The sequence below is a fragment of the Felis catus genome, chromosome D2, assembly GCF_018350175.1.
Source record: "Felis catus isolate Fca126 chromosome D2, F.catus_Fca126_mat1.0, whole genome shotgun sequence".
In the NCBI taxonomy this organism is placed as follows: domain Eukaryota; kingdom Metazoa; phylum Chordata; class Mammalia; order Carnivora; family Felidae; genus Felis; species Felis catus.
In genome coordinates this window covers 70,232,069-70,363,889 of record NC_058378.1, presented here as the reverse complement: position 1 = coordinate 70,363,889, position 131,821 = coordinate 70,232,069, and the positions used below count along the sequence as shown (strand labels likewise).

Here is a 131,821-nt window from a genome sequence, read left to right as displayed (position 1 = left end):
TTTCTGAGTGCCATCATTTATCTGCAGGTCCCCAGGCACCTTCAAAACGAGGCATTTAGCCCTCCATATGCATTTGAGGATCAGAAGTAACAAGCACGCCCCATTCTCCACGGAAATGAAAGTCTGTGGTTCTATCTTGGGGGAGGGGGCTTTACGTGAGGTATTCAGGGTCTTTGGCAATCCAGTTGGGCGGCCTCCTGATTACCGACCTGGCTGGAAGGTTGCTGACTACCTTTCAGAAGGGTGACCCATCGTCCGGTTTTATATTACCCAAACTACACAGTAAATGCAGACTGGATGGAGTCAGTGTCCATGGGAGACAGATCTGAGGAGTGGGGCACGTTGCCATGGTTCTCCGGGCATGACGTCCATGTCACCGGAAGGGGCACCTTTGCCAGAACCTCAAGATGGTGAGTCATCGAGGCCCAAGGGACTAGGCACTCAGTGCTCTGAATTCAGAGAGGTGAGAAAACTCAAATTGAAAACCAGGAAGGCAGACAGAGGCTGTGCCACATGGACACGAATGGGGCGAACACGGTGAGATCAGGTCAAGGCCGGGCTCCTCTATGGCAGATGTAGGGCAGCACTCTTCACTGCAGACGCAACTCTGGCCAGAGGTTGCAATATTCTGCCTGCCGTGGGTAGACTGCCTCAGGTATGGGGGCTGATGCCAGGAACTGGGGAAAACAGGCCTGTGGAGACTCAGCGTGCCATCTCCTTGGGTGCCGATTGAGGTGTCCCTGCTAAGTGAGGAGACGTATCAGGAGTTTGACCAACAAAGTAGCTTCTGCAGGAAGCAATACGTGCAACCATGCAGCCAGAGGGAGATGTATTTACTTCACGAAAGCCAACTAGTCTAGAAAACCATTCATTACTTCATTCCTTATTGTCCCAACTCGATGATTTCCTTTGCTCACATCGACGTGGTCCTGACTACATTTTGACCATCTAAAAACCCCCAAACCACTAGAAAGTCCCTCAGAAAGCCGTAACAGTTTCTGATTGTCAAAAATGAAAGCGTGCGGAGTTAACCTATCAATCAAGACCAAGGCTTGCTCCCATGACCTGGTCCCAACCTACCTCCTCCAGCATCTCTCAGCCTACACCTGAGCGGGACCAGTGTACTTTCCAGGCCGCAAGCACACAAGGTGGGTTGCCCGCTCTGCGCCCTGCTGATACCATGCCCTTGTCTGGAGGATCTCTTCCTCCCCATCCCTACCGTTTATTTACCAAATTCCTTCTCATCCTGCCCTAATTTGCTACCGCTGATTTGTTACCATCTCCGTGATCTTAAGAAATTGAGAGATGTATTAGGTATAATTGTTAGGGTTGCCATAACCGACTATCACAAAGCGGTTGGCTTAAACAACAAAAAATATATTGGCTTACGTGTATGGAGGCTGGGAGTCTCAAATCAAGTAGCTGGCAGGATCAGTTCCCTTTCAGGGCTATGAGAAAAAAAAATCTGTTCCAAGCCTGTCTCCTTGGCTTATCGATGGTTGTCTCCATGTTCACAGGGCATTCTTACTGATGGCATGTCTCTGTGTCCAAATTTCCCCTTTTCTTTTTTTTTTTAATGTGTATTTTTGATAGAGAGAGAGAGAGAGCATGAGTAGGTGGAGGGGCGGAGGGAAAAGGAGAGACAGATAATTTGAGGCAGGCTCTGTGCTGTCAGTGCAAAGCCCAACATGGGGCTCGAACCCGTGAACCATGAGATCGTGACCCGAGCTGAAGTCGGATGCCCGATGGACTGTGCCACCCAGGTGCCCCCAAATGTCTCCTTTTCATAAGCACACCAGTCATATTGGGTTAGGGCCCACCCTAATGATCTCATTCTTACTTGACCACCTCTGTAAAGACCCTATCTCCAAATCAGGTCACATTTTGAGGTAATGTTCGAGGAAATATTTGATTTTTGTGCCGAGAGAGCTAATCAGGACTGAATGAAGAAGAGAGGTATGTGCAAAGATAGGAAGCGAAGGCCACCATTATCAGGCCACGTGAACTATCTTCTAAGACAGCAAATGTTTGTAAAGGTAGAGAGAGGCAAAAGGTATACTAGATCTTGTGCACGGAGGGTATGTTTTCTAAAACACACTGTATCTGTTAGAAGAGGCTGGGTCTTGCTGTGGTGACCTACAACCCCACAATCTCAAGGGCTTACAGCCACAAAGGTTCGCTTCTCGCTCACGTGACATGTCCACTGTATGCCATCTGCAACTCTGTTTCACACTGTCCTTACCAGGGGACCCAGCGATAAAGCAGCCTGTGACTAGAACTTTGCCTCCTGGAAAAGACATATGGCAAATCAAGCACAGCTCTTAGAGGTTCTTCTTGGACAGAGCTCACATTTCGCTGGCCAAAGGAAGTCACCTGGCCAAGTCTGATGTCAGCAGACAGGAGTGTATAATCCTTCTGCAGGAAGGGTCACTGCAGGGAGGGGCATCGAATCCAGGCAAGCGGAAGCCCAATGAACCACCAAGTATAAGCGCCATGATGTACGTCGAAGAGAAGGAGCTTCATGTGACTTTGGGTGACACTTCACTTCTCTGGCCCTCGGTCTCCTCGTTTAGTAATTGGAAATCAATAGTACTATCTTCCCTTCCCTCCGGGGCCATTGAGAAAAGTAACCATGAGGCTAAATACGAAACTTCTTGGCGAATGATTCTGAAAGCATCCCTGGGACAAAGGCGTACATCTACTATATTTGGAACATAAAGACGATTGCGGTTCACATCGACTGCAAAGACAGGTGGCCAATGACCAACTAGATCTTTCCCCGGAAGCCCTGGAAAAGAGGGCAGGGAGCCTGCTATGGCCGGTGGGTTCAGCAAGGCAGTGCCCAAAGATGCAGCTCGGACAACTGGGAGGGCCAGGGCAAGAAGGGTCGTCTTGCTGGCTCGTGAGTCCACTCGCCATAGTGGATTCTTTCCTTCAACCAGTTCCCCTTCTCTACCCATTTTCCTGCAGGCCCAAACACTGGTCCACATTAAAGGGAAGTAAATAGAACAGCATAGAACAGCATTGCTACCTGCATTTGGTAACTGAGGAAACAGGCACAGAGATATTAAGCAACATGTTTAAGGTCACACAGTTAAGTAAATGCTTACATAACATCTCCCTGAAGCACTTTATATCCATTAGTATTTAATCCTCGCAGCAATGTTAGGAGTTGTGTGCTCTCACTGTTCCTGTTTTACAGATGAGGAAATTGAGGTGCAAGGTGTTAAAGAACTTGTCCACTGTCACACAAGTCATAAGTGGCCAGTCCCGGGAGATCCCTGGGGCTGAACATCCTGAGATGTATATTTGTGTCCCCGTATTTTCACATCTCTGAAATTGGGATGTGTCTTTTAATGGACGGCATATCGTAACTAAAGAATCAGCATTTTTTTTTCTTGGTGGTATATAAAATAATGCATCTTAAAATTGATGACCCCCTACTTGGCATCAATGAAATATGAGACATGATTTCTTCTCGACCTGCCCCTCCCACTTCCCCTCACCAATTTTGAGATTTAGAAATGAGTCTCCCTTCTGGATGGAGGGGAACCTAGACCGGGATGCTATCAGTATTCCTTCCCCATCTCTCCAGCCCTCTGGGCAAAAATGCAAGAGATAAAGTGACCTAGTGAGGGTTCAAGACAGCAAGAATCCTGTGGACTGTGCGCAAGATGGGGTGTTAGGGAGAGAGTGGAGCTGTGCCAGCCAGCATTTTGTGGAATCAGAGTCCTGGCTAGAGGTCCCTGCACACAGTGCCATTTGTGTCCTTGTGCTGAGAGCAGACCAGTCTCCAGTGTGCAGACACGCAACCGGGAAACGCAAATAGGAATTCGGGGGCAGCTGCAGAAGGCGTGTCTAAGGCTCTGCACTTACTGAACAAGACACGAATCTGTGTCCATTTCTTGGGGGGTAAATACTACCACATGTGCCTAAAACTCTCACATCATTTAGTCTGCGCTGACATGAATCCCCTTGGAAGAGTTAGCATTTGGTTAGGTAAACGTTTCCCCTCTCCCTCCCCTCTTCACCTCCCTCATTCTCCATCAATATCTTGCAGATGTTGGAACAAGCCGATGACTGTCTCGGTTCCCACACTGGAATGCCGGCCAGGGGAGAATGCAGGCGAGCTTTCTGGCCGCCTGCGACCCTCGGCTACGATGGGCCTCCTACATTCTCTTGCTTGTGCATCAAGCCTTCGGCTGCTCACTGCCAAGTATTAAGTGCTTGTTCCACAAACCTGGTGTAGATTATCACTTTGCTGTATAGATGTATCTAATAGAATTAAATAGTTGGCTCCTGACCAGTAACAGATGTGCTACGTATAATGCAACAATAATGAGATTGAAACCACCATGTAATATCGAGGGAAGAGTGGAGGGCGACTTGCATTTCTCCAGTTTGGAAGCCGGCTTGAAGGAAAAAGAAACTAGAAGGAATGGCCATCTATTTGCACTGAGTGAGCCATCTCTGTGTGTTTCAGATTCCCCAAGGGGTGTCTTTCACGGCCCGGTCCATGTCCGTGACAGGGGGCAAGAAGATAAACACAGTGGAAACGGGACCGGTTTGTGCTGGAGGCAGACTGATCCACCTTGTTGACATCCTACCTATCCCCACCCCCCCCCAACCTGGTGCTGTCTGGTTTGGGGACCCAGTAATGAGACCATAATGAAATACAGTCATGCAGGCTGCTCCGAATGAGAAGTAACCAATGAAACCAGAGCTCAGGAGGCCAGCCACGTAGGTAGGGAGAAGACAGAAGTGCAGACAAGGACAAAAGAGCCCTCAGTGATCCCAGGTGGGGTCTCCAGTGCCCTCTCCTGACGGTTGTGCAGTTCTAGAACCCCAGAATCAGGATAGGCTGGTCCCTGGGGATATCTCCAAGCATGGACAATCCTGGTTCCTGGGACTGCTAATCAGAAGACCCAGAAGGGAGGATGCCTCCACAGCAAGGGTAGCCAAGCTCCACCCTGGAGGTCAAAGGGTAATCACAGGGGTGGGATTCCTGCTATACAGTGGTGCTTAATGTGAATTCAGAGCTGGGGCTTTTCTGAGTGTTTTGGTCTGTCGCGGTGCCTTCTGCTCGCCTTTTCCCCCCACTGCCCCCCTTTCTCTACTCTTCAATATTAATGTCTCTACCAGTTAGTTATTGCTGAGTAACAACAATAACAAAAAAAACCCAAGGCTTAATATATGGTTTGTTTTTTTCCCCTCAGGGCCTAAGGGTCAGTTCAGCTGACCTAGGCGGCCTCCACCGAGCTTGGCTGGGCTTGCTCATGTGTCGGCAGTCAGTGGCAGATTGGCAGCGGACTGGCTGGCCTAGGATGGCTTTAGGTTCTCACAGCTCTTATGGTCCTTCGACAGGCTAGCCTCACCATGCTCTTACGACAGAGTGGCAATGGAGAGGGAGCCCAATTATGCAAGACGGTTGTGGATGTAGATCTGTGCTTTCAAACCTCTATTTGTACCACATCACTAGGATCCCATTAGCCAAGTAAGTCTTATGGCTAAGCCATAATCTGAGTGAGAAGGGACTACAGAGTTACAGGGCAAAGCACACAGTGAGGGAAGCCATGATCTGGGGCCATCAATGCAACCCACCTACTCTAGTATCCTTGGAATTTCCCAGAGGTTGCTTACAGATTAGGAACAGTTAACGGAACAGGTTAACGACATGCCCCAGAAACCCAAGTCCTCCTTCAGTCCATCCCAACAAATGGTTGAGAGGGAGGTGGGCCAGTTTCCAGTTGTCCCCACGTAGATTTTCATCTTCTATCTTACTGCACGCTGACTTTGGGATTGCCTGCTTCTCCCTTTCTCTTTTGCCCTCCAAAGTACACATATACTCCCATGGGGAGACCCCGGTCCAATTTCTGGGGACCCTTCCTGCCGTAGTCCTCAGCCCCTAAGAGAATGGTAAGGCACAGAAAGGCTGGGTGTGAGAGCCCAGCACACAACCTCAGAGTTGGAGTAACAACAGAAGAAAGATCGAGATGGAAGAGACTCGATACAGAGAGGCATTCACATAAGACCGGGTTTCCCTCATGCCCTGGACCCAAGGACACAACTGAGGCCAACACACATGGGGGTAAAGAGGCCCACTTTGTCAGGTGAACGAAACCGAGCGTAGCATAGCTGAGAATTCCTAACAGTACAAAACCATCAGGCTAGAAAAGCAAAAGAAAATCTTCTGGGCACGTAATAATTGCTCAATGGATATCTGAGGACTGACTGGCTAGGAAACTATTCTAAGAAACCAACAGAATCTCAAAGATTTAGGAACAAGGAGAATCACTGAGGCATATTTGTAAGAGTGGAAACAAACCAAATGTTCAACAATAGGGAGATGATTAAATAATTTATGGCACATCTATATAATGGCATAGGATGCAGTTATTTAAAATGTTTTAAATTAAATATTTATGACCGGAGGAGAGGTTCACCATGTAATTTGAAGTGAAAAAGCAGGTTGCAAAACTCTATGCAATATGATCCCAAGTAGGCATAAAGTAAGTGTGGTTTTAACAGTGGTTTATGGGAGATTTTTGTATCTTTACGCTTTCTATGTTTTCCAGGTTTTCCATAATGAGTCTGCATTCCCTTTATGACTCTTAGTACAACTGAGGTTCTGAAAAGAATGCAGATCTTAATTTTGAAACGGGGACCAAAATGTTCACTTCCTGTTCATTTTCAGGCATCCCTTATATTCTCTCATGTATGCTTCCGTCTTTTCACTGGTAGCATTTACCACATGTTATATGTACTTGGCGGTCTTTCACTTCTCTTCCCCCACAAAATGTAGACTACCGGAGGACAGGAACTTTGACGGCTTGTTCACTGATGTGGCCCTAGCAGTCACCACAGCTTTATAGACACCAGGCCCTCAAGAAATATTTGTGGAATGAATGAACCAATGAACAAACGAACAAACGAATGAATGAACGAAAACACTCAAAGGAATTTCCATTCCCTTTTACTAAGTTAACTAAAATGTCCTGCAGCATCAGTATCAGGAGCAACTTGATCCACAGAGAGAAATGTTCAGAGTAACTTTGATCTGCAAGTATTCCCTGCCTCCCATGGCTATAGATTGCCTATTGGGGACTTAACACGGTCCCAACTATGATGGTGGACAAGAAGGCAATGCTTGCCTAGACACAGCATATTGCAGGACAGGGCATTCATCATATCAAAGCAGGGGACTTGAGCACAAAACACAAAGAAAGGCTCAGTTGAACATGGCTGCCATTTTCCCCCTTGAGATGTACCTTCCCGGAGATCTTCAAGAACCAATACAACTGTACTTGGTCTCCTCCACCATTTGGGGGTCGGCACTAGCAACCACACCCATGTCCTCCCCACCCATCCCCTTGAAGGGAATGATGCATGTTCCAGAACCCCACTCTGTCTTCCACCACATAGAACTCATGTTGCATCTCAGCCAGTGTCTTGTCTCACATACAGGTCTGAGCAGTAACGATGCTATTAGTCAACAGTTAGAGTAGTTATTCCTTTGTATTCTTCATCTCTGTCTGTGGCACTCTCTTCAGACACATCAAGATAACCCTTTTTTGCTGCATCTTTCTTCTTGTCTCTTCTCTGTTTTCTCCTAGGTCCTATTTTGAGCCCACCCCCCCCCCTTAAAAAGTCTCAGAAACCACCTCAAGCAGATGAGTATTGTCAGCAAGAGGTGAGTGGAGGTGGTGGGGGAGAAGGGACCAGCAAAATTAGCCATAAAGAGGACATTCCTGCGTAATGTCCTTGAAACTGTTCCCAAGACTACATTGGAATATTTTCACCCTTCTTTAATTAAACCTACCCTTCTGCACCTGCCAGTGCTTGAGATAAAGAAAAACAGTGTTTTCATCACTTACGGATCTTACTGGTTTCCTGTTTCACTAAAAGTGAAGCTTGCCACTATTTTTTAAGACACAAACATGCAGTATTTCACTTTCCACTAGCCATGGCTACTGTTTATCGAACTTACTGTTACCCAGCAGGTGAGCTAAGGACTGAATCTACCCGAATTATTTAATAACCTCAACAAACATGAACTAGCCCCATTATTATTCATTTTACCCATTGTTACTCAGTATTACTCATTATTCATTTTCCAGACAGGGAAACTGAGGGTCAGAGAGCTAAGTAACTTGCCCATGGTCATCCAGTTAACCTCTTCTTAGATGGATCTGGAAGAATAACCATTACTCATAGCATTATTTCTATAAGGAAATATCTATTCCAGTTCCCAAGGACACCAACCCAGACACACACACACACACACACACACACACACACACACCAGGAACACAACCTGCTTCTGCTCTTTAGAGGAGGGAAGGGTCACTGTGCGCAAAACTTTTGTCATTGTGGAAGATTCCAATTCAAGTGGCTTCTGGCGATCCAGCAATAGATCTACTTGTGGATAAATGCAAGTTCTTGTCCCTTCCCAGCCAGAATGATTGGTCCACAAGCTGACCCTGTCATTTAAGCTGGACCAATCAAGTCTTCTCCTAGAATTTTAAAAATTGTCACTGCGGGAGGGGGTGCTGGATGGCTCAGTCAGTTAAGCCTCCTACTCTTGATTTCAGCTCAGGTCATGATCTCACGGTTCCTGAGTTCGAGCCCCGTGTCCAGTTTCAGGCTGACAGTGTGGAGACTGCTTGGGATTCTCTCTCTCTCTCTCTCTCTCTCTCTCCCTCTCCCTCTCTCTCTGCCCCCCCCCAATATATAAATAAACTTAAAAAATTGTAACTGGGAGGAAGCCCTACTTGGCCTCTTATGCCATCGCTGAAAGGCTATAGATATGGGGTGGCTGAAGACTGCCTATTTGTAGAACAGCCTATTTACAGGAGGATAGAAGGAGGCCAAGAAGAGAGAAGCAGAAACTAGCAGTGTTGGAGAGGCAGGAGAGAATGAGACTGAACCCAGCTGTCCCCAAGCTCTTCCAGTTTCGTGAGCTGCCCCCTTAACCGCGTCCTTCTCCTTACAGTTGAAAAAGCGGAGCAGGGACAGGTCAGATGTTCACAGGAGGTTATGCACTGAGCTAGCTCCAGAGCCTGGAGCACAAGTCCCCGGCTCCCAGGCCAGTCAGTGCACCTGAGGACACCCGTGTGTCTGGGGGACTGAGGGCAGGAGCAAGCCGAGGGTTGAGAAGAGACGAGGGGAGATTGCTCCGCGCTTTTGGCCATGCCCACGGCCTAGTCATCCAGGGTAAGCGCATGCCCCAGCTCCGGGCCTCCGTGCCTGGCTGGCTCAATGGCAACCCAGTTGATGGCCTCATTAACTGGATCCACCTGTGGGCACTTGATTTAATTATCTCAACTGGAACAGAGTCAAGACGCAGGAGCTAATGTCCTTCCGCTTTCTGAGAGCTAATTATCACCTGTGGCTTGGCCCCAGGCGCAGGTGCAAGGGGTTACCAATAGCACCGTAACTGTGTTGACGGGAGTCGAGAGCATTCCCTCTCATTTTGGGGGGAAAGGGGAGTTAAACGTGACAGAAGGTCAGAAAGCATCTGGTCTGCTGCCTGCCTCCAGAGATTAGAGCCCTGTGCCCTGGGTCGTCTATTTCCATCACCAGCCCGGGCCTAAGGAAGGGTCCAGGATCCTCGCACCAGAAAACAATAGCTCTGTCTTACGAAGCACTGATATGATTGCAAGCGTTCCCAACAGCTTTGAGGGTATTTTCACCTGCACCTCTGCCTGGGGTGGGTCTGCTGGCACAGAGGTTATGTGACTCGCCTGGTGCTTCTCAGTTAGGCAGCTGGGCTAGGATTCAAACTTCAGTCCAGTCGGTATTGTAGCCAGAACGTTCCCTTGTCCCCTCTGCCTCAAGCTGGGTAACTGGTTACCTACTGTGTGCCAAGCACCGTGATCAGTTTGGGAAATAGAAAGATATTTACCTTCTACATATATCCATTTCCTTCCAGGAGTTCACCTCAAGTCTTTTTGGTATTGAAATATTTACACTATCCTGACACCGTAAGAGGAAGGTACCACAAAAGCACGTCGAACGGGGAATCAAAAGGCACAGATTGGGGGCGCCTGGGTGGCTCGCTCGGTTAAGAGCCCGACGTTGGTTCAGGTCATGATCTCGCGGTCTGTGAGTTCGAGCCCCGCATCAGGTTCTGTGCTGACAGCTAGGAGCCTGGAGCCTGCTTCCTTTCTGTGTCTCCCTCTCTCTGTGCCCCTCCCCCACTCTCTCTCTCTCTCTCTCTCTCTCAAAAATAAATAAACATCAAAAAAAAATTTTTTTAAGGCAAAGATTTGATTTTCCGCTCCACCCCTCCCTAAATGTATGATTTTCCATACGTTTCTTATCCTTTTCTCACCCTGGCCTCCCCATCACGGAACACGGAGCACGGAACTTGTCTTTTTCCACCCTGTTTCACAGGGTTGCCAGGAGCACAAGTCGGATGACACATGTAAAAACTGTTTACAAACGCACGGCTTTGTTTGTTGTAGAAACTATTATTATTGGATGGACTCCAAGATTGACTTTACTCCTCAAGGAGACGGAGGCTTGATTATGGCATAATTCACAAGTGAGAGGTCTCGGCTCGTGAAGTGGGGCCCCGAAATTGGAATGAGGTCCCTGCTCCGGAATTCTTCCTTCTGCCTCACACGGATCCAGCGGTAAGCAGAAAGGGGTACCTCTGTGCCTTTAAATTGACCCGCCGGTTAAAAGTAATAAACCAAAATCATAATTTGCTTCCAGACACTCTGGAACTGGAATGGAAGATGATTTCTTCCCGTCTTGGCCTAGGAGATTGTTTTAGGGGAAATTTTGGTCTTGTTACACAGTAGCGTGTGTCGTTGTTATTTGCTTCTTCCTTTGTCATAAATCAGGAGGGTATGGGGGAGGGGCTGCCCTACAGGCAAAAACGTACGATTGCCTTTACTAGGCCGACTTGCCAGGTGACCTCAGACAGACAGAGCTACAAGCATCGAGTGCCTGTTTTTCTGAAAACGCTCTTGATGTAAACGCCTAAGGAGGTTCCTCAGCGTCAGACCATCCATACTCATAGGATGACCAACGCCTCCCAGTTTGACTGGACAGCCCCGGTTTTAGCTTTGGAAAGCCCCGCTCCCCAGGACCCCCTTCAATCCTGGGCACCCTGGGACAGGTGGCCACTGTACCTACACTTCACATTCAACCGTCTGGGGCAGACAGCACACAGTGGGACCCAGTTGGCTCTGGTACCCAACAAGGGCCGCGCCTCTTCTCCATCCTGTGGGGCAAGTGGTATAACTTCTCCGAGTCCTCGACTCTCCATGTACAGAAGGGGACAGTGGCAGAACCTGCCTCCTAGATCACTTTAGGGAAAACAAACGAACATACGTGGCAAGTGCTCCATAGAGCGCAGGCGCACGGAACAGTTGTCCCTGGTTCTTATTACTGCCTGGGGCTGCCCAGAAGAAACTTCCGGTCAAGTCCAGGGGACAGGACAAATATCCCAACAGGTAGCTGGATTTCTTCCTCCTCTTCCCTTTGTACCTCCCTTTCTGGTTCTGCGTCCCCATCTACCCCCCGACTCTGCCCCTCTGTTACTTGTTGCCTCAATAGAGATTCGTGGTGCTGGGTCTCTCGCAGTATGGTATTCACATCTTGGCAGGGCATGCCGCGCTCGTAAGAATTAACATTTGGGTTTTATTTACTGGCTTACAAAGTGCCAGAATTGCATTGGGGATTCAGTTGCACAAACTCTCTTGATGGGAAATCAGTGACAAATTGAGAAGAAGGGGGTCTCGAGGATCAAACAGCAAACCCTTCCCAATCCTTGTTTGAAAACTCAGCCCGGGCTGATTTATTGCCGTTCCCAAAGAGGTGTGGGGGAGGGACGAAGTCTCTCTCTGGAGTCTTCTTGAACAGTTAGGCCCATTCCCGGTCTTACATGAGATTAGTCACAGGATATTTCATTTTAAATCCAATGGAATGTTTTCCTAAATCAGACAAGACTCTTTCAGTGTTTATGGCTGTTTCGCTGGAATTCTCTTTGGCTCCAGGAGGGATTTGAAAATTAGATACATTTCCTTTTGGTGACCTGGGGCTGAGCTGGAGGGAGATCAGGCCTTAGGCTGGGGCCAGCAGTGACTTGTCAGTCTTGTTCCAAGAGGTCTCTCCCATTGGCCAGCCTTCCCAAGCACCTGCGGCCCACCGTATGGCCAAGCCAGGCGCCTCATCCCTACAGGCCCTCTTTCCCCTACCGGGCCCCCTGGTATACCATGGAGACATAACACAAATGTTTTGCAAAATTAAAAAAGGTGGGGTGAGCTCGATCCATTTGGCGGTGAGAAGGCTCGCGTGGGACTTCTTTTCGTTTCAGAACTTTCTTTTTGCCTGCATGGTAGGGAAAAATATAGAATTCTTATCAAAGTAGCTACGGTCAGATGCTGCAGAATTAGTCTGATATGGTAGGTTGCTATTTCGCTTGTTCTGAACACACATGAAGAGATGAAAAGAACAACAGTCACAGAGAAATGATGGAGACGAGATTATGAAGAAATAGCAAGAAACAGGGGTAATTGCTTCAAACTAATGCTCTGTTCTCCAAAGGCTGCAGTGGCTTCCCTGGAGACTGATGAAAGTCTAAAGGTGTGTTTTTCCCATTTTATAATTTCAAGTGAGTTCTATTTTAATTGATCACTTCTGCCTCTTCCCTTACGCACTTTTATCTGTGGATCATAGAACCACCTCGAATGAGAAACAATTCAGCTAGTGGCACAGAATCTGAAGCCAGACGACTTGAATCCGAATCTAGCTTCAGCCACTTAGCTGAAGTAATGGGTCTCTGGACACATTACTTAGTGTCTCTACATTTCTGCTTCCCTGGCCACAAAATGTATATAACGCTGGGACCCACCTCACAGGGCTGTTGAGAAGAGTAAATAAAGTATATAAATGTCTCAGACATGGCCCTGATGTACAGAAAGCTCTGGAACAGTGCTTGCTCTTATCAAACCTGACTTAATCCAGAAGCCTGGTATCGCCACAACTTGTGTCTCCCACAGGGCTCCATCCACACAAGAACCAGAATCCCTACGAGCACTGCCCAGGCTGTAAGATAGGCAGGGATTGGGTCGAGCTGGGTATTTTTCCTTTGGGAAGGACCCAAGCCCCGATGAAGCCAACTGGAGGTACAAGCACAGAAATAAATTTCTGGTTCTGTTTTATCAAGTATGTCCATTAGGACATGCTAGAGCATGAATAACAGAAAACTCCACATACATAGACCTACACACTGAGGAGTATAGTCATATCCCAAGTGCAGAAAGTCCAGAGGGAGATGAGCTTCCAAGTTGGTTCTGGCTGATCAGCTGGATCAAGGACCCAGTGTCCTTCCTTTCCTTCCACGTGGAGTTGGCATCATCCTGAGGCAGGCTTCCCTTGTGGTTATAACATGGCTGGTCATGGCGTCAGGGTAGTGGAGTGTTTCTCATCAGGAGATAACATAGGGAGACGTTCTCTGGATGCTCTCCATTAAGAAACAAGACAGACTTTCTCAGAAGCCTCCAGTCTACCTCTTCTCATATTTTGTTATCCTCCATTGAGTCCCATGCTTGTTCCTGAACCTCTCATCGGCTAGAAGGATGGGCTTACCCCAACAGCTGTAGTAAAATCAAAAAAAGCACTTCTATGACTCAATTAGGGGAGAAGCAGAAAGACACTGACGAGGTGGCCCAATTGTCCACCATTCTGTAGTTTAGGTGCCCTTCGCATTACATTAGATGGTAATGTTCAGGGACGTATGACTTTCTAGGGGTTCCAGAAAGTTCCATGACGTCAGTTAATTCCATAAACCACACCACACGGTGAAATTGCTAAGAAGGGAATTCTGAAGATGAGATTTTCAAAGGTACGTGATGGTGAGCATTGGGTCCGTTGTCTGTCCTGTCCATACCAAAGCCCTCAGCTTTGACTTAACTATTGTTTTGGATCAGACAGAATATTCCAATGCCTTCCCCCAATTCTTCCTTCACAATGACCAGTGAGAACAGTAATCACTTCTGCCCACTTCTCCACTGTATTCCATGTTGCCTGGCCAATAGTAACTTAATATTTATTGAATGCGTGAACCCTGCCTGCCAAAAAAATACTGGAGTTAGTCCTTTTTATTAACTTGTATTCATATTCTTTGCTCCTGTTGCTCCAAATGTTCTCTCTTTCTCTCTGCTCCCTGTGAGGCCTTGGTGACCTTGAAATGACCACTTCCTCCAGAAACAATAATAGCTTTCATTTGTTTACTGAGCACTTAAACTATGCACCCTGCCCCGTGCTAAGAACTTGATGGATATTACCTCACTGAATGTTCACAAAATTCAGTAAGGTGGGTTTATAGGTGAAGAAAATACCTTACCAAAGGCCACATAATCCAGAAACAGAAAGAGAATGGAGAGTCAAGCCCAGAGGGGCACCAGAGCCTGGCCTGCCAAGCACTCCGTGTATGCCTTCCCAGACTTCTGCAGCCCTGGGGACATCCTTCCAGGGCCGGTCTCTTGGCTGTTCTCTCCTGTTGCTTTCCAGTGTCCGTGTGTAAATCTCACTTCCCCCATGCCATGTTATTCCCTGGAGCCCAGAGGGCTGTGTTTATCCTGCTGAGCCCCCAAAACTCATCCTAGCAGAGATATCTTGAGTAGATATCATTTGAATTGAATTGCATCTAGGGCCCTGGCCTCGGGATGGCCCAACTGCATTCTATATGTGGAGACTGCTGAGTGCCACCCCCCCTCTCCCGGCTTAGCCTGTGTGTGTTCTATGTCTAGGCCAAGCCAGCTTACAGCAGGCCACTGCCTCAGAAAATCACTGGAGAGCAAAACTCAGTGTCCATCTGGATAAAGCATGAAGTCAGCCAGTCCAGTCAGACTGGCTTGACTTGGTTTTCTTCCGTATAAGCGAGCTCAGCGACCCTGGCCTCCTGGCCTTGCTATAAACCTCTCTGCCTCATACGGTCCATTAAAGTATTTGTCTATGTGTGCATAGCTCGTCCAGGCTAGGGAGGGGCACCCAGGCTAGTGGGGAGCACCAAGGCACCGGACTCTTCCCCCTCCATTAAAAGACTACAGCAACTCTCGACCTCTGACTGGAGACGTAATGAGGGAGCAATTTACAAGTGCTTGTTATGGGTCGTGTCTTTCGGGGCATGCTTTAAGAGCTTTCGGCTGGGCCACACATACACACATAATCTGCTCAACACAGCCCTGACCACTTGTTCCTAGAGCCCGGCCAAATTTAGGGCAAGTGTGTGGCCACTGGTCTACTGGGCCAGCTATTGGAGATGCTGGCAGAGCTGGGGGCTGGCGGAGTCTTCGGGAAACCAAGAGGAATTGCTGACATCTGGATGCCGTGGGAGTGGGTTCTAAGTGCGGGATAATTAGTCACAGTCATGGGAGTAAAAAGCCGATAATGAGGGCAGGAGCAGAGAGAAAGCCTACTCGCTTCCTACCAGTCCTAAAGACTCAGAAGGCTGAAATCCCTCTGCCACCAAGGCAGAGTCCACAAGTTGTTGTGAATCAAGTTCTACCATTGAGATTGTGACGCTTTCCCTGGCTCTGTCTGGTAGCTCTCTATGCCACCTGCTGTCACCTCCTCTGTTTGCTGCTCTCTCTGATCTCATTCTTTGTCTTTTTCCCCTATTATTACGTGGGCAAAAGACCAAGGGAGCAACACCCCATTCTCTCCTGGCTCTGCACCCAGTTTTTTTCCTTCCTACACTAGATCTCCAGGCCTCGGGGAAATAAAGAGATAGGGAGACTCGGGACACAAAGGATAGAATTTCCTAAGGAGGTCAGGGAATCGCTCATATGTAGTCTTTGTTTGAGATAAAAAGGAAACAGAATGTTTTCTCTCATCACTAAGTTCAATACAAAGCAAGTTGGGAAGACAGGAAGATTTGATAAATGAAAAAACACAAAAGAAAACAGTTTGAATAAACCCAAGCTGCTGAGTGATCACAATAAATGTGAATGGATCAAAGCCATCATATTTAAGAATGAAGACTTCCAGACTGGATAATAAAAATACCCCAAACCGGCTTTTTAATACTTAGGAGCGGTACCTAAAATAAAATAACACAAGAAGAAGGTTTGGAAATTAAGGGGTGATAGAATAGGTTCCTAAACAATGGGGAAGTGTGGATGGAAAACAGAGAGACAGTGGCCACCAGACCTCTCCCTGCTCTCTGAGAAACAATATATTTAGAAAAAAAAATATGCTGCCTGATTCTATCCTCAAAGTGAGCTTGAAGAAAAGCCTTTAGGGAAAATGGATCCTACCGGTATCTCCAGGGCAGGCTCAACATTAACGTTTCTCCTCCATTTATCTCCCATCCCCTCCAATTTTAGAAGTCAGGAGAAGGACAGAGTCTCTTGAATGGGCTGTTCAATCTGTCTGTCTCCTCTCTGTTTCCAAAGAAAGGCAAAGATGTTAAATTAAAATCATGTTTAGAGAGGGAGGCCTGGGTGGCTCAGTCAGTTAAGTGTCCGACTTCGGCTCAGGTCATGATCTCACGCTTCGTGAGTTTGAGCCCTGCATCAGGCTCTCTGCTGTCAGCGTAGAGCCCACTTCAGATCCTCTGTCCCCCTCTCTCCCTGCTCCTCCCCAGCTCGTTCACTCTCTCTCTCACTCAAAAATAAATAAAAATAAACATTAAAAAAAATGTTAGAGGTCTCCCCATGCTTCTTCCCAGTACTATCCCAGAAAATAGCTTCTGGCTGGTCAGTGTAGATAATTCCCCAGGCAAAGAAGTCACATAAAGGCCATAGAGCCAATTTTGTGAGAGGACTAATAGGGCCACATATTGAGGCATCCAAGTGGTACCTGCACAAAAAAAAATGGTGATGACCCAACAAGCCAATGTGTGTACATGCAGATATTCCACAGATGGGTCTCAAGGAGTTCAGAAAATCCCCTCCTATTATATGAAAATTATGAATCTAGGAGCCCTCCCCACCCCCACGACACAGGAACAGAATTCATAGCTTCCAGCACATTTCCAAATGGATTCATGTCTCCAAGTGTTTTTTAGAACCACGGACTTGCCCAGTAATTTCAAAACATGTCAAGGCTTGGGGTCTCACTGCATTTTACAGAGCAGAGATGTCCCCAAAGTTGGTAAAACTAAGCACGGAACCAGCTCTCAAGGAGTAGGGGTTGAGGGGAAGTACAGTAGTGGGTTTGAGGAGGGTAGGGGTTGATGTAGGCCTCACAGGGAACTAAGAGTAAAATTCGTTTTTCACTGGTTCCCTTCCCCAATCACTTCCTAATTCATGTATATGGGAAAGCATCTTCTAGAGCTAATCTCATAAACCTCACCTCAAAAAAAAAAATGGATTCATCGGTGGAATAAATTTGGGAAATGCTACATAGGCTATCCTCCCCCCATGAAGATTTGCAGTGCGTATCTTTATAATAAAGTTTCTGATATATCCTGTAGTAAAGAGAAACAATTTAATTTAATTTAAACAGTGTTTCCAGAAGTTATTTGAGCAGACTTTTCTCCTCCCTGGAACCCCTCTTAGCATAATGCTACTCATGCAGGGTTCCACTGCTCACACTTTGGGAAGTGCAAGGAAAGTCAAGTCCAATGAGCCTCTTGGCACTCCAGGCTTATGCTCTGGCCCTTCCCCTCCCAGCCAAATGTGGTGCCCACTCTCATGCCATCCCACCTTGACCTTTCCCACCTCTTGCTTCCACTGGCATTATACTTTTAGTATGCATAATACTTTTTTTAATTAAAAAATTGTTTTTGTTTGTTTTTATTTATTTCTGAGAGAGAGACAGATGGCAAGTGGGGGTTGGGGAGGTGCAGAGAGAGGGAGACACGGAATACAAAGCAGGCTCCAGGCTCTAAGCTGTCAGCACCAAGCCCAACATGGGGCTTGAACTCAGACAGCGGGGTCATGACCTGAGCTGAAGTCGGACGCTTAACTGCCTGAGCCACCCAGGCGCCCCAACACTCGTAATACTTTCAGCACCCCTTTTAGGATTCTTCCCTGACCCTCTTGAAGGCCACAGCTCTTACCCATCGGCAGCCCTAGCCCGCATCTCTCCTTTTTTTCACAAAGACTTTCCAGCCAAGAGCGGATGCAAAATAAAGTATGCTAGAATGGGAGGGAACAATACAACAGGGAGGGTAGCCCTCTGTGGCCATCCCCTGCTATCTTCCAGGCCCTCCGGGACAGACTGTGTTCTTGGATGTGAACATCTAACTTTTACTTTAACTCACGGAGCTGTCACCCAGCTTTCTCTCTGCATTTCCAGGCTGGAGGTGAACAGGAGGAGGGGGAAGAAAGAGAAAATAAAGCAAATTTAAGCAATGGATGTATCAAGTTCAGGCTCAAAGCACACTTGACCCAACCCTGCCTTGCTCTTGATATGGATTAGCCTTTGCCTTCAGGATGAGGCTTCTCTATACCCAATCCCACCACTCATACCAGCTCCTGCAATGCACCCATAGTCTGGGCCACAGGGCAGTTAGTGTTCAGCACAGGCTGGACTCCAGTCATCCTCAGACAGTCAACAAAAGGGTGCACCGGGTACTGAACTTAGTAAAGTACTGGTGCCCTTGAAAAATTGTCTAGATCCCCAGCCAAACTCAGAATGAGTACTGAATACAGCGGACAGGTCTGTGGTTGACCAGATCTCCAAGTTCAGAAGCGCCCTTTGCTGCAGAAACCATAGCCACGTCTTCTTCCATGCTCTATGGCACAAAATTTTGTTCCTTGATCTCAGGATGGGAGGGTAGGCACTGACCCACACTCGAGTCCGTGGGAGTTTATTGTCTTGAGAAGACCCAGAGCAGCAGAGACTGGTCCTCATGCCTAGCCTGGCAGCAGAAGAGAGCAAGAGGAGTGATGCGCACTCGGGTTGGTGCCCTTCCTTTACTACTTGCAGGCTGTGCAACTTTAGGCAGGGTACTCAGCCTCTCTGTGCTTTAGCTGGTTCATCTGTGAAATGAAGATAGGAAATGCATCTATATCACAGGTTTATTGTAAGGACTACATGAAATATAAAACCCTTCATACAGACCACTTGTGAGTAGCCATTGTCGTGATCACGGTCATCACTATTAACTGTATCGTGCCCTGGACTTGGGAGTCAGTGCGCCCGAGTTCTTGGCCCAGGTCTAAAACTAATGTACATCTTGGGCTTGGGACATTCTGGGCCTGTTTTTCCCTTTGGAAAATGAGACTTCCATACTCCCTCCTCAGGAGAGTGCCCCAGGGCCCAAATGAAACGAGAAGTGTTGAGGTAGTTTGAACAACGAGAGACTCTAAGAGGTTGGGAGCAAGCAGGCAGTCACCACACGCAGCTTGGGTCATCCTTTATTCATCCTCCGCAGCACCCCGGGACTTGACTGGCAACTCTTCCTTCTTGCTGGGACTCTCGACTCCGATCACTCGCACTGAAGTACCCAGTGTCGCTGCCAGGACTTTCTTTGCTGTGGCCCCAGCCTTGTAGGAATCCTCAGGAGACTCAAGAGTTGAAAACCAGGGGCACCGAGTGGCTCAGTCGCTTAAGCGTCCGACTCTTGGTTTTGGCTCAGATGGTCTCATGGTTTCGTGAGCACATCACGCTCTGTGCTGGCAGCATGGAGCCTGCTTGGGAGTCCCTCTCTCCCTCTCTCTCTCTGCCCCTCCCACACTTGCACTGTCTCTGTCTCTCTCAAAAATAAATAAACTTAAAAAAAAAAAAAAAAGGAAGAAAGGGTTGACAACATTCTTCCAGAATCTTGGAAGACCTCACTGACTTTGTTGACTTCCCGTCTGGCTGGACACCAAGGTCTTTTGAGTAACTCCCAAAATGGACCTTTGGAGCAAGGCTTACGCAAGAAGGAAAAAAATGCTTCCTCTGACAGGACTTATTACTATTGTCATTACTATTATTCTTAGCCAGTATTACTGTGGTTATGGTCCTGATGGGAAGCACTTACTGTAAGCCAGGCACTGTACTGACAGCAGAGCAGTTAGACATTCATTCCTGACAGAAGCCTATGAGGGACGTGCTGGCATTACCCCATTTTACAGATGGTGAAGATAAAGGCCAACCTACTCCTGGCCCCACAACAACTCACATCACAAGGCAGGGGAAAAGTGGCCAGAGTCAGGGAAGGAGAAAATAGCCCCCTCTGACACTGACATCTTCCTCTGGAAGGTGCTCGCCCTGGGAGCATGTCTCCTGTCTTCTGCTGTGTCCTTTGCATCTGGGTCTGAAGCCCATGGAAGGATTTGGGCTGAGCTGGTCATCTCGGCATCATGGCACCACTTGGGCACCGGTCTCAGGTCTAACATTAGAAGACCGTCAAAATTACATTGCTTTTCATTATTTTCACTACCCTTAGGATGCAGTATTGAGTTAATCATACTCGAGCTCATGACGCCTCATCATCATTGATAGATTGATTCATTCATTCATTTTACTTCTTTTTTAAAGAAAAAATTTTTAAGTTTCTTTATATATTTTGAGAGAGCAAGCGTGCAAGTGAAGGAGGGACAGAGAGAGAAGGAGAGCAAATCACAAACAGGCTCTGCACTGTCAGCACGGAGCCTGAGGGGAGGCTTGAACCCATGAACCGTGAGATCATGACCTGAGCCGAAATCAAGTGTCGGATGCCCAACCAACTGAGCTACCCAGGTTCCCCCTTACTTCTTCCTCTTGATCCCTAGATTCCATTTCATTCCTCTCCTCTGTAGGCGCTCTTCTAATGTGTTTAGGGAAGTCTTTTTGTTTTACATGTACGGCTGCTTTATGTGCATCTACTTGAATTTATGTAAATCATAGTGTCTTATCTACTTCCTTCTACTCCTCTTTTTTTTTAAACCCAGGCTCGTGTTTTTAAGATCCACACACATCAATAGATGCATACGCACACTGACTCCATTCATTCCAACAACCGGGTAGTTTTCCAAGGGAAGGATGAGGCTGATAAGACAAAGGGCACGTAGGTGGTTTCAACGAGTCAGTGCCAAGTCTGAGGGAACAAAGGAGAAGGTTCTACCAAGAGAAGAAGCTCTGTGCTCTCTCCGGCCAACACACTAAAGTCCAGAAGGGACTCCCCCAGACCCCACGTTCAACAACGTCGACCAGAAAAGGGAAAGGAGAAGAGGGAGGGGTGGAAGTCAAGCACAGTGGATGCTGACCCAGTCACTTCCTCTCTGACAAACCCGCGTTTTCTAGAATGTCTGTGGTGCCCAGCCTCGCACAACCCCACCCAGGCTGCAGTGCCAACAACATCAGGAGTGTATGTGTGGCCCCGTGCCTCCAGGCCACTTGTGTGTCAAGTCACGGGAGAGTTTTCCACGTGTCCTGGGCACAGCGGCCTGGCCTGAGGGGCTGCCGAAGCTGGGGGACGGGTGTCGTCAAATGTGACCCAGCCTTTTGGCAGTTCTTCTTGCCCTCTCTCCATCTACACAGAACCAGAGGAAGGGGCTGGCTTTTTAATAAATCAAAACCAGTTTCATTCCTTAAAATTGAAATTTCACAGGTCATCAGCCTAGCCTATGGCCCGCTGCCCTTGGAGAGGATGGAAAAGTAATTGGAATCATATGAGCCAGTTTGATTAGAAAAGTGAACGTGGTTTGGAGCGAAGGCCTGGATTCCCTGTCCTCGGTGACTAACGTGACCTCCCCTTCCCTCAGCAGAAATTCTTTAGAGATAAAGCTGCTTCTTGCTCAGGGACATTATCCCCACTTAAGAAGCGAGAGGTCACCTACCACTCCAGAGGTCAAGATGGTTCACCACCAGAACAGACAAAATTGGAAAGTGAAAAAGTCAACCCTATGACGGAGTGTTTCCAAACCTTTGACAGATGGCGGTCCCCTACCCTCTACCCTCTTCTCGCCCCACAGAAGTGACCAGTTGTTGGGCTGTAGACACCAATGTAAAAACACAGCGTCATCGATGACCCCAAGGATTGGATTCTGCCATGACAAGCTACTTCATGTTTACAAAGCAGCTCCAGAAATGATAATATAGGAAAAGAGGGAGAGACTGCCTACAAGGTTCCTTGTTAGGCCTCTCTGACATTTTCTGGGAGATCTGACGCGTGGCTCTTAATTTCGCGGCGACTACATCCAGTCAGGTTTGGCTGGAGGAAGCAATTAGTTTGCCGTGTCCCACTTAACACATCAAGGAGTTAGGCGAACTCCCAGAAATCCAGATCCTACACTCTCTCTGGATATCTTAAGCTAACATGCAAAGCAATACGTTTCAGTAGTTAACGGATGAACATGGGTCTCCTCAATGGTATTGCCATCCAGAAGTTTTGGAAGTTACGCTTCAGGAGTTGAGTGACCCTTTAATTTCAGTGGTCTCTTCTAAGTTCTAAGACATCTTCCTCTCAGCTAGTCTCAAATCCCCAACGCTCCCATCCACCCTCCCTCTAAACCCAGGAATACGTCCTTGTATTAGGACTTAGGGCTTGAGTGGCAATCTTCCTTCACTGACGAGGAAAGGTTCTCCAGTGAGGCTCTGCATCCGGTCACACACAAAAAAACAACCTCCCTTCGAAACAAAGAATCAAGTCAAGTGTCTTCTGTGAGCACCTTGGAAGCCTAAAATCTTCCCGGTTCCAAAACTCAAGAGTGGGGAATTGGTGAGTGGCCACAGAATTGCCTCAAGCTGCCTGAGCTTTCCTGATAACCTGTTCTGACCCACAGACCAGTCCCACAGCCATATGGAATGCAGACCAGCCATGACCTCTACCGACGTGGACTTTCACAGCCAGGTGTCTCAGAGCCAGGAGTGGCTTCAGCCAGATGTGCATGCAAAATAGAGCTGGTAAAATACTGAAGGTTTTTTTTTAATGCCTCTTGTTAAACATGTTTTCTCCAAGACCTCCAGCTATCTATTGCTTTTTTTTAGGCTTAGTGAGGTGAACTACCTTTCCCCCATAGACCTCCCCTGCAAATTGCTTTTCAATAATCCCAGCACAACCTGCTGGCAGCCGCATTCTACATAACAATGCGACTTGCAAATGCATCACCTGCAATTATAACTCCAGCTTTGATGTCAGACCAATTTAAAGATAGAGAATCTGGGTCTAATTAAGGCAGCTCAAGCTCAGGCTGATAAGGGCCACCTTCATTACAGCTCAAGTGAGCTGAAAGCAGTCCCAAAGACTCAGGAATTGGTTGGGAATATGTTCCTAGCATTTCAAAGCACATTTTATTGCAAATCAGGATGCCTCCCCCATTTACTTCCGTGTACCGTGTACTCCTTGGCGGGGAGTTTTTCCCTCCCTACTTTGGTCTACACCTGCAAAACAATTTCTTAACATTTGAAAGAGCCCATGACAAAGGGTGGTCCTGTATTCAAATGTGTTCACTCTGGGTCAATATCCATGGTGTCACCCTTACTTAAAACCCTCCAGTGGCTTCCCACTGCTTCCGAACAAAATCCCAAGTCTTTGCTATGGTCCCCAAGGCCCTGCGGGGACTGGGCCCCGTCTGCAGGTCCCGCCTTATCGTATTGCCCCCTCCCCTTGGAGCAGGATTCAGCCCCCAAGCCTTATTTCTGTCCCTTGACCCCATGGAACTATTCCCACCCCACGGTATTTGCATTGGCTGTTCCTTTTGCTTGGGATCTTCATCTTTCTGCTGTTTGCATAACTGGCTCGGCTCATTGTCTCAGACCCAATTCCACCTCTAGGAGAGATCTTCCTTGCCCACTCTACTTACAGTAACCCGTCCCCTTCCCCGGGTCTTCCTCTTCCATTCATTCACGTATATTTTCATTCCAATGCTGATGGCTCCTCTCTCTGAGTCAAGTTCCATGAGAAGCTCCTGGGAACCTGGTACAGCACTAGTAGAAACTCAATTAAAAAAAAAAAAATCTGAAATGACAAAATTGACAAAAGGCAGTGGCCCCTGGTCAACGGGCTAGTACGTAATGCTACGGTCTCCATGGCTGCACGGATCCTGGGGTTTTGAAGGGAGGGGGCTCAGATGTCCCTTGCCAGGTAAAAACTCCCTCTCGAAGGTCATAAATGAGGGTCCCCAGCCTCTGCGGGGACACCTCTGATGACATGTAGTCTCATTGTGGGCCATAGGAGCCCGTTTTCTACAAAGCTGTTCTGAATCTCCATGAAAAAAAACCCTCTAGAATGGACATTGCTCACAAGCACTTATTACAGGGATAACTTGCCTGCACCAAAACCTCCTGGCAGTAAGCAGGATGCAGGGGGTGGGCTGTGGGTGGTGTGGGGTGTCATCATTTTGGTTCCTGGCTCTTTCCACGCAAAGAACCTTAAGGCCAAATTTAGAACCGTAAACCAAGAACTTGGTGCTGGCGATCTCGAACATTTACTGAGCACATAGCAGGTGCCACGTTCTATGCTTAGTGCTATAAGCATTTGTATCACTTAATCCTCATGCCCACCCTAGGAGGCGGGTACTAGTATTATTCCCATTTTATAGGTAGGGAAATGGCGCTCAGAGAGGTGAGGTAACTTGCCCCAGGTCACACAGCTAGCCCAGGAGTAGCCCAAGCCCAGTTCTGCCTCCATTTCCCAACCCACCCATCCCATTTTGCCCCACTTTCAGTCTAAAGACCTTGGAAGTCGGGCCTCGCTCTCCATCCGTGTCAGAAGGAAGCTTCCAGAGCCAAAGCAGAGGTTTCTGCAAAGTTGTGGACATGCAATTAATTTGCAGGCATGAGGCAGTTCAGTGCCCTCCTACCAGCGCTGTGAGCACTAATGAAGGAAGTCGGAGAGGGGAGGCAATGGTCAGGAAGAGCCAGCTGGGCCTGGGCTCGGCCTGGGAGCCCGGTGCCTGCCCCCGCCCGGCGTGCAGCGTAAATGATTTCACACTTCGGCGGTCCAATTGGGCGTTTCTCTGCTTAAAAATCACTGGGATAAAATGTTTCCTTCTCTATAGTCAGGGCATGTTCTTGGCCCTTCAGGGGGCCTTTGAAAAGGGCCGGTTTTGTATTTAAGAGTAAAGCATCGCTATCAAGAATTTTTAATATATTCGCCGGCAACTGAGAGATGACACCCGCCTCAGAACCTCCGGAAAGAGATGCCTCTGAGGGGATTTGGAGGCATCCTAGGGAGGGGGAAGGTCCGGTTCAGGCTCTTGGTGGAGGAGGGGCCACTCAGGGGCGGGGAGGGACGTCAGAGGTGGGGGAGGGAGGCCTAATGTTCAGAAAAGTAGGAGGAGGGCAGGGCCCTGGGCAGCAGGGCTCCAAGGGGTCCTCATGGGGTCCCTGTGCAACAGGAAGCCAAGCGGGGGAAGGCCGCGTGGCCCACTGTCTAGAGGGCCTCCGGGGTCCACGTAGTGCCCTGAGGAGAGACGGTGCTTCTCTTCGGCTCTAGCACCTAAGCACCCTCAGGGCTCCCTACCTACCTTAGAAAATGTCTCTGCAGGTTCTGACGCAAGAAAACAGTATGGACTCCAAGGCAACAGCAGAATTTCTACATAGTAGGGCTTAGGGGTAGTTAGATACGACTGCAGGGGGCGGGAGGCATTGTTTGGGGGTAGGGTAGAGAGGCCCATGTGTTGGGGGTAGGGTAGAGAGGCTGGAATTAGGCTTGGCTTCGCCAGGGCCACAAGGGGTCGGGCTCCTCCCTGAAGCATTTTCTTCATGACCCTTGATAGGAAGGGGCCAGTGTGGCTATTCCTGTGAAGTCGTTGCCTCTTGGTGAGGGGAGCAGGGAAGGCAGAGAGGGAGGGAGAAAGGGAGGAGAGGGAGAGAAGAGATCTAGAGAAATCCATGGCATTATCCTTCAGGGAACTCAGACACTAACCTACCTGTGTATAGCTAGAATAGACAATTCAGGCAAATAGCTGATCAATTAATGGAGAAGCCCAGACCTAGTCAAAATACTTGTTTTCCTGGAGAATCTAATCAATTCAATCAAGGAGATTGATTCTTTGTCCCTCAAGGGCCATGGAAAGTAGCTTCCTATGTGTGTCTGTTTCCGGAAGTACCCCCACCCCTGCCCCAACCATTGTCAGCAAAAGAAGCACACCATTTCCCTCACATTGAAAGTAAGGGCAGTTATCTTTTCTTTTTTTAAGGGTAAAACTTAGAAAAGAGAGAGATAAAGCCCACTAGAGTGCCACTGACCACCTCTGCTCCTTAAATTCTTTCTAGGCCAGGAAAGAAACGTCTGGAACCCCGTCCTCTGCATGCTCAGAGGAGTTAATTTCCTGATTACAGGTCTCACGCAGTGATCTGAACCTAAAATAGTAATTGCTGATCTTGAAGTCAATCACTGAATTGACTGTCATCTTTATGAAGAAGAAAACAGTGGTAATTTCAGATTTCAATAGAGTTTTTGAAGATGAAAATAGGACTTAGAGTAGTTTAGAAAGATGGCAAAGTCTAAGAAAGGCAAACATTCAACTGCGTAGTGAATTTTTCAAATGAATGGCTCATGCATTTGTATAAAAAGCAACAACTTAATAATACAGGTGAGTAATTATAAGTAAATAAATAAGACAGGAAGTAGAGGAAATCGTCCATTTCCCAAAGATGGCAGACATGATGCGGGCATGGGGTGGGGTTGTACCTACACCTACAAAGTAAAACCAAGGAGATAACTATCTGTGTGGCCAGATCCCATTCCCCCCAGTATTTAGATAATTGGAGCTACGTTTCCTAAACGGGGTGGGGTGGGAAGAAGCAGCCTCAGAGTGTTATTGACAAATGCCTTCCATGTACTGGAAGATCACTTCAAGATTTCTAATGCCTCCTTCCAGAAGATCATTAGTGAGCCTTCAGTATACTCAGTATTCTCAAAGTAGGAGAGAGAGAGGGGAGCCAAGTCGATACCATGGTGCCCACTTATTTCCACATGGAAACTTTTCAAATACCAACCACGTTGGACACTATTGCACTCCAGTCAAGGCCTTCTTCCGGAACATGAAGAATGGAGCCCACAAAGCCTGTCTGACATTCGGAATCTGCACAGAAGCCAATCTTCCTGAGCAGGAAGCAGAACACAGCTTTCCTTAAGGTCCAGTGATGTCTGCCCAAGAAGGGGACCCACTCCCACAGGGCTGAAGCACTCTTACCAGACGTGTGGTGTCATGGAGCCCAAACCCCTCACTGGGCAGAAGGTTCACTCTGTTTGGTGACATTGGGCACTGTCTATGTTCACTGAGAATTTGAAAACACCCAGTTGTCCTCTATCCTGACGCTGAGGTGGCCCTCCACGGTGTGATTGCTGATTTGCCCTAAGCTCACTGCCCTGCACACGAGTCTGGGCCTCAATTTCCCCATCTCTCAGGTGCATTTAGATGAAAGTTTCCAAGGTATCCCCAGAATTTCCCTTCTAGCAAACCGTATTTGATCTGTAGGGTTTTTCTAATAAATTATCACAAATTGGGTGGTTTAAGACAACAGAGGGGTGCCCGGGTGGCTCAGTTGATTAAGTGTCGGAGTTCGGCTCAGGTCATGAACTCACGGTTCATGAGTTCAAGCCCCCTGTCAGGCTCTGTGCTGGCAGCTCAGAGCCTGGAGCCTGCTTCGGATTCTCTGTCTCCCTCTCTCTCTGCCCCTCCCCCACTCGTGCTCTGTCTCTCTCTGTCTCTCAAAAATGAATAAGCATTAAAAAATGTTTTTAAAAAACAACAGACATGTTATTTGCTCACAATTCTGGAGACCACAAGTCCAAAATCAAAGTGTGGGCAAGGCCATGCTTTCTCTGAAGGCTTCAGGGGAGAATCTTTGCTTGCCGCTTCCTAGCTTCTGGTGATTGCGGGAACCCTCGGCATTCCTTGGCTTATGCATCTCGCCAGCCTCTGCTTCTGTCCTCACACATCCTTCTTCCCTTGTCTGTCCGTGTCGGTCCAAATTTTCCTCTTCTTGTGAGGACACCCATGATTGGAACAGGGTCACCCTAATCTTATGTTGATGGTATCTGGAAAGACCCTACTTCCAAATAAGGTGACCTTCAGGGTGGTACCGCATCTTTTGGGGGGATCCCCAATCCACGCCAGAGACCATACGTTTTCTTTCCATTCTGTTGCACTGGGGATTAACTTGGCATTTATGTTGGCTCCCAGGTGACCACGAGGAACGTTAAGCTCACGCATTCTGTCTTCTAGGCCAAAGGAAAAGTTAAGCCACTTCCGTGGGGATTCAGGACAGCTACCAAGATCAGAAGGTAGCTCGAGACAAAATTCCCCCTCGCCACCTTTCTGGAATCTTCTTCAGCCCTCTATTTTGCAAGATGAGAAGCGACTTGAGTTTGCACGGATAGCTACAACTGAAGAGGCAGCAGAGCCCCAGTGGCTCAGGACGCTGTGCTTTCCAGCGCGGGCTTCGCCTCCTTCTGTGACTTTCAGCACAGGACGCCATCCCCCAACGCAGGGGATGACAAAGATAGAACAGGACTTGACTCAGCGGGCTAGAGTGAAGGCCAGATAAGCTCATCAACAATAAATGCCGTTGTTGATGCCCCTACAAGTCAGTAAGGATCGGATCAAGTTTAGTGACCGTCATTGGCAGACCTCTGCTTGTCTGGGAGGGCACACTGTTGGATCTGGGAGCGTGGGTCAGCAGATTTCCCCAAAGTTGCCAGGTTGGACTAATGTTATGACCCCAAGATCCACCTGAGTAGGATCTGTTACCAGTAAGAATTCTGAACGCTGAACGACAGTTAATGAACCCCGGCCACGTGTCGCAGCTGTTGCCGAATGCTTTACGCTCCTCCTCTTCGTACACAACGAGCCTAAAAGGCAGGGCCTCGTGGTTATCCCCATTCTACAGATGAGGAAACTGAGGCCCAAGCATTTTGGCAATTTGCGCAGGTCACACGGCCAGCCCCACAGCACCAGGCTTCAAACCCGGACAACGTGAACTCTTAATCCCTAAATTCTGCCCCTGTGCGACTCCCACCCCAGGACTGTCTTCTGGAGAAGAACTGGGTCTGGAACGGAGCAATCCTGCCTCAGGCTTCAGGAGACAAGCAGACCAAGCTTAGAGCGCGAACCCCCCCGGCGGGACCCAGCCCCATACACATGCCGGGGGCAGAAAAACCCTCACGCACGGCCTGGTGAGCTCCGCTCTGTTCACTCCTAGCTGGCAGCTTCCTCTCCAGCCTCTGGGTCCACGGACCTCCCTCCCTGATCCCTCTTTCTCACAGTTCTCTGCCGGGGGGAGAAGCCACGATCACTCCCGGACACCCTCACGCCACAGGCTGGGGAGCACCTGGGAGCAAAGAGAAACACAGGAGTGCCAGCTCCCACCCTGGAGGCCGGATTTCTCCCCATTCCCAGGCAGAAACACCAGGGTGTAAGCGGAGCCTTCTGGGGTCCCCCAGAAGCACAACCTCTGGCACCACTGGGTGGTCACCCTTCTCCATGAGGCAGCCGCAGAGCCGAGAGGGGGACAGAGGGGTGCTGGGGGAAGGGGGTCACCAGGTTGCAGCCCAGAGCCACCGCCGCCCCTGACTGCCCACCCTCCCTGGCCCCAGCGTCCTCACGCATCCGTTTCCTTCCTGCCTGGCTGAAAGCTCTGACTTACCTCCACCCAAGTGCCCAAGGTGACGTGAGGCAGGAAATCTGTTACCAGGGCAGCGGGGAGGAGCACCTCGTCCATCAAGAAGCTGGCCTTTTGCCCAGAATGGTGACTGTTATCCTGCTGCCTGGGCGAGTGCGCAAGCCGTCCTCGAGTGTCAGTTTCTTCATCTGTTAAATGGGGAGAATACCATCCTCGCTGTGCGAGAAGCAAAAAGATTCGAAGAACGCCCCTAAAGCACGCAGGGCAAAGCCCGCCACGAGCACTGGCTGCTGTTCGCATCCTCCTCATCAGAAAAGGAATGTGCGTGAATCCGGAAAGGCACTTCGCTGCTGCCATTTTGGGAAAAGGGGTGGAAAACAGGGGAGAAGGATGCTTTCCCATGACTCGCGCCTTCCTGGTCTGGGCTCTGCCAGACCGGGAAGGGAAGAGCGGAGCGTCTGGATGGGGAACAGGAGCTGGCGATGGCGAGCGTTAGAGAGTAAAAAAGAGAAACCGACCTTCCCCGAGGCCTGGCTAGTGCTGGGCTGGACACTGAAGTGTCCCCTACTGTTCCCCAGGAGGGCAGGGAAGGTTTCTCTCACTTTGCAGGAGAGAAAGCTGAGGTTTGGTGATAGCGAGAGACGTGCCCCAAGCCCCTCACCTGGCCAGGCGGTTGCCTTGAGATCTGAATGCCCCTCTGACCGGCCTCCTCCCTGTGAACAGGCGTTTCACACCACGAGGTGGACACAAGGCTCGTCGGGCGAATAGCCACCTCCTTGACATAAGCATCAATAAAGGCAAGAACTGGAAAGTGCCTCCATCACTTAGCCCAAGGCCCCTGTTGTAGCCGAAGACACCAAGCTCAGAGAGGTTAAGTAACCTGCCCAAAGACACACAGAGAGAGCTGGTGACCGGTTGAGGACATCATGCTGAGTCTCTTCAGAATGGCCTCTGGACTCTTCCTGCTCGGAAATACGGACCTGGATTTGGAAGGAAAAGAGGTCTTGAAAATGTGCAGGAAGAAAGTTCCAAGGGTCTCTTGGTGAGAAGTTTGGGTGAGCTGTCCCTTCCAGACTCGTTTTTCATGGCACATCGGGGAGCACGCCCGCCCACACAGCGCCTTCCTCCCGCTGCTCCCCAGGAATCACACAGCCCACTCTGACAGTGAATTTTATTTCCTCATCTCGATCCTTTCTGAGAAGGATCGGACACCTCACTTTCAGGATGCGTGGACCATTGCTGAAAGGGTAATAGAGACCCCTGCAAGTGTAATTTTTAAAGAATCATTTGTATCTTGAAAATACACTTTGTGTCAAGAGGCTGCGTCATTTGAAAGAACACTCTTGCCAATCTTTGAAAGGATCTTGGTACCTGTCGTTGAGAGCCGTGTCCAGTGAAAGGGGCTGGGTTAAATGCTCCTTATTAAGCTAACCCTAAGACCCCAGCCCTGGTCTGCATAGGTGCCTTCAACATGAGTCATTATTACCACAATGACAATGGTATTATTCATAATAATAACTAGTTATCGGGGCGCCTGGGTGGCTCAGTCGCTTGAGCGACCGACTTCGGCTCAGGTCATGATCTCGCGGTTTGTGAGTTCGAGCCCCGCATCGGGCTCTGTGCTTATGGCTCAGAGCCTGGAGCCTGCTTTGGATTCTGTGTCTCCTTCTCTCTCTGCCCCTCCCCCGCTCATACTCTGTCTCTCTGTCTCAGAAAGAAATAAACATTAAAGAAATTAAAAAATAATAATAATAACTATTTATTGAGGGCTTATTTATGTGTCAGGAATGGTATGAAGTATGTCACACAGTTTCCTGTCTCCCATGCACTGGCAGACTCCCCACCGCCTGATAGTGTAGTTAACATCACCACCTGACAAGTGAGAAAACTAAGGATCAGGGAGGCCAAGTAATTTTCCCAAGGACACAGAAGTTTAGGAGCTAGGTTTTGAACCTGTGGCATCTGCCAGCAAGCTGCACCCTTACCCATGAAGGCATTGATTAGAAGACCCCATAGTTCCATAGGAGCATCAGAGGCAGACATATCTGCCTATTTCCTATCTCTCACTGGCCACTCCTTTCTACCCGGTGTGGCCAGTTGTCTGCTCTTACCTGTGAGCTCAGGCCTATCACAAAGCCTTCCTGTATTCAGTCAAAAGACATCACCACGTGCCGACTATCTAACAAGGAGACGGGCACCATCCAATGCTTTACGGACCCACAGATGAAGAAGGTGATGTTCTGCTTTCAGGGGTCCCACTGTCTACCGGGTGACCCAGGTCGGAAACAGGCAAATGCTGGTCCCGAATGACCGCAGAACAAATGGGGCCAAGTAGGGAGCAGCTCGCCGAGAGTAGAGCATCGACACCCAAGCTCTAGGAGCTGTGGAGGGTAGAAGGGAGTTTACCGGACACAGAGGGGAGAGCATTTCATGCAGAAGAAGGTACAATGGCACAGGGGCACAAAAAGGACTGGGTAGGACTGAAAACTGAGAAGAGTGGCTTGGATTTCAGGCATGACCTGACTTTGGTACATTCAGGGCTCGCAGCCCCATGGCCATGCTGTCCCCTTGGCTGGGATCTCTTCCGGACAGGGAGCCGGCTCTTCCATAGATTCAAGTGTGCCTGTTGGCTTGACTGTTGCCCAGGCACCAAGATTCTGAGCCACAGCATCTCTTGACTGTTATACGACCAGGCTCCAAAGCTTGGAGGGCCGAGATAGCTTGGGATCCACCTTAGGATCCCTACACCCCAGCACCAGGCTGGACACACAGTAGGTGCTTATAAATAATGGCAATAAAGAAGTCCTATCCCGCCTGGCTTCTACTGGGTCCTCTGAGGACAGTGCCCCTGTGTCTGGAGCATCCTCAGGACCGCTCCCCAGACTAAGGGCTCCGGAACTCCACCTCTAGCTAGAGTCCACTTCTCGCAAAGTTCTTCTTTTGCGGCCCTCCGTCACCTGCCCTGGCCTCCTGCTCACAGCTGTCCAGGTTCACTGTCCCTACAGCCCTGGATTTCTGAGTCAATGCCCCCTGGATGGGAAGGGAAGGCCACTCTTACCACCTAATATTTCATAGCGGGCTTCAAGGGGTCCATACACCCTTGGCATTGCATACAATTTTTTGGTGCATGTGTGTATGTGTGTTTTTATGGAACTAGTTCAGTATGGTGGTTGAGGGGTCAGGCTTTGGAGCCAGACCACCTGTCTAAATCCTGACTTTACTACTCACTAAATGTGATGGGTTGGTTGCGCTTGGGGTGGGGGGAGAAACCATGTAGAAGTCCTAACCCCAGTACCTCAAAATGTGACCTTATTTGGAAACAGAGCCCTTGCAGTTGTAATAGTTAAGATGATGTCATTACGTGGGCCCTAGCCCAGTATGACTGGCATCCTCATAAGACGTAGGGGAAGAGACGCACAGAATGACACACACACACACACACACACAGAGAAGAATGCCACGTGACAACAGGGGCAGAAGCTGAAGTAATTCAGCCGGGAACCAAGAAAAGCCAAGAATTGCCAGCAACACCAGAAGCTAAGAGCAAGCCATGGAACAGATTCTCCCTTAGAGCCTCTGAGAGAACATGGCCCCGCCATGGACGCTTTGATCTCAGACTTCCAGCCTCCAGAGCTGTGAGAGAACAAATTTCTGTTGTTTTACGTCACTCAGTTATATGTTGTTATGGCAGCGCAAGAAATTAATGCACTAAGTATAGCTGTGGCCAAGTTCACTGAACTTCCTGTGCCTCAGTATTTGCACTTGGCAATAGTAAGTCGTATCTGCCTTCTAGGGTTGTTCAGAGATCAGATAGTCCATGGAGGCACTTAGCATAGTGCTTGGCACATAAGAAGTGCTCGGGAAAGGTTGCCAGCATTCTTTTTTCTTTTCTTTTCTTTTCTTTTTTTTTAATATGGAGAGAAACCATGGATTTCATTTGATTCTCTCACTCTCTTTTTTTAAGTTTGTTTCTTTATTTTGAGAGAAACAGAGGAGGGGCAGAGAGAGAAGGGGACAGAGGATCCAAAGCAGGCTCTGTGCTGACAGCAGACAGCCTGATGCGGGGCTCGAACTCACGAACCATGAGATCATGGCCTGAGCTGAAGTCAGATGCTTAACCGACTGAGCCACCCAGGTGCCCCTCAATAGATTCTCAAAGGGGTTATGTCACAAAGAAAGAGTTAAGAAGCACTTTCCATCTACAGGTGACTGCAGCCGAGGATGGGGCCCCTCCACCTTCTTCCAACACCCTCGCCCCGTCATACGTGTGTGGGGTCCTGCCCCGCCACAGGAGAAAGGTGCTGAAATCCCTGTGCACCCGCTCTCTGCTGGAGCGACACTGCTCCTCGTGATTCACACATACCGTCTCATTGTGTGCTTACAGCCACTCCAAGTGGCAAGAAAGATCATTCCCATTTTACACACGAAGAAACCAAAGAATCGATTACTCTTGCCCCCTCTTGTTAGAAATATCACGTATCACTGGCCCAGCTAGGGATACATCTCAGGAGACCACAACCCTTGGCTGATCTGACCCAGGGGGTGGACAGTATTGGGGATCTCAGAATCACAAAATCTTGGGAACGAGTCCTCAGCAAAGGCCACAGCTTGGCCAAAAAGAGGTGCTAATTTGGTGTCCAATAGAGAGTCAAAAAGGCTTAGGAGATGGAGGTAGAATGGAGTTATCCTCTGGCTTTTCGAGTGATAATGGAAAATTATGTCACAGCCCACCAAGTTAAAGACTGTTCCTACTAATTCTGCCGTGCCTGTGGGCTTCTCCATTTCCATCTGCAGCCACTCGGCCGATGGTACTAACGAGTGGGTAGGTTCCATGCTATGTGTGAGGAGGCAGACACCATGTCGCCCAGGCATTTCCTTTTTGGCTTCTGCCGCTAAAAACGTCCAGCCCAGGTCATTGCTCAAGTCCGAAAATCTACTCAGCCATGTGCCTCAAAGCCACGACTCTTTTTTCTACCTCCGTGAAATGATCTTGGCTTCCTTTTATTTGGCTGAGCACAGCGCTTTCTTGCCTGAACTTCCTAGAGCCATCTAGGGAATAGCTGGGAGTAAACTCTAAATGCACAGTGACAATGAGACAGATCATTTGCTTAAAGTCTCCAAGAGATTGGCAGGAAAATGGGTTTTCCTGGATGGCAGAGACATACCTGGAGGAGACAGACAGGGCACAGGAAGCATGATAGGATAGAAGGCATCTGGCCAAGTGGCGTTTCCTCCACCCCCACCCCATAGATAGGTGTGTGTGCCAAGACTGGTGGCCTGGTATGCTTGGAGCTTGGCAAGAATCACTGATTCTTTCTCTAAGTTGGTTCAATCCTTCTGACAGATCTTGTGGGTTGGTTCAGTCCCCCCAAAGTCAAAACTTATTTTCAACTTTTCATTAAAAACGGCCACAACCACTTTCCTCTCTAATGTCTTAATTATCTGCACAAGGAAATAACCACACTTATGGGGGGTATACTTATGCACATGGGCAGCACCCTCGTGTGTAGATTCGAGTGGATCACAATGGAGACATGACTGAATTTTTTTTAAACATGGCGGGAAATACGGTCTTGTTCTTGGGATGGAAGAATGAATTTAAATATGAATCATCCAAACTGGGTCTCGAACTGGGTTGAGGTCACAACATGGGTGCCTCCCCTTGTCCCTGTACCTGCCCCACCTGTGTTGATTTGGACCCCGATCTTGAACTGCCTACGGTTTGGATTCTGATAGTTTGGGGGCACGTTTTCTAGGGGAAAAAAAAAAGTCTTGAGAAGAAATGCTCTGGGAGATGGCATTTGGGCTCCCTCCCAGATGTGTCTGTCCTGAGTTCGTTCAGCCCTTCCTTCCTGCATGTGCGGTACGACACCAGATGTGAGCGGAGACCCGGTCCCCATCCGGAAAGCACGCTGACATCAGTGATCTCCTCAGTGGTGGTAGAAGAGGGTCACAGAGAGCTCACCCAGCTTCCCCAGATAGCCCAGCATCCCCGCGCAGCCAAGCCCAATGCAGGCCAAGCAGTGAGCCAAGAGCAAGGCCTGCCCCAACACCTCTGAATGGTGATCGCCAGGGTACTCTGAGACTCAGCTTGGCAGAGAGAGAGGTGTGAAGCCATATTCTCTGAGCTGGATATTTTATTTTATTTTATTTTATTTTATTTTTTTATTTTATTATTTTAATTTTCATTTTATTTTTTTAACATTTATTTATTATTGAGAGACAGAGAGAGACAGAGAATGGGCAGGGGAGGGACAGAGGAGGGGGAGACACAGAATCTGAAGCCGGCTGAGCTGTCAGCACAGAGCCGGATGCGGGGCTCGAACTCATAAGCCACGAGATCATGACCTGAACCGAAGTCGGACCTTTAACCGACTGAGCCACCCAGAGGCCCCTCCCCTGGATATTTTAAAAACAAGAAAATTCTCTGGACGCTTTGGACCCCTTTCTAGTGTGGCTCATATCTCAGGTTGCGGGTCTCTCTTCACAGCTGTAGTTTGAATGTTTCTGTGTCCCTATAATTCATTATGTCAAAACCCTAACCCCCAAGGGGATGGTATTAGGGGTATAGTATTAGGGCGGAGCCTCGTGAACGGGATTAGGGCCCTTATAAAAGAGGCTCCAGAGAGTTCCCCCAGCCTCTTCCCTGCACGGTGAGAAGTCTGCGGTCCGGGAGAGGGCCCTCACCTGACCATCCTGGCACCCTGGTCTCAGACTTGGCCTCCAGAAGGTGAGAAATAAATTTCCGTTGTTTATAAGCCACCCAGCCCGTGGTATCTTGTAATAGCCCAAATGGACTGAGACATTTATCACTGACCCACCGAGTTATCACTTCCTACCGTGAGCTGCTCACCAAGCCAGGGAGTGGATTTGCCTCGTCGTCTTCTCATGCACTTGCAACTTAAAAAAAAAAAGCCAACAGCATCTATAATAAACTTTAAGAGGCTAAAAGACATAGATCCATTGACCAGATCTCCCATCTCTGATGGACTCAAGAGCTGTGCCGAGAAGCACCAGCTCCCCACAAATCCAGTACCCACACACGAAAAGTGAGCTTCCAAGTGCCAAAGTAAGAAAGGGCCTGAGCACCAATCTTTCCCCAAACGGGATGTTTCATTCTCCCCTGGCTTCATTCTACACATTTGGAAATAGAATGACGATGATCTTTTTTTTCTTCTTTACAATCAAGCGGCCACAACCACTTCCCCACAGCCCCCTAGCCATCTATCCAAAACGCACCGTCTAAATATTTACCATAGCGTAACATGGGGTCGGCTTGAGTTCATTCGTGTTTCTGATTATCCCCGGCATGTGATGTGAGGAATGCCCCAGATACTGTAAATATTTACAGACTGCTCAGATCGGTGAGTCTGGCCATGGCTCCAAATGGCTCACCCTTACTCTCTCCCACAGGCAGGACTGGCACCAGGGCACATACGTCGAGTGAAAACCCGCAGGAACATGCGAAAGCTGAGGCTGCAGGTTGGGAAAGCCGCTCACAGAAGGCACAGCTAAGCAGAGGTGCCCTGAGCTTTGTGTTTCTATAATGGAAGCACCTTTAATTATTCATAAACACGAGGGTTTAACACTATTTATAGTATTAAAGTTAATCATTTATTTAGTATAGTTTCTCCAAAAGAGTTCAAGATAACCTTTATCATGCTCATTAAGCAGCAACTTATAATAATTAGTACTTGTTCCTTTTCTGTCTTCCTGGCTGGACCATAGATGTCCCAAGGGCAGAGCCAGTATCTGACTGGTTTGCTGCTTCGTCGGTGCTTAGAACACAGTCTCTTACATAGTAGGTGCTTAATCCATATTTATAGATTGAACACATCAATTGAGACCTTTGCTTTTCGTTTGACTTTCAGAGATGTACAGGCAAGATATTATTTTGAGGTTTGAGCTCAACTAGGTTAAGCTCCTAAATTTGAGCTATTACCTTAAGTTTCTCTGAATGGTAGACTTTGGGGTCCTCTAATGAGCCCTGAGCAGAGAATTAGGGCAGCCTGGTGCCCTTTCTGCCACTAACCAGCTGTGTGCTTTGAACAAGCACTTACTGAGAGCATTGATCAAGAGTTCTTTGCCTGGAGGGGGGGGCGTCTTTGAATCCCCTAGAGGTCCATGGCCGGACTTCAGGGGCTATAAAACCCCCGAAATCGTATACACAAATGTGCATGACCCAAATGTACACCTCTGTTTGATGAGAAAGAGTCCGTAGCTTCAACCAGATTCTCTAAGGGCGCCATACTTAAAGTTAAGAACCCCTCTCTTTGTTTCTTTAAAATTGAGGATGGTGGTGGGACAGATCAAATCAAGCCTGCCTGGCCCATAAATTGGGGTTACCCTGCATCATGCTCTCCTACTCCTAGCCCTGGACATCCCCTCTAGGGGTTCTGCTGGCCAGGACTGAGGACCCACCCACTGGCTCATCACCATGGGCCCATCCAGCTCCATGTACAAGCTAGTGCTGGGCCTTTCCCTTCTCATCTTAAATAGAGTTCCCAACATTAAATAACCCTTGTTTGTTAGATGAGAAAATAGTAAGTCTCTTCTCTCCACACCTGCCTACAATGCTGTGGGATGTTTCTGAGAAAAGAAACATGGGTGTCTTTCTAGGATGATGAAGCTGGTGAGTCCAGAGTCTACTATTTCATTCTGTGGAGAGCAGCAGTGAGTGGAGTGGAGCCTTGGATCCTTGCAGCCCAGAATCCCAGCCAGGAATTAGGTGTTGGGGGTGAGAGGTTGGGAGGAACCAATTAGCCCCACTGATATTCAGTCATTCACACATCTGCCCTTGAAGTCCACACTTCCCCATTTCGAAGATGCATTTAAAAATGCAATGATATTGAGCCACCCGGGTGGCTCAGTCAGGTGAGTGTCCAACTCTTGATTTTGGCTCAGGTCATGATCCCCGGGTTGTGGGATGGAGGCTCTGGTGCCGAGCATGGACCCTGCTTGGGACTCTCACTCTCTGTCTTTCTCCATCTGTCCCTCTCCCTCACTTGCATGCACACACACACACTCTCTCTCTACAACAAAAATGAAAAATAAAAACATATAAAAATGCAGTGATATTACTAGGGATGGTGGAGTTTGGGACTGGTGATGCGTTTTGAAGGTTATCAGCTAACACTCTAAGTAAGTTGTCACTTGGGCAAGCCCAGGAAAATCTAGTACTTTTCGGAGGGTGAGTCATTTGACTTCTGTGGACTTGTGTTTTCTCATCTGAAAAATGATATGGCTGGGCCGTATCAAACACACAGGCCTCAACTCCAATGTAATTCTAGTTGCCTAGACCCGTGTTTCTGAAACTATTCTGTATACAGGTCATCTAGGGATCTCTGTTAAATTCAGATGCTGGGGTGGGGCGTGAGGTTCCAAATTTCTGTCACATTCCCAGATGAGGCCAATGCTACTGGTCCACGGAACACTTTGGGGAGCAAGGTTCTAAGCCGCTCTACTGGAAAGATTTTTGAGGTTAGCCAGGTCCCATGAGGAAAGAGAAGCATGACTGATTAGTGATGCCTGCCCAGGAAATGAAGGAGGTGGAACATGGCTCTGGAATTACCATCCTGACTAGATGCTTCCTAAGGGAACTTCAAAACCTAACGCCGTCATTGCCAAAGTTGATCTCTCGACCAACAGCAAGTGTATCACCTAGAAACTTGAGAGAGGGCCAAATTCTTGGGCCACACGCCATGTCTACTGAATCAGAAGCAGGCTCTAATCGTCTGGAGTTTGGCATGCCCTCCAGGTGATTCTGGCACACCAAGTATGAGAACCAGTGATCCAATATGTAAGTCTTCTACAGAATCGGTGGCTATCCACCAAGGTCAGGAATGAGCACAAGTTCAGCGTGAGAGGTAGGGTGTCCCAAGGGAGGAAACAAGTCCAGATCGTAGATCCAGATAACACCCCTCCCAACGTACCCTCTTTTTCAAGTGCAGACTTCGTATGAAACATCATTACATCAAATACACTTCACACTGCTTTGGTCTCCTCCAATTAAATGTTTCATCCCACCCACAAAACGTACATCTGGTTCATGTCTTTAAAAACTGATCATAATGTAACAAAGTAGTGTGATCCACCTGTCGCTTCCACAGCTTTGAGAAGCCGGCCAGATGAGCCCTGAATGAGATTCCATTTTGTTCACAGCTGGTACATGAACTGAGTCTCAAGCTTGACCAACGGTTTTTTCCTGATCGGACTATTTCTCTATCGCTTAGCCATTTTAAACAGCAGGCCCTAGAGAGAGTTAGATGCTGAGACGTCCAGGTCAAAGTAGAATCTTAGCCCAAGGGAAGTTAACAATGACAGTTCAACTGCCAGTGACTCCTTCAAATAAAGGAAAAATCATCTACACACTGGAAAGTGGGCACGGGCTCTCTCCTTCTACTCCATCTCCACAACTCTGGGAAAAGTCCTAAAACTCAAGTAAAACAACACTCAGGTGTGAAACAGATTATGGTTCACAGCTGGAGGCAAAGAAGTTGCAATTCCATCCAATTACACCAATTTAATTGGGTGTGAAAAACATCTTAGGTCCCAACAGTAGTTCTCTGGCCAGACAGCAGTCTGTAATGAAGAGAAGTGGCACCTCCATTTGTTAGGACTTGTGATTTGGGGCCGAGGAGAGAAAGCCCGACACATTGCTTGGCGTGCCCCAAGGTGGGCGCCATCTTGACTTTGGCGATGAACTTGATGTCTGGCTTGAATGTTGAGGCTCTTCTCTAGGGCCTGCAAGAGCACAGCGTGAGGGTGGGGTCTGCACATGCTTTCAGTCCATGGGCTAGTAGGAAAAGCCCTGTATTTGGACTCTCCCATTCACTTCTTACAAATCTAAAAACAAACGCCAAATGCATGAAAAATTTGGCAGAAGCTGAACGTCCAACTCTTGGAGGAAGTTTGAGATACTTATAACACTATCACGGCAACAACCGCAACCTGTATAAATTTTCATGAAGAATTTCTGGTGACGTGGTGAAATGGTTATGATATAAAGTTATGCTCTCAATAACGGTCCAAAAGGCATGAAAAGCAGTCAACATTTTAAAAGTGATTTTGAATGCTTTTTATCTTGCTTTATTGTACTTACTAAAACTCCCACAACTTCATATATTATTTTGATACACATAAATGAAAACAATTCAATAAAAATTTTTGCTTTTACTCAGAAGTGCTGCCTTCATCTGACTGCTCTGTTTTCTGTCACTGGCTTGCACATTTTTTCTACTCGTTTGCTCCAAGCCATTTTTCGTCCCTTGGAAAACTCTGCTTGCTCCTCTCTCTTTATCCAAACCTTCACCCTGTTGGGTTCCCTGTTCATCCAGGGAACTGACTGGGGCCATTCCACTCATAGAATATTCCCTCTTCTGAATACCTATACCACTGTTTCATATACACCAGTTGTGAAGGCTTGGAATGTGAGAGATCTTCATTGTCAGCGTGTGATCCCTGTGCCTAGGCCACACCCCAGACTAATGATTTCAGAATCTCTGAGGTAGAGCCCAACCATTGGTATTTTTTTTTATGTTTTATTTTGGATTTGAGAGAGAGAGAGAGAGAGACAGACAGAGGCGGAGCATGAGCAGGGGAAGGGCAGAGAGATGGAGACAAAATCTGAAGGAGGTTCCAGGCTCTGAGCTGTCAGCACAGAGCCTGACGCAGGGCTCGAACCCATGAGCAGTGAGACCATGGCCTGAGCCGAAGTCGGACGCTCAACCGACTGAGCCACCCAGGCGCCCCAACTGTTGGTATTTTTTAAAGCTTAAAAGACAGAGATGATTCCTATGTGTCGCCAAGGACTGGAAATCACTGGTCAGAAGTCAAAAACCACCTCCTATATATACAGCAACAATTTGGCCAATTCTAATTCAAGTCGCTGTCCAGTTGAGCCTACGTAAACCATTCAAGCTTCACAGAAATACTGGTGTTCCGGTGTTGAGCTAGTATTATTATTACCATATTAATTGTGTGTCAGAGAGGCACTTGGATGCCAGAGTCACATCACATTTTTGTTTGTTTGCTTGTTCAGATACGCTTGTTTTGAGTTCCAAAAGGATTGTCAGATTTCATAAACAAAAGTATGGGATGCCTAATTAAATTCGCATTTCAGATAAACAATGAATCGTTTTTGAAGGATGAGTATATCCCAAATATATCATGGGGCATATTCATCTTAAAATTGTATTCATTGTTTATCCAAAATACAGATTTAACTGGGTGTCTGTATTTTATCAGGCAATCTCTGGTTCAAGAAATAAGAGTTTTTGTACCTGAGGACTTTGATTTCCTGTAGTGTTAGCATCATGGAGCCTTCGCAGAATCCAGGCTGAACCCACCATGTGACTGAATTACTGACTGTAGAATAGACTCATCCCAGATTCAACTGGGAGAAAGGCCCTACCTTCCAGGCTTTGTCACCGAGGGCACTTACTCGTTAGTAACATTTTACTTGCAAAAGTATAGATGATACCAAAGTACAAATTTTGCTTCCAATTCGCACCTGGAGTTTGAGAATCACTGGTCTACACTGGGTGGCAGCTCAAAGTACAAGGTTCTGAAATGAGAGTTCTGGGTGTGGCTGTCACCTCTCCCCGCTGATGTATATTTTGAGGCAAATTAATGAACTTCCGTGAGGCTCAGCGTTCTCATCTGTAAAATGGGGCAAGTAACATACTTTAACCTAACTGATTAGTTTTAAGATTAAATGAGATCATGTTTCAAAGCTGTTGGCATAGTGCTTGAGTCATTATCATTAATATAAAAGGAACATTCTGTTCCACTTCAGCCAATAAAAATACTGACGGGCTTACTGCTGCCCTGGCCCAGCTACCCTTCCGGTCCTGATCCTGCCACTCATGATATAAACAGACAGTCATGACTGGGAAGGAGCAGGAGAAAAGCCTGCTGCACGAACAGAGGGCAAGATAGTTCTAGAATTTAAGACCGAAGATTGCTTAAATAAGGCAGATCTCAGTTGGTGGAATTTTATGCAAATTACAAGCAAGTAGCTGGCCTTTGTAGGTTTGTGCCCCTGAGTGTGGTCACCAGCACATCCGAATGGGAACGAGTGGCCAAGGTCACGGCTAACACTGGGGTCTTTGATCGGCCCTGAGTGCTGGAACCAAGGACCAACGCATCTCCTGTGTGTCACTCCTTCAAATTCCTGCAGGTCAAAAACCATGTTTCTCTCTCAGCGATTGTTTCTACCCTGGGGCAATTCAGGATCACCTCGTCTGATGCTACCCACAGCCACCCCTTCCGGAAGAGCGAGACACTAACCAGATTTGATTTTTCGGGTTTTCAAAAACAAGTTTGAAAAATATCACCTGGGACAGCCCAAAAAAGAACGCCTGCCTGCCTGCTCCCCAGTAGTCCACAAAGAAGACACGTCAGCCGCCAATCACTGTCAACTTTCTGCTTAGACCGTGACAAGTGTCTGAGTGGGGAGGAGATGAAGACCATGTGACTAGGACATCCTTCCCGCACACATCCCAAGAGGGGACTGAAAACGGGGCCTAAAGGGGAGAGGGGACAGGAAGGAGTCAGGAGCCCAGCATCTGGCAGTCATTCGTCCAAGACCAGGCTCTGCCCCATTAACGTCACATTATTGGGAGCTCTCTGGACATGTCTGGGGGAGAGAGTAGAGCGAAGGAAGGCTAGCTCCATCCCAACGTGAGCAAACCACTCAACCTTCCCGAGTCCCAAGATCCTCTTCCGTGAAATAGGCGTGGTATCCTTGCTCTCCTTACAGCAGATAAGAGGTTAAGAGGCGGTCACTAATGTGCAGGGTCTTGGCAAATTGTAAAGGTCTGAAATGTTCTGTGTGTTACTATTAGTACATCCCTTTGTCCACTGGGACAATGAATCCACCCAGATGTTGAAACAGCCAAAGCTGTGAGGAGCACCATGATCTCTGCTCTCCTCAGCCCAGACCAGGAAAGCAGCTCATGAGCCCATGATAAACAGTTGTTTCCAACCTGTTCTGTTTCCCCACCGTGTACCTGAGTTCTTTTCCAGCGTCTGTCCTGTATCGGGGAAGGTTAAGCTGGTGAACCAATGGCTCGTAGGTGGTCAGGCTAAGGACAAGACTGGGCTAGAGACTCACGACAAGCTAGGTGTGGAAAGCCATTGCATTAGTTAAGGCCCAGCTCAGAAACGGAGCTGACCTCACTGGGCTTCTCACTCGATGCACACCCAAACGAGGTGACAACACACTGCAGAGGACAGGGGACTGGCCTTGTGGTTTCCCATCTGGTCTCGTTTGGCTTTGGGGGCTCAGTGCCTCTGACAGACACATGGAGAACAGCCCTGTCATCTTGAATCAGACAGCCGGCCTCTGTGCACGAATACGTGTGAGATTTCACACATGTTTGCTGGGGGACAGAGGCCACGGAGCAGGAGAGGAGGTGTATTTACGTTCTCTGCGAGTGTTTAGACTTTTAGAGAAAAAAAAATAGACATTTCACAGGGAATGTTATAAACCAAGGTCAGCTCTCCCCCTGCGTGGTATTGAAGGAACGTGAACAATCTGAAGCAGGAGAAAGACCTGCCTCTTACCTGCTGGGATTGGGACTACCCACCTGATTCATTCAGGAGATTCACTTTCCTTATTCACTCTGCCTGCTATCCTCTCACAAGACTCAAGGGCAGGATGATATTTGTAGGTTTTATGACAAGAATCTGTTTGGGGTGATTTGGAGTCTATACCCCACATGCAAAGGACCAAAAAAGTGACTGACTTTGAAAACCAGAGGCGAGTGTTAAAAAATATGGGCAATTTTACTTTCTTGTGTTATTTGACTTTTCACAATAAGCATGAGTCACTTAGCAAAGGCAAATAACATAATGGTTAAAAAAGGAGCCGTCATAAGGACGGCCATGGACACAGAGCCACACTGCTAATGCAGCTGGACATGGGGCATGCGGACGAGAGCCGGCGTAGGTAGCTTAGCGGGAAGAACCGCCACCATCCCCCACCCACCCCCAACTCTGATGGGAATGACTCCTCTCATTTAGCGTGATTCTTCTCAGACGACCCAGCCAAGTATGGCCATCTTTATGATGCTGTGAAATTAGCTAAGTAAGCGGCACTTGTGAAAATGCTAGAAGGCGCTAGAGTTGACCAGTTTCGTGTATAGTTCCATTTAGTCACCACAACAACCCTGTGGGATGACAATTATTATCCCCCTTTATAAGGGATGAAACTGAGACTCGGAGAAATCCAAGTGTTTCCTGTTCCCAAAGCTGAGAGGGGAGGAGCCGGGACTCCTGAGTCCACATCTCCCCTTCTTAGACTTGGCCAGAGGCCAGAAGAACCGAGTGATGAGGCTGGCAGGTGTGGGTGCCAGCTGTCTCGGTCCAAGTCCTAGCTCCCACACTCACTTGCTTTGCTGACTTGGGAGCGAGATATTTCACTTCTCCGACTCTCAGTTTTCTTATCTGTAAAATGGAGGTGATAACAGTAGGACTCACTTTGCAAGGTTGTCATGGAGACTGAATGGACAACACATGTAAAGCACTTAGCTCCGTGCGGGTCATGCAACATATACCAGCTACCTGAACTTGGGAATCGGTGAGAATCAATGCCTTCACATTATGTTTTCCATTCTATTGACATTTCCTGGTATGTCTTGTCTTCCAACCATCTTTATAACCCAACAGTCACCACACCAATGGAAAGTTCTCTCCAGACTAAAACCCATTTCCCAGGGCTTAGAAGTTGTGGCCAGACCTGTTTTATTGCGACAAAGTAAAAAAATCTCTTCTAATGCATCTTCTGGGTTTCTTGGGAAGTAAACAATGGCTTATGAACTCCTTCAGACCTGCCCAAGGTTCCCACTGAAGTGAATGAAGGAGTCGGCCTCTTCCTTGGGGCAATGTAGATATATGTTTTTGGGTGGAATAAAACATTACTTAAAATAATTTAATCCCTGGGGGAAAGGTATACAAAAACTCTACCAGGAGACACTCTCCGTGACCAAGGTTTATGCCTACAGGGTGGGAGTAAGGCTGGTAACCTGTAGTGCTTGGGCATTTCAGCAATGTTTGAACTTCTTACCACAGATATATAATCAGAAATTACAAGATGGCGCCCTACCAAGGCTGGCGAGGGGGTGCACCTTGTAGAAACTCCCCCCGGGCCCATCTCAATAGGGAAACTCTGGCTTTTTCCTTAAAATCCAGTTAAATGACCACTTCTGCTAGAAAACACTTCCAGTGGAATACATTGTCTCTTTGTTGACTCAACAGCATCTGCACGTACCTGTGTTGCAGGACTTCCTTAATTCAGTCTTCCATTTGTTCATCCACTCGGCACATGCACTATGGACAAGGCCCTGAGGGAGGCTCTGGTCGGCAAAGGCCAACCAGACAGGGGAGGTACCTGTTTACACGGATCATGTTCTGGAAGGGGTGAGGGACAGGAACCCCCCCAGCCCTGGACTCGTTAGCTGTCTGCAGGGCTCTGATGGAGAGAGGACACTCTCGAGAGACCTGATGTAGGCCCAGAGGCCCGGGAGGCTTTCTCTGTGCTAGTGACCTTTCGGCTGGGAGCTGAGAGACAGGAAGAAGCATTAACTAGGTGAAGGAGTTGGAGGAAGACCAGTGGACTTTGGGCTGAGCGCCCGGAAGGGCATTGATATGAGAAGGAACAGAGCTCACCAGGGAGAAGAGAGTAGATCCAAGCTCGCTCATGCCTCAGAGACCGGAGGAAGGACGGAGACGAGATCAAAGAAGCAGGCAGGGGCCGGATCACAGGATGCTTTGCAGAATATGGGATTTTCAACTGTACCCTAAGAATAGCCAAAAGCCACTGAGAGATTTATCCCAGGGACCCCATTGGTTTTCTTGTCTGTCTTCGCCCACTTCCACTTTGACACCCCAGCTCCCTGCTCAGTGCCCAGCACTTAATGGGAGCCTGATAATTACCGGTTGGACGGCTGAACCCAGACACCCTAAGGAGCAGGAATCTTCAGGCAAAGAACATGACCGCACATCCTACCTCTCTCCTGCTCTCTTGGTCTCCCCCCGGTCGGGGCCAGCAGGTTGCTAAGTGTGAAATCCATACAAAGAAGGAGCCATTAGCAATGAGATGCAGAGCGAAGCCATTTCTCCCACCTCCCAGCCCATCCAAAATGTTCACAACTGGCATCGGATATCATCATCCTGACCAACGAGACCAACAAACCAAACTGGAGAATCGGGAGGGGCAAAGCATTTCTCGAAGGCTGTACTGCAAAGCCGTCGTTGCTCTGAGAGTCACGTCGCGGCCAGTTGTCAAGGACCGACTACTCCATCCTCTGGCCTAAAATACGTATTTAGAGGCTTAATTATGTGAATTTGCTTTCCTTTGGCTCAAAGAGAGTAGGCGTGGGGACATTTTTTAATGTGGCACTAAAATGAAAGTATACTGAAACCATCCTGACCTCAAACTGGATGTTAAAGCAGTTGGATTCCTCAGCGGCAACTGAACACTTTTTATAGAACGGGAAGTCAATTGAGAAATCATAAAAAATTGGAGTTGGACAGGACCTCTGCGCTCACGGGGGCCAGGTCCCAGGAGCTGCCGCAGAATTGTTCCCTGCGGTGAAGGGTCTAATGTTTTGTCCACTCAAGTTTTAAATATCTCTCCAATAGCTCGCCCCCGGGGGACGCCTCTCCACAGGGCAATAGATCTTGCTGTCAGGACTTTTTTCCTGCTATTCAACCTCACTTTTCCTTTCCTCCACTTCATCCCATTTGTCTTTGGCAATGATTTAGACGAGAAGTGTGCTGACGGTTTGAAAACAAAAAGCCCTGTCTTTGCCTTCAGCTGCATTTTTTCCAGACCCCTCTCCCTATGGAAACTTCGAGATCTGGGAGGAAGGGAGGAAAGCAAACAAGCTGAGATTGGTTCTGGAAGAAGCCATTTCAAAGGGCCAAACCCGAAGCGGACAGGCCTCCAGGCGGGCGTGAAGAGAGAGGCACGAATGCCTCGGGAGGGCACAGGTCACCCAGGGCCTGACCCTCAAAGGCAGAGGGGACAGTCACCGAGTTTTCTGGACAGCCCAGAGTTGAACAGCCTCTCGGCGTCAAGGCTGGGACAGAAGGTGGCAGCAGAGTATCAGGCTCTGTGGGGCTGAGTGGTCCCGGCGACTGCCGTGAAGTCCCAACTACTCCGCATCCAAACTCTGGAGAGCGTGTTTCACGGGGCCGGCACGGCCACGCGTCCGGAGGCCGGGAGTGAGCTTCGAATCAAGGCTCTGGCCGGTCTTCTAAGACAAATCCCAAACAGTCAGGAGTCTGCGAGGACAGTCCGTTTTCTTCCGAAGAACATCCTGCAACCAGAGCTGACTCCAAAGTCACTTCTGCCCTAAACACGCATGTTGATCCAGGCCGCTCTAAACGCAACAACTTACTGCCTGGTCTGTGCATATGTTGGTGTGTTGGCTAAAGAAATTTGGGGTTAATGCAGTTTTTGTTCTTTGTTCTTCCTAGCCCTGAGCTGTTTCTTTTCTGCATTTGTCTCTGGTTTTCCGGTTTCCCTTCACTCAGTTTCTTACTGACTTGGTCATGTTTGCATGCGGTCCTTTGGAAGCAGAGATCTAGAGAGTGAGCCTTTCTGACTTCAGGCTGGACTCCTGCTGGGGAACCAATTAAATGTACTACCCACCAGGGAGAGTGTGATATTTTTTATTACTTTCTAATTTCGGGCCCTGAAATGGCTTCAGTGATCAGAACATTCTTCTGCTTAAGAACCTAAAGAAGCCAGTGGAATGACGCTTTTGATTTGTATTTTATTTATAACAGTCCATACTGGCCATGAGTACTCCAAGGGTTTCCATGGGGCCTCAGATCCTTGAAGTGGGGAAAAGGCAGGACAGAGCAAACAGCAACAAAAATGTCCCCCTCCCTCGCCTTATCGTACTGGAAACTGCCAGCTACTTTGGAAAGTCTTTCTTTGAGAAGTCAGTGAACTGAGAAAAAAAGGATAGAATTAGAACAAAACCATTTCACTGGATTCCAAATCTATTTAAACTACAATAGTGAAGCAAAGCCATGCCTCTCTCTCATTACCGATGGCCTGATCGCAGGGCCTCCTAAATGCTCGTTAAGGCAAAAAGGAAGAGTTGTGTTTTATTTCTAAAAACATTCACAGGAACCCCCACCCAAGGTTCTCTTGCTGCTTGTTTGGTGTCTCCTTCTTTTCTTTAAAGAGTTAACATGAAACAGAAAGGCATGAACAAGAGGTGGGGATAGGGGTCTAAATACGTTCTAATGAGGAAGAAGGAAATAAAAGTCCAATTCTCCCTGAAAGTCTGAATTTCTGTTTATTTATCTTTGCAACAAGGAAGGATGCCTTAAAATCCAGAATTGCTCTTGGATAAAACCAAATACTAACAACCCAGCAAAACAGCTGAAAGCCCAAATTATGAGCTCTTCCAAATCCTTTCCACTTGCCACGGGGGTCTTGGGTGAGATTTTTTTTTTTTCTTTTTTCTTGTTCTTTCCTTTTTTCTTTTTTCTTTTTTCCCCGCTTGCTTGCTTAGCCAGGAGGTAATTCTGAATGTTTATCTGAAGTATCTCCCTGATATTCTGAGGGGACTTCTCCCAAGCAAAACCTGCCCTGAATGGTCTTGTTTTATTCCCATTAAATAATGCTCAGTGTTGGGTCTTTCACTAGCGAATGGTTTCTTTGGGTGAGACTGACGACAGAAACTGACATATATAACCGTGCCCGGCGTCCACATCTGCAAAATGTGATTCAAAAATTAACATTTATAATTTTATAATCAGCTGGCTACCATGCTCGCCATTATATGATGCTCTGTTAAAATTATCTTTCCTACTTTTAAATAGAAGTCCCACAAGAGCAGAAATGTTTATCTTTATTGTTTATAGCCCTGGTAAGTACCACTTTATCACAGGATTTAAAATTCAACAATGTAATTTAGCAGACAGTATTTATTTATTTAAAGAAAGAGCATGTTTCTTCAGTTTGTCTAAATTTAAAATCACAAACCAAACCACCTCTCTTCCTTTCTTTCTCCCTTATGTACATTCATTTTAAAACACAGCAACTTATATGTTGTTGGGTTTTAAAAGTCCAAAAAATCAATTCCCTTTCAGGAATAAATATTTATAGATTATTTAAGATGACCAACTTCCTTGACATGCCTTTAGGAAAAATACTCTGTATAACTTTGACTAAAAAGGCAATGTTCCAGGGGCACCTGGGTGGCTCAGTTGGTTAAGCGTCCGACTTCAGTTCAGGTCATGATCTCACGGTTCATGGGTTCGAGTCCCACATCGGGCTCTGTGCTGACAGCTCAGATCCTGGAGCCTGCTTTGGTTTCTGTGTCTCCCTCGATCTCTGCCCCTTCGCTGTTTGAGCTCTGTCTCTGTCTCTCTCTCTCAAAAATAAACATTAAAAAAAAAAAAAAGGCAATGTTCCAGATCAAAATAGAGTCGAGGTCTATACTGGCAAAGGGAATCGAACCAATTACACAACAAATAGAAGCACAAATGCATGAATCGAGGGATACACAGACAGACATAAAGCAGCATCAAAATACTCCAAGCATCCAGTTCACCGAGGCAATGAATTACCTGGACCACTGTCTCTATTCTCCATGAGACTCTTGCCTGCAACTAAGTCAACACTCATCGGGTAACCTCTTGCCTCCTGCAAGAAACAACAGATTGTCAGCCTCTGGGAAGTAGCATTATTTCAATCAACCAATTTGGCATGTGGTGTTTTACAGTTTCTAAAATTAACATAGAATCCAAACAAACACACGGCTGGTGTGGAACCATATGCAAAGGATGCTGTCGCCTGTTTGCCTCGAATCTGTTCATTATCAAAATTAGCTGCCTTGTTTGTCCTACTCCCGTTTTTGAAGGCACACTATCAATTAGCCAACCTGTCATTACGTGCTGGCAATGACCAACTTTTCCAGGATTCTCGTTTTAAATACAGGATTTGACAGGAGTCCCAACACTGGGGGAAGAAGAGGCAGGGGAGGAGGCAGAAGTGTTGGCGAAGGTCAAGGAGATCCACAGGTAGGTAGGTCCAGAGTTACTCGTGGCCACTCTTGATTGCTGAAGCAAGAGCTGTGCCTGGAAACAGGGCCTGTCTGTTGCCTTGCACCGAACAAAGCTAAGATTTTCCAGGCTTCGGCAAGGAATTGTCCTCACAATATCTGCATGAATGACAAAGCTGATTACCAAGCAGGTGTCGGCCGCTCTTTCCCTCCTGTTTGCTCAGGGCGCATCGATGTTTAAGTCATCAGGCCCGTGGTGTTTGTCTCCTTTTCCAACCCATCTCATTTGGAGGCTAAAAAGGAACGGGGGTTTCTTTGTTAGTCACTTTGATTTTACACCGTTTCAGCGAATAGATAGATCCATGGAATCCTGAAGAGAATGTTGACAGAACTGACGTGGGGAAGGAAAGAAAGAGGAAGAAGGGAGAAGGCGAGACAGATGATAAAAACAAATAAACAAACGAACAAAAAAATACACGAGCCAACGAATAGTTAACAATGCATTTTTCCCCAAAAGATTTCTGTCCACCTAAACTGAAACTGTTTCTTGGGGGTGAACTATCTTCGGGAAACACATCCCGGAAGGCCTTCGCAGGAAGCGAGTTCAATGTCCAAAGGAGCCAGAGCAGATTCTCAAAATTCCGTCTTTTGCGCCCTGATTTTCCACTTGAACACACTTATTAAAAATTTCCTCTATCACCCTTACCATACACAATTTTCCAAGGCAAAGAATGACTTTTTAGAGTCTCTGTGCGCCCATAAAATTCTGTCTCAGAGATTTTATTAATAATCATAAAAACATCAGTATCCATCAGGATCACTTGGGAAAGGGAGAGCAATTTTTCCTACAAGCATGTTCAAATCGTCTGAGTCCCGTGTTAAAATAAAAAGGGGGTTAACTCGTGACTGATGATGGATTGACCTTCCTGCTTCCCTACTGTTCTGCGTCGGGGACACACCGGCCGGAAGCTAACGCGAGCTGCTTGGAAGCAGCTTCACGTAGGGGGGGAAGGGTTCCCCACGTCACGGCTGCAGGTTGTGCATTTATCCATGACATGGGGGGGCGAGGGAGGGACTAGGGGTTCAGCACTACATATTTTTTAATGGCATGAGGATATGTTTCTCAGGACTCTGGGAAGTCAGTTAAGAGCAACCAAAATAGCAAACGGTGAAATGATCCCTGCAAAGGGATATGTAGGGTGGTCTCCTTGGCTCGCCTTTCAGAGGAGGCTGGTCGTGTGATCGCGAACCTTCTTCCCCAAAGGCCCTCTCTTTTTCCTTTTCTTTTTCTTTTTCTTTTTTTTCCACAACATACCCTAAGCCCTGCAAAATTCTGATCAGAGGAATTCAACACTTTAAGAACCAAGTATTTGTGAGGGGTTGTGAGCGATGGGGTGTATAGCTTGATGCAATGGTCCCACCAATAGGGCAGCTACTGGGAAGCCATCAAATGATCCAGTAATCCACCAACATGCAGGCAGCGTGGGGTGGCTTTGAGGGCATGAGCTCTGGAGTGGGACAGCTTGAACTCTCCATCAGTTCTGTGACTGGCAGACCTCAACCTCTCTGCACCTCAGTTTCCTCGTGCACAAAAAGTAGGGTGATAATATTTACTCCAGCAGACCGTTAGGCTTTCGGGAACCCATGCGTAGAAAGCACTCAACACAGTGCCTGGTGTCTAGGAGGCCCTCAGCTTATGCCCGTGTCTTCTCTTAATCACAGCCAAGAAGTGTTTGGTAATTACTTCCTGTAACAAAAAAGGTTCGCTAAACTGGCTGGACAGCAACGTCGACTGAAGAGACACATATTCCCACGTACTTTCAGGGATGAGACCCAGAAGTCTCCCACAGGTGGGTCTAACTGCAGCCCGATACTCCGTCCCATCACTACCACAGATGATGAAGCAGCATTAAGGGCAGCCCCGTCTCCAAGGGGGTTATGGTCTGGTTGTGAAGGCCAATGCGTCGGACGTATCAGCACCATGTCTTCATGAGTAATACGAGACAGTAGAACTGACGAGTACCTTGTGTGGCATTATCGAGAGGCTCTGAAAGTCTTCAGAGAAAGGAGAATCCCAGTAATTGGAGGATACCAGAACGACTTGTGGATATTGTGAGTTCTGTGGTGGTTGGGATTCACAAAAGTTGCGAAGTTTGGCACGCGTGTGCATGACTGTCCCAAACACTTTACTTACAGTATCTCGTGAAGTCCTCACCACCCCCCTTGAGGTACCATCTTCATTTTCTAGATGGAGGAGGAAACAGAAGTCCAGAGACATTAAACCCCTTGCCCTTGGTTACCCAGTGTTTCAGACTGAATGTTTGTGTCCCCTGATCCCCAAAGTTCGTATACTGAAACCCGAGCCCCAATGTGATGATATTTTGGAGATGGAGTCTTTGGAAGGTAATTAGGTTTAAATGAGGTCTTGAGGGAGGTGCTCATGACAGGATTAGTGCCTTCATAAAAAGAGGAAGATCTCCCTCCCTCCCTCCCCCCCCTTTCTCTCTCTCCACACACACACACACACACACACACACACACACAGGAAAGATTACCTGAGGACACAGCAAAATGGCAGCCACCTGCAAGCCAGAGCTTGCAAAGCTCTCACCGGAACCTGAACCTTCATGCACCTTAACCTTAAACTCTCTGCCTCCAGAACTGTGAGAAGTATGTTTGTTGTTTAAGCCGCCCAGTCTATGGTATTTTGTTATAGCAGCCTGAGCTGACTGAGACACCCAGCTAGTGAGTGACCGACAGCTGATTCAGCCCCTGGCCCCAGGGCTCATGTTCTTACAGATGCTATTTTAATTCAACATGCTTTGGTTTGCCACTTGCTCCATTTCTAGAACCATTTGGATCTTATGGCTCAGACTTGGGAGAGGAAAGTAGGAAGGACCAAGAACCACTCCTACCTTTTGAAAACCAACCCTCTCTGAGTAAACAAGCATTCTGGATTCCCTCATTTACTCATGTACAGAGAGACTGGTGGGTGGGGGGGCAGATATGAGAGAAAGAAGAAAAGAGGAGAGCAGAAGAGTTGATTTTCACAGCCCAGCTTCCAGAAGAAGAGGAAACACAGAACCTGAAGACGAGAAGGGGTGGGGCTGAGGATGCTTAGGAAGTAGACATTCCTTGTTTTGCCAATCATTGTCCTGGATTCTGGTTAAGCCAACTGTCATCAACTCAGTTTAAGCCAGGGTTCTCAGTCTTGACACTATAGACATTTGGGGACCGATAACTCTTTGCTACGGAGGTCTCCCATGTAATGCAGATGTTTAACAACACCCCTGGCTTCTACCCACCGGATGCCAGGGGTACCCTTCCCCCAGATGTGACAACCAAAAATGTCTCCAGGGACTGCCAAATGTCCCCTGGGGGGCAAAATTGCCCCTATTTGAGAACCATGGCTTAAGATAAATGAAATATGTTCTTAAAAATTATGCAATACTTTTCCCAGGAAAAGCTTCCGCATTTTCCTGTGTCCCTTGAGCCACGATCACAAGGTGAGCTAAGCATGTATATTCATTTGACAAGCAACTACCATACAAGTCTGATTATAAGGCAACATGTTTCCCTGACAACTGTTCCATAGAACAGAAGCTCTTGCAAAGTTCCCTCATTCTTGACACTTTCTCAATTACTTTTTTTTGAACATCAAGGAAGCATTTGGAGGAAGACATCAGCCTGAAGTGACCTCAGCTGGTGCTGGCTGGTGAGGGAGGGAAGACTGGAGGCCTACAGATGTCACCTGATAACATCAGGGGGAAAAGAGAGGTAAAAATATTTAACACAGATTTTGTTGTTATTTCTGAAGATATGACTTCATCATTAAAAATACTGAAGATATTTTAAGCAAGCCTTTTAAAATTCACTTTTAAAAAAAAAGCACATTGCCAGTGGTGACCTTGTGGAGATCATAAATATCCATCCACAAGACAAACGTAAAAACCTCTTGAGGCTTGGAATAAAATTTTCAGTTACAGCATCTTACCTGGATTCAAAGTGCTGTGTCTTGAACAATTTAGAACTGGGGGTGATACACAGTGTTAGATTATTCAAAAACGGCCTTAGTGATGACAAAGGCAAATGATAAAGGCGCCTGGGAAGAGTCTGAATGCAATTATTTTATGACCTGAACTTTAAAAAAAAAAAAACACACACACACAAGAAAAAGGTTGGGGAGAATGATATTTCTAAATATAACTATTACTACTTTATATAAGATGCAAGTAAATTGATCCATTCAGTATGGAAGTAAACATTGTACTATTTCATAAAAGGGCCTATATTCAACTAGGCTTTCTCTGTGGAAAGTGAGACATTGCCTTCCACTTGGCTTTGCCTTATTATAGTCAGGTATGTGCTCCCTCAAAGCGCCTACTGTTTTCAAGACTGTGCGTCACTGTGGGTAGTGCACGGAGCACACATCTCTGGCCCTTGGAGGGTCTGTGATCTCTGCGGGAAGATCAGACAGAAGCCATGGAAGTGGCTTCCACATAATTCACTGTAATTTGGCTGTGAGTGGTTGGGAGGATGAACTGAGAGGAGGAGGCAGAACGACATTTGAGGCCTGCCTCCATAGGACCTTCTTGAAACTCAAATCAGATGTAGCACCCCCTGCTGGAGGAGTAAAGATCAACATCCTTAATGTGGGTTCCGGGGCCACCATAGTCTGGATGTCTCCCTCCTGCCGTTCCTCTCTCCATCTTCAACCTTCCTGTTGCCGACCCCTACCCTGGCCATGACTCAGAGGCCCTCACCCCCATCTCCAGCTTCAGCCGACCACCTGCTACCCACCCCTCCCCGGGCCGGCAACTTGCCTTCGCTCCTGCCCTTCTCTTTGTCTTTGCGACACGTTCTCTCCTCTCCCCTTCCCTCACAAGCTTCCTCCCAATCCTTAGCCTTCAGCTCGGTCTGCACATCCCCCGGGAAGCCTTCCTGGATGCCCGGTTTGGGTCAGCTTCCTTTGCTTTGCTCTCACCGAACTGTGATCCCTCCTTTGAAAGTATGTCTCTCCATTTATGCTCATGGATCCACAGTGTCACTGTTGATTGATATATATCTCTCCTTTTATGCTATAAGCCCAGAGAGAGCAGAACCGTCATTCTTTTCCACTCGTCAATGCATCCCCAGGGCTGGCCCAAAGTGGATACTCAGTAAACAGCTGTAAATGAGTAACTAAATATGTATCTGCTACAGCCTTTAACCCTAGGCCTATTATCACTACCCATATACAATAACTAAGATCTATGGGCATTACTATAAGTCAACCATTTTATGTGTGTTATCTCATCTAATCCTCACAAAATCCTGTAATATAGGTCCTGTTGTTATTATCAGTCCTGTTTTCCATGTGAGGAAGCTGGGGCTTCAAAGAGAAGTTCAGTAATTTGGTCAAGGTTGCAGGCACAGCTACTGTGTGAAGATGGGATTTGATCCCTGGTCTGTCTGACTCCAGAGCACTACCAGTATTGTATTATATCGTATTGTATTATATTGTACTGTGTTGTATTATATTATGTTATGCATCATATATCATATCATGTTATAATCTCATCTCTGATACTCATTTGGAATCTACCCATATGATCTGCCGAGAGATCTAACGCCTTTAAGGAGCCCTCGGCCATGCCTTTCACCTTGGCCCCTGAAATTATTTTTAGCTGGTCCCCATCATTTGGTGATAGATATCCCGACTGATTGAGTCATTCTTACTATTTATGAATGTATCAGTCTATCGTGGTTATATCACTCCCTCCTTGAGACTGAATTAGAAGGTCCCTTCAGGGGGTCAGAAAATGCATCTTTTCTTACTATCTGATTCATGACATCTGGCAAATGTCAGACATACTGGGTTTTCACCTATCACTCCTTTGTTGGCTGATGGCATTATGAGGATTTCCTTAGAGGCAACAACACAGAATGGAAGCATAAACTAGATATTATATACCTTTGATGTTATTGCCTTCCCTAGCATTTTACCAACATGTTGTCTCTAGTGGATACTGTTTATTTTAATATCTCACGCACATCAACCCTTTAGCAAATATTTGTTGGGGGAGGGGGACCAGTTGCTGGCCAGATCCCCCACATCCCTCCAACCCACCTTCTGGTTATGGAAAGAGACACTCGTACAGATGGTCCTCATTCCTGCCCTCTGTCTCAGGTATCTGAGTGACTTCCTTAACTTTCTCAGACCACCGGGTGACTCTGTACGAAGCCTTTCTTTCATTAACACGACTAAAACCACCAAGTTACCAGAACACATTAGCCTTTCAACCCTACTCTCAGATGTCTCCCCAAGACATAAGGGACGCCCAGGAACAGGCATCTGTGGAACTACAGAGGTTTTATGTGAGATCAAAATAGCAGCAGAACTTCTTAATTGTGAAACAATGGATCAAGAGAGGAAGATTCAGATAGGAAATGGCAAATATTCAATAAAGAGCATGATTAGAGTTCTCCGGCAGGGAATACCCACAGCTATCTTTATTCTAACTTAAATTAAGCAGAAGCTCTAACGACAAGGATAAAATGAAATAATGGATGCATTATTTCTAGTGGGACTTGCATTGCTATTTGGCATAATTATTTGTGATATTGCACCCATCGGACAAGAAGCTTCTTCAGAGGGAAAACAAAAATAACAGTTTGTCTCCTTGAGAACAGAGAACAAAGGGCTTCGGTGGTCTCCAGAAGCTCACCCATCATTAGGAGGAGAAAGAATCTGTCCATTAGGAAGAAATCCTCCTAGAAGTCTTGAATATCTCCCCAGATAATCCCTCAGTGGACTTCAAATGCCCGCAAGGAGGAAGATACAGAAGCCACAGGCCTTGCAGCAGATGTAAGAAAGAAGATGTAGTTTAGAGATGATGCAAGCCAAAGAAAGGCTCTCTCCACCTTTGCTCTATGGTGACTGTGTGTGTGTGTGTGTGTGTGTGTGTGTGTGTGTGTGTACATGAGCACGCATGTGCACCGGAACTATAAAATATGGAAAGGCAGCATATTCCCAGGTTTGCTACCTTGTATGCCCTCTAGTTTAAAGGACCAGGTTTGGCTGAGAGTGATAGGAAACCCAAACAAGACAGATGTTTGTCTCTCTGCCTCAAGGAAGTCCCTGAGCAGTCCTGGCTGGCACAGCTGCCTACAGTCAGCAGAGTCTCAGACTCCATCATAACCTCCGCTCTGCCATCATGAACGTGTGGTTTGTACTGGTTCAGGATGGTTATTTCATCTCTAAACATCATGTCCAATCTGCCATGAAAGGGAAGGAGATAGCATCGCTCCTCCTGGTAAAGACCCCTCCCTGGAATTCGTACACACCACCTCTGTTTATATCCCATTGGCTGGAGCTGAGTCACATGGGCTTAGCTGGGAAGTCACAAGGGAAGCTGGGAAATAGGGTCTTTATTCTGGAAGAGCATATCCCCCAGGAAGCATCAAAGGGCTCTACTGCTGTCGAAGAAAGGGAACAGAAAGACTGGGGAGCAGCCAGCGGTCTCCGCAACATTCTCCAAGGTATCACAGCTTTGGGGATTTCTTTCCAGGCCACCCCGCTCCCTTCCACCCGCAGGAGTTGACCCATGCAGCTGTGGTCGTAGTGGGGATCCAGATTGCCTGGCGGCAGGGGATGGGACCAAGAGTTTATAGGAAACTGAAGCTGGATAAATTATATGTTCTCTCTCAGGAAATGGCAATTAGGACGCAGCAATTGTCATTAGTCTTTCAAACTGGACTCCTTGTGGTACCATCTGGTGTGGTTATCCTCTGCCAAGTTTGTCCAGAAGCAGAGAACTGGTCTGCGGAGCCTCAGAGAGAAGCAGAGACAAGATACCATGCAAGCCTGGACCAGAGAAAGTCTGAAAGAGTAGTGTCCCTGATACCTGATGTCTTTCTGGTTCTGGGGCTCAGCTGCCTTGCTTTCTCTGGGGTTGCATAAGAAACTCCCATGTCCTTATTGAAGCCCTCCACTTAGGGCTTGGTGTAGTTTGAGCAGGTTTCTCTCCCTTGCAGCCAGAACAACCTTGACAATGACAATGTCTCTATGTGGCTGTGGGTCTGACCAGGGGACACCAGTCAGCTGAATGGTCCCCTCCCTCTGGCTTCCTGGACAGGGACAAAGCACATCCCTCTCCCTAAGAACTGTGACCTCTGGGACCAGAAAGCCATTAAGTTGATTCACTTTTAGAGTCTAAACTGTTCTCCTTCCTTTGCAACACATTTTCATTAGACCTTGGACGACCTGGAGACACCACACTGTAAAAGGAAGGACTATTGTTGGAAATATCGGGTAGCAAGGCAGGGGTTGGGAAACACATTTTAGGACTTGTGGGCCATCCGCTGGCCTTCAGATCTCCACTAGATGTAATGTTATCCATTTGGCTTAGGTAGAAGACCAGACCTGGGAACTCCCAATATTATCACAAGCCTGGTGGTAAACAAATCTCACCCTTCTGACTGTATCTCATATAAACAATTCCCATCCAAAGAGCCAGGGACAGGAACTGGAATACTAGACATTACAGCTATAACCAAGGGTTTTCTCCTTTGCGTATTTCCAATTTCTAACACTTGGAAAAGCTACCAGATGAATGCTGCTGATTAATAGCTTGTCTGTCTAAACAAGCCTCCCAAACATACCCATCTAGCTTGATCTCTCACCTCTCTGGGCCTCAGTTTCCTCTTTTGTGAAACGAACGGTTGGTATTAGAACCCTGTTCTGACTCTGAGGTTGTAGGAGTCTCCACTCACAGAGAAAGAGGGATCAGAAACCCAGTGGTTTCTGAAGATAGAAGGAGAGAGTTCAAATGTTGGCTCTGCTACTTAGTAGCTATTGGCTCCTGGGAAATATACCACTAACCTTAAATCTCACTTTCTAATCTGTAAATGAGGAATGGGGACAGAGCGCCTTCGTGCTGGGGTCTCCTGGGGCTAAATGGTCATATTAAGTGCTTAGCACAGTGTGCTTGACACATGGGGTATGTGCAATGGGTATGAGTCATCGCAGCACTGATGACCTCCGGTCTCCCTGAAATGCATCCATCCTGCAGATTATCACCTCCCCCCAACCCCACGTGACACGTACATAGACTGACTTGTCATATTTGATAAATGTTGCTTTTATTAATTAACTCTGTGAGGGAAAAGCTAAAGGGAAGGGAGGCAGGGCGTAGAAGGGAGGGTGCTTGAGCTGTGAAAAATTCCTGACTTATTTTGCAAATAATCTGGCTTAGCAAAAAAAAAAAAAGAAGAAGAAGAAAGAAAAGAAAAGAAAAGAAAAGAAAAGAAAAGAAAAGAAAAGAAAAGAAAAGAAAAAAAAGAAAAGAAAAGAAAAGTGGGGGGAATCCCTTCCCAAGCACACATTCTGTTAATTTTCAAACCCGAATGTGCATTTCAATGGAAATTTAATCCATATGTTTCCGATTCTTTTGTGCTTAACCTATCAAAGCACTGTTTGAAAATAATTATTTGATGTCCAATAAACAGCCTTTCCTGTTGATTTTCCCATGCAACCACCTGGGTGATAGTTACCTGAAAGCCAAATGGCCCCAGATGAGACTCAAGGTACGTTCTGCACAGTGTGAGCTGCGGACGGAGCAACCGACCTTGTGACTGTCCCCTCCTGCTAGAGATGACAGGATCGGGGGTGTTAGCCGACGGGGGTGGCTATCCATGGCGTCCCGGCCATCTCTCAATGCAGCCTGACTTAAAAGGATGAGCTTAACTCTCACTAAAAAAGAAGGTCAATCTCTCTCGTTGGAATTTGCACGAGGTGAGACAGAATGAAGGTGCCAGTGGGCTGGGGGTCCTCAAACTGCATGGTCATGTAAGCCCTGGGGTAGGGCCATTATGGGCTGTTTTAAGGTATTTCTGCAGAGGTAGACCCTTGAGTTTACTCGAGAGGCAATCCCAACAAGCACTGGTCAGGGAACGGGGAAGAGAAGGGGAGGGAGCAAGCCAGTCAAACACATTTCCAGAGGGGGCAATTGGAGTTTCATCTTGCTGGGGAACTCAGCTGTGTGCCTCGGAGTCATCTTGGCCAAGAGGAGAGGGAGCTAACTCCTGGTCATTGGTTGAGGACGGCTCCCTGCTCCCAGGGGCGTGGACTCCCTAGTACCGTTGATCTGCCCTGCAACAAAGGGTTGTAGGTGCTGGCGGTGAAGACGTGTCCTGCTGTGCCCAGAGGTGAGGAGCGCCGAGGGCATTCATGTGGGGCAGGTGGCGTCACTGCACGGGCCTCAGTGGCGAGCTGAAGCAACGACAGTGAGGCAGACAGATGGGTCGGCAATAGAACAGAACAGGTGCAGCGAGAACGAGCCGGAGCAAGAGCACTTACCTCCCCGACTTGCCTCAGTTCCTCTCCACTTGAGACGTGGCCGTTCCACCTTTCCTAGGTTCCCACAAGGGCCGTATCTTTTCAACGACCCGCCCCATTTCCTTGAGCTGCTTTGAGTGAATTGTTGTTTCCTGTCCAAGAAAGAAAGGACCCTCCTGTTCTTCCAGCACTGCAACTACAGAGACATGGTGTCTTCGAGAATCTCTCTCAGCTCTCTCCTCATCTCCTTACAGCAGCCAAGGGTTATTCTGGTGGCAAGCAACAGAAACTCACACCGATGAACTTAGCAACGAAAGACTGAATCCACTGGAAAGATTTGAGACAGGAAAAGAAAGCCACAGCATCCGGACAGGGACGGACAGGAACTAGGTATTAGGTCTCTGTGGAGGGAGCCTCTGGATCATCTCACGTGGGGATTGGCACCGTGCAGGAGTGCTAGCCTTTTCTTTCATCCTTGCCATCCAGACAAAATTCAGAGGTGGTGGGGCCAGCTTAGCCAAACTTTGGTCATACAACCTCTACTTGGCTGTATTGGGCAATGAGAGAAAATGCCTACAGAGGACTCTGCGGAGTGAGAATTCTTAGAAGACAATGTTGTTGTGAAGGAGGAATGAGTGCAGGCTAGGGGAGAGCACACACGCACACGCACACGCACACACACACACACTATACCTATGGATTCAGGAAGACTACTTACTATTCAATGAGGGGATAGGCGATTATAATGCAAAGTAGGGAGTGCTACAGTAGAGGTCTCTACATTCAAGGAACGCTGGGAGGCCAAAGGAAGGAGTAGCTGGGGCCACAGGAAAGGCAGAAAGGTTTTGCTGAGACCCGTCTTCAATATTCAATGGGTGACTGTTATATGAGGTGTTGTGTCCACTGTGACATTTAAGCAGAGTCTGGAAAGAGAAGCAAGAGTTCTACAGTGGAACTGAAGTGTGGAAGGAAGCGTTGCAGGTAGGAAGAATGGGTGTAAAAACGTGGAGGTGTGAGACAGCAAAAGCAGGGAGCCAGGCTGTGGGAGAGGCTGGTGGAAACAGTGGGGGAAGCAGACAGATCTTAGGGATCCCAGGCCAGGACATCACAACAAGCTTCCCGTGCCAAATTTACGGAACTGGATCTATCCAAAGGCAGGTGGTCAGACAAAAATGATCTGTGATGCATCGTAGACCGAACTCTATTGTGGTAAAGCATATTGTGGGAGGGGCAGTACAACTGTGGCCAGAAGGTCAGTTAGATGCCTCATGTGCTGCCTCAGGGCTTAGGGAGCGAGAGGTGACAATTATGAGAGACATTTGGAGGGTAGGATTGCAGAATCTGGTCGTCAGCTTCTGGGGGTGGGCAGACAAAAGAGTATAAACAGAGAAAGCTCAAATAGTGACCATATTCAGCAGTAATTACAAGGCTTTTCCTCTCCTCCCGTCATGGAAATGGGAAGGTCTAGTCCATTCTTTCTTCCAGAGATGCAGTGGTCATCCATAGAACCCCAACCTGGTTTTCAGACCTCAGCTAGGGAGTAAAGTAAGCCAGGAGGGCGTCAGGGAGAGGAAGGAGGGGAGCAGGGTCCCGATGGGCTGACAGTCCAGATGGGCTGACTGTTTATCCCCTCCGTGCCTGCTTTCCGAACTCCCTGACTTTCCGTTCAGGACCTTTCAAAGACTGATGCCAACCTGATGCGTCAGCCTTACCTCCTACCCCTGTCCTATACACGCACTGTACTGAAAACTAGATTCATTGCTTTCCACCTCCACACCTTTGTTCAGGCCATCCGGAAAGCCTTCCATGGCTTCCAAGTTCCAACACCACCTGCCTCTCCCATGAAGCCAGGCAGATAGCCCCCAGGAAATAAAAGGCCCCTCGGAAACACGATCTTGGCTCTTTTTCTGAGCAGCCTGGGAGCGAGGGTGAAACAGGAAGAGGTCTCTGCTTCCCGGGCCATCTCCCACTTGCAGAGGCCTAGGAAGCAGGAAGCTGGAGACACCGTAGGAGACACATGCTGGGAAAGCCTCCATTCAAAGTGCCAGGAGAGAAAATCTGATCGCCCTCTACCTGGCCCTGCTTGGACAAAGAGGCATCTAGAGGCAGGAGCCCAGGCCCTCAGCTTCCACATGACAAGTGGGCACCTGGACTTTCACCTTTGCCTAGGTTTCACTTAATGGCAGATGGAGAAAGGGGGTAATTCCCCATAAGAAACTCAAGGTGCTGTAGGCAACCAGAAAGCAAATGTCTCCTGCAGTGGGGAACGAGCCAGAGGTTAGGTCTGACCAGAGGGCTTCAGGGGGCCAGTAACACCACTTCCTGGCCACATCTGACTAAGAAGCCGGGCACGATGGCTGCATTGCAGGAGGCTCTGAGGCCCCCTTCAGGGCTGGAGTGGAGCTGGGAAGCAGGTTTTTCTTGTAAGTTTCCAGTCTTGCTGCGGGCAATAGACGTGAATGGCTTATACCGATTGGGATCTTTCCTTGGGAGATCACACAGATGGCTTTTTCTTTCTCAGTATAGGATATGCAGAGTAAGAGGGAAGTAGAATTGAATGCAGAAGCAAAGGTCGCAGAGTGCAGACTCCTAGTCTTGTCTTTCACCCTCCGGTTCTGTGGCTTAAGGCAAATCTCTCAGTTTCCTCCTGTGTAAAACAGGCAATGCCAAATCCCTCACCTGATTCATCAGTTGGCAAGGAGAGAAACAAGTCACAGCTGTAAATGTGGCTGAAGACACAGCATGGCAGTCGATCTGGCTATCACTATCAGAGGCACCCCACGAACAATGATCCAAATTTGTGTGTGGTCGTAGCCAACCTCTCCCTGCAATTCGCTTGCGAAAAAGATGCGTGTATATGCATGCCTACATACTCGCACACACAGACACACATGCATATGTCATGGAGACTTTTGCACAACCCCTGACATTCTTGGGTTTCATCTGAAAAGAATCCAGCCCTCTAAATATCTCCCTGGTGACATGATCCGTTCAGGAGTAGGGCTGAGAGTTTTATCACTCTTCCTGTAGCAACGTAAGTTTCTCTGGGCCTCTCCCAAGTCAAGTAAAACAGTCAGAGTTAAACGCTGGCTCAGCATTTCAGTTTTTGCGAGGACATGTGCCAGCGTGATATGGATCAAGAACCCAGGGGAGTTTTCAAACCAATAATGCAAATGAAAATAAAATAAGTTTGGGCAAGCAGCCTGCAATGTTAATACTACATTCAGGGTTATGAGCTACCTTTCCCTGAAAATTATTGCCCCTAGAGGTACTTGCTGGAAAACCAAAAATTGCTCCCTTAACTTGGAGGTTTTAATCCTTGAGCTTGAAATCTACCAGATGCCAACATATTCAGTGGGTTTCTTCCAACCTTTATTTGGATGTTAATTGCAACCCTCCTTGTTTTTATCACACATTCCCTTCCATATTTCCACGACTCCACTACTCTGCTTCCCTGGCATAGATTCGAACGTCCTGGGTAGAAACAGTTGTTCTCTGTCAGTCGTTGCTAAACATGTTGGAACTCCTTCCAGACTGTAAAATCTCATCTTGCTCCCAACTCTGGCCCACCCTTCTGGTTGCAGCAGTTATAAAGCAGGTTTTGTGAAGGCCAGTGGGCAAAGATGAGTAATTAGGCCCTAAATCTATTGAATTTAAAAGTTCTCTTGGCCTGAAAAGTGAAAAATAATTAATTTTGTGTTGTAAAAGAGGAGGGGATGCCATGTGTCGCTGTGAGGCCCCCCGAGCGGGCTCATCCCCTTTAGATGGAGATCACTGTCTGATTATTATTCCCTTATAAGTGGGGTGGGAGTGGGGGTATACACCCTGGGGCTCAGGGAACCGGTCAGGTAGGGTCTAGACAGAGAAAGAGATTGGGGTGCTTGGCATGGTCCAAGGGGGTACAGGGCAGAAAAATGGACTCCAGTGGAGATGGGAGGAGAGGGTCCACTTCTCCTCTGCTGGGGGAGCACACGGGTGACTTTACAAGGAGCCTGCATGAAGGAGGTGAGAGTACATGACTGCCTTCCCCCAGATGAATTTCTTTTTCTTGGTTCTACCTGAGAGCCCAGGATGCTATCAGGAAGAACCACAGTCTGAAGGGAGGAGCTTCGGAAGCTGTTCGGCAGATTGGAGGAAAACCAACGTACTGATCGGACCAAACTGGCCTGTCAACAGGAGTTGAGCTCTCAGGGGAGCCTAGGGGCTACGCATCCTCACAGAGTCCAGGGGTGGCACACCGGTCTCCCACCGAGGCGAGAAAATTGTGCCAACCCCATGCAAGTTCCCTGAAATGAGCCACAGGCATTGTGTCCCATGCGACACCGCTGTGGTATAGAGTTTGGGATAGCTGCCTTTTCTGGCGTCACTGGTACCCGCATCTCCCACCTACTGCATCAGCTCTGGCAAGTTCCTCCATCCTCCACTTCACGATGGGGTTGATGATGGCACCTACTGCAAAGGATAGTTTAAGGACTAAATGCTATATGTGAAATGCTTAGGACAACACCTGATCTCACAGCTCCAAGTTGCAAAACTTGATTCCTGAGAGAAAACCAAAACAGAGGATGGACAGGGGTCCTGTCCTCTGATGAGACCCACCAGCACCACATCCTGTTTATCTGTTGTTCCCTCCTGTCCCCTACTTACCTTCGTTCTTGTTCTAGACCTCTTACTAGTTGTACGAGAAGAGTTGTTGTGTCGGCGGCTTTTCCTGCGAGGTGACTCGTCCAAAAAGCGTAAGTGGAAGATGATGTATGACAATAGCTCATGGATATATTAAGCATAAACAAAGCAATTTCCTTACGGAATCCACACCGTTTAATGTGAGCTAACGTGTGTCCAGCACTTCCCAGATATCACTTCGTTTTATCCTTTAAAAACTTTGCAGGGTAAATATTATTCCTGCTTGTCACAGAGAGAATCCCTTGAGCGTGGACTGGATTTACTGACTTATCTCTAGCAAATGGAATATAGCGGGAACGATGGGAAGCCCCTTCCAACATTAGGTTATAAAAAGGCTCTTGCATATGCCCTCTCCCATGTCCACACTGCTAGCTCTAAGAGGAGTCAGCCGCCAGACTGGAAAGTGTCCTGCGGAAAGATCTGCATGGTAAAAAACTGAGAGGGGCTTCTGCAGTCCGCAGGGAATCCAGACTCTCAGCCCAACAGCCCATGAGAAACCGAACACAGTCAAGTCCACACAAATGAGGTTAGAAGTGGATCCTCCCCTGATCCTCAGGCCTTCGGGGGAGAGTGCAGTCCTGGGTGACAGCTTGGCTTCCAACCTCGTGACAGATCATAATTCAGGGGCTTCTAGCTGAGCTGCACTGAGATTCCTGACCCACAGAAATTGTAAGGTGATAAATGTTTGCTGTTTAAGGCTGCTGAGTTTTGAGGTTGTTTGTTGTGCAGTGTTAGAGAATTGAAACAGCCATTTAAAAAAATTTTTTTTAATGTTTATTTATTTTTGACAGAGAGAGAGACAGAACATGAGCAGGGGAGGGGCACAGAGAGGGAGACACAGAATCCGAAGCAGGCTCCAGGCTCTGAGCTGTCAGCACAGAGCCTGACGCAGGGCTCGAACTCACGAACCGCAAGATCATGACCCAAGCCGAAGTCGGACGCTCAACCGACTGAGCCACCCAGGCGCCCCACGAGGATTTCTAAAGTTCAAAACTCTAATTAGAGTCCTTTCTTATGACAGGCATAATTTCATTGCGTTCTGGGCCTCACCCTCACCCTCACCGCTGGTTCAGGAGAATAACGAAAGTGCTACGGAGTCTGGCTTAACCTTGAGGGGTATACACCTGTCACGGGTCAACGTCCCTTCAGGACACCAGCTGGCCAGCTGGTATGTCCCCACTTGTATGCTCTCTGGCCGCACAGATACAACTGCTAAGAGCACTGATGAGTATTACCGCCTGAAATTAACCATGGCTCTTGGGTAAAACTGGGAAGACAGATTGTGGCCGCGTTCGCCATCATGCCCCTCAGCGGCACTGAGGTCCCGCTGGCACCTGGTGCTGATGCAAGCATTTGGCCCTGCTGAAAATTTCAGTTCCCTGAGATTCTCTCAGGCCGGGCCATACGATACTGTTTTCTGGGCCTGCCAGACTCTTCTACCGAGTCACGTTTCTTCATGTTCTTTATCTTTCACCTTTAGACGCCACCGCCTCTGGGACATGCTTCCTGACCACTGAGCCCAGGTCTGAATTGGGTGCTCATCCAAGATTCTCCAACGGTGCCCTGACCTTCCGCAACCACTTCTCACATGGCATGATATTGTCCGGTTATGAACCTCTTTCCCTCGCTAGACGTACACTGCAAGATAAGCCATCTGGTCTCTTTGGCCACTGTTGCATCTTCAGTGCTTAGCACCCTGTCTAGCACCTCATAATTGAATAATAAATATTTGTTAAGCGAATGAATGCTTTGGACTCTTCGAGGCGAAAATCTGCGTCCAGAATTTACCGAGCGTCTGACTCTCAAAACCTCAGAAAACGGCAACCCGGATGAAGAATGTAGGCACTAAAAGGAAGGTGGAATGCCAAAGAACATACATATTCCAAGGAAAGTGGAAGAATGAGACAGCTGTCCAGATAATGGAAGCCATCAGACGCACTTGGGCTATAAGTCGCTGATTAATTCGGCCAAGAGTGTTCAGTTGGCCTAAATTATCTGGAAAATTCTTCCTTTTGCTTTGGTCCAGAAACTCTTTTCTCTCCTTTACACCTGGATAGTTGGCAAAGCTTGTCACTACCCCCCAGAGACTGTGGATGGCTTCCAAAGCACTGACCTACCTACCTCTTACCCAGTTTTGAGTATCTTAGTTCCGGTAGGGTCCTGGGTTCAGGGTTTCAGAACTGTTTAAGAGCGACTTTCTGTTTTGACTCATCTTGCCACTGAACTTCAGTGAGCTTCAGTGTTTGGTATTTTCTTTTGCACGTTATTCTGGCTTTGAGAATGTTGATGGCAAACTTTAGAAATATAGTGGAAGGAAAAACTTTAACACATCTTCACAAAAAAATCTCATTGAAGTTTTGTATCTCGGCTTTCGCAGTTTTCTTAAACTACTAAACTGTTCACAAGAGCTGCCGGAGATGTTGCTATTCCCCCGTCCATCTCCACAGAAAGAAAATCTTCTGAACAAAAAGGCGTTAAAAACTCAAATTGAAAAACTGGTTGATCTAATCGACAAGGCGAATAATAGGATGGATGCCACCTGTATCGATTAGCTTTTGCTGTAGAACAAGCCACCCACGACAAGTGGCTCACATCAACAACCATGTTTTATTTAGGTTCCAATTCTATGGGTTGGCTGGGTGGTCTTCTGCTCCCAGCTGCTGGGCACTCCCCTGTATCATGATAGGTCAGCTAGTGGCTGAGACGATCTAGACCGGCTTCCCTTACATGTCCGACAGTCTACAAGCTGTCCGCTGGGTCACTGTGATTCTCCATGTGGCCTCACGGTCCAACAGGCTGGTTCGGATTCAGCTGCAAAGCAGTCCCTGGGATCCAAGCCCGGCGAGAGAAAGAAAACTCTGGTGGACAATTTTTAAGTCTCCGCTTGCTTCGTTCACATTTGCCAATGTCCCAAGCCACACAGCCAACCAAAATTCAAGGGGTGGCCAAAGAGACTCTACCTCTTAATGGGATGGCTGCAACACCACAAGAGTGGATGCAGAGAGGGGAAGGCTTTGTGGCCACTCTGACGTTCTTTCGTCGTAGCGTTTCCACGCGACTTACCCAGTCAGGTCCTCGTGGTGGCTCACCGAGGGAGCATCCATTTCCATTTGATGGATGAAGCCACTGAGGCACAGGGAGGTAAAGCAGCAGGTTCACGGTTCTATCACGAACAGAGCGGGGACTTGTACTTGGTTCTGCATCGCTCTGAAGGCTCCGTTCCTAACCATTGTGCTGTGCCCCTAACACGGTACCGGCTGTTAACAGGTTGCGAATCTGAATGTGAGGCTATTTTCTTTCCGTGTGTTTAGGTGGCAGCTTCAGTCTGTGTTTATCAAATGTTTTCAAGATGTTTTGCAAAGATTATTTTCATTACCAGTTCAATAAAACCTCAAGTCCCAGATGCGGTTAGTCAAGCTCTCTTCTCCTGAACTTTCAAACCCTGAGGCACTTTATGGTCAGGCAGCCTCAGCCCCCGCCCACCCCCACCCCCGACTCCTTAGTGACATTCCTTCCTGCTTATAAACAAAAACTATCCTCTTTTTGGAAGCCATGAAATTCTGCGGCAGGTTCCACCCTTGAAAGAGACGAGGCTCGGAACCTCTGGGCTCATTCCCAGCCCAGGCCTCCTCTCAAGACCAAGGGGGGGAGTTCAGGGCCACATCCAGGGATGTTGCCTCAGTGCATAGATAAGAGGTGGTCATGAGAGGCTTTCACGTTTTGGACAAATTATGAACCATAAAGAAATGAAACCAGAGCCACAGTGAGCCGTGCCTCCAGCGCTGCTCTCTGGCCAGTCTCTACAACGTCAGATTTTCTCCATTTCTCACTTCTTCTCCTCCGGCCTCTTCCATGCCCTTGCTTCCCACCCCTTCCACTTCCATTTCTTGGGATCCAAACATCCTTTCCTCTCCTCTCCAGACCCTTCTTTGGCTGAGGAATGCCATTTAGCAGTAGAAATGAGCCCAAAAGATGCCTTCAGCCGTACTTTGAGAAGACGGACGACCCAGGAGGTGAATTACAGCCACTTGATGAATCTGGTACCCGTTTATTTTGAGGGGAAAGAAGCACATTATTTTTTTTTTTTACTTACATCTATTCTAATTCTCCTCTGAAGTTTCCCATCGAGTAGGAATGAATTTATCTTCATTTGACAATTTTATGGCCCAAATCAGCCAGTTCTGTCCATTTATCTGATTTAAAACGCAACCAAAGGACTGGGCTGCTTTCACAGAAATCCAAGCATGACCAGCAGTGTTCATTATCAACACAGATTTTTCATAACTTGTGAGTTTCCCAGCGTGGCTATTGGGGCCTGCTGGTTAAGCTTACCTCTTGAATGACCATTATTCAGCAATAGCAAATGATTCAGTAATGAAAACAGGGGCCTGATTTTTTTTTTCTTTTTAAAGATTTATTAAAGCACCTCAGAGGCTGTTTTTTATAAAAAAAAAAACTCAACCCTTAGAGTGGCTGACCTTAAAAATCTGTTTATCTAAGCTATATTCCCCCCAAACGCTGACCAACATGATAAATAATTTATTTAACGTTTCCTTAAATATTATTTTGTTTGGTTTAAACCCAAAGTAGAAACTCCTTCTCCCCGAAAGGAACACTGTCTCATTTTTGTATACAATGGAAATATTTGGGGACAAATAAAAGAAATAAAATACTTTTCACAAAATTTGGCTTACTGAGCGAATGCTGGCCAATCTAGGGGCTGTGGAATAAATGTGGTGATGTTAGGGTAGTTAAATTAGAAGCTGGGACTTTGAGTGAAGGTTATATACTTATTTCGAGCATTTCCTTATGCCCATAAGAAAATAAATATCCACAAATAAACACAGCCAGTAGGGCACAAAGGGGTAATCAATAGAAAAATGGTCCCCACCCAAGCCACAAGCAACACAGGGGCTGTGTTCATCTTGACAAGAATTCTTTCCCGGAGCTTTCGGTAAATCTAGAGCGCTGCCATATTGTAACCGTCCTTGAGGAGAATCTGTTAAAGGTTCCCATTTCCCTTGCACAATTGTCCCTCAATCCACAGGACCAGTAATCCCAGAATTCCCACCCCCGGGCTATAGAAGCTGGCCCTGACGCAGGCTAGACAGTCAGATTCTACTCCCTGAAACTCTGTGACTGGTTACATCACACATGGGCTCAGCCTGAGCTGATTATAATCTTTGGCGTTTTTTTTTTTTTTTTAAATTAAAAAGAAAAAAAACAGGAGGAGAAGGGGCCTCCCTCTTTGAGCCATGGAACTGGAAGCAAAGCAGAGGCTGCCCAAGAAGGAGAGGGAAAGGAGGCCATGGGAAAAGCAGAGCTAGGCGGTGGGAACGGTGATTTCTGATGACGACGCTAAGTAAGTTCCCAAAGCCTGACCATAAATTCCCCTCTCGCTCGCGGAGGCTGGCTGGAATCAGGACTGCCACGCTACTTCTAATACCCAAGAGTCTCGAATAATCCCGTGAATCAAGGATGAGACACAAGGGGCCCTCGGGGGATGTTTGTTTATTTGTTTGTCTGGCCTTAGTTTTCTCTTAGTAACTTAGATTTACGTCTATCTGCAATCCCAGCATATCATTCTGCTCATCTTTTTTTTTTCTTCTTTTTTTTTTTGATGGAAAGTTCCCTATAGAAACAGGATGGCAGGATGCCTAGTCAGATGCTTGCAGGGAAGAGTATGATGAATACATCCTAAACAAGCGAGTCCCTAAAAATACTCTTGCTGATTTTAGAACGTATCTTCGGATTAACATTAAACACGAGCATGTCGCTCAATGACCTGGGAATCCTTACACTTTAAATATAATTATGAAACACGTCTGGGAGGGCTTATCTCCGGTCCAGCGAAAGACATCCTTGTCACCTTAAAACAGTCACCCTTTGAGTGATTGCTAGGTGCCACGTATCGTGTGGAGTGCTTTACATGTACAGCCTTATTATAACCACCCACAATCCTGTCTGGCCGCTACCCCCTAGGGTACCGTCCAACTTCACAGATAGAGAAAAGACACTCAGAGTGGTCCAGACATGTGTTCAAGGTCACACGGTTTATGAGCTGTAGAGGCTGGATGAGGTTCTGGGTCTAAGGAGCCCCAGCCTTCCTAAACCCTGGCCACTGTGATGAGAAAGTAAACAGCAGAGGGAGAGCCACCGAAGAGACCAGCTCTGTCACACGAGATTCAGGAGGGGCTATTACGAAGAGTCATCAGTGAGCAACAAACACCGAATGTGAGGTTAGACTATTCCAGGCTGCTACCCTGGTTCTGGCGTTTTCTTCCCACGTACTTTTAGATGCATCTTTTCATCTCACCAAGCCTCAGTGTCCACGGCTGTGAAGCAGGCTGATAATACTGTAACAGAGAGTCTCCAGATGCGATCCCGTCATCTGCAGAGGCAAATGCCACTCCTGGCGTCAAGAGGGAGGGTCCATTCGCCTCTCCTCGAATACCGGCTGGCCTCAGCTCTTGTTGGGGCCGACGGGATGGGAAGGAAGTGATGTTGTGGAACTTCTGAGCCCAGGCCCGTAAGCTTCTGCTGCTTCCCTCTGGGGGCCCAGACCCCATGCTGTAAGGAAGTCGAGGCTCGACTGGCACACAATTAGGGGGCCTGGAGGAGGAGCAGACATCTTGAATGTTCAAGCCCTGACCAAGCTCCCAGTGACGTGCAGCCTCGTGAAAAGCTCTAAGCAAGACCGGAAGAAAAATCGGCTCAGCCCAGGCACAAGACCGTGAGAGATAATGAATATTGTCATCTTAAGCCATGACCCTGCAAGCTGATAACTTATGCAGCAACAGATACCTAGCATGCTTATTTCACTGGGGAGTTGGGGGGGTTATATGGGCTCATATATTTATTTTTTTTAAGTTTATTTATTTTGAGAGAGAGAGAGAGAGAGAGAGAGAGAGAGAGAGCGAGCAGAGGCGGAGCACAGAACGAGGGAGAGAGGGAGAACCCCAAGCAGGTCCTGCACCGTCAGAACTCATGAACCATGAGATCGTGACCTGAGTCGAAGTCAAGGGCCAGACGCTCAACTGACTGAGCCACCCAGGCGCCCCTGGGCTCATGCATTTAAGGGCAAGAGCATGAAGAACAGTGCTTGGCATTCATGAATTTCCCGGGCAAGGACTTTGTGCCAACACCGTTCTAGGCAACTGGGATACTGAGGAGAGCCAGACAGAGCCCCGCCCTCTCGGAGCTCACATTGTAGGAGGAGGAACAGTAAACGGCAACAAGAAACGATCCCAGTGCTGATTGCTGCTCTCCAGAGTTGCCTGTAGCAACTGTCTGTGCCTGCCGCTGATGACCCTCGGGTCGGGCGACCGTCGGGTCAGGCCTCCAGACGTCAGATGGCCGTGCAGCAGGGGAGGAGGCAGAGCCCGAGAGGCAGAAGACCTGTATCGCACGGTGGGGTGGGAGGCTTGCACCGACAGCTGTCCGAATGACTCGAGGAAGTGAGCCACGCCCTCGTGGTTCGCCCACGATCCCTACAGCACCCACCCCTCCGTGGATTTTAATCGCTTGTCATCTGCCTACCCTCACCCACCGCAAGCTCTCGGGGGCACCCAGAGGTGTTTCTCACTCGGGTTCTCTGCGGTTGGGGCAGTGGTTGGCACCCAGCAGGTGTCCAGGGAACATTCTTGGAAACTGCGTGAATTCAGGTCCTGACCACACACTGCCCAACAGTGGGGCAAAAGTCACCGAGCTAAGAAGCGGCCCCCAAACACAGCAGCCACCCTCTGCAGGAGACACCCACAACACAGTCCGGCTCCTCGCTTCGCAGATAAGCCTGTGGGCCCCTCGGCTGTCGCGTGACCCCCCCCACGCAGCCTGAGGAAGCCCTGCGTTACTGGGGCCCGGATGCTGGGGACAGCCCCGGTCCCCATTCCCAGGAGGAAAACGCTTACCTACACCTCCCTTGAACTGATCCCCTGCAGAAACTGCTAAAGTACAGAGGGCCCCCAGACCGTCTCCTCCTTCACCCAGCAGCCACACTGAAAGTTCCAGAGAGGACTCGTCGGGAAGGAAGGTTGATGGAGGGGAGGTTTCTGCCCGGCACCCCCCACCCCACCTCATCTGCCCCTGGAAACCATGCTGCGGTGCAGCGGGCCTCCTCAAAAACACCAAGTTCAGTTTCAAAGACAACACCTTGGTTGTGCGCCCCCCACAGGCCCGTGGGCTGTGCTCATCCCCCCCCTCCCCCACCCTCCTCTTTATCCTCCCAGGACCTGATAGCAGGAGGGCGCCTCATCCTCGGAGCGCCCCCACATTCCACAAAGGGGGCCTTGCTGTTTGCCACTCTGGGAGAGAAAGCCCGTCACGGGCCTTCCCAATGGAGCTCGCTCGCTCTGTCTCTCTCTCTCTCTCTCTCTCTCTCTCTCTGCCTCTCCTCCAGCTGCTCCTGGTTCAAGCCGCTGCCTGCCCTGGCTAATAATGCCTTGTCACGCAGCGACAGAATTATGGTCTCACACTGGCTTCACATGTCACAAATAATTGTGCTCCTTGCACATCATATTGAAGTTGTCAGGACTCTCTTACGCCTATAATTTGTGTGAGTTGATCATACTTTGGTAAATCAGCAGGTCATGACCTGTGCCCTTTAGCCCCAGTGGCTGGCTGAGAGCGACCTACAAATCTCGTGACAGGGACAACAGAGAGGGTATGAACTGTTCAATTGCTCGTGTCTATCACCCGCCATGGAGAAGTGCTCTCGCCTTTTGCCGTCGCTTTAAATGGACCAGCGCGGCACCCCATGACATCCTGCCTTCGTTTCTTCACATCTGTTTCTCCCCCTTAGGTTATTTTGAGCACTTCTGGATATTCCTCTTTTTTTTCTTTACCACAAGACCTTTTGGTGCCAAACCCAACTGTCTTTTCTTCCATGTGTTTTAAATAAATAATAATAATAAAAAAAAAAAACCTCTGGCATTTGTGATAAAGTCAGCAGACCTCACTCTGTGTCCAGCCCAACTGAATAGTGTTTCCCTCTCGTTCTAGCAATGGTTAAATCCCTCTGGCAGCTTTATGGGCTCCTTTGCTAACACTTTATTGGGTAACACGTTCACAAATAGTGTTCCTGAGCCTTTGTTTTCATTAAGGTACAACATGTACCATCAAGTTGCATTTAATTCACTGCTTCTATATTTTATACACTGTATCACTGACCGAGACCTTCTGTATCTAATACTGAAAAGAGAGTAATAAAGTTTAAAATGCTTTTACTACCCAATATCTTCAATAATTGACTTCTAAAAAAAAAAAAAAAAAACAACAGTGAAAAAGAAGTAAGATGACCAAGTTCTGGCCAGACTGATGTTCTGCAGATACACTGGAGTGAGGTCAAGAATAAAGTGGTTTTATGTGCATCTGTTTCCAGGAAGGCTGTGGTATGTAAGTTAGGTGCTTAGAGAGCTGCTAACTCTCTCCTTGGGTTCAAGACAGAGAAGATGATGGGAGTGTGCATGTGGCCATGTGGCTTCTTTGGCCATGCTTTGGCAAAGCTACCCACCCCCGCAGAAAAGTACACTAATCCGGCAGGTCCAGAGGAAGATGGCAACATCCAACGTCCCATCCTTCGATGCCAGAGTGTGTGGGCCATGCCATCTGTTGGTACAACGGCAGGTGTAGGGCGATGGGTAAAATGGAAACCAAATGAGCCAAGCCCTCACTCCACCCCGTACAAGGCACGTGCATTTAATTTCTAAAGGCATCAACCGAGGGGATGTGAACCAAGAAGGGTAATTAGCAGCACACACAACCAACACCAAGTTCGATGAGGGACACGAAGCCAAGTCGTTCCACTGTTTTGGAACAAGTGGCTGTCTGATTCATAGGCACAGACCAGGACTGATTCTAGGCACTAAAAGATATTTCACCTTTGACTCAATTTACAGACTGCTAGTCGCCAGTGTAGGGCAGGGAGTGGGGTAAGAAGGGGGGTGGAGGAAAGAAATGTAGAGGCCAGGTCACAACTGTAAACCTGCAAAAAAAAAAAAAAAAAAACAAAACCCATCTTCAAAGCTAATGCATCTTCAGTGCAAATGTAGACGGTCATGGGTTCTACATTTACCTTTTAGCTCTGTTCGCTGAAAGAATTCAGTGGAAAGGCGGACAGGGTTTCAAACCACTGCACCACCTCTGACCAGCCTGGTGACCTTGACAAATGACCGCCACTCTCTGGGTCTCAGTCTCCTCATCTATACGGGATTTGGCATGTAGTGGGCGGTGAGCATATCTTGATTTTGTCTCAGTCTGGATTCTCATTTGTGAGCAAAGTAGCCCAATGGCTAACTGAAGCAGGAAAGGAATTTAAAAGGAAGATGTCACATGGCCTACAGAGTCTACAGGAAGCCTGGAGAGCTGAGATGGAAAATGACCCCGAACCAAGAGAGCTTCAGAGCAACGAACACAGTTGAGGCCATGCCTTGGGCGTTGTCTGGTTACGATGCTATTCTCGGCACCACGACCACCGGCCATTTGGTGCCACCACCCGACTCCAGACTTCTCTATGAGCCTCTGCTTTGTCCCTTCCATATTCAAAGTCCCTGGCAGCATCTTTGAATGGCCAACCCCAACATGGCCATGCCTAAGCTGTTAGAAGTCAGGAGAAAATAGACTTAGAAACTTGGAAGATGTTCACCATAGCTCCGGAAAATCCTTGACCAAGTATTCTCTTCATTCTTGTTCGCTACACTGAGCTCGGGGAGAGCGGCGTTCAGGTTCCAGGTTTTCCTCACAACCACTTTAATATAGTATATTTTTTGTAACCTCTTCAGCTTGTCCAAAGCCACATAAAGAAAAAGTGACAATGTTTGGAAAGAAAACCCACACATCTCTGATTCCTGTTGTGTCCACACTAGTGCACATGGAGTGACTATGGAAAAATTCCAGAAGAAAGTGTGGGACGATGGCTCCCCACTGGAGCTGCAAACGCTGGCTACCAAGTGCAAAGTCACTTTTGACTTCCGAATCCGTCGCCGGTGAGACAGAGTTTTACAGAAGTGCCTCAGCTGGAGAAGCAAAATGGCGCCTTGGCCAAGTCTACGGATAGGGAGAGGATGCCAAAAGTACCCTCAAAAAACTGGAAGATTCAGTTATATACTCCATTTTGAGCAGTTATGTTCTAGGCATTAGGCTAAGTGCTTTTGTGGCATTATTCTACTTAACGGTCAAAATACATCAGCAAGGTATTTATTATTATCCTTATTTGACAGATCTGGAAATCAAGGTTCAGAGGCTAAGAGCATGCGGAATAACATAGACATGGCACAAAACCTGGGCCTCAGAGCTTTGGCTTCAAAGCAGCACATGCCCACAGACGTCGCTGAGTAGTGGCAGGGTGTAAGAAGGACACCGGAATCTCAGGGTGCGACAGCACGGGGACTTAAGAAATTCCTGACGATCTCCTAATCTCAAAACCAGTATTGTTTGGACTGAGCGATCAAGGGACAAAAAGCCAAGGAAGATTTCATGATCTGGAAACTCTCAGTCCCTTTAATATGAAAATGCTCGACATAAAGTATTAAAGATGTAAGGATTCCGAGGTTGCAGGCGGCCAAGGGAGATTAAGAGCTTCTTTCCCCAAATGAAGTGCAGAGTGTATCCATTACGGGGCATGGAGATTTCTCCTCCCTCCCCCCCACCCTCCCCACTTAATAGGCAAAATGCTAGAAACTTTGAAGAAATGTTTTCTTTGTTCTTCAAGTTCCATGATTAATTAGGTATAAGCCATGTTTCAAAATGTTTCGTCATTTATTTGTAATTCTCCCCAGAGCATGTATAGTAACTTGGCTCAGAACGCATAGATCACATTGCAAATACTACTCACAGGCTGAAACTTTTTGTTTCCTTCTCTTCCCCTCTCTGCTTTCCCCTATGACACTGGAGTTGAAGAACAAAGCCGAATTTCAATCCGAGAGCACGCCCCGCTCTGTATGGATCTCCCTGGCCCGTCTGTAACCTCCAGAAGAGGGATTGCAACTGGAAATGGCCAACGGGGGCAGCCTGGGACCCACACGTGGATGGAGACTTTGGGGTTGCTTCAGTCCCTGGTCAAGTAAAGATGGGCATTTGCTTTTAGACCACCTTTATCTCTCTATCTCCATCCACGCCACCCCACCCCCCTTCCCGGGAGTAGCTCCCAAGTAAAAACTAGCGAGCAGTGTTAGTACAGTGGTAAACTGTGAGGGCCTGACTCAGCTCTTGGAGCTTCGTTTCTCCTATCTGTAAAATGGGGACAATAATAGCCTGTGAGATGCGTTAGGGCAACCCTGGGATTGAATACGGCTTTGTGCGGTACTCCATTTAGAGCATGCTTTCTTTGAATATTTCCTGTTGCTTTTATTACTGTCAGTTTGGCTCAACTCCCCACGCCAAACATGCACACGTGCCCACACACCCCCCCCTCGCCCCCAGGGCTGTTCCTTCCTCCTCCTGTCAGGATCCCTCACCTGCAGCCTCTCACCATGAGGCAGCCCCTCACTTTGGAGTACCTTCGTTGCCACATTTTTTGCTTCCCTTCACTCTTACCGAAGCAAATACTCCTCTTCCAAAGCTCAGATCCAAAGTCGTCGCCTCCTCCCAGAAGCCTGCACTAGTAGTCCCAAGAAGTACCAATTATTTGCCCTGTGCTCACTGTCCTCACTTTGCAGACTATTAGAACTAGTTGAACAGCTTGGTCGCCCTTATGGGCAGGGTGCGGCCAAGGGTGACGCATGGGCTGGATAAACTTCACCTGCCTGGAGTTTCGAAGTATGTTACACTTGGGGCACCCGGGTGGGTCTGTTGGTTAAGCGTCCGAATTCAGCTCAGGTCACGATCTCGCGGTTCATGGGTTTGAGCCATCGCCCTACCCATTGAAAAAATGGAGGGGCGCCTGGGTGGCTCAGTCGGTTGAGCGTCCGACTCCGGCTCAGGTCGTGATCTCACGGTTCGCGGGTTCGAGCCCCGCGTCAGGCTCTGGGCTGACAGCTCGGATTCTGTGTCTCCCTCTCTCTCTGCCTCTTGCCCGCTCATGCTCTCTCTCCCAAAAATAAATAAACATTTAAAAAAAATTTTTTTTAAGTATGTTGCACTGACCCACTCAGTGCATTAGTTTCCTAGGACTGACATACAAAAAGTGCCACAATCTGAGTGGCTTACACCACAGACATTTACTGCCTCACAGTCCTGGAGGTTTGAAGTCCGAGATCAAGGTCTCAGCTGGGTGGGCTCCTTCAGGGCTCCAAGAAAATCTGTTTCCGGCTTTGCCGCTAGCTTCAGATGCTCTGTTGCCAATCTCTGGCGTTCCTTGATTTGTGGAGCATCACCCTGATTTCTGCCTTCATCCTCACATGGCGTTCTCCCTGTGCGTGTCTGTCTCCATGTCCAAATTTGCTCTTTTTATAAGGACACGTTATATTGGTTTAGGGCCCACCCTAATGACTTCATTTTTTTAAATGTTTATTTATTTTATTTTGAGAGAGAAACACTGCACGCATCAACAGAATAGGGGCACAGAGAGAGAGAGAGAGACAGAGAGAGAGACAGACAGAGAGACAGAGAGAAAGGGGGAGAGACAGAATCCCAAGCAGGCTCTGCATTGTCAGCGCAGAGCCCGACACGGGGCTCGATCTCATGGACCACGTGATCACGACCTGAGCCGAAATCAAGAGTCAGACGTTTAACCAACTCAGCCCCCCAGGCTCTCATTTTAAAAAAAGTTGTTTAAATTTAGTTTACCTAATGACTTCATCTTAACTTGACAATCTATAAAGACCCTCTTTCCAAATAAGGTCACATTCACAAGTGCTGGGGGGGGTCAGGACCTCAACATCTTTGGGTAGACACAACTCAACCTACAGCACGGCGAGGTAACAGCTCTGAGGCTATGTTTGAAGTCAGAGGATAAGTCAGGGCCGCATGGGTTTATTCCTCGCCTAATTATAGCAAGGGCAGGGTGCTGAGAAGTCTGAGCAGGTCTCACCATAGTAACACCTGAGCCTGTATTTCTCCTCAGACTCAGGCTGGTGGTTCTCACCCTGCCTGCCACAATAGAATTACCTGGGAATCCTAAGGACAAGACAAATAAAACAAGACAAAAACTACCACTTCCGGAGGTGGGGGAAGACAGAGTCGATCTGTCTTCAAGCATCATCGTTTTAGGTACAGCCAGGGCTGGGAACCTCTGTACTAGACTAAACATACGAGCAACCCATGTGGTTTTTCCCTGGTCCAGCCTGAGAGGCATTTCTTGCTTGGGGGCTGACAATGTACTCAGGATGTTTAAATGACTCTTAAAAAATTAAACTGACCTCTTACGTAGAATTTTATGAAGAATATAGAACGTTAAACTTCTCCAGATGGTTGACATTAAGGAGGAAAGACTCTCCTTTGAAACAGGCAGCCATCGCCTTATTGTTAGACTAGTTCTGACGGTACCGACTCCTGCCCAAGGGGAGAAGTGTAGGCTAAGTTTTTAGTCGCACACAGTACGTACTTTGAGATCCAGGAGGGAAAGGTTTTGTAAGTGAAGACACCATTGTTGGCTACTCCCGTGGTGGCCGGAATGATATTCCAGATTAATACTCGATCTGGCTGGCTGGTTCACCAGGGACGTGGTAGAATCGAGGCCTGGCCTTTCGACTGGAGAAACGAGCCGGTGTATGAGGGTATGCAGACAGCTGGAGAAAAATGAACAATTTGCTGGCCAGGCTTTTGGTAGAAAAGATAGCAAGAGCACTGATAGTGATAATAATATTACTAATAATAGCTAACACTGATATGAGTACATTTGCCCCTGATGGTTATAGTACGAACGCCTGTATCATTAACTTTTCAGGCCAATTTTCTAACGGCCAAAATTCCGTTTTGAATATCCGGCTACTCGAATGCCTACCTTCTTCCCTGTGTCTTAGAAATACGAACACAAGGAAGATTCTTTGGAAGTTGAAGGCATCTTTATTTGGCACAGGTCATTGAAGAGTCTAGCAGGACAAAAGATGCCCAAATGGGTGTGTCAGTCTTTGGTGAACTGAGGGCCAGATGCCTGAGCACAAGTTGCGAGAAACAGCAAAATAACGGGCGTGTAGGCCTATAAAAGGACTGGGAAATTACTCATTCTGATCAAATTCCTTTTTCTTGTTTCAGAGGGAATTGCGGGAGGAGGAGGAGAGGAAAATGGTATAGTCCGTGAGGACTGGCTGCGTGGTTAGTTGCAGAAGGTACAAATCCCAGAGATGGAGACGATGCCTAGGGTAGTGCTGTCTTCACCAGAATGCATAGAATAGCACAAATGATCTTTCGTCATTTCCAAAAGTTTGCCCTCAATTTGATTACACGGGTCCCAGCAGATCGCGTCCAGCAGAAAGGGGAGGAAGGTACAAACTTTGCCTGGGTCACGTGAGTGACGGTCAGGTTAGGGACCGAGGAGCCCTCTTCTGCCAAGAAGTTGATCTCCAGTATTTATTTGGGTGCAAACCAAAGTAGAATAATGGGGAAGGAGGTCCTTCATGTAAAAGAAACTCAAAAGCTTTACAGACTGAATTAGGTGTAATCCTTATGGGATCCCTAACAGCTCATAAATAACTTTTAATGAGATTTCCAGCAAGTCAAATAGCACGTGGGGGAAAAAGTATTCTTTTTTATTTTTGTTATTTTGTTTTCAATAAAGCACATACTTCATATCGTTGTTTTCCCAACCCGTAACCGAAAGAAGGGAAACCATTTCAATAAGAAGAGATTAGTACTGAAAATATTTAATTAACTGATAGGGACAGGAAACGCTTGAATATGTCATTGAAAACTCTTGACATTGACCACTAATCTATGGAAACTTATAGAGCGGAGTCTAAAGCATGTTCCGGAGTTAAGCAGAGAAATAAATCAAGGTTTGCAAATGTCATTTAAGTTTTCACCTGTCCCACGATTCAAAATTATTGGCTTCCCAATGAAAAGCATATGTTGTGTCCCTTGCCTGGGGAGTAGTAATGAAGTGAGGCAGACACTCTCCAGCTCTCCCTCCCATCGTGCCCCTCTTGATTTCCCATCGAGTGAAAATAATTACTGTATCCTTAAGGGAGCGCTTCCCTGGCTTCCCTGCGTCTGGTCTCCCGATAAGCACTGCCATGCTGGCTCCTCTAGCCCTGCCCCTCTTCCTTGAGGGACCACGGTTTGATTTATGAGAAAATAGTTGGCAAATTGCAGTGTCCATCTTGATGGATGACATCATTTGGACCATTTTGCTGATCACGTATGACTACCTTTTTTTGTTTAGCCTCGTCGCAATTGATCCGCAGCTCCAACAGCCAAAGATGGGGGGGGGGGGGAATAGCAATTGCCTTTTTCTTGGAGAGGCCACCAAGCAGAAAGGGCTCTGGCCTTTTGTTCCCTTGAAACCCACAAGTGGTGTTTGGACCCTTTACAAAGAGCGCTCATGGATGGTATCTTCGATGATCCGAAGACTTAGAGGAAGGCAACACAGGCAGAGTTCCCCTCATTCAGAAGAAGGAAAAAAAGTGAAATTCTGGAGAGACGGAGTGCTTTGCCCAAGGTCACACAGTCAGTCAACTGTGGGGTTCAAATCTTGGTCTTTGGACTCCAGAGCAAGTGCCCATTTCTCCTTCTGTTGCTTCTAGGTGGAGGGGGGATGTACATTTAATGACAGAATCGAACTTCCTCTGTACTAGTCGCTTCTATTCCACCTTCTCCGGCACAGTTACCGCTGTGGCCCTGACTCATCCCCACACCTCTGATGTCTCCTTCCCATCTCTCCTCCTGGCTACCACCAGCCTTAGAGTTCTACAGACCAAATCTGGTGTGTGGCCGCACTACTTAACAATGTTACATGTCTCCCCTGTCCCCCTGCTTGTCTCTCAAAACTTTCCATTTTATCCCCTCTAACAGGAAAGTTATGGCGGTGTGGGGTGGAGTCCAAACTTCTGTGAAATATCGAGCTTCATCTTAAACTTTAATGTGGATTTTTTACTCTACTCAATATACTCTTAGGTGTTTGTTTTGTTTTGTTTTCATTTAGAAACGGAGTATTTCTCTAAACTTCTTTGAGTACAATCAATGCCCAGGAAAGCTACCTCATCTTTAGCCTGTAACTTTGTGCGCTCCCTAGTGTGCCCCCTAGTTTGAGGAGCTAGGTCCCAGGGGATCAAGTCCAGAGCTTGGCGTAGACTAACAGGTTCTCGTAGAGCTGGTCCTCCCTCCTCTGCCTCATTTCTACCACTCACCCCCCAACTCCCTCCCACTAAAGGCACCCCAAACCTCCATACATCAGTGACTTTGCACATACTGTTCCCTCAGCCTGCAAGTCTCTTCTCCCTTCACCTCCAGCATGCATGGTTTGCTTCCCTGGGATGTGGCTGTGGTTCTATCCCCTGCACCCCATTCATGGTAGCAATTAATCCTTTGGGTGCTAATCACTTAATGGGCATGTCTGTCTTTGCCACCAAACTAAGCTGCCCGTTATCTTCACCGTCACATACCAGTGCCCTGTAGACCTGGCACAGATGAGGCCGTAGGTAAATACCGGTAAAAGGTAGTAACACGTTTTCACTAGGAAATTTGTTTTCTGAAGCTAGCCTAATCGCTTGTATCGTATAGCTTCTAAGAGCTTCCACGCATTCAAAAAAAATAAAACTCCAGGGAGCATCTCTTCTGTATGCCAGGCGCACGATCTAATTTAATGTTTGTATTCATGCCACGAAGCACACACAGTCGCCCCGACTTCCCTCAGCCCCTTGACATGACTTAAAGGTAAAGTCCAGGCACTAGACTTGGGCTTCTGGGCTCCACGGCCCCCTCCCTGCCAACTCTGTATGACCTCAGCTTCTTCATCTGTAGAAGGGGATGATAAGGGTACAAATGGGAGGCAGCATCCCGCGGTGGTGACGAGCAGGGGCTCCAGGAATAACAGCCTAGGTCACGGATCAGCGAACTACAGCACATGAGCCAAATCCAGCCCCCTGTATCGTTTTGTGTGGCAGAGAGTGATGTTTATCATTTTAAATGCGCCAAAAAACCAAAAGAGTAATGATACGCTGCGACACATGAACATTAAATAAAATTCCAATGTAAATGTTGACCAATAAAGTTTTATTGGAACACAGCCCTGTTCATACGTTTCTATGTTGTCTGTCACTGCTTTTGTACGACACCGGCAGTGTTGAGCAGCTGTTCACAGAGACTGGTCAACCCGCCAACCCCCAAAATACTGGCTTTCTGACCCTCTACAGAAGTGGGCTAATCCCTGACCTGGGTTCAAATCCCAGCTCTGCCCATTACCAGCTCTGCGACCAGTTTTCTCTATTGCAAATTGGAGATCATTTTCAAAAAGTGGAGATAATAATTGTGTCTGCTTCCCAGGGCCTTAGGAGATTAATAAAGTGCTTGGTAAGGGCCCAGTAAATGTTAGCTAATATTACTAAGCTACCTTCCCCAAGGACTAGAATTTGCCAAGTAGCAGAGCGGGGGGAGAAGGGCGTGCTAGTGCCAGCTGTGTGTGGAGCTCCAACTTGACCGATTCAGAGAGGCTGAGGTGAGATGTAAGCCAAGCTGAGTAGAAGGAAGAAGCCAAGGGCCTAGGTACAGTCGCCCAGGGGATCCCCCGTGAGCACCCTTCCAAACGGCCTGCACACAACCAAGGCCGGATCACAACGTCAAGAGTTCCACATTGGGTTTAGATGGGACCAACTCAGAAGCCGGTGAAGAGCAAGCAAGGGGTGGAAGTAAAGGGTTCTGGAAGATTCCTCAGGTCTCAGACAGCACTCCACTCAAGGGCTGGCTTAAAGGGATAGGCGTGCCATTCCCATCTACTGATGAGGAGACAGAAGCTCCAGGTGGGCCAAGGGCTTGCCCAAGACAATACAATTTGGAAATGACTATATCCAAAATGCCCTATGCCCAGCCCAGGGCTTTTCCCTCTGCTTCACTCTGCCAACTTTCCTACTCAATGTCTCAGTTTCAATCCTTCGGTGGCCCTTCTGAACACCATCAGTTCTAAGGGAAACGAGCTGGTCTCTGTTGTGTTCTTTTGGCTTTTCCAAGAACAGAGAAGAGTGATTTTTTTTTTAAACCATCAAGCAAGAATTAAGGGTGTTCTCTCCCTCCCTGCAGTTAGATCCCTTGTTGCTGGATGCCGTGGGCACCTGTTCTGCCGACTCAGCTATGCAGCCAGGCCTCTGGTGGGAGCTCTCGCCTACGTCTCCCTCACATAGTTCAATGACAATGACAACCCTGCAGATGGCAAATTGTTCATGACATTAGAGCAGTAAGGATCCAAGACGCATTGAAAGAAGTTAGGGGTGGAGCACCTGGGGGGCTCAGTCGGTTACGCACCCAACTCCGGCTCAGGTCATGATCTCACAGTTCATAGGTTCAAGCCCCGCTTCAGGCTCTGCACTGACAGCTCAGATCCTGGAGCCTGATTCGGATTCTGTGTCTCCCTCTCTCTCTGCCCCTCCCCTACTCGTACTCTCTCTCTCTCAAAAACAAACATTAAAAACATAAAAAAAAAAAAAAAAAGAAGAAGAAGAAGAAGGAGTTGGGGAAAAGAAGGCTAAGAAAAGCAACAAGTAATTCAAGGATCTAGGCTAAACATAAACCTATAAATCTCAACAGACACTTGATAAAAAATGTCTTTACAATGTCTACATGTCTTTGAAAGAAAGTTCCAGATCCGAAGCTCCTCTTATTTATTATTCCTAACAAATGTGACTGCCGAAGAAGCCTAGGTTCAGAAAGGCGTCCTCCAAGGGCAGGGCGGAGACAATTATGCTTCAGAGTCTGGAGACCCAGAATGTTTTGCTGCTCAGTCCGAAAGTGGGGATTCTTGTTTATTTGACAATTTTTCTTCCTTGGACATTGTATTTAAACAAGTGTCTCCTTTTGGTCCAGTGTTTCTTCAAATTTATTTATAGAAGAACTTTTCCTTCCCCCCGTCTAATCTGTTTTTCATATTTTGGTGAAAGGGATAATATATAAAATTTTACAAGGGTTTAGCTTTCTTTATATTTCCTAAATGTCAGCATCTGGTGTTCCCATTAAGCAAGTGATGTCCATTCATAGACTGGCTCCATCTTTAATTCATGCTAAAGAGCAGTGCAGAAATTTAAAGAATACACTGCCTTCCTATGTCTTTGGGGAAGCTTCTTTTTTAAAAAAAAATCTATCTAGCATTCTTTGGTTAGTTTCATTCTGCTCATATCTTTAATTTTCAAGGTTTCCCCTTTAAATCTCTTTTCCCAAATGACAAAATACGGAGCATTATTATTTTCTGATTTCTGCCAAAAGCATGCTTTTTTATGCTGTAAGTTTCTCACTAGAACACAATGAAATTTTAGGCTTTAGGGCTGAGGAAAGAGGGAGAGCTAGCAAGCAGAATGCACACAGAGTTTCTCATTACGCATTACAATGACCCTCGAAATACTATACTCCTGCTGAGAGCGCCTAAGATTTGGTAAGACTTTAGAAAGCTCCAATTTGAGTTTATAATCTCCTAAAAGTGATATAAATCCAAAGGTTTGCTTGGTTCCTGTGATGTCACCAATACATTTAATTATGTGAGAGAAACGTTTGGATAGCATCATGGAAAACATACACACACAAGTGCACACACACGTACGCAAGATGCAATAGTTCAACCACAGGCCAACGGATTAATGCCAATTTCAGAATCGTCACCTAAAAAAGTCTTGTCTACAAATCTTTTATAACGTTGGGGTGCCTGGGAAGCTCAGTCGGTTGAGTGTCTGACTTCGGCTCAGGTCACGACCCTATGGTTTGTGAGTTCTAGCCCCGCATTGGGCTCACGGCTGTCGGCACAGAGCCCGCTTTGGATCCTCTGTCCCTGACTCTCTCTGCCCCTCCCCTGCTCATGCTCCCTTTCTCTCTCTCAAAACTAAATAAACATTTAAAAAATCCTTTATAACGCTTTCATTATTGTTGTTGGTAATAATAATAATGGTTTGAAGTAAAATTATAGTTCGGGCAAAAAATAGTGTTGTCCCTCATTTGCCAAGACGGTCCCCTCGAACAAGGCTTTGTTGGGCAGTTTGCATTTTTTTAATATGTGGGCACAACAAATTTCTCCTTAAAGTCCTCTGCACATTACAATCACTTATATATAGAAATCCATTTAAATTGACAAGCTGATGAATGGCCTGTCCGGGCAATATAGATGATGGTGGGTAAACATATTGGGTGCAATGTATTTTAATGATGTCTAAACAGTCAGATGTCAGTACACCTAGCTGGGAAAGGTCTGTTGAAATTGAACCTGCTTGTTTTCTTCAAGTTTGTTCCCAGTAATTTATGAGTTTGAATGTGGTCTGCAAGTTTGTGTTTCCTCTGGTTTGCCCTCCTTTGGAGTTGAGTTGGGGCTCTGCTCCATTAGGCTGGCAAATGAGTTGCCTTGAATTTAAGTAGTTCCTGGGAGTGGAGTTGCTTACACACAATTACTCCCCAAAATCAGAGTGAATCACTCATTCTTCTGCAACCTCACACGACCCTGGGGGTTCTGGTTCTAGAAAGAGTCTAGAGCAGTGCGTGGGTTGGTAGAGGGGCTGGAAATCACGTGAGGTAACATCAAATACGTAGCATCATTTATGTTGTGTCTTAGCCCAAAGTGTGTAATTGAGCCCATCAGGTTTTTTTTTTTTTTAATGTTTATTTATTTTTGAGAGAGAGTGTGAATGGGGGAGGGGCAGAGAGAGTGAGACACGGAATCCGAAACAGGCTCCAGGCTCTGAGCTATCAGCACCGAGCCCAACGTGGGGCTCGAACTCACGAGCTGTGAGATCATGACCTGAGCCGAAGTTGAACGCTCAACCGACTGAGCCACCCAGGCGCCCCAAGAGCCCATCAGGTTTTAGACAGTGGATCCAGCTTATCAGAAATAGGGGCGGTACAGCAGCAACAGAAACACCACTCCAAGGAAACAACCAGACAAACCGAGACAGCAGGGCATGTCCCAGAGCCTCTGGCCTGACCTCTTCGCCAAGTCGGTGGCATAGAGAAGAGATCCGAAGGCCATCGCAAGTGCATGCAACGTATTGGTATTATTGGTAGTATTGGTTTATACTGCAGTTTGGACAGGCACCTGTAATGGATATTTTGGCTCCAGTTGGGGGAAATTAAATATGGTCTGGCTTTTAGGAGAGAGAAAATTTTACTCAAGTGGAAGGGTAGAGTTGACCAAAAAAGTAAGTTACAAAAGAGGATGTGCGGTATGATCTCATGTTGGTTAAAATTTTTAAAATAAAAATAAAAATGTGTGTGTGTGTGAGTGCACGCGCGCGTGTGTGTGCGTAAAGATCTGGAAGGGTATGCACACATATACAAAATTGCACTGGTAACTTTGGGGGTGTGTGTGTATTAGTTTTCTGTCACTTCTATGACAAATTACCACAAACTTAGTGGCTTAAAACAACACAAATGTATCATAGTTCTGGAAGTCAGGAGTGTGAAAACAGGTGTGTGAAAACAAGAAGCCAGAGGGTGAGGACAGGTGGTTCGGTGGGTTAAACGTCCGACTCCTGATTTTGCCTTAGGTCATGATTTCACAGTTCGTGAGTTTGAGCCCCACATCGGGCTCTACTCTGACAGTGCAGAGCTTGCTTGGGATTCTTTGTCTCCTTCTCTCTCTCTGCCCCTCCCGACTCATGCGCTCTCTCTCTCTCTCTCTCTCTCAAAATAAATAAACTCTAAGGAAAAAAAATAGTGTGAAAACAGTCTCACTGGGCTAAAATCAAAGTCTCCTTCTGGAAGTTCTGGGGAAGAATCCACCGTCTTGCTTTTTCCAGCTTCGAAGGGCGGCCCGCATTCCTTGGTTCTCGGCCCCACATCGCTCCGGCCTCTGCTTCCCTGTCACAGTGCCCTCTCTGATTCCGGCCATTGTGCGTCCCTCTTAAAGTGACCCTCGTGACGATATCTAATCCACCGGATGATCCAGGATAACGTCCCGTCTCAAGATCTTTAACTTAACTGTATTTGCCAAGTCCCTCTTACTGTGGAAGGCAACACATCCACAGCTTCCGGGGAACAGGACGTAGATATCTTCGGGGAAGAGGAAAGAACTGTTCGGCTTATCACAGGGGGTGACTTCTTCATCTCTTTGTTTTTACGTGTAATTTCCAATTTTATACAGAACACATGGCCTGGTTCTTTAATATTAACATCAAAACGGTATCTAATTTTTCTTGCTTGGGAGCCCTACGGTCCAGTTCTTGGTGAGCCTCCCCTGGCAGAGGACAAAGAGATGATGACGAGCCAACTCCACGGGAGACGAGCCAACTCCACGGGGCTGGGGCGGGATGGCAGAGGTACTGCTGATTCCTTCCAGATCCAGGATCGGACATCAGCACAGCTCGCTCCACACTGAAAGGGTCCCATTCAACACGAGCATCCCCAATGCCAGGCACCATCATCGCTCGAGGTCCCCACGTGTGCCACACCCTGTGCTCAGAGAAGGACCTCAAACCCCGAAGTACACATCTGGCCCCTATTTCACAGAAGAGGACAACGGAGCTCAGAAAGGCTAAGGAACTTGCCCAAGGCCACCGTTTGTTACGCAGTGAAGTTCTAAACCCAGCGCCTGGGCTCTTAACCCCCACGCATATTTTCTCGCTGAAAAGACCTGAAATGGTCAATTCGTTTCTCTGTAACCATGAGCAGGGAAAGTGCCTGTCTTGGAGTTAAAACTGAAGAGAGTGTATACTGGGAGAGGCCTTCTCTGTCGCCAAGTCGAAGCTTCCCGTTGTACAGAGGAGCAAACTGGGGCCCAAGTCAGTGCGGCTAGTCAGTGCGAGGGCCAGGCAAAGAACTCAAGGATCCTGGCTTCCTGCCTGCCTGGGGCTCTTTCTACTAAACTCTAGGCCTCCATTTTTGCCCATATAACTTCATTTTTATATTCATCTGCCTATAAAAAATAATCTTTTGTCCCAAAAGTAAGAGATAAAGAGAAATGAGATAGCTGGGATTGTAGCAGTGCTCGCAACTGGGGTGTTAAGCTCCTCGCTCCAGGAAAGTCAGCTCAGATGAGGTCGATCCTGTGCTCACCTCCGTTTAGTGGGTGAACCCAGTTGAAAAGAAGACAACATTTACACGGGAGCCGGATCCCTGGATGCCACACCGGTTCTGACACCTTCTACCCCAAAGAAGGCCCCAGTGATTTCCCAGGGGACCACACCGTACCAAGGTCCTTCATCACAGGCCATTTCTGCCCCATCTTTCACTCCTTCTAATCTGGAGAAGCCCCAGAGGGCAGGCAGTTTGGCACATAGGTCAGGGGAAAGGCCTGGGTTTGGAGCAGTTTGCTTAGTTCCTTGATGACTGTCTAGTCGCTTCTGGTTTATCTCCCTGGATTACTGCCCCAAACTCTGACAGCATGAGCCCTGTGACTCACTTGGTATAAAGATGCCCTTTGGAGATCAGATGAGACTTCCCTTCAGCGGGACATGGTGTCTGCTCAAGTTTTCACATGGGCCCCTCTACTCCTCAGCCTAGCTTGGGCCTTCAGTATGAATCTCTAAAATACACTATAGCAAAACAACAACAAAACCCGATTTGTCTCCCTGCCTCCAGCCTCCTCTCACCCTCCATCTGACCTGTCCATAATGGGCCAGAACATCATCCAGAAGACTAATCTCGACCAAGAGTCCCTCCTTCCAAAGCTCTCAATGGCTCCCTCTTGCCCGCAGGATAGACTAACTGCATTTCTGTGCCCCCAGCCCAGGCCACGTCATGGTGGGTGAGCTCATTTTCTCTGCAGGGACATCATCAGTGTGGCTTCTGATGGTCAGGGTCCTGAGATGGTATTGTAGATCCTGATGGCATCTGACTTGAAGGTCTCAGTGCCACTGAAAATAGCCCGAGTCTGCACCTACCGTCCTGATGGAGGTGAGTTCAATGACTCATTCTCCTGAGGTTCCTAACACCCTTAGCACAAAGACACCAAGGCCTTGGCTGTTTGGTGCCTTCTCCAGCTTCTCCAGAGCCCGTGTGCCTGGGAACTTCAGGACAAGATTTTGGAAGTGGAGTGACAAGACGAAATGAGACTCCCATGCCTTCCCCAGCGCTGGCCCATCGGCCCTTGCTCCCGGCTCGCACTCTCTCTTTCTTGGGACACATTGTAACCAGGCTGCTCCCGGATTCCTCAGAACACAGATCGTTGCGGGGGGGAACAGTGCACAGCCTCTCCCACAAGCCCAGATGTGCCTGAATCTTAGAGCAAATACATTCTGATGCATTCCATTCCACGGTGTGAGGAAAGTAGGAGGAGATAGTTCCAGGAGCGATTTCGCTGACAATAATATGACTAAACGACATGGCTTCAGGACACCCTGGGAAAGTAAATCCTTTCTTCCAGGCCACACTTCAGTGTTGCAAGCATTTTTGATGCTTGCCCATTTTAGCGGGTAAGCAGGTGTTAAAGGTATGAGACAGATGTGTGGGCAAAAGCTTGAAGCTGAGAAGCTTCTTTCAAATAATGTCATGATACTTTGCAAATCTGGAAAAGCCATCCCCTGTGCCGTTTTCAGGAAAGAGCTGCAGGGTTCTGCAAAGATGTGGCTTAGCAAATGCTCTCCTGCATTTTGCACACAAGGGAGAATAAGAAATCTTCCAAGGTGTCCTAGAACCCAGGTCCCTCACCCCCCTTGCCACCACACCTCCTCTCTGCCCTCACGGTCTGTTCCCAGCGAGTAAGTCCACGCGGCCCGTTTTGTCACGTAGCATGCTTTACAGATGAGGCTACAGAAATCAGCGCTTGGCGAAAAGTCCTTCTTTTCCGATATTTTATGTGGAAAAAGAAAAAAAAAAAAAGAAGGAGAAAAACATATCCAGATCTTTTTTTTTTTTTTTTTTTTTTTTTTGAAAATCACTTACAATCAGCTGGAAGGTATTCGGTGAACTTTGTTTTACAGCGTTTTGTGGCCAGTTACAAATTTGGGTCATGCCCTGCAATCAATCTCTGCCGGGAACTTTCACTGCGGCCATCAGGGGAATTAGAAATAAAATGTTAGAGGCAGCATCAGGAATGCGCAGATGAACCGAGGAAACTTGTGACCGGCTTTCTGGATGCAGGATAAAAGAACAGCTGGACAATTCCAGCACAAGCCCAGGACCAGGTTCCCATCCAGTGTCGCTCACGATTCAACCCGGAGTGCGTTTCCCTACATCACGGATGGCACGGAGGTTTACCTGACTTAAGGACCGAGTCCCAATCATCTCGCCACAATTATTTTCTTGGCTGCAAGGTGCATGAAAAATGGTTACAACATGAAACTGTACTGTGACTAAGAAAACGGGGGGAACGGCCAAGTCTCGAAAATGTCCTCTGTCTTATGAGCAAGCGTAACGCCCTCTTTGCCTGGGAGGCTGAGCAAATTTCGAAAGGAATTCATGCAATCCCCACCCACCCCACCCCACCCCCCCCCACGCACACACTCAAAATCTGGTGAAGGAAAGTGTCTCTCTTTAATAAACATTCCTTTTTGTAAGGAACCTGACTTTCATCTCCAAACACCAAGCGGGGGGAGAGACTGGGAGTGTTGTTTTTGTCTTCTTTGGAGGACCACAGAGATCTTTCCAGCTGTTCCCAGAAGCAAGCTAGAAAGGCTGGAGAGCCTTCCCTCCTCTACAGTGTCTCTTTGAGAGGATTGCACAGCAACAAACGGAAGATTGCATTCAAGCCACTGCTAAGATTTCCTCAGGACCTAAATGGTGGGAGAGGCTCAGCCCCCCTCCCCCCAAGCCCCCAAATCCCAAGGAAGAAATTTTGACTCTAAATACAGAAATCCTTAGCACCATCCCATTTAGGAAGCAAGCGCTCTGATTTTTTTTATTTTTTAGAGAGAAATTAAACTATAACACTAGTGGAAATCCTGATCTGGACTCCTATCTTTGATCCCCCCCCCCCAGAGGTGCTGGTTAGACAATAATGTAATAGCCCCCTAACCACAAGAAATAGTTACCATTTATTGAGCACTTATATCTGCTAGGCTATGAGCTAAGTGCTTTGCATGAAATACCTCACTTAGTCTTTACAAGAACTTTAGTCTTTACAAGAAACTAAAGCTCAGAGAGGTTAAGAAACTTGCCAAGGTCACACAGCAGTTAAGTCATAGAGGACAGAAGTGTTCATGAGGGACTGTACTCACTTCTCAGTTCCATCCCGGAATAACTTCATCTTGGAAGTTATATATGAATATTCTTCATCCTGGAAGAATAGTCACGTTCTTCCAAGGAGATTCCTGCCTGCAGCCTCTAGAAACGCCATCTCTCTTCCCTCTCTCCCTCCTCCTCCCCATTCCCACAGAGCCAAGTGGGGGGAGCCGGGCTGGGTTACACGATGCTCCTTCAGAGCCCAGGTAGAGAAATCAATCCACCTTTTGCTTGACCCAAGCCTTCTGATTAGAAAGCCAAGCCATCCTCCCTCTGGAGCAAAGATTCCTCTTCTAAACCTAAGTGGAACTCACTCAGTCTTTCTGAAATAAGACTAGCTTCTGAACAAAAAATGGTTTTGATTAGAAAATGAAGGCTGTTAGCCAGTGAGATGTGGGATTTGAGGCTCCACCGAAAGGGTACAGGAGGTCTGAGGCCACCGTACTGATTAGCAGGGCTAAAGAAAATAGAGTGTCACGCTCTGTTGATGCCCCTGGGCAATGCCATTCCTGCCCTCCCTGGCGACCGTTTCATTTAATTATTTTAAAGCAGAGTTTTATGGACTATTTGCCAGACGTCATGTTTGCTGGGGGCACCTCAAGTTTCAGACATTTATAGGAGTTGACCCTAGTTAAGATTCTGTTTCTTGCAAACGCCTTCAGTTGGGGGACGAAGGTGTGGGATGGGAGAACTGAGCAGCCCCCCAAGAGAGGGGCACTGAACACATCCTTCTTCTAGAAGACATTGAGAACATCTTAGAAAACCTTCAAAAAGGGGAGAGACATCTGCAAACGGAGACTTTCTAGTATTGGCAGATCCTGTCACTGAAATGTAGCAGTCCCTCTAGACAGCACCTGCAAGGTAAACATGCAGGGAAATTATAGAAAAGTTCCTCCATCAGAGAGCCTGGCATTGCCTTCCTGTCCTCAACTGAGAAGGAGCCCAATTTTCTGGCATTTGAGAAGAAGTAATATTTAAAGATTTAGGGAAAATTAGTGAAATGCACCTTGATTATAAACACATGTACCCATTTCATTTGGCTATTTTAAAATGTGGGTTTTTAACCAGCTGCCATTAATAGCAAATACGCTGCTTGTCTGTTTCTCCCTCTCCTTGTTATAGACACGGACGAGGGAACGAAATATTTAGCCATTTTGAATTTCTTTCCAGAGCAGGAAGAATTACTGACTATAAATTGTATCTTCCTATCTCACGAAACAAATGAAACCTTCTAAATTAAATAAAAGGAAAATTAACAATCAGGATTAGGTAAAAAGCATTACATTTCCTTGGGGCTCGAGTTACAAAGATATGTTTTTGTAAAAGAAAGCAAGGTCAGTTAGCACTATTAAACTTGTATATTGTTTTATACTAAAGTCCTTTCAGTGGCCTCTCTGAGGGACCCTTTAGTTTGTATTACACGCTAATAAACTCCAGGTGCACAGGACAAACTGAATAATCAGAACCCGATGGCCCAAACTAGTTAAAAAATAATGTGGTACATTCCTGGTTCTCTGCATTTAATTTATTGTTAATCATTGTTATTACTTACATTTATTGGGTAGTTTTTCCAGATTTATTAGGCACTACATTTAACAGTGTTATCGCTTGTAACTGACCATCAGTGGAATCGAAAACATATTTTTGTAAAGACTCTTAGCCTAATTAGTAAGTTGTTTCCCTTTGAGACTAAACAGACCCCCAAAATGACTGCGTTATGTTCCCCTTGAGTCCGAGGGAAACTCTGGTGCAAAAACCCATTTTTGCTAAAACCACCTGTTGGGTGATAAGGGAAGGGGTATCATCCTGGGGATGCTGAGGTGACCTTTCCATTCAAAGCAGGAAATCGTTGGGATTCTATTCTACAGGCCAGAGGCAGTCTCCTGTCTCAGGGGAGTGAGCGGCCTCCTGTAGGCATGACTTCTAGGATGCCAAGAAGGACAGGTGGGGAACCTGGGATTCCACTACCCAGAAGCCAACCTTTGAGTAAACGGGTGAAGTGATCCTTTGACTAAAATTCACACTCAGGTACAAGTGACTGACCAGTCTCCCAGCCTGTCTTAAGAGTTGTTTTGAAAAGGGGGTGGGAGAGGAAGCAGAACAGCAGAAGGAGAAAGAGTAGGAAGAGGAAGAACCGAAGAGGAGCCTTCTTGTCCCTCCTTGTCCCGTTTTCGCTGGTCCTGGTCTTGCCAGGGAGCAAGGGCTCTCACTTGGAATGGGGCGAAGCAATGACTCGGCACAGAAGATCTGCCCCCGGGCATCGGGTCATCCCATTGGCTCCAGATGCTGCATGAGGGCGAACTTGAGTGAGGCCCAGCCTTGGAGATCGGGAGGTGGCCCCAGCACTCGCTCCAGCCCTTAGCGAGCCCTAAATGCTTAACGTGCGGCACACTCCTTCCTTGCTGAATTGCCCGCCGAATGAATGCCGGTTCCTATCACATCTCGTGGCTTTCAGTTGGAGCCCACGGGATCAAAGGAAAGGCCACAAGAGTGGGAGGCACGAGTCTTAGGCTGTAGTGCGCTTTCTGCTGAGTGACCTTGGGCACGTCTCTGTTCCTCCCGTGACATGTGGTATGCTCCTCTGTTAGGGGAGATGGCACGGAGGTTGACTGTTTGCCCTAAGGGCCCCAATTCCTCACCACCATCACCCCGAATCCGTCTTCTTTGCCAAGTGACTTTGCAATTTCTTTCACCAAAGAGACCAGAGTCCGTGTCCCCGCTCCCTGAATCTGGGCCAGTCTTATGACTCGCCTAACCGGTAGAATGCCCCAGAAGTGACAACGTGCCAGCTCCAAGTGGAGCCTTGGGAGGCTCTGGGGTTTCCTTGTGCTCTCTAACCCAGCATCTTGGGGGACGAGAGACACATGGAGCAAGGCCAAGTCCCCCTGGGCTCCCTAGTCAACTACCAGCCAACCCTTAGACGTGTGCTAAGTCCAGCCAAGATCGGCAGTGCTGCAGAGCCCAGACGTGAGAGTGGTAAATGCTCGTTACTGTGTGCTGCTAAAGGTCCTAACTATTTGTCATTCAGCATTATTGTGACAATACGTGCCTAAAAGATGGTGCTGCTAGGGGCTTCCTAAGGTCCGGTCCAGTCCAAACTCTACCAGCTACTTAGAACCTAATCCAGCCCTAATTGTACCCCCACCCCTGCCATGAGACACTGGTGACTCTTTTTACTGCCCTGGGCCTATTTTAAATAGAGAATGATAATCCTCATCCCTCCGTATCTCATAGGGTGGGCCCCTCACAGGGTATTTTCGAGGACAGATTTAATATTCAATATGGAATCACTTTGAACCATTCAAAAGGCAGACACTTAGTTAATTCTCAGCCATAATAATGCTACATCTTCTTCGGGACCTCATTAGAAAGCCCCCTAAGGGGACATCACTTAGAAGATAAGCAAAAAAATCAAGTCGACGTTGTTTAAAAACCCATTTGGCTCTCTTACAAGGTATTCACATTAAATGCCCTAAATTAATATTTTTGTTTCGAGCCACGGTATTGCAGCCCCTTTTGATGCCTCTGCAGGTACTTCCTCGCTAATTTTATGTTTTTGATCCAACTCATTTTGACCCACAGTGTAACTACATGCAGCTAAAGGAGGATTGAAGACAAATTGGAGGGGCAGTGAAATGGAAGAGGCAGGAAAGAAAAGAGGTCATTCTATTCGTTCATCTGTCCTTTCAATGAATACCTAACAAGTGTCAATGACGTCATGGGGCCATATTTGAGCCAGGGGGTTCGTGGTAACAAAAAATGGTCCAGGCTTTGCCCTCATAAGGGTTGGGGATACATGTTAGAGGAGAGAAAAACATTAAGCAATTAATTACAAAAATGTTAGCCTAGCTATTCGTTTGAAACCTGACAAATGCATCAAGCATTTATCCTCCCTTTCCAATACAAACTGTGCCTTGGAGTAACTAAACAGAAGTTGAAGGCAACTTTCCCATTTTAGAAATATTCTCGCTAGTAAATGAAGAAAGAAAAATAGAGTGTCACCATTTCACCAACCTTGCAATAAATGAATAGAGCTACATGTTGAGCGTCAAAGAACCAACACAAGAGAGAGAGACAACCAGACGTTATATGCCTCCTGATGGAAGAAGATATCACCTCTTATATAGTCTTGCCGGTCCCCTCACCCTGGGGGGAAAAATATTGACCCTTAATCCAATCAAGCCTTAAAAGCCAACTCTCAGTTACAGGAGATTCAGGAGACAGAGGAACATGTTCAACGGCACCAAGGGGATGCAGTCAGCAAAATCTAGACTGTGGGAAACTCACAGAACTGAGTTTGTTCACAAATAAACGACAAGGAGGAAAAAGACACAGAGGACGAAGCTGTTGACAAACAAAAACTTAAAAGACATATCAAAACGAGACAAAAAGGAGGTTCTGGGGATGCACGCTCCGGTATTAAAACAAAGGAGGAAGCTCATAAAACAAAGAAGAGATGAACATAAATGCCAGGACAGTGGTGACTTTTGGAGGGGGGCACCCTCTGGACAGCTTCAGGGCCTATTGGCAAAATTCTATTTCTCGAGCTGAAGAGTGGTGTCAATGTTATTTGCTTTATAATAAGCCATGAAGCCACACTTTTTAATGTAGTTTTCTGTTATCTGTTAGATTTCACAGGAAAAAAAGTTTTAACATACTTCACTGCATACATTTTAAAATACCACAATTGATATAAATGCTTCTAAGGAGAAGTTTCAGGCACTGAAAGGGTTTAAGAAAGGCTTTCCTGAGTCTGGGGGAGACGGCTAACTAAGGAGATGAAATAAGAGCTCCAGGCAGAGGGAATGGCATGAGCAAAGGCCCTGCGGTGGGAAGAGGCGCTGATAATCACAGCGTCTGCCATAGAACCTGGAGGTGAATGGTAGGTCTTCCAATGAATTCTTATCACATATAGGTGGATAAATGGGACTGGGGTTTGCTCACTGGGTGCGCTCATTGCCATTGCTGTCGTTAACAGTTTACCACAAACTTAATTGCTTAAAACAACACAAATGTATTATCTTACAGTTCTGGAGATTAGAAGTTCAATACAGGCTGGGGCGCCTGAGTAGCTCAGTTAGTTATGCGTCCGACTTCGACTCAGGTCATGATCTCATGGGTTTGAGCCCCGCATCAGGCTCTGTGCCGACAGCTCGGAGCCTGGAGCCTGCTTTGGATTCTGTGTCTCTCTCTCTGTCTGACCCTTCCCCGCTCACACCGTGTCTCTCTCTCTCTCTCTCTCTCTCTCTCTCTCTCTCTCTCTCTCTCTCTCTCAAAAATAGATAAACTTTAATTAAAACAATTTTTAAAAAGAAGTTCAGCATGGGTTTCATGGAGCTAAAAGTCAAGATGTTGGCAGCACTGAATTCTCTGGAAGCTCTAGGGAAGAATCCATTTCCTTGCCTTTTCAGCTTCTAGAGGCTGCTCACAGTCCTTGGCCTTGACCCTCTTCCTCCGTCTTCAAAACCAACAAAGAAGGATTGAGTTTTCCTCAGACCACATTGGAGGAGAGGACCTTCTCTGCCTTCCTCTTCTACTTGTAACAGAATTTCTGATTACATTGGGTCCACCCAGATAACTCAGGATAATCTCCTGTAACATCAACCAGATTAGCAAACGTAATTCCATCTGGAACTTCAAGTCCTTGAGGTCATGTAGCATAACATAACCACAGATCCTGGGGATTAGGACTTGGACCTAATTTCGGGGCCCGTTATTCAGCCTACCACAATGAGTAAACATTTACTGAGCAACTACTATGTGCCAGACCCTGTCTGGGTGCTAAGGATATAGGACAGGATGAACAGATGATGTTCTTGAGCTTAGAGAGCTTGCAACCCACAGGGGGAGAGGGTGTATAAACAGGCAAACAAATATACAAATAGTCCTAATTGGCTTGAAATCAAAATGGGAAGGAGAGGGAGAAAACTGGTAATGCTGCTGCCTTCAAAGATACTACTGGTTAATTTTTCTACTTCCCAACAGCTAGAATTAAAGCTTAGCATCTCCATTTATCTGACCCACAACTTTACTCTATTTTGAATTGCTTTCTGTATTTCAAAAAAAAACCACCTAAGAATTGAGTTAGTTGTTTTTTGGGTTTTTTTTTTTTTTTTTTTTAAGCCTCCCTGTACTTATCTCTGGAATCCAATTTGGACTGATTTTTTTAAAAATATTCTAAAGCATTCCCAATATAAAACTTCTCTGCTTCTGGTTTCCAAGGGAAATTTATTATTTGAGGGCAGACTTTGAAACATGTCACTCTTTGCCAGCGCGCCTCAGGGTACAAGTACAATAAATAAAGGGTATATTGAAATAGAATATTTCAAATAACTAGCAGCATCATTAAAATATCAAATTAAATGAACAGAAAACAAACAGATTCTAGTTTCCTCGTATAATCAGATATTCCTCGTTAAGGACTCTCGCGTGGATTGTAATACCCGCAATGCCAGCTGTAGCTCCCCGGTTAAGTACTTGTTTATGCCCCTCCCCAAAAAAAAACCAATGGAGGAAAAGAGAGCATATACCTCAGCCCCACCAGACACCCCAAAGTTACCTTGGTTTGTCCAAGGCTTTATAAGATCTCTGAAGGCAGAGGTAGGTCATCAGTCCAAATCCAAAATCAGGGCTCTGTTAGCATAGCCAACAACCATCAGTATTTTCTGGCCTCTTTGAAGAAGAGAAACGCCTCCCACATAGTGCCTAGAGTTCAGAGACTCAGTGGTGCTCTTGGCATTTGGGGCGGGACGGTTCATCTATGCGCGCCAACCCTCTCCCCACATACACACATGACACGTTGTCGCTGGGTCAAGCAAAAATGCCTCCAAACGTCTCCAAATTCTCTCCTGGGGTGGGAGATGCTAACCCATTTCCAACAAAAGGCCCTCCCAGTAGCCACAGTCCAAGGTGAATTCTCCTTGCCTCTAGAATAGCTGTAGTATGTTCTGCTCATGAGAGACCGGGCATTATCACCACCGTAGGCTGTCGGCATGGTGTGGATGCTCCCAGCTGCCTGGAGTTGGATGTCTGTCCAGCTGCGATGATACCTCTATCCCAGCCTTGAGGATAGACAAGGGATCTCAGCCAATAGCCCAAGGGGAACCGGATGTGAGATGCGTAGGAGCACAGGCCAGGGGTCAAAGACCTGGGTTTCAATACGGGTTCTGCCACTCCCTTGCTGTGTGACCTTGAACAGTTACTTTACGTCTCTAAGCCTCAGTTTTGTCCTCTAAAAGTGGAGTAAAATCTTCATTGGACCTCGTAGGTCATGAAAAGGCTAAATGAAATAATATATGTAAAGCACCTAGAGCCATTCCTGAACACTTGACATTCACTCACGGAAAACTGGCGATCCTTGCTGCTTTCATTGTCCGTGATAATGAAAATGAAATAGTTCTTCAAAAAATGACATCTTAGGCAATTTTCTGTTTATTTTATACACATGAGATGCTCAAAATGGGTGTGTGTGTGTGTGTGTGTGTGTGTGTTTGTTTCTCGGTCTTCCTGTCTTCCTGGGAAAGAAATCATATCTGTGTCTCAATTCACTGTTTCTTATAGTTTACTGGAAATTTATTCTCCTGCTGATAGAACATGACACCAAAAGGATCGTGTATCATGGGCTCAAGGAAAGCAGTGTCCCAAAGGTGGCGGCAGAGCCTGGAGACCCGATCCACACTCGAGATTCCGTGTGGTCCCTCGAATCTCTGTTAATGGGGACACCATCCTCCCTCTTGCTGAAGCCAGAAGCATGGATCTCATTCTTGATTTTTCTTTTGCCCTTTCTCCCCCTCCACACCCCAAATCCAACCCATCACCAGGTGCTATCTCCCAAACAGATCTCGAATCGCTCAACCGTTCTCCCATTCCATGGCCACTACCCTGTTCCAAACCGCCACCATTTCTCACCTAGAATTTTGCAGTAATTTTTTTTTTATTGATCCACTCTTGCTCTCTAACCCATTCTCCCATAAAGCACCCAGAATATTCCTTTTTAAAATCAGATCAGGCCCTTCATTCTCCTACTTAAAAATCCTCCATGGGGCAGCGGGGTGGCTCAGTTGGTTAAGCGTTCTACTTCGGCTCACATCATGATCTCACAGTTCATGAGTTCAAGCCCCACTTGGGGCTCTGTGCTGATGGCTCAGAGCCTGGAGCCTGCTTCGGATTCTGTGTCTGCCTCTCTCTCTGCCCCTTCCCTGCGCGCTCTCTCTCTCTCTCTCTCAAAAATAAATAAACATTAAAAAAAAATCTTCCAGTGCCTTGTCACTGCCCTTAGAATAGAATCTCTAGTCCCAGTGTCCTCTAGATCGTGTCCACCTGTCTGGACCCCATCATCATATACCATGCCCCTGCCATGATTACTCTGTTCCACCCACTCTTTCCTTTTTGATCCTTGAACAAACTAAGCCCTTTCTCTCCTTTTGGGCCAATGCTTGCTATTCCGAATGCCTGGAACATTCTGCACCCAGATCTTTACATGCCTGGCTCCTTTGTATCACTGGGATCTCAACTCAGATGTCACCTCCTCAGAATGGCTTGTTCTCTGCTGTCTTCCCAGCACCCAACAGGATGTCTGGCATGCGGTAAGCCCTCCGTGGATGTTTATGGAAGAGTGAATGAGTAAAAAGCCAAACAACTGGACACAGTTTTATGCGGGCTGACAACCACACCCTCAGTAAAGGGTGACAACAATCCTTCTTTCTATGAGGCTCTTCACGCAGTTTAAGGAGAGCTCAATCCATCCCCCACCCCGCCAAACAAAAACACAACACCCAGCCCACAATGCCAGCGAAAACCAGAAAACATGACTCCTCAGAAAAACAATGAGTGGAGAGTCATACTTCTTCAAGCAGATGAGGATCCGTGCCAAATGCCTCAGATAGCTTTCAGAGTTAAGAAACCACACTGTTGACAACAGCCAAAGAAAATGCTGCAGCTCATACCAAAAGAGTATCTGCAGCTTGGGCTGACATTTCAGCACAAATTGGATTACTTTGCCCTTCCTGGAAATGCATGATCTGGTCACATAATGGGACACTATTCAATTAGCAAGGTTCCTGGTTGTTCCGAAAAGTATAGGACAAGTGGTTGCCTTTTAGAGGGAGCTTTGTGACACAAAGGAATCTGGCTCCTGCTGCCCACATTCACCCTAAGCTCTTCTGTCCCAGAAAAGCAATCAAATGACATTCTTGACAAGGGGACAGAAACTCTTATCTCTTGGTCGGCGTATCATCTCCCCCAGGAGGGATTTCCTGGGAGGTCTATTTGAGACCAGAGTGTTTCTCACCAGAAGTACACAATAGGCATTTAATCAATTTTGTTATTTTAATCTCAATCTTAATAAATGGCATCCGCATAGAGGTAACCATTGAAGACATGGGACAGGATCAGGTGGTGGTAGGAGGGAGAAACGTCAGGGGAGGTGGAGGGTACATGGGGTGGGGGTGGGGCTGGTGGGCAGGAGGCAGCAAAGAAGACAAAAGAGGCAAAAATAAAAGTCGGGGGGGGGGGCTCCTGGGTGGCTCAGTCGGTTAAGCATCCGACTCTTGGTTTCAGCTCAAATCATGATCTCACAGTTTCGGGAGTTTGAGCCCCAGGTCAGGCTGTGTATTGACTCTACAGAGTCTGTTTGGGATGCTGTCTCTCTCTCTCTCTCTCTCTCTCTCTCTCTCTCTGCCCCTCCCCTGCTCGCACTCTCTGTGTCTCTCAAAATAAATAAACTTAAAAAAAAAAAAAAGAGTGGGGCAAAAGACTTTAAAGACTTGACCCCAAACCCCAGCAGGTCATGGTTTTCCTAGTGTCCCCCTTTCCCCCACCAGCACTAAGCCACAAGCTCCTTAAAAGCCAGACGATACATAATTCACCTGTCTTTTCCTTATGCAGGGTCCAGCTCTAGCCCTGACGAATGAATTCGAAATCTGAAGAATGGAGACAAGAACGCAACCCTCTCTGAACTTCGGATCGCACTGACTCAGTCCCACAGCCAGCAAACTATCAGAAGCATGAAAACAGCCAGCACGGAGGGGCCGTGTGCTGGCACCGTTTCCATCCTGTTCGTCCTGGGGTGGGGGCTTGGGGGGAGGGGAGGTCTGAGGCCTGGAATGCTCAGCGTGTCCCAGTTTGCCTGAGACTGTCCTGGTTTTAAAAGTAAAAGCCCCGTGTCCCAGGAACCCCCTCGGTCGCCCTAAACAGAGCTTTCAGCAAGTATTTGTTGAATGATTGAAAGATGTGACTACCTCACAGAGCTGTTGGAGGATCAAAGAAATTATGTCTATCAAAACGCCGTAAGAATTCTAAACTGCGTCCAATTGGAAAGTATCACCCCGTGTCAAGTGTGATTAGTGTGGGGTTTTGTGCTGATTGACAAGAAGCAGCAGCTTCTGCATCTGACTTTGAGTGCCGGGTGCACCTGTGCCCTGGTCCTCGGCTTCTCTTCCTGGCAGAGTTGGGCAGAAGGTGGGAAGGTGGGAGGTTGCAGGTTGTGGTCCTGGGACCGCATGTCAAACCCCGCCCATGTCAAACTTTCTTTTCTGATCCACAGAGCAGATGCCACCAGCTCCGTCCACTGGGAAGTGGGGTGAGGAGCGGAGCTGACCGGTAAATCAAAGACCTCCTGCCAACATCCTCAGACCTCAGTCCCCTCCACTGCCACCACCATGAGGCAAATCTCTACAGATGCCCGTTTCCTTGTCTCGATAATAGGCATTATGCAGGTAGGAGAAGCCCCAAGGCGAATGAGAGTTTTTCACACAATAGAGACAGGCGGGTGGGAGAGAAGTGATACAGGTCAGGGAGAAGCCACCGATGCAAGGATGGGGTGCAATACAGGAGCAGAGACCATGTTCATGAAGATTTAATGTGGGTAGGATGCCTTCATTTACCCCCTCGCTGTCCCTTCACAAAGGCCCTTCTGCAAAGTTTTTACTCTGTGAGGTCTTTGGATTCAAAATCATGCTCCTTTTGAATATGCCTAACCAGCATTAAGTACAGCAAAATGGGGCTCAATTTGACTTGAGAGACACTTCCCTTATACATGGCCAGTGAGAGACAGAGCTGGGATTTGTCCTCGAATAGATGACAAGGCTGTGGCTGAAAGAGAAAGAGAGAAAGAAAGAGAGAGAGAGAGAGAGACAGGAAGACAGAGACAGAGAGAGAGAGAGAGAAACCCCAAGGATTGGGTCCGCGTGTGCCCACAGTGGGAACTGAGAAAGGTCGAAGCTTTCCGGTGGAACCAGAGCATTACACCTTGACCTTGGCCAGCTTGCCATTGGCATGCGTATGTCCACCAAATCTAATCCCCAAGTGTTGTTTTCTTGCCCCCCATAAACCATCTGAGCACCCTCATGTAGACACAGAAATTGCCTGAAAGCCATCCACATGCCTAATAGCAGGGCCTTTCAATAGCATAGTAGCTGAAATTCTGAGTGCCTTTGTGTTCCATAACATTCCAAAGGCTCCAAGAACATTATCTTACTGTTTGTGACCATAACCCAACAAAGGAGGCTGATAGGATCATCCCCATTCAGCTGATGAAGAACATGAACCAAGAAGAAATCAGTCTGCAGTGACCCAGCTGGCCTGAGCAAAGCTGATACGAAATCCTAGCCTCCTGGTGGCCCCTTTCTGCAAACCAATGCCTCTTACTTCCAGATAGACGAAACAGAGGCAAAGGGCACAGCCACAGAGCCTGGGAATTTGGCTGTGCACTCGGAGCCGACCTCAGTTTAAGACTGACACAGATTCTGGATCTGAGTAAGGTCTGCTCCAAGCAGGCCCTGTGGGCTTGTGCATGTGGCCTCGGGGCTTGATTTCTCCCACGAGTTTAATCAGAGATTTCCTTCAATTCTTTCTACTGCAGCCTTTGAGTGTGAAGATAAGAATCTAGACATTTCAGAGGGTTACTTGTGAACTGTCAGCAGGGTCCTTTAGACCGTTCTGTGAAAAGGCCCAAAATACCTTACCAAAATACCCAAAGTTCCTCAGGGACAGGAGAATCAAAAGAGTGACAACCAGCCCCCTGAGAAGTCCTGATGAAAACCGCTAGGTCATATTTTTCTATAAGCATTGTCACCTACTTGAAAGTCTGAGTCATTTTGCCGGTCCCAGGGAGGGTGGATGAGTCACATTGATGAGAAGGATACTTTTTTCTTTAACCTAGTTCTCGAACCTTTTACATGAGCACTCTTGGTCTGCCCTGCTCCTAAAATATCCAGATGGGTTGTATAAGATCCAGTATCATGACTGTTTGTGCAAGGTCACTCCTTGTATTTGTGAATTTGAGTCTTTTATTGCTCAGAAAGAATGTTCTCATTTATATATATAAAAAAAATTTAACCCAAGTTATAATAGCAAAAATAATTTTATATCCTCCCACAGAGCTGGAAACTTAAACTCAGTTATGGAGGAATGGGGCCTCAGGATCAGAACTGAAAATGACTAGTTTAGTTTCCCAGCCCAAATTAAGTAAAGAGCTGGAGGAAGAAATAGGAAAAAATGAATGGGATTTAAGACTTTCTATCGTTTCCAGAAAACAAGTCACCCAAGTGATTTAGGCTAGGGTTGTGCTTTCTCAAATTTTATTTCTTATTGAAGATGGCTTTTGGAATTTGTTGACACAGTTAAGAAGAGAAGCCCCAAATTCCTTTCCTTTTTATTAAACTCAAATGCCAACAGAAGGAGGAGTGACAAAGCACAAGAGGTAGTAGAATCTGCCTTGTGAAGGTCATCCTGGGTTGCCTGGTGCTTTGACATTAGGGTGATTCAATCTGAGATGCTGACTGGGGAATATTTAGCAGCTTGATAGCCACTGACAGTCATCATTCCTTCTACACTGAAATCCTTAAGCCATCCATGTTGAACTCTCAGAGTTTACCAAGGTGCCCAAAATTCTGTAACAAGAATATATTTTAAGGCTTTAATATGTCTTTAAAATAGCTTTGTTCTTTTAATAAGGACAAAATAGGGTGAGGAATTGGGGTAGTATCTGTATAATTCTTAAAGTCTTCCCATTTGGAATGGAGGGTTGGACCACCTGATCTGGATTACCCAATCAGTGAGCTACACTGATAGTATGTGTCAGCTTTTGCTGCAGTAACAAATATCCCTAATGTCTCGGTGATTTCAATAACTTTTATTTCCTGCTCAGGGACAGTGAGAGCTTTGGATCAGCTGTGGCTTTGCTGACGTCTGCTGGGCTTTGCTGTGAAAAGCTTAACTCAGCAATTTGTGCCTTCTCATTCAAGTCCTTATGGTGAAGAACAAATTCTCAAAAGGACAAGTCTCTGTCTCTGTCTCTCTCTATGTTGTATATAAATACATAGTATATTTAAAAATTCTATATGTTATATATTATATATGTTACATATTTTTAAATATTTATAATATTTAATATCTCCTGGTGTGTGTGTAATATATATAATATATATATATTATAGAAGAGAAAAAGAGAGATTATCTATTTGTCTATCCAACTATCCTCTATCTATCTATCATCTATCTATCTATCTATCTATCTATCTATCTATCTATCTATCTCCTGTTGATTCTATTTCTTTGGAGAACCTTGACAAATAGTGGTTCGCTGCAATTCTGAAATCTGTCTCGGCAAATCTGAGAAGCCCTACAGGGAGGGTCAGGAACGCTCTTCCATTAGACCTTGGTCATGACTCCTGGAAGAAGTTCCATAGCCTATTGTTCTCCATGGCTTCTGACCACACTCTCCAGGAAGCCCTTCCTTTTCCATTACCCTTCCTTTTCCATGGCATTGGAAAATATGCCCACCCTGGTGGTTGAACAACTTTCTCTGCATGCTTTTCTAGCCCATAACCAGTGAAGACCCAAGGTTTATTTTACATCTTGAACAATCACTGTCTCTTTGTTCAGTGTGGTGGCACTTTTGGAAATAGAGGTCTCTCAGAAACTCTGTTAGGGTGTGTGTGTGTGTGTGTGTGTGTGTGTGTGTGTGTGTGTGTGTGTGTTTTAATCAATCCGATTTCTGGAAGCTCCATCGGCCAATAGCAGCATGCACAATCTTTTTTCAGACCTGCCTCATTCTATAGACTTAATTACAGGTGCTCTAAACTCATCAGGCCTTTGTGGGAGTACCATAGGACACTTTAACCCAAAATATTTCCACGTACACAAGGTCTTAAAGGGGAGGCATACACCATTCAGAGGTCATAGCAAATGCATGATGGCCAAGCTCCCGTTTTGGTGTTTGTCCTAGGGCTGTGTCTTAATTCAAAACTATTTTGCTGTCTGGAGCTACAACCTTTAGTTCTGCAGGTCTGCGAATGTCTGGATTCTCCCTTGTTCCTTTTGCCCCTGCAGGGAGGGGGGGGCATTGTTAGAGATGGCCTCTACAGCAGGTGGCCGCCGGAAGTCGAGTCCTGCAGGGTAAGGAGTTCAGCAGCTGGAGGCAGGAGGAGGGCGGGCATCTCCGCAGAGAGACTCCCTGGAGAAGGCAGGAGCAGGTGGCCAGGAGGGCAGTGCGGCTCAGGCAGGGCACACGGGAACCGAGTGGAAGGACAGAAGAGGCTGAGCATCCATCCAGAGGGTGTTCGGCAAGATCAGGAGGGACCTCATGCATCAGAGTGTGAACTCTATGCAGAGAGCACCTAAGGCTCACTTTCCTCATCTGTGTTGCACAGTCAGACCTGACTCAGCGTGGGCTGCCTTTCCCTTGCACAGGGTGCACACACAGGCTAGAGCCACGCCTCATCACAGCTGCACACGGCCTTACCATTCTCTTTGCAAACCCTGAAAACAAAGCACGTGAAGCTGGCTGGACAGGACAGTCTGCTGTGGCAGGCAGTAAGAAAGGACCATCTTTCCTGTAAGGACAAGCAAACCAAGGCCCCCAAGGTGGCTTGCTGCTCATTCTTATGTTTCCCCAAAACTGCACTTCGCTCTAAAAACTTCCCTCTTCCTTAGGCACTTCCAAGAGCCCAGAATTCAGACCAGCAGGCGCAGGCAGGCTGCCCATCAGCTCACGGAATAATAAACCGCGAGATGGCATCTGTAAGCAATCGGCCCAGCTTCTCAGTTCGGACTTGAGTGTCAGGGACGGGCTGTTTCTAATGCATCCTGGGGGTCAGGAGCTGCGTGAGGCGGTCGTGTCTTGTTCCTTTCTTCATTTCGTTGTGTTTCTTCTTCCACTTCACGCCTGCCGGCCTCGGGGGACAATGTCCAGCCCTGCTTCCTGGTCCCGGTCTCAGCGAGACAGACCCAAACATAGAACTGAGTACGAGGGCAAGGTCAGCTCCTGGGTCCCACTGGGGTACTGGTCTCAGCTCTGCTGCGTCCTCGAGGTGCTTCCCAAGGAAACCCACTTAAACCTCTCATGAGAAAATTGACGGGTGTAGCCTTCACACCCCCCAGAAACGCCGAGACGTATAAGTCTGTTTCTTTCATCATGTTTCTGCTGATGTCCACTGGGCATTTTTAAGAATGGCCCAGAACCACCTGTAGCGTTGGAGAAGATAAATATACTCAAGTCCACCCCTCGTCCCAGGCTCTGTCTTGTATTTAGAAAGAGCAGCTCTTGAGTCGTGGGGATGTCAGCACAGAGCAACGGCACGGAGGTACCAGAACGCTGGCATGGTGGGCATGCACTTGGATTGGCAAGAACCCTAATAGGGCAGCCCTAATACGTCATCCAGAGAACCTCATAAAATAAAAGCGTTTAGTAACTTTCTTTGCCAGATACAACCATATATGCATCTGGAAACTCTCACGGAGACAAGAATATGTATCACAGAGCATAAATATCTCTACCAAAAACAACAATGACGACAACAACAAAAAAACTCCTGAAAACATGAGTTCAAAATAACGAAGCCTCTGCCAGATTTTCTGGAGACATGCTATCAGCTTGTTTGTAGCAGCTAGGGTCGGTTCAACATTTAACATAATGTGAATTACTGTCACAACTAAAGTGAAACTTTAAGTCTCTATCCTCTTCCCCTGGAATGACACCTGCAAATGTTACAAGAGGCAGCCTCTGTCTGAAAACAGCACTATGGCAGAAATGGGATTCTAGGGTCCCCACTTGTGAAAGTGAAGGCGATTTCAGACCTGGTTTTCAGGATGCTGTCTTTTAGGAGAAGGTGTCAAAACACAAACTGCTAATTCAATTCAATTTTATCGACAGATAAATAATTCGGTCTTCGGAGTTTTTCTTGACTTTGGCAAAGTAATTGCGGAATGTTTGTGTCATTAATATATTTTCCCTTAATCGTTGCCTTCCTTTTACATCATCAGGTGAAAAAATAAAAACCGTTTACACCCTCGTGGGAAGGGAAACTTTTGATGGAATCGGGGAGCTGTCTACATTTCCTCTCATTACCACCCCCTCCCTGCCACCCTGGGAGGACGGACAGTGAAAACTAGTAATAACTCAGCGTCTCAGGTTCCACCTAGAAGCGTCCAGGGAGCAAGGATGCCGAGTGAGATTGAGTGGCAAATGTCACTGATTTAATTTCACTTTCTTAACTTGCTGTTTTGAAAAACATCTTCGTGTGTGACCTGGGGGAGGGAAAGGCGAAATGAAAACAGATAGTCACAGAGAAGCCGCTGTGAGTTTTTAAAATACACACACTCGCAGTTGGTGGTAAGGAACCTCTGGCTTTCACGGGGGGGAGGAAAATTTGGCATCGCTGGATACCATCCGTCTTGATACAAGTGTTCCACTTCTGCGTCTTCCACCAACGAACCACGCGGCTGTGGCTGGGGGCGCGAGTAAAACAAACCCATCGACGACCTCGCGAGGGACAAGCAGGCTGGCACAAAGTAATCTTTGGCTGCCGTGAAGCCACCCCGGGCCCGTGGCACCTCCACAGCTCTCCTGAATGCACCAGAAGACGTCCTGCAAATGGCATGTGCCACGCCCCCTGCCGTGGGTTAAAATGGGTCCACACAGTCTTTGAGAGGTGCAGTCTGGTGCCCCTCCCCCTAAATAAGGCCTGGCTTCGGTGATGCCGTGACTTCCAAGGCTAGATCATAAGAAGGTATGCAGTTTCTGCAGGCTGCCTTTCAAGATGTTTGTTTTTGGAGCCCAGCTACCATGCGGTGAGGAAGCCTGGGCCATCTGGGGAGGCCACGTGTGGCTGTTCCAGCTGACCTCCCCAGATGAGGTTCCAGCTGGCTGTCAGAACGCCCCACTAGATGCCTATGGGGGTGGGGGCAGGGAAGCCTTCCTTTCTGGATGACTCCAGCTCAGCCACTGGAAAAGCATGAAGACCTCAAGTGAGAATGTGTTAACCGAGCCGTGTCAGCCCTCAGAACGTTTAGGGATAATCAGACTAAAAGAATTGTTGTTTTCAGCCACTGAGTCCTGGGATGGTTTGCTACATGGCAATAGAAAGTTATTACTCCAGAACGCCAGACTGCCTTTTCCAACAGTATCTCCCATCCCAAGTTGTCTTCTACGATGTGACCTTGGCGTTCTTCCCAGCAAGAGCTGGGGGTCATGTCCCCTACGCCCTCGAGCCTGGGCAGGTTGTGGCTTGCTTGTAACCTATAGAATGACGTTCTGAGCCTAGGTCGAAAAAGGCAACACAGTTTCCTCTTTATTCCTTGAGGCATCCCCTTTTGGAGCCATCAAAGTCTGGCTACCTTGAGGCCACCATGCCGTGAGGAAGCACCTGTCAGTATAGGTATTTCCATCAGGGACTCTAGCTGAAGGTTCAAACAACAGCTAGCTTCCAAAGTCAGAACCGTGGAGGAGCCATCTTCTAAATCCAGCCCGGTCGAGCCTGCGGATGGGGTGCTCTGAGAAACAGACACCAAGATAGGGTCAAATGGCAAGACATTCGTTAGGGGAGCTGTCTGTGGGAGAGAATGGAAAGGAAGCCGGAAGAGATTGGGGAAGCTATCAGACCACAGTGGGAAGAAGTTAGTTGGTTGGCCAGTTGGTTAGTTAATTAGTCGGGTAATTAGTTAGTTGGTTAGTCAGTTGGTTAGTATGGTAGCATCTTAGACTACTGTGTAGGCTAAGGAAAACTTGGCAAGGCCAGTGAGAATCCTCCAGCCAAAGTTACCCATCACAGGAGTTCTGACTGCCCCAGGAACATTCCTGCCTTAGTGCTCCTGTTGCATCATGGGCTGGGAGTGGTCGGTCAGAATCATGCCTTCGGCACAAACACGGCAATGGATTTAAGAGCACAGCAGCTTCTGATCTCAAGTTCATTCAACTCGACTGAAGCAAGGACCAGCCTGTGTTCAGAACCATGGCACTCACACAACCCATGGGCTGCCCATAACTGGTGCTTGGGTGTGACTGTATGAGGTGAAAGAGGGAGCACCCAGAAGCCATTTTGAGAAGTCATCTATGACACTTCTCTTCCCAGGATTGAGATGGGTTTCTGACATCTTCCTATGCTCCGTTTGTCTAAATCCTTATGCCCTTGGTGATCCAGACGGGTGGCATCCTATCGCAGGACTGGGTTCCAAATGGCTCTCTAGCAGAGTCCCCCTTCTCAGACTGACCACAGAAGGCACCAAGATCACTCTAATCCAAGACCTGAAGGAGCATCCCCGAGCGGAGATAAGAAGGCCAATCACGACTGCTGATGAGCGGAGCTGCACGTGGGAAACAGACCATGTCGTATGCTCAGACTCAGGAGAGGCATAATCCTTACAGGAAGGACTCGGGGCTAAGCAGGAGGGGCCGGTACAATGCCATGGACAGCTTGGGACATCTCTCCCACGCTTCAGTGGGAATAGGGTGAGTGGGCTTATCTGGAAAGCTTCGGTTACAGAGTCAAGAAGAACAACTTTCCTTTGCAAATGGCTTCAAGACTGGAGGCAAAATAGGCCACAGGACACAGGAAGTAGTAGCCTTTAAATGTGAACTGTATAACTCGACCAAAATGAAATGATCCTAGACGTTAAGAATAGTAGGTAAGGGGCGCCTGGGTGGCTCATTTGGTTGAGCGTCCAACTGTGGTTCAGCTCATGATCTCACGGTTCGTGAGTTCGAGCCCCACATGTAGCTCGCTATCAGCACAGCCTGCTTCAGATCCTCTGTCCCCTTCTCTCTCTGCAACTCCCCCATGCACTCAAGCGTGCGCTCTCTCTCTCAAAACTAAATAAATCATTAAAAAAGAGAGAGAGAGAGAATAGTAGGTAATATGCTGTGGCACCTGGGTGGCTCAGTCAGTTAAGCATCTGACTTCGGCTTAAGTCATGATCTCGCAGTGCATGAGTTTGAGCCCCGCATCGGGCTCTCTACTGTCCGCACAGAGCCCGCTTTGGACCCTCTGTCCCCCTCTCTCTCTGCCTGTCCTCTGCTCCCTCTCTCTGTCTCTGTCTCTCTCAAAATAAATGAACTTAAAAAAAATTTTTTTAAAGAGTCACAGATAATATCCTGACAATTTGTGAACAGCTTTAATTGTGTATGTAGACAGCTATTTATGGTAAGCACATGTACACACACACACACACACCCCCAAAAGTAATATAATAATTAATCCAGAATTGTATGTTGTTAACTTTCAGGAAAGAAAGTAGGTGAGCTAGATCCTTCTACATTCTAAATTTTCAATTATGGTTGTACCACATGGCCTGAGTCGTTTCCTTTTTTGATTTGGCTGCCAGGAAACTCAGAACTAAACTGACAACTTATTACAGCAACCATATAAAATCTTAAAGTCTGACTTTTTAAGTTTCATTCCTTTGCTTCCTCATCCACTACCTGCTCCCACCACAGCCGACCTGTCTGGTTCTCATGTACGTTTGCCTTAGTCCTCATGGCTTTTTTTCCATTCCCATCCTTCTCTCACTGGCAATTTTTGTTTCATTACGTGTTTTGGTGCATGTACTTCTTGTAGAACATCTGAAATGCATTCTGAAACGACAGTATGAACAGTGAGCCAGGAGAAACTAGACTTTGGTATTTTTGTGTGCTGCATACCAAACGCTTTATATGCATCATGAACACTGTAGAAGCAGGTGTCATCATCATCATCATTTTACGGATGAGGAAATTGAAGGATAAGGAGCCACTCGTGCAACGTCTTGGTCAAGTTTGGCTTTTGACGGCCTTGCACCTGAGCTGGTGTTGTTCCTACCCACCGGGCTGTTGGCCTTGATAGAGTAGATGGGGAGTCAGGCAGCAGAACACACACATACACACACACACACGCACACACACACACACACACACACACACACACACACAATATATATATATATATATTTACTACATGCTCCTCCGATGCAGATAACTCAGGGCATGACCTCACCTGCTATGTCTCCAGACTTGAAAACAGGCAGGGCGGTGCGTAGGATACCAGTGAAGAGCGTGATCTGTGGAAGAAAAGAAGCCCAGGGAGGCTCTTTGCAAAGGCGCAGCTGGGCCAAACACTGTGGCCCCCCTTGACCCTGCGGGGCTTCTCTCTGTGCGTTCGTACAGCTCCCCACGCTGCAGATGAGGGCCGTGACACTGCTGCGGGGTGGAGAACAACCCGACCCTGTGCCCCCTGAAGTCGTGGCCACGAGCGAAGCCCGTTCTGCAAGGTGAAGAGCAGGGCCAGGATGGGATACGTTGATCACACTGAGCCAGTTGCGAGCTCAAAAGTCCATATCTACTTGGCATGTGGCAGTGTCCTCATGCACGCTGGGAGTTCAGCTCCTCGAGAATGTGCTTTTCCTTTTTCTTATAGATGATCAAGTCGGGAAAGGGGAGAGGAGACGCTGAGTGGACCCAACAATATTGGAAGCTCTTACTTTATTTCCAAGTAGTAGCATTTTGAACGCTTGTATAAGAATTTCAGAGCCAGGGCGCCTGGGTGGCTCAGTTGGTTACGCGTCCGACTTTGGCTCAGGTCGATTTCACCATTCGTGGGTTTGAGCCCCGCGTCAAGAGCTCTGTGCTGACAGCTCTTCGGATTCTGTGTCTTCCTCTCTCTCTGCCCCTCCCCCACTCGTGCTCTGTCTCTCTCTCAAAAATAAATAAACATTAAAAAAAAAAAAAGAATTTCAGAGCAGTAATGTGTGGGCTAGAAGCTAAGATTTGTAGTGTACCTACTGTGCACTCAGTACTGTGCTGAACCCTTATCAGGTGAGTATTTGATTTGCTGCCCAGGGCCTATCAGAGGATCACTAACTTCCTCCTCGTGTTTTGGGGGGAAACCCTGAGCATAACATATCACTTCCAGCCTCCTGACGGCTCACGTCCTCTCCAAGGGAGAAAGAACTACTTAGTGGATGGGGGCTGGGGGCGAAAGCATGTGTGGCTTCGCCCCTTCCCCTGCCTCTCTTTGGGATCCACCTGCTTGCAGAGAGCCTCGCTTCAGCTCTGCCCTTCCATTCCCTAAGTTTACCCGCTAGGCTCTGCTTTTGGGGGAACACTAAGTCAAGGTGCGCTTTGGACCTCAGGCTTGCTTGCCTGTGTCTAAGAGGTGAGTCTGTCTGCATCTGGGTTTCACCACTTACCAGCTCACTGTTGCCAGCTTACCATGGACCCAAGTCACATCCTCCAACCTCCCTATGAAGGTAATAAAGATGGTGTTTTCATCTCCTTCTGCCCACTCCTGTTTCTATTTCTCAATTGGTGCCAAACTCAATTAGTGCCAAATTTCCTGTGTGGCCTCGGGCAACTTCTTAAATCTCTCTGAGCTCCTCCATTCTGCAAATACTAAGCATCTATTCTATGTGATTTGTGGGAAATAGAGCATCCTTTAAGGACCCATCACCTAGTGGGAGAGTCACACATAGAAAACAATATACCGTGGGAGGATGGGAGTGCTGGGATGGATTAGTGATGTCTGCCCTGGGCATGGAATATGAAAGTGGTAGATGTCATCCCTGCTCCATGGGATAAGAAGGTTTAAATGGAGCATCTGTTTCCTGGGTTCTATTACATCTGGTGGCAAGACCTCCCTACCTCTTGTTCAATGTAATTTAATTCAACAGACATGTGTTTGTTACTTTCTCTGTGCCAGGCATTTACATTAAAATATTTCTTAATGTCTATGACATGCCCATCCGCCCATTATGAACATCAATCTTGGCTCATTTGAGAGATGCTTTTTGGCAAATTCCACTATGAACTCCCTATACAGGGCAAAGGCACATGTCATATTTCAACGTCTAAAACTTCGACACAGAGACCAACGGCACCACATGACAATACGGAACATTAATTTCTCCCTGTGACTGTTGACCCCACGTACGAATCAGAATTAGTAAAGGTGTAGCCGAGAAGCACCCTCACAATGCTCCCATGACTTCAGCCAACGCTTGCCATATATGAAGCTAAGTTTTACCACCCTGTTTTGCTGAGTCTTTACCACTACCCACGAGGCAACCTCCATTGCCATCCCCATCATTCCCATTACAAAGGTGAGGAAATTAAAACTTAGAACAGTTAGGGGTCTGCCTAATGTCCCAGGACTGCAAGTGACAGAGCTGAGCCTTGAACCTAGGTCTGTGTAACTTCAGAATCCATAACCATCTCTCCCACCCAGTCCTTCACTGGGCAACAACAACAAAAGCTTCCGGGCTAAATCTCTCCTTCTGAAAAGTTCTCAACATCACACTCACTGAATCCCAGTATCCCCAGTTTGAGTGAGCTATTACCACCGGGTGACCCTGGGCCAATCAACACCCTCATGGGCCCTGGTCTCCATATCTGGAAATGTGGGCATTCAACTTGAGGATGGGGAGGTTCCTCGGCTCAAAACAAAATCCTGTGATGTATATTTCAAAATCAAGATGGTGGAGTCCCGAGAAAATTCATGTGTAATATATCTGTGTCACATATTAATTTATTAACACTCCCTCATTGATAATTAGGTAATCATTTTCTCCCTGTGCCCAGTGGGGAGATGGTCCTCTTTCCAGATCATTGACAGTAAAGACTGAAGGCATCGTATCTTCAAGCTGCCATGCCAAGCTGCTGCCTCCATCACTAACACATCCTACAAGCAGTGTTTGGCATCTGTGCCTTGAGGACCCGGGGCTGGATTACATTTCTAAGTCAAATGCAGTAAAGTTCACATTCAGAACGATTTCACCATAATCCAGTAGTACCTTAATGGGCCTTTAAGCCTCAAACCACATTTTAACCCATGAATTCTCAGGGAGAGCTTGGTCATATCATTTTTCAATAGAGACATTTCATGTTTTATTGATTTTATCCAAGAATTTTAAAAGGCACTTACAGAAAAAAGGAGTTTGGCTTAACTTGTAAAACTAAATGGATCTTGAGCCCTAGATTTAAAGGAGTCTTGGTTGCTAAACACAACAGTAAATGAAGTGCACATAAACAACTGGGCCCATGTGAACAATGAAAATTGTTTCCTTTACAGAAGATCACAACAGCTACACGTAGCTGCAGACAGGAGTATTTCTCCTTTATGCATAGCGATCCTGCAGGAGGGACCGTGACGTAGGCTTTGCAGCTTTTGGCCAAAGCGCACAGACTGATTCTGAAATGTCCAGCGCTAAGTAACAGACCATACGTGCATTAATGGACATGTTGGGTCTTGAGCTAGAAGGTAGTTCTCACTGTTTTGAATTTAGAAAGAAGAAGAAAGCAAAGAGTGGGGGTTGGGATGCAAGTAAGAAAGAAAAGAAGAAATGGAAGGAAGCACTGTATTCATGGGTGGAGATGGGTTGCTTCACGGGCTTTGGTCTGTCCAGCTTGTTTGCTTTGGGTATCTCGGCAATGGCTCTGTTTGGACGTTTCTCGATGAGTTGAAGGAAGGCAGAGCATCCCCACCAAGGTAAGATGGTGATAGGTTGCTGGACCATTGGCCTTGGAAGACATCTGCAGCTTGAGCCGTCTTTATTTAGAGCTGAGAAAACTAAGGCAACTGAAGACCAAGAGGCAAAGAAATTGTCTGAGCCGCTCGGCTTGGGAGTAGTGCATCTGGTACAGGACACTCAGCTGCCTTTTCTCAGGCTGCCACCCGTTTCACCCCCGAGGTCGTCCCACGATGCGCCCACAGCCATCTTCTCCTACGACAACCACCTCGGGTCACTGTTCACACGTGAAAGGTCAACACAGAGGAGACTTCAGACCCTAACGGTAAGATGAACTGAACTGAGATTAGGATCAGAACCACGTCACCCACTTATGTCCGATAGCTACCAGCTATCAGCTGGTGCCAGCAAGGTGCTCTTTATAGCAGAGTAAATGAAGGTCGGCATCACATCATGTAATCAGAATCATCAAATATTTGCGAGCACCTGCCACGTGCCATGGGGAGAGAGAGAGAAAGAGGAGAAGGAAAGCAGAAGGGAGGAAAAGAAGACATATTGAAAGGTGCCAGGGCTGTTTGGCCACCAAACCCACAGAGGCCCACGATGAACACAGCACACGAGCGATGTATATTCCCATCTCCTAACAACTATAGAAAAAACAGCAGAGGAAAAGCCCCCAGAACCTCGGCCGATGGATGGCGGTGTGCAACACTCTATCCTCATTCAGAGATGGTTCAGAGCCCCCAGACGCTCTCCGTCCTTCTCCGCTCTGGTCTACGGGAGGGCTGCTTCCCTTACCCTAGACTCCCCGTTGGGTCTGGACAATGGAAGTAGGAGATTGGAGGGCATGAGAAAAGGGAGATCCTGGTGTTTATTCCTCTACTCTTTACTCATCACCTGTGGATTGTCAGCTGATGGCTTTCTTTCTGGAGGGCCTTGGTTCCTGCCAGGCAGCCCTGTCCTACCTTCTCCTCCAAATCCTAACATCGTTCTCCCTCTACTCCTACAGGCCAAGCAGTAGTCACGACTCCCACTGTTGCAAGCACTGGGCGCTTCTCCATCCCTCATTGGTGTCCTCACCCCTGCTGGAAACTTCTATCAATAATACCTTCATTAACCTTTCCTTGCTACCCCCTTTGAATGGGCCGTCTATTTCCTCCCCGCAGCCTGATCCAAAGGGCAGTTATTTCGTGTCTCTGAGACTCTGTGTTCCCCATTTAGGTAGCATCACCAGTGCGAAATTCTTGCGGAAAAATAAAGCCAGCAAAGTGCTTCACAAGAAAGCCCACCGTCTACTCACAATATCCAAAAAGCAGACACAATCCAAGCGTCCATCAACGGGTGATGGAGAAACAAATTGTGGCGTGCACACACAAAGGAACATTATTCAACCGTAAACAGGGATGCAGTACTGCAACGGCGGATAGACCGTGAAACCATCATGCTAAGTGAAAGAGGCCAGACGCGTACGCATGTTGGGGGATTCCATTTACACGAACTACTCAGAACCGAGAAACCCATAGCGGCGGAAAGCTCACTGGTGGTCGTCAGGAGCCGGGGGAGGGAGAGATGTGGAGAAGGTGCTTAACAAATGAGGGCTTCCACTTACCAGTGTCGCGAATGTTTTGGAACCGGTTAGAAGCGGTGGTGGCACAACTGAGTGAACATACTAAACACTGTGCCCTCATTCCCTTTAAAATGGTTAACGGTATGGTATACGAATTTCACCCGAATACATTACGTTTTCTTAACTGGAACATACATATCTAAAAAGAGTCTTTGCTGTTTATCTGAAATTCAAACTCCACTGGGCGTTTGTGTTTTATGGGTGTGCACACGGCGCTGCCACGCTATGAGGTATGACGTCCCCACGCGACAGGCGAGTTGCGTATGTAGCCCTGAAAAGCCAGTAACCTTTCAATAGGGCTTAGAAAAATCTTTGCCTTCGATCACGAAAATAAAAAGAGTCAGCAAAATAGAATTTCTGGCAAAGAGAGCTGCCATCCCAGAGGGGAAGACGTGTGTACAAAACGAGTGAGCCCCTTTAAAGGCTATTCATAAACTCAGATTCATCTTTCCAGCTGGTGTACTTTTTTGTCATCGTTCCAGGGCAGATATTTGGAGGTTGATCCTAGGGGATCCCTGGGGTAGCCCACACCGTGAACCCTGAGCCTTCCTTCAGCCGGCCTCGCACACACATCCCTGCCAAGTCACCCCCAGCTACCATTTTGTAGCTGCAAGGAGGTCACGTGCTACTGGAGCCCTGCCCCTGGGGAAAGAGCCAATAGAGCAGGGCCGTCTGGCTGGCTCTGTCAGTGGAGCATGTGACTTTCAATCTCAGAGTCATGGGTTCAAGCCCCACATGGGGCATAGAGATTACCTTTAAGAAAAGATTTTTTTAAAAAGAGTCAATAGAGCAAAGGCAGAAAAGATATTTAAAAACACAGCTGGCGGGGGGGGGGGTGGATTCCCAAGGGGCGCTGTGGAACAGGGTATTCCAACCTCATTCAAACCTTACTGTATTAGTTTCCTGCAGCTGCTGTAACAAATGATCACACCCTAGTTAGCTTAGAACGGCAAAATTTTTTGTCTCACAGTAAATTGAGGCTAGAAGTCCAAAATCACAGTGTAGACAAGGTCATTTGCTCTCTGATGGCTCTAGGGGGGCATCCTTCCTTGCCCCTTCCTAGCTCCTGGCTCTTGCCAACAATGCTGGCCTTCCTTGTGGTGGCACCAAGCTAATCTCTGCCTCTGTCATCACATGCTGTTCTCCCTGTGTACCTTTGCATCATTTCTGTGTGTGTATGTGTGTGTGTGTGTGTGTGTGTGTGTGTGTGTGTCTTTTTGTCTGTCTCTGTGTCCTGCCTCTTCTTACTACTCACATTGGATTAGGGACCCACCCTACTCCAACATTGTCATCTTACCTACTTGAATGTATCGCAACTGTGTTTCCACATAAAGTCACATTCTGGGGGAGGTCACGAATTCTTGGGGGATAATCTTCAACCCAGTACATTCACTTTCAGAATAATTATAGCAGACTCCTAACAGTACTCACTCTGAGTCAGGCACTGCTTAATGTGCTGTATACACACTGAGTCATGTAATCCTTGGAGTGACTCTAAGAAGTAGGTATTACTATCATCTCCACCCAACAGATGAGGAAATTGGGCTACAGAGAGGTTAAGCAACTTGCTCAAGGTTATACAGCTAATAAGTAATAGAGTAAGGATTTGAACACAGGTGGAAACTTCTAGAGTCTGTCCTCTCGACATTATACTGGATTGTCTCTCAGAAAGGTGGGATGGTCAACTGCTTAAAACCTACCTTCCCACAGAGACAAGGAACCTCATAATAAAAATAGTAGCAACCAAAAGCACAATAAGAAAAGCTAACCTGAGAAGTGCTTTGAGGGTAGGCGGTAGACCCCATCAATATCCTCGCCTTTACAGAGGAGGGAATGGACACCTGAAGACAGTGATTGCACATGGTAACACAGATAGCAAGGTCTAGAGCAGATTTCTCAAGGGCATGCATGATTACTATTTTACGTTGGTGGCCAAATCCTCCCATCCACGTTGGGAATTTAGAGATATCTTAATGTGCCTCCAGAAATCCCATTTGCAATGGATCTGCCAAGGCTTCTGGGGAAACAAACACATCCTCCTGATTTGTAGCATGTATTGACTTCCGTGGTATAAAAACTCTCACCATGGCCAATTTCAAGCCCCAGTATGACGTCACCAAGTTAAGAGCGGGGCAGAGGTGGGCACAATCAGTTCTTGAGAGCCTGTCGACCTAGCTCACTCACCCCACCACCCCAGGGATCATGGGTAAAAGATCGATGTGGACTTTTGAAAGCAAACAAAGTTCCTGATCTCCTGGATCAAAACTCAGAAACAAAGATTCCCATAGCTTTTAGAGGTGCAGTCCGAGTGAGTAGGGTCAGAGAGGCAATCTCCTAGGCAGGCATGGGACATGCTTGGAATAGTCCCAGGAAGTCCATAACACTTATAAGAATTAACAGGTACTGGGGCACCTGGGTGGCTCAGTCAGTTGAGCGTCTGACTTTGGCTCAGGTCATGATCTCACGGTTTGTGAGTTCGAGCCCCGCGTCGGGCTCTGTGCTGACAGCTGGGAGCCTGGAGCCTGCTTCGGATTCTGTGTCTCCCTCTGTCTCTGCCCCTCCCCCCTCTCACAAATAAATAAATGTTAAAAAAACTTTTTTAAATAAGAGAAAGAATTAACAGGTATTACTTGCACTTAATATGTGAGAGATGCTTAATAATTAATCATTATTAAATTATCATTCTGAGGTCATTAAAAGAGAACTTTGCATTTACATGAAACCTTCCCATCAACTGTAATGGTTAAGTTTTAGGATATTCCAGCCTTCCAAATTAGATAGTAAGGATTGACCCTCTCTGAACAGTTGAGAAAACCGAGGCAAAGAGACAAGTGACTTGACCTGTTTGTGCATCAGAGCTAGCCTTGAAGCCAGGTCATCTGAACCAAAGCTTGGGATCCACAAAACCAGCTTTCTGGGCTTGAGGGTGATGCAGGTGAGGGCCGGAGCAAATCTGGCTTGGGAGGGTGGTGTTGCTCTCTGCAGGGGTGGGGGTGGGACGGACAAGACTCCCCAGGCTGGCAGAGGGAGCCAGGCCCCCAAGCGTCCTGGAGGTGAGGTGCTCCCCAGGCACAAGGACTTCAAGGAAAGGTGTGGGTGGATGAGTCAGGCAATGGCTGATCTAAGAAGCTGAGGTCCTGAGAGGGGCTACCAGCCCAGATCTCACCTAACATGAATCTGAAAATCTAGAAAACCAAAACTTAGGTGAAAAGTCTGGAGGGAAATGAATGATTATCTGTGTTCTGACCTCTGCCCTTCACTGCCCATGTCACCTGGACGTGTCTCCTCATTTTGCGAGCAGAGAACAAAGGTGGGGTGACTGCACATATCATAGAATGGTAGATAGGATAGTTCCGTGAACCCTTCACCCGGCTTCCCCCAATGGCGACATCTCTGTATAACTAGTACAATATCAAAACCAGAAACTTGACATGGGTATAAACCTGTCAACTAGACTACAAACCTTGTTCAGTACTGATCAGTTTTCTTATGCACTCCCGCATGTTGGGGGGAGAGGGATGTAGTTCAATACAATGTGATCCCTCATCTAGATTCATACAGCCACCACCAAATAGGATCCAGACTATTCCATCACCACAAAGAAACTCCCTCATGCAACCCTTTATAGACTCACCGCCCCCCCACTCCTGTCCCTGTGTCCTGGCAACCATCGACCTGTTCTCCGTCTCCAGAGTTTTGTCATTTTGTGTATGTAACGTAAATGGAATCATCCAGCATGCAATCTTTTGAGATTGGCTTTTTTCACTAAGCAAAATGCCCTTATCCATGTCATTACATGTTGAGCTGAATTGTGTCCCCGTCAAATTCACATGGCGAGGCCCTAACCCCCAACACTCCAGAATGTGACCTTATTTGGATGTAGGGTTGTTGTGGATATTAAGATTAGGTCCTACTGGAGTAGGGTGGGCCCCTCATTCAATATGACTGATGTCCTTATGAAAAGGAGAAAGTTAGACACGGATACATACATGGGGAGAACACCATAAAGGATTGGAGCCAAGCCCAGGAACTGCCAGGAAGTAGGAGACAGGTGAGAACAGTTCCTTCCTTAGCACCTTCAGAAGGAGAACGTCCCTATCAACGCCTTGATCTCAGACGTCCAGTCTCCAGAGCTGTAAGGCCCTACATTTCTGTTAAACTACTCAGTCCTGTGGTACTTTATTACAGCAACCCCAACAAGACTAATACATTGTATATCTCAAAAGTTTGTTCCTTTTCATTGCTGAGGAGCGTTCTGCTGTGTGGATGTAAGAGAGAGCATTTAACCATTGACCCATTGGAGGTCATTTGGATTGTTTCTAGTCTCAGGCGATTATTGACTAAAAGCTGATAAGTTCATGGACAGGTTTTTGTCTAAACCGAAGTTTTTGGTTCTCTGGGATGAATATCCAAGAGTATAACTTCTGGGTTAGAGGCAAATGTAGGTTTACTTGATAAGAAATTGCGAATGGTCCCATATCGTTCATTTTTGTGGTGTGGTTGACTCCCTGCAGCCTCTGAGAAGCACTCCCTCCGTTTTTAAAGGTTGCAATGGACTCTTGGAGGGAAGGGGGAGGAGGGGGAGGTTGGCGTCACAGCCAGAAGGCAGGCAAACATGACAGAAACATGGCATTCTGCTAAGTTATGCCGCTGACAATGGAGATGTGGATTAACCAAAAGAGCCATAGTCAACCTTGGTCAGCAGAATGAATTCAACAAACCAGGACTGGGATGGAGCCTCGTTCCCCAAATCCTCTCAATCTGAGCCAGACACACGTATGCAAACAATCTCCATGCTACCAGGCATGACTAGGAGGGCCGGGAATCATGAGACATGCACAATCCACAACAGCCAATAAACCCCACATTGTAAGCATTGGGCTCTGGAGTGTGTGAAATGACCGTGGTCGCTTCTTAATGAAAACTTAATTCCAGGCAAACCAGTAAGTGAACACAAGACTCAGAATCACCTTTTGATGGTTTGAGCTCCTGGACGTGGACTATGACAGTTGGATTAGTCACAAAAACACGAAGTGTTTTATTGGATTATCTGGATCATCTGTCTGGTTGAACCCATTTACTCAGGGGTAGCCCATCTCTCACACTCCCTTCTTTTGAGGGAACACATCCACCCCCACCAGCTTTCCTTGTCAATCCCTCATTTTTCTTCACCCTCGCCTTTCGAAACAACAAAGCCTGAGGAACTCAGGCCGGGCCTTGATTAAGGGCTGTGGGCAAGTCCATTGCCTTCGTTGTCTCTTCTCAACGGAGAGCTTTTAAGGCCCAAACGAGGACTGATTTTGCATTTAATCTCATCACAAAACTCCTCTCAGTGAAGTGAGTAGACCTCCCTTGCTCGACCCTTAGAGGAGAAATTTTTATTGATTTAAAACATCCAACAAATGTTTTACCCCCTGACTTGTCTATTGTAAGTTTTAGCTTGGACACAGGATATTTAGCTTTCCAACATTGATGTTCTCTGCCTTTCTAGTGTCCACATATGAGATGGGGAGCTCAGGGCTAAACCAAACAGGAATCATCACTGCAACGTTAGTCTGTGAAGACACATCTCCAAGATCACAAACTAGAAACAGAACAGAATAGAGACGGCTAGTCATCTGAAGATCCATTTACCTCTGAGCTTTCTCTGAAAACGGGAGCCACCTTGACTACATTTCCCAGACTGCCCTGCCTCTAGGGGTGGTCACATGACTGAGGGCTGACCAATGGCATGCGAGCAGAGATGACGTCTGTGACTTCCACGCCACAGCCTTAAAAGAAAAGAGTGTGTGTTCTTCTGTCTATCTTACCTCATCGAAATTTGACATGACAGAGGGCCATTTTGGAGCGTGCATTCAAGAACAACTCCTCAGGGACGGTGGAGAAACAAGAGGTCAAGATTCTGAGGCCTTACCTCTATGGAGCCATCTCCTCAACCAACTGCTTGTTCTTGGGCAACCTCTTGAAAGTGAAACTCATGTCCATCTTTCTTGCTTCTTCCAATGTTATTGGTATTCCGCTAACACATGGAATAAACCCAAGGAAGGGAGCCAGTCGATGTATGAGCTGTATGAGGAAGAAGCAGGAGGACAGAGAAATAAGGGTCTACCATTGGAAGAGCAAGTACTGGAGAGTGGCACAACCCATTCTGTGGGCTGGCTCACCATTACCGAAGCACGTAGTGGCACTCAACTAACGTCTGTTGCTAGAAAGGTCTCTCCTAGCGGTCACGCCCACCATGCAAATACAACATCCTCTTTCTTACTTCCTGACCTTTGCGCATGCTTTCCCTCCGGCCCAGAATCCCCCCTCACCCCCACCATCTCCAACACCTGGATAAATTCTGCTCCTCTTTCAGATTTCTACGGGTATAATGCTTTCGCAGGGAGAGGCTTCCTCGAGGTGAGGCTCCCCTCCTCTCCCCTGTCTGTCCACCTGCCTGCTCATTTTTCTGGCTCTCCCTCCAGCTGAGAATTGTAGGAGGGCAGGGCTCACCCCTGACTGTTAGCCACTGCATCCCCAAGGCTAGCCGCCAGGCTGCCCACAGGATACCGGAGACCCTGAAAGAGTCACAAGGCCAGAAGCGGGCTTTCAAGAGGTGTAGGTCAAACACCTGTCACCTGAGAACTGGGGAGGCTTCAGCTGGAATCAAACCCCCCTGGGAACCCGTGCCTCCTGAGGAGACCCAGACAAGTGCCCAAATGCCTGTCTCTGGGGGAACCAACTGGGTGAATCCCATCTTCCAGCGGGGCTTGCCGGCCACTTACAATCCTACAGCCGTGTCCTCTGTCGACTCCTCCTTCATTCAGGCGGCGGTGGGTGAGTCGGGGATTTGTTTTTCTCTGTTTCTTTCTCACTTTCCACCTTGGGTTTTATGTTTCCAAGTGTTATTCCGCAGCTGGGCTCCAAGCACAGCTCTCTGGCCATCCCCCTTCCAGGTCATCTCGGCCCCACAGGCGTGCCTGCCCCGGGAGCAGGCAGGACCGAGGGACACCTGCGGCGCCAAATAAAAGCTCCATATTTACCACCAGGCCTCCTTGCCTCCGATTTCTCTGTATCTTATCAAGGCTCAAGCCATTGCCTCCAAAGCCACACGAAGCGTTTGAAACAGCGACAACACGGGAGGAATGAAAAGAGCTAAGCCGCAAACCTCTGGCGCACACAGCCTCTCAGGCCCTCGCTTTCTTCCGGGAGCGGACCACGTGACCCCGGGAGCGGACCACGTGACCCCGGGAGCAGGTCGGGGAGGCTCGCCAGCGAGCGCTCATGATCTCGCTCAGGTCATGATCTCGCGGTTCGTGGGTTCCAGCTCGGCGTCGGGCTCCGCGAAGACAGCTCCGAGCCCGGAACCTGCTTTGGATTCTGTGTCTCCTTCTCTCTCTCTCTCTCTCTCTCTCTCTCTCTCTCTCTCTCTGCCCCTCCCCCATTTGCCCTCTCTCTCAAAAATAAACAGTAAACTTTTTTTTAAAAAAAGAAAGTAAAAGGAAAAGAAACCAGCCTGCTTTCCTCCAGCACCAGGTCACCCTGCGGCCGGTACTCCTCCCAGGAGTAAGGGGACACATCCAGGGCTGCCAGGTCCGCAGGCCTGGGACCTGCACGTGACCCAAGGCTCACAGGGACCTTTGCTGGGTTCAACTCTCTGCTGTGGTGGTCTTGAATTCTTAACGACTTCTGAACAAAAGCCCACCTTTCCATTTTCCCTCGGACACTGCAAACTAGGTTGCCTGGGCTGTCCTTTGGCTTCCCCTCTTGGGGACCACAGCCCGCCTTCCCGCGTGCCAGGCTCAGAGCTTCCCAGGGCCACGAGGACCGTGGATTCAGAATGTTGGAACCGGAAAGGGTCCTGGGACAGGGTGAGGTAGGACAAAAGTCCAAGCTGGGTTTGAATCCCACCCTGCAATTTATTAGCCTTAGGTTAGTTATCACACACCTCTGAGCCTCAGTTTCCTCATTTGTAAAATAAGGGAAGTAATCTTACCTCATAAAGCGGCTGGGAGCAGCAAAGAAAGCAATTTATTAGAACAAGGTGCTGGAAGAGACTGGGGCTCTAAATATTTGGGGTTGGAAAGCGTCCATTTTGGGAATTTCAGACAGTCTCTGTAGTTTATGAAGGGGAAAAATGAATTTGTCTTTGGAACAGACGGTCCCTTTGTTTAAGGAAGGGCCACATCGCTGAGCCTCTTTGGTCCTACTGGTAAGGCCAGTTCTCATCCTAATGTATACCATTTACAAATGTCAGCTGGAGACTCTCCAGATGAATCCCAAAGTTAGAAATTCTTTTTCTGTAAAACTTGGAACTTCAGTGTCCAAGACTTGAAAAAAAATCCCTGTATATTCTTGGGAGATTAGTTTGTTTTTTTGACCAAAAAATGAGCTCACAAGTGATCGAGTGCCAAGATCTACCCCCGCAAGAAGGGAGAGGCAGTCTTGGCCCCCAAAGCTGGTCCCAGGCCATTGAGTTGCTCCTGTGGGGCTATTTATGCTGAAGAAGCCAGACTCGGCGAATCCGGAAAGGTCGGTGATGATCGTGATTGGCTCAGACAGCAACCTGACAGGTGGGAATGGGCATTTCTTCCAGAGGTGATAGCAGTTCCCACCGTCAGGCTTCCTGGGAGTTGGGCTGAATCCTGGCGAAGGATTGAGGTGCATTTCAAGCTAGAAGGGATGAAGTTCTTCCCCTCCCTGAGAGTGGCCTGAATCCCTCAGCAGAAATGTTCTCAGGATGCCTTTTGGGTCCTCTAGCCTCATGAAGTCCCAGTAGAAGATACACCAGGCCAAGCCTTTGTCTTTTTGTTAAGTTCTGTTGTCCACAAACATTCCATCAAAACAAAAATTATGTTGTACAACTTAAATATATACAATTTGTGTTTGTCAGTCCTAACTCAATAAAGCTGGAGGGGGGTGCAGTAAATATCATCTCCATTCTCTTTTAGCTATGCTTTGGGGACAGAAGGAAGGAATTCACATCCATGTTAGGGATAAAGATATACAAGGGTGAGTGTCAACACGATGACAAGAGATTCCCATCTGAGCTCAAAAGAAGCAATCACGCAGAACAAGGAGGCTGGGAGGGATGGCAACCCACCACCTTGGATGGACTTCTGGAATGCGCACACGTTCCTCAGGGTTCCCAGAAATACCCGAGAGAACTTCCTTGAAGAATGGCCTTCCTTTATCCTATGAGCTGCAGGTGGGGATTATTATATTGTGCCCCCAGAGAACTGAACAGGTACAGGAGTCGGGGTGTGGAGGTCAATTGGTTTCCATATGTAAACTGGTTACATCTGACATTTAATGACCAATATAATAACAATTAGTATTATTTCACAGTTGGGGAAAGTAAGACCCAGAAAGCTGAACCAATTTTTCCAAATGTTCGTGATTTCTTTACCAGCTATGTCCCCTGACTAGAGGACATAGTCCACAGCTCCAGAAGGAACAGCTCTGTCCACAGCTCCAGAAGGCACAGCTGTGACGTCTTCATGGGATCATTTCCCCTGATCACGGGGGATCGGACCAGGAGCTAACACCTGAGCCAAGTTAAACCAATCAGATTCTCTTTCCTCGGGGTTTAAACAAGGTGATCATTGGTCTCGACTGTGCCAAGGGGCTATGAGGAGCGGAGAGTGTCAAGTGTGGAATCATGACCAAGGTCAGCCAAAGCCATGGGCAAATGAAGTAAGGAGGTGCAGAAAGAAGGCCAGGCAGGTCAATTCTTGTGTGGGGAGATGAGCTGAGCAGGTGATCTGAGGAGCTGTAGGGACAGCTGTCCTAGGGGCCCGGGAGAGGGGGTGACTTCCCACTTACCGTGAGGCCAGGCTGAACTTCCTGCAACTGAGTCCCAAGAGCAGCCCCTGGATACTCCTAATAGGATCGCTGCTTTTTATGTGAACTAAAGTGATTGTTTTCCCTAAAACCAGCCATCCCTGGGCACACGTCACCAGAGAAGACCAAGCCTGGGGCTTTTTCTATGGCACCACAACACCGGCTTCCTCCCTTGGAGTAGGGCAGGTTTCTTTGGTATTGACTCAGTCTGTGGAGGTATTTTATCATGAAAATGTGATTTTTCTTATATCCTCACAAAGTCATGGATGGGACTTGATGCCCAGAAATGGCCCAAGGCTCTATCTGGAGATCTCTAAGGAGGGATGGTCACATGACACCTGAATGCCATCGGCGGACACCCAGCCAAGGCAGTGGCTAACGCCAGCTCAGAGACCAAAGGGGCCTTTGTCTGTGGCCTGGCAGGCCTCCCTGTTCTGGACCCGGCACTCAGGTTGCAGATCCTGGCATGAGGTGATTCCCAGAAAATGGTGAGACTCCAGCCCACGGTGGCCAAGTTCCACGTATTATTTCCCTGCTAGGAAACAAACAAGAAATAACTGGGCAGGCAGAGACACGGGGGAACTTCCCACCATCGGTGAGAAAGCTGGGACCCATTCCGTCTGGGGCTGTCTATACGGAACAATCCACACAACCTCTCCGCGGGCCCATGGGTTCGCTGCTGTGCATTTGGGACCCTCAGTCAGAGAGAAACTTCCTCAAACTAACAACAATAGTTAACGACTGAGTTTCTGTTAGTACCACACGCCCTTTGCATACATTCTCTTCTGCCTCCAGAATCCGCATAGAAAATAGGCGGCATCCCTGCATCTTGTAGGTGAGCAAGCGGAGTCTCAGAGAGGGTAACATTTTTCACCCGATGTCACGGCGCTGGGAGGCCACTCCACTCTGCCACTACCAAAAGCTAACATTTCTTGAGTTCATAAACTTTGCCCTAGACGCTTTGTCTCAATTTCTTCATTCCCTCTCATGAACAGCCCTATGGGAGACTTAGACTATTAAATGGATAAAAAAAACAGAGAAAGTCTAAGTCATTTGCCTAAATGGGTGGTAGAGTTGAGCGCTCTCAGGTCCTGAGGAAACCAGCCCCGTTTCCAGAAACTTTGGGGACTGTGTCGTCAAATCAAGTGCCTTTGTGATCCCACAACAGCGGATCTGTGATGCGTTGGCCAGTTCTCACTTCCCGCAGTTTTCTTGGATGGACCCTGGGAGGTCTGCCTGCAGGAGGTTTCCAGGGCAGCGCTCCGATCCATGCTGGGAGGGGTGTGAGGGGGGCAGGGGGCAGCGGGGCAGAGGGAGAGGTCGAGCTGTGGTGCCGCCACAACAGAGGCTTCTGCTGATCCCACAGCGAGCTCTGGAGCTGGACGGCCCCCAGGGTCATTCTGAATCCAGGCAGGAGGCTGAGGTTCCTTCCCGCACCGCCCCTACCCCCCGCCCCCCTGCACCATATCATGGACCAGCCATCACATGCGGGATGCCACGGGGATGGGGCACACAGTCCAACAAGGCAGCTCCCTTTGGCTGAGGGCAGTTCTCGGTTGTGAGCCTCCAACAGCCGACAGCGCCAGCCGCTAAGTGAATAGGCACCCCAGTTCTGAAGAGGGTTCCAGGGTGCACCATGACATCCACTACCAATATCCTTTTGGGATGTGCCCGGTGCAAGTTCATGCAGGGGCGGGCCCACGAACACACATACCCCCTAGTCCTGCCCGAGCTCCTGGAGCCCCACCCCATCCCCCCCCCAAATTAAAATTTGCAAGAAAGCACTGTTAGATATCACCCTCCAAAACAAAAAGAGACAACTCCCCAAAACTCTTGCTCTTCCAATAGCTAAAGTAGAAAGAATGAAAGAGCAGGAGTCCCCTGAATTTGCGACGGCTTTGGCTGCCCTCGCCACCGTGATGATGGATTACGTTGTTGTTCAATTACATAATAGATGGTTGCCTAATTCATCCAACTGTATATAGATTTTTTTTTAAATCCATTTCCCCCATAAACAAGTGCATAATTTTAACCAGCAAACCACTCAAAATCTTAACCCCGAGCCACCTTATTTGCATTTTTTCCCGACAGAGCTTACATTTTTTATTTCTTTAATTGGGCAATTTTGAGCATGAAGCCTGACCACCAGCCGTGCCGGGTGATAACATCCTTACTCTATAGCCATATTCACCCCTCTCTCCCCATTTCCAGAATTAAAGGAATGTTTAATGGCCTGCGGCCCCTTCCAGACTTAAAAGAAGGTTAAAAAAGATTTGGGGCTCCGTCTATTGGGTCCAAAGAGGATACAAATGAGAGTACAGGTCCCCTGAGCCCCTCCTCATTTTTGGCATCACAAATAGTTGCCACAAAGGTGGGGCTCTTACGCATCCACAGGCTTCCTTACTGGAAGTTCTGAGAGCCTCTGAAAACTCTAAGAATCTCAAGAAAAACAAAGGACAAAGGGGAAATTCACGTGTCTCCCCTCTCCTTCATGAGACTACTCATCTTACAAAAACGGGCAACTGTGACCCAACGTTTCCAGGCCCAACTTGGCCCGTTTCCACCCTGACCTGGTGATAAATTGACACGGACGCCTTCGTGAGAACAAGCACAGACGGCCGATTTACAATTCACCAGTTCGAAAACCTCCCCAAACGATTCTCTGCGCGTTCGTGTTTTTCTCAACAGCTGCTCTGTGTGTTTGTTTTTGCTTTTATGATTATTGCCGTCGACGTTTTTCATCTTCCATGTTCCTGAAGAACCCTTCTCCTCCAGAGCAAGGTCGCTGGGGTTCTTTAACGCCAGGCTAGCTTTGCCCTTAACTTGCCGCCACGGTACCTACCATTCGAGATCAAAGGGGCAAGGCGGGATTAATGGGAAAGAATCGCCGTTGCTTTGTAAGAATTTCTGGATGTTAACCATCTCTGACCGTGTGTCAACTCCTTCCAACTTCATTCATCAGTAGGCTCTCTTGAAACCTCATGGATCCCCTGGCCTATAATCTTCTTTTGTTTCTGTAATGAGATGAAGGGAAATAAAGTTCCACTGAAACAAGTTCCAATTAATTATGCCTCTGAGTAAATCTTTTGGATCACGATAAGTGGCTCACAGTAAGCAGGGCCAGCTCTCCTGGAATATATGTGTGTGCACGCTCACTTTTGTTTCTTGTTTCTTTATGGGAAGTAGGGGAAATCAGGCGACATTTCAAAACTCAAAAATTGATTGCAGTTAAATACTTTGGGGGATGATCCACGGTTTGGAAGACGAGACAGTTCTGCCTTCAAACCTTCTGGAAACATTCTTTGGCCAGGAGGAACTGGACTCGTGTTGTTCCTGTTAAATCTAAATCCTATGAAATTATCTGAACTTCTCTACCTGTAGAGATTTCTGGCAGGGAGGTGGGTTGGGGGCAGGGGATGGGAGAGTAAGTTGAAACAGCAATTGTGTTTTTTGAAGTCAAATAAAAGTTTTATTATAAGTTTGGATTTTTGCAAGGGGGAAGGTTAACAATTTGTTTTCAAAGTCAGTTGATGGCTTTGGATAAAAGTTTATGTGAGTTTCTAAACCGCGATATTATTGGCCACCAAGTAATGATCTGAGGTTTACAGAAGTTTCATATACACAGATTATATTCGAAACCAGCAGTGGAAGGTGGTGCTTGGCCAGTTGAGTGGTAGTTCTCAATGAAAGGGAGGCCAGAATAAAAAGAAAAGAGAGCTCTGGGGAACACAGTTATTTAAAAGGAGATGGGGAAGAGACCCCAGGACAGGTCATCAAGACATAGTAACCATCCTGTATTGAGCATGTAGTATGTTTCAGGGATAGCATTAAGAATTTCTCAAGCATAGGGGTGCCCCAGTGGCTCAGTAGGTTAAGCCTCCGACTTTGGCTCAGGTCACGATCTCACGGCTCGTGAGTTCGAGCCCTGCGTCAGGCTCTGTGCTGACAGCTCAGAGCCTGGAACCTGCTTTGGATTCTGTGTCTCCCTCTCTCTCTGGCTCTCCCCTGCTCACACTCTGTCTCTGT

General features: G+C 47.5%; 2 long non-coding RNA genes and 1 other non-coding gene across 6 annotated transcripts; 2 read left to right on the top strand and 1 right to left on the bottom strand.

Annotated features, from left to right (window-relative positions):
• The first annotated feature begins 10,367 nt into the window (after positions 1–10,367).
• Positions 10,368–77,562, top strand: LOC109492704. 2 transcript variants are annotated; one of them, XR_002736931.2, is made up of 5 exons: positions 10,368–10,637; positions 54,143–54,257; positions 69,403–69,494; positions 70,698–70,843; positions 77,371–77,562. It is a non-coding gene; the product is annotated as an uncharacterized LOC109492704 (long non-coding RNA). The 2 variants fall into 2 exon arrangements; XR_006587327.1 differs by lacking the exon at positions 10,368–10,637 and adding an exon at positions 51,907–52,330.
• LOC109492705 lies at positions 49,309–125,343 on the bottom strand. 3 transcript variants are annotated; one of them, XR_006587329.1, is made up of 4 exons: positions 124,738–125,343; positions 123,885–124,036; positions 60,820–60,950; positions 54,666–60,732 (listed from the first exon to the last, which is right to left on the bottom strand). It is a non-coding gene; the product is annotated as an uncharacterized LOC109492705 (long non-coding RNA). The 3 variants fall into 3 exon arrangements; XR_002146661.3 differs by lacking the exons at positions 54,666–60,732; positions 60,820–60,950 and adding an exon at positions 49,309–50,773; XR_006587328.1 differs by having other exon boundaries at positions 54,666–60,950.
• Positions 78,357–78,441, top strand: TRNAR-CCG. The gene has a single exon. It is a non-coding gene; the product is annotated as a tRNA-Arg (tRNA).
• Positions 125,344–131,821: the final 6,478 nt, after the last annotated feature.